At 36.9% G+C, this 144,179-nt stretch overlaps 1 protein-coding gene and 1 long non-coding RNA gene across 6 annotated transcripts; one reads left to right on the forward strand and one right to left on the reverse strand.

The window, feature by feature from the left end:
• Nucleotides 1–27,062: 27,062 nt before the first annotated feature.
• Nucleotides 27,063–36,826, reverse strand: LOC106004470. Its single transcript, XR_001177481.2, has 3 exons — nucleotides 36,743–36,826; nucleotides 35,725–35,857; nucleotides 27,063–27,794 (listed from the first exon to the last, which is right to left on the reverse strand). It is a non-coding gene; the product is annotated as an uncharacterized LOC106004470 (long non-coding RNA).
• On the forward strand, nucleotides 36,810–102,052 carry CHIC1 (cysteine rich hydrophobic domain 1). 5 transcript variants are annotated; one of them, XM_013049842.2, is made up of 6 exons: nucleotides 36,810–37,090; nucleotides 48,642–48,696; nucleotides 66,556–66,711; nucleotides 94,487–94,543; nucleotides 94,790–94,849; nucleotides 95,122–102,052. In XM_013049842.2, the coding sequence occupies exons 1-6, from the start codon at nucleotides 36,810–36,812 to the stop codon at nucleotides 95,161–95,163; spliced, it is 651 nt and encodes a 216-aa protein (XP_012905296.2). In that variant the 3' UTR covers nucleotides 95,164–102,052. The 5 variants fall into 5 exon arrangements, with proteins under 5 accessions (XP_012905296.2, XP_044943266.1, XP_044943265.1 ...); XM_045087331.1 differs by having other exon boundaries at nucleotides 96,296–102,052; XM_045087330.1 differs by having other exon boundaries at nucleotides 94,790–102,052.
• Nucleotides 102,053–144,179: the final 42,127 nt, after the last annotated feature.

Here is a 144,179-nt window from a genome sequence, read left to right on the forward strand (position 1 = left end):
TTCCCGGGTTTCGGCACCACTTGTTACTCTCGCCAGCAAGAACGACCAAGAGAACTCAGCGAAGCAAGCTTTATTTCTGGGTAGCTGTTGGGATCTCCCCTTCACAGCCCGCGCATGTGTATATATACCAAAGTTGTACAACCAATCACTTGCAGCCACATAGATACAAGAGGCATTTTGGACTACTTCCTTAATCCTCAGCTCCGACTACTGGCTCGCATCCAGCCGCCATCTTAATGGCGTGTTTACTTTCGGGCACTGACAGAACCTTCTCAAGAATAGACCACATACTGGGTCACAAATCAGGACTCAACCGATACCAAAAGACTGAGATGATTCCCTGCATATTCTTAGATCACAATGCCTTGAAACTGGAGCTCAATCACAAGGAAAAGTTCCGAAGGAACTCAAACACCTGGAAGCTAAAGACCACCTTGCTTAAGAATGCTTGGATCAACCAGGAGATCAAGGAAGAACTGAAACAATTCATGGAAACCAATGAGAATGAAGACACTTTGGTCTAAAACCTATGGGATACAGCAAAGGTGGTCCTAAGAGGGAAATAAATAGCCATTCCTCAAAAAAATGGAAAGATCCAGAACACAGCAGCTATCTCTACACCTTAAAGAACTGGAGAATCAACAACAAATCAAACCAACTCCATGCATAAGAAGGGAAATAATCAATATTAGAGCTGAGATCAATGAGGTAGAAACCAGAGATACAGTAGAATGTATCAATGAAACTAGAAGCTGGTTTTTTGAAAGAATCAATAAGATCAATAAAAAAAAAAAGAATATAGCCATCCAATAAAAGCATGGCAAGTTAGACAACTACTTAGTGCCACCTTTTGTTTAAGACCATGGCTCATATCATATTAAAATATTTTACATAAAGTAAATACCTTATAGCTCTTACTTACTTTGCTAGAAATCAGTCTGAGAAAGATTTGGGGGAAATAAGCCTTTGTTTAACCTCAAGATCAATTCTTTATTGAGATGTTTCCCTCCCAGAACCCTGATAATTTTTTGTACTCTCTCTCACCAAGCTGGCTTAGAAACCCTCTCAACATCTCATATGTTTTCACAGTACTTGTGTTTCTTATTCTTCATATTCCTTGATGAAATAGTAGATGCCTGGCAAATACTTATTGAATTAATGAATATCTGTAGCTTCAAAGCACAACTTAAGATTGATTTTAAACAATCTCCTATTCACAGACCTGTACCACAGGGGATAAAAATATATTATATGTTTATAAAAAATAAAAAATTTTAAATAAAAAAATGGCAGACTTAAAAAAAATAAGATCGATAAACCACTGGCCACACTAATCCAAAAGAAAAGAGAGAAAGCCCAAATTCATAAAATTATGAATGAAAAGGGAGAGATCACAACAAACACCAAGGAAGTAGAAACAATCATCAGATGTTATTATCAACAGTTATACGCCAATAAGCTTAGCAACGTAGATGAAATGGATGCATTCCTGGAAAACTATAAACTCCCAAAATTGAACCAGGAAGAAATTGACAATTTGAATAGACCAATATCTAGTAAGGAGATTGAAGCGGTGATCAAAAACCTCCCAAAAAACAAGAGCCCAGGACCAGACAGATTCCCTGGGGAATTCTACCAAACCTTCAAAGAAGAAATAACACCTATTCTCCTGAAACTGTTTCAAAAAAATTGAAGCAGAAGGCAAACTTCCACACTCTTTCTATGAAGCCAGCATTACTCTGATCCCCAAACCAGGCAAAGACCCTACCAAAAAGGAGAATTTCAGACCAATATCACTGATGAATATGGATGCTAAGATTCTCAAGAAGATCCTAGCAAATAGGATGCAACAGCACATTAAAAAGATTATCCACCATGACCAGGTGGGATTCATCCCTGGGCTACAAGGATGGTTCAACATTCGCAAATCAATCAATGTGATAGAACAAATTAATATGAGAAGAGAGAACAACCACATGGTCCTCTCAATCAATGCAGAAAAAGCATTTGACAAAATCCAGCATCCATTCCTGATTAAAATGCTTCAAAGTATAGGGATAGAGGGAACATTCCTGAACCTCATCAAATCTATCTATGAAAGACCCACAGCAAATATCATCCTCAATGGGAAAAAGCTTGCAGCCTTCCCGCTGAGATCAGGAACATGACAAGGATGCCCACTCTCACCACTCCTGTTCAACATAGTATTAGAAGTCCTAGCAACAGTCATCAGAAAACAAAGAGAAATAAAAGGTATCCAAATTGGCAATGAAGAAGTCAAATTCTCTCTCTTCGCAGATGACATGATTCTTTATATGGAAAACCCAAAAGACTCCACCCCCAAACTACTAGAACTCATACAGCAACTCAGCAACGTGGCAGGATACAAAGTCAATGTACAGAAATCAACGCCTTTCTTATACACTAACAATGAAAATACAGAAAGGGAAATTAGAGAATCGATGCCATTTACTATAGCACCAAGAACCATAAGATACCTGGGAATAAAGCTAACAAAAGAGGTAAAGGATCTGTATTCGAGGAACTACAGAACACTCATGAAAGAAATTGAAGAAGACACAAAAAGATGGAAGACCATTCCATGCTCTTGGATCGGAAGAATAAACATTGTTAAAATGTCTATACTGCCTATAGCAATCTATACTTTTAATGCCATTCTGATCAAAATTCCACCAGTATTTTTCAAAGAGCTGGAGCAAATAATCCAAAAATATGTATGGAACCAGAAGAGACCCCAAATCGCTAAGGAAAGGTTGAAAAACAAAAATAAAACTGGCGGCATCACGCTACCTGATTTCAAGCTTTACTACAAAGCTGTGATCACCAAGACAGCATGGTACTGGCATAAAAACAGACACATAGACCAGTGGAACAGAGTAGAGAGCCCAGATATGGACCCTCAACTCTATGGGAAAATAATCTTGGACAAAACAGGAAAAAATATACAGTGGAAAAAAGACAGTCTCTTCAATAAATGGTGCTAGGAAAACTGGGCAGCTATATGTAGAAGAATGAAACTCGACCATTCTCTTACACCATACACAAAGATAATCTCAAAATGGATAAAAGACCTCAACGTGAGACAGGAATCCATCAGAATCCTAGAGGACAACATAGGCTGGACCCTCTTTGATATCAGCCACAGCAACTTCTTTTAAGATATGTCTCCAAAGGCAAAGGAAACAAAAGCGAAAATGAATTTTTGGGACTTCATCAAAATCAAAAGCTTCTGCACAGCAAAGGAAACAGTCAACAAAACAAAGAGGCAACCCATGGAATGGGAGATGATATTCACAAATGACAGTACCAACAAAGGGTTGATATCCAGGATCTATAATGAACTCCTCAAACTCAACACACACAAAATAGGCAATCATATCAAAAAATGGGCAGAAGACATGAACATACAGTTCTCCAATGAAGACATACAAATGGCTATCAGACACATGAAAAAATGTTCATCATCACTAGCCCTCAGGGAGAGGGCTCAAAACCCTCAGAAACTAAAATCAAATCAAAACCACATGGAGATATCACCTTACACCAGTTAGAATGGTCAAAATTAGCAAGACAGGAAACAACATGTGTTGGAGAGGATGTGGAGAAAGGGAAACCCTCTTACACTGTTGGTGGGAATGCAAGTTGGTGCAGCCACTTTGGAAAACAGTGTGGAGATTCCTTAAGAAATTAAAAATAGAGCTTCCCTATGACCCAGAACACCTCTACTGGGTGTTTACCCCAAAGATACAGAGGTAGTGAAAAGAAGGGCCATCTGTACCCCAATATTTATAGCAGCAATGGCCATGGTCGCGATACTGTGGAAAGAACCAAGATGCCCTTCAACGGACGAATGGATAAGGATGATGTGGTCCATATACACCATGGAGTATTATGCCTCCATCAGAAAGGATGAATACCCAACTTTTGTAGCAACATGGATGGGACTGGAAGAGATTATGCTGAGTGAAATGAGTCAAGCAGAGAGAGTCAATTATCACATGGTTTCACTTATTTGTAGAGCATAACAAATAGCATGGAGGACAAGGGGAGTTGGAGAGGAGAAGGGAGTTGAGGGAAATTGGAAGGGGAGGTGAATCATAAGAGACTATGGACTCTGAAAAACAATCTGAGGGTTTTGAAGGGGGCGGTGGGAGGTTGGGGGAACCAGGTGGTGGGTATTATAGAGGGCACGGATTGCATAAAGCACTGGGTGTTGTGTAAAAACAATGAATACTGTTATGCTGAAAAGAAATTTAAAAATATATATATTATGAGCAACTATATGCCAACAAATTGGGCAATCTGGAAGAAATGGATGCACTCCTAGAGATGTATAAGCTACCAAAACTGAACCAGGAAGAAATAGAAAACTGAACAGAATCAGCAAGGAGATTGAAGCAGTAATCAAAAATCTCCCAACAAATAAGAGCCCAGCATCAGATGGCTTCCCAGGGGATTCTACCAAACATTTAGAGGAGAATTAATAACTATTTTTCTGAAACTGTCCCAAAAGATAGAAATGGAAAGAAAAACTTCCAAACTAATTTTATGAGGCCAGCATTACCTTGATCCCAAAACCAGGACCCCATCAAAAGGAGAATTCCAGACCAATATCCCTGATAAACATGGGTGCAAAAATTCTCACCAAAATAATAGACAATAGGATCCAACAGTACATTAAAAGGATTATTCACCAACAACCAAGTGGGATTTATTCCTGGGCTGCAAGGTTGATTCAACATCTTCAAATTAATCAATGTGTTACAATACATTAATAAAAGAAAGGACAAGAACCATACAATACTCTCAATAGATGCAGAAAAAGCATTTGACAAAGTACAACATATTTTCTTGATTAAAACTTTTCAAAGTGTAGGGATAGAAGGAACAGACCTCAATATCTTCAAATCCATCTATGAAAAACCCACAGCAAATAGCATTCTCAATGGGGAGAAACTAAGAGCTTCCCCCTAAGGCCCCCTAATATCACCACTGCTATTCAACCTATTACTAGAAGTCCTAGCCTCAGCAATCAGACAACAAAAAGAGATAAAAGGCATCCTAGTCGGCAAAGAAGAAGTCAAACTCTCACTCTTTGCAGATGACATGATACTTTCTGTGGAAAATCCAAGACTCCACCCCCAACTGCTAGAACTCATACTGGATTTAGTAAAGTGTCGGGATATAAAAATCAATGAACAGAAATCAGTTGCATTTCTATATACCAACAGCAAGGCAGAAGAAAGAAATTAAGGAGTCAATCCCATTTACACTTGCACCAAAAAACACAAGACACCTAGGAATAAATCTTACCAAAGAGGTGAAGAATCTGTGCTGAGAAAACTATAGAATACTCATGAAAGAAATTGAGGAAGACACAAAGAAAAGGGAAAATGTCCCATGCTCACGGATTGAAAGAATATTGCAAAAATGTCTATGCTATCTAGAACAATCTACACATTTAAAGCAATTCCTATCAAAATATCATCAACTTTTTTCAAAGAAATGGAACAAATAATCCTAAAGTTTGTATGAAACCAGAAAAGTCCCTAAACAAACAGAGGAATGTCGAAAAAGAAAACCAAAGCTGGTGGTATCACAATTCCAGACTTCAAGCTCTATTAGAAACCTGGAATTATCAAGACAGTATGCTACTGGACAAAAACAGACTCATAGATCAATGGAACAAAACAGAGAGCCCAGAAATTTACCCTCCACTCTATGGTCAACTCATTTTTGACAAACCAAGAAAGAACATTCAGTGGAAAAAAGACAATGTCTTCAACAGTTGGTCTTGGGAAAATTGGACAACCAAATGCAGAAGAATGAAACAGGGCCAGTTCCTTACACCACACACAAAATAGACTCAACATGGATGAAAGACCTCAATGTGAGATAGGAATCCACAAAATCCTTGAGGATAACACAGGCAGCAACCTCTTTCATCTCAGCCACAGCAACTTCTTCCTAAACGTATCACCAAAGGCAAAAGTGAACTATTGAGACTTCACCAAGGTAAAAACAAAAAACAAAAAACAAAAAACTTTTGCACAACAAAGGAAACAGTCAACAAAACCAAAAGACAACCAACAGAATGAGAGAAGAAGTTTGCAAATGATATATCAGATAAAGAGCTAGTATCCAAAATCTATAAAGAACTTATCAAACTCAACACCCAAAAAAACAAATAATCCAATCAAGAAATGGACAGAAGACATGAACAGACATTTCTGCAAAGAAGACATCCAGATGGCCAACAGACACATGAAAAAGTGCCCAGCACCACTCAGCATCAGGGAAATATAAATCAAAACAACATTGAGATACCACATCACACCAGTCAGAATGGATTAGATTAACAAGTCAGGAAATGACCGATGTTGGTGGGGATGTGGAGAAAGGGGAACCCGCCTACACTGTTGGTGGGAATGCAAGCTGGTGTAGCCACTCGGGAAAACAGTATGAAGATTCCTCAAAAAGTTGAAAATAGAGCTACCCTATGACCCAGCAATTGCATTCCTGGGTATCTACCCCAAAGATACAAACATAGTGACTTGAAGGGGCACCTGCTCACCAATATTTATAGCAGCAATGTCCACAATGGCCAAACTATGGAAAGAGCTTGGATGTCCATTGACAGATGAATGGATAAAGAAGATGTGGTAAGGGAATATTTTGCAGCCATCAAAAAATGTAATCTTGTCATTTGCAACGATGTGAATGGAAGTAGAGGGTATTATACTAAGTGAAATAAGTCAATCAGAGAAAAGCAATTATCATATGATCTCACTGATACGTGGAATTTGAGAAACAAGGCAGAGGATCCTAGGAGAATGAGGAAAAAATAAAACAATATGAAACCAGAGAGGGAGAATAAACATAAGGGACTCTTAGTCTAAGGAAACAAACTGAGGGCTGCTGGAATGAGCAGGGTAGGAGGGATGGGGTGGCTGTGTGATGGACATTGGGGAGGATACGTGCTATGGTGAGTGCTATGAATTGTGTATGACTGATAAATCACAGACCTGTACCCCTGAAACAAATAATACACTATATGTTAATTTTAAAAATATATAAATAAAAATAATTTCCAGTTAGTTAACATACAGTATAATATTAGTTTCAGGTGTTCAATTTAGTGATTCATCACTTACATATAGCATCAAAATATTCCAATGAGCGATTAGGAACATGCTTGAGATAATTGAAAAAACAAAAGTACCTGCAAATAAATAGAAAGTCAAGGAAAGGGAGGGGCACCTGGGTGGCTCAGTGGGTTAAGCTTCTGCCTTCGGCTCAGGTCGTGATCTCGGGGTCCTGGGATCAAGCCCCGAATCAGGCTCTCGGCTCAGCGGGGAGCCTACTTCCCCCTCTCTCTCTGCCTGCCTCTCTGCCTACTTGTGATCTCCCTCTCTCTCAAATAAATAAATAAAAATCTTTAAAAAAAAAAAGTCAAGTAAAGGGAACAGAGAGAAGCAAACCAAGAAACACACTCTTTTTAAAAAATTTTTGTTTTTCTTAATTTCTTTTCAGTGTACCAGAATTCATTGTTTATGTACCACACCCAGTGTTCCATGCAATACGTGCCCTCCATAATACCCACCACCAGGCTTACCCAACCTCCCACCCCCCGTGCCTTCAAAACCCTCAGATTGTTTTTCAGAATCCACAGTCTCTCATGGTTCGTCTCCCCCTCTGATTTCCTCCAACTTCCTTCTCCTCTCCATTTCCCCATGTCCTCTGTGCTATTTCTTATGCTCCACAAATAAGTGAAACCATATGATAATTGACTCTCTCTGCTTGACTTATTTCATTCAACATAATCTCTTTCAGTCCCATCCATGTTGATACAAAAGTTGGGTATTCGTCCTTTCTGATGGAGGCATAATACTCCATAGTGTATATGGACCACATCTTCCTTATCCATTCGTCTGTTGAAGGGCATCTTGGTTCTTTCCACAGTTTGGCAACCATGGCCATTGCTTCTATGAACATTGGGGTACAGATGGCCCTCCTTTTCACTACCTCTGTATCTTTGGGGTAAATACCCAGAAGTGCAATTGCAGGATCATAGGGAAGCTCTATTTTTAATTTCTTAAGGAATCTCCACACTGTTTTCCAAAGTGGCTGCACCAACTTGCATTCCCACCAACAGTATAAGAGGGTTCCCCTTTCTCCACATCCTCTCCAACACATGTTGTTTACTGTCTTGTTAATTTTGCCCATTCTAAGTGGTGTAAGGTGGTATCTCAGTGTGGTTTTGATTTGAATCTCTCTGATGGCTAGTGATGATGAACATTTATTCAGGTGTCTGATATAGAGGCAGGCAGAGAGAGAGGGGGAAGTAGGCTCCCCGCTGAGCCAAGAGCCTGATTCGGGGCTTGATCCCAGGACCCCGAGATCATGACCTGAGCCGAAGGCAGAAGCTTAACCCATTTGTATGTCTTCTTTGGACAAATGTCTGTTCATGTCTTCTGTCCATTTTTTGACATGATCATCTGTTTTTTTGTGTGTTGAGTTTGAGAAGTTCTTTATAGATCCTGGATATTGGCCTTTTGTCTACTGTCATTTGCAAATATCTTCTCCCATTCCGTGGGTCACCTCTTTGTTTTGTCGACTGTTTCCTTTACTGTGCAGAAGTTTTTGATCTTGATGAAGTTCCCAAAATTCATTTTTACTATTAAGAAACACACTCTTAACTACTGAGAACAAACTGGTGGTTATCAGAGGGGAGGTCGGGGGAAATGGTTAAATAGATGTTGGGGATTAAGGCATGCACTTGTTGTGATGTGCATTGGGGATTGTATGGAGGTGTTGAATCTTTATGTTTTACACCTAAAACTAACATAACGTTGTATGTTAACTATCTGTAGTTTAAATAAAAACTTTTAGAAAAGAAAAGGAAAAAAAGAAAGAAATGCAAGACATAAAAAACAACCAAACTGAAATTTTAGAATTGAAAAATATAGTCACAATTTAAAACACAATGTATAAACTTGAGAGCCTAGAATGAGACAGAGGAAAGCATATGTGAACTGGAAGATAGAAAAATAGAAAATACTGATTTGAACAGAAAGAGGAAATATATTTAAAAAGGAATAGATTCTCAGGGGCCAGTGAGACACAATATTTGTGTCACCAAAGTTCTGGAAGGAAAGAAGAGAGGGAATGGGGCTGAAAAAGCAACCATATTATGAAGTGTTCATAAATTATGGAAAAGATCTAAACCTACAAATGCAAGAAGCCAATTAACACTCATGTAGGATTTTGCTGAAGTCCACAACAAGACATTATAGTTAAACTTACAATGACTAAAAGTAAATACAATCATATAAAAATCTTAAAACCAATGACTGAAATTTCATCTCATCTATATAGGGAAAACAGTTCACATGAACACCATTTCTCATCAGAAACTATGGAAGTCAAACTTAAGAAGTGGTACATTTTTCAAGTTCAAAAAAGTCAATGCAGAAAACATATCCAACTACTGCAGATTAAGGTCTGAGAGCTTCTGATAAAGCCTGATCGTGATACTAACAGGTGGAATCTCTGGGAAAGGGAAGAGAGTAAAAGGGAGGGTGTTGTGATTGAAATGAAACACACAAAATTCCCCTGCTGTTCAAGTCCTAATACAAAGGAAAGCAAATGCACAGCAACAACCCCAACAAACAATGCAGCCTCCAATTCAGGAAATGTTCATGATGAGAGAATATACTTCTACTGAATTCACTTATACAGCTGCCACATTGTGGCAAAAGGCCAGGTAAAGTATCAAGGCATGTTTAGTGCAGCTATGGGATCCAGGGGCCAGGCAGTCAGAAATGCAATGGCATTTCTCTGACAGGTCAAGAAGCAGAGAAAATGAACATCACCACATATCCTGCCCTCTGGCAGCACATGCATGGTGCTTAGGGGGTTTAAAGTACTTACTCCATTATAGATTGGATTATTCTAGCCTGCAGAGAGGTTTGGTCCAAAAGGGGAATCTCCCAAGCACAATCTATAGAGGAGTTAGAGCAAATTCTCTGGGAGTTGAGAATGAAAAAATCAATCTGTGCCCCTGTCTTTGAAGGCCCTGATTGGGCCACATTTACTGCAGAAATGAAACGCAAGATACTCCAGTCCACTCTAGGACCTGGTATAGGATACTGATATCGATATTAGCCCGGTCATGAGATAAGACATTTATGATGTTGGGTAATCAAAAGCTGACCTAGGGGAAACACAAATTCTAGCAATGGCTATGGGCTATGGGAAAGATAGAAAGGGAGCTTGGAAAGCTAAAAGGTTATCCCAATCAGCTGTAAAGCTGTCCAGTAAAAGTAACCCAGAAGCAAATGTGATTTGACCTCCTTGCTACTAGAACCCCACCTGAAAAGATAGATCAGCAACCCAACACTGTGTTGGTTAGCCTCTGGAAAACTTTTAAACCTGAACAACAATTCAGACCTGCCCCACTTGCCCCTACCATCCCTGAGGCCCCACCTGCTCCAGCAGGGACCTCAGGGATACAGTCCTGTTCTAGGTGGGTGCTTCACATGGCCCAGGAAACAGACCAAGACTGCATCCAGGTTAGGGCCATTGGAGATGATAAGAGACCTCACATTAAGCTCACTATTCACTGGTCTCCAGAAATAAACAAAAAGTGACAGCTCTGTTTGGCACTGGAGCCGACTATACTCTAATACATATCCATCATGCTTTCAACAGCCTGGTATGGCCCGTTAAAAAAAACTAAATAGCTCATGGCAGAGAACCATAGACTACCAAGAACTGAACAAGGGAGTGCCCCCACATCCACGTTGGCTATGTCCCATACTGCCACCATCTTAGATACTTTGGCCATGGTCCTTGGAATGTACCATACTGTCCTGGACTTAGCAGATATATATATATTTTTTTTCAGTATACCCCGGCCATAAGACCAAATTGCCTTCATATAAGAAGGGCGATAATTGATCTTTCAACTGTTTCCCCAAGGCTACCGTACATACCCACAATATGTTATGTGATGACAGCTTAAGATTTGTCTCCATTCTCCTTTCCCACATCAGTAAAACAAACCCATTACACTGAGGGTATAATGTTAAAATGTGAAGACCTGCCTGTGCTGCAGGACACCCTGCAAACTTCACTGGAACATCTGCAAGGGACAGAATGGACAGTAAACCCAAAGAAAATGCAAGGCTCAGGAACATCCATAAAGTTTTTGGGAGTTGTATGGTTGGCTAAGATATGCATTGTCCTAAAGCTATAATCGACAAGATGCAAGCCTATATGATCCCTAAGAATGTGAAAGAAGTGCAAGCTTTTGTAGGGATTTTGAGGCTATGAAGGACTTTTAGTCCCAGCATGGCACAGTGCCTCCATCCCCTACACCACTTGATGAAGAAAGAATCTGGTGTTCACAGTAAAGCCGATTAACGCTCTGGTCATCTCCCAAGCAGGGCTATCATTTGAGTCAGATGTATCTGTGAATCCAGAAGGTATCCATTGGGCACTGTGGCAGAGACAATAGAAGGAGAGTACCTCTAGGATTTTGGTCACAGCTCTGAAAAGTGGAAGAAACCCAGTATACACCCATAGAGAAATAGCTTTTTAAAAAAAGATTTATTTATTTATTTATTTATTTAGGGGAGAGGGGTAAGGGGAGAGGGAGGGAGAATCCCAAGCAGACTCTACACTAATGGTGGAGCCCAACACAGGATTGAGTTCACAGCCTGAGAAGAAAGAAGAGTCAGATGCTTAACCAACTGCACCCCCAGGCACCCCCATTGAGTAACAACTTTTAGCAGTGTATATAGAACTCCTTCAGGTAGAGCCTCTCATGAAAGAACATTATATCATAGTAAGAACTTAACTTCTTATTATGGGGTGGGATGCTATCAACCCACCTCTGCCATGGCTCAAACTCCCACTTGACTAAGTGGTATGCTTATTTGCAGCAAAGGAACACCATATTCACCAGCTCACTGTCTCTAGCAATGCAGAAGCTACTAGACCCTGTAGAGTATGTAGATTTTCCAAATACCCTCACACATTCCTGTGGTGGCCCTTGCATCCTGTAGAGAGGAGTGGGGGAAATTCCAGCTAATGCCTGCCATACGGCTAGGTCTAGTTAGGGCATTCTCCACATGGGCTGCAGTCACTATTCATCCCAACACTGATACCATCTGGATAGAAACAGGAACAAACCACAGCAGCCAGTGGGCTGAACTCCCAGCAGTTTAGCTGGTGATTGCTCATGAGACTTGGCCATTAACCCTGACTGACAGTTGGGTTCATCTAAAAGGATTAAACCGATTTCTTGGATAATGGGAAGCTTAGGGGTGGATAACCACAAATAATCCCTTTTAGGGTTGTATATGTGGAAAAGGCCTTTGGGTTTGCCTGAAAGAGCCTGAGGCAGTCCTCATTGTCTTCCATATCACAGCTTATAAGGCACTGATAACCCCTAGCCCAGGTATAACCACTAGCAACTGACTTTTCAGTACATATAGCAGACTGGGTGCATAGGAAGAGTGGTGGGTCATCATAGTACTCAGTTGGAATGGCATATTGCCAAGAATAGTGGATTTCTCTTGAAATGCCGTGATTTGGTTAACCAATGCCAAAGGCAACTGCCAAAGGAGTTGGGAGCTATCGATCAGAACTCAACCAGTGAGAGACTGGCAAACTGGTTATATTGGCCCTGTCCCTCCAAGTGAGGGTTTAAAATATGCCTTTGTTTGTGTGGACAGCACATCTGGCCTAACCCAAGCCTTCCCATCACTGCATAAGCCAGGCTACTACCATTAGGGCATTAGAGAAACTGAGTAGTATCTAGAAATATGCTCACATTTTAAGGGTCATTATGTTCAAGACTAGGCAAGAGAACATAACATTAATAAAGGTTCCATCTCCCTTACAACCTGCAAGTAGCAAGGTTAGTAGAAAGGAAGAATGGAAGAGTAAAGCAGCAGATTAAATTACTAACAGGTAAAACCACCTTGGCCAGGTGAACTAAAGTACTACCCCAAACTTTAATACATTTGAATGATTAACCAGTAAAGCCTGCTGCCCCATATGTCAAACTGGGGACCCCTTCCAAGACACCCACTATCATAAAGGTGTGGAAGTCACAGGAAAGAGTCACTGTCCCAACTCTCACCGCAGATCAATGTTCTTTGTTGCTGAGAACACCAAACCCCATCAGACTTAGGAAAGGCATTATCTACTGGGATTTGCACTGGAATGTCCTACTGGAATGGGTGATTACTTTATATCCCTGGGTGGGTAAGGGAAACACTCAGTTTTCACTGGGATCCCATTGTCCTGCTGCTATTCAGACCTATTGAAATGCACTATACTTGGAATGAAGCACATGCCATTGAAAGAGGGAAGAATTTAGGGGTCTTGACCTAGCATGTCTTACCCCAAGTCCATCTTCCCATCCTGATAGTGTTGCTTCCCCCAGCCAGTGAATATGGTATGAACAACAAGGTCAAGTTCCTAAAGCTGCCAACTTCCCTCTCTTCAAGGCCAGGTGGGTATATTCGGTTTTCCACTGGTGCAATCATTTGGCTATCATCTCCCTTCCTTCCATTGGCTTACAATAGAAGTCATTACTGAATTCACCCAATGATCCTTAAATGATAACCAGAAAGCCTGTCTTGAATGAACACTGAAATGTCCCTAATCATAAAAGCTGTCCTCCAAAATAGGATGAACTTGGGCATTGTAAACTACTTTGAAAGGAGGAATCTGTGCCATTATCCAAACAGAATGTTATATGTTCATACCTTATGAGTCTGCTAATGTATTATCATTATTAAATCATATGAGTACACAAGTGAATGTCATAAGTAATATTGCCCCCCAGACAAGGGGACTTAATAAATTGAATCAATGGATCAGATGATGGGGCTCTTGCTGGAAAAAAAAATATTACTTATTTTGGGAATAATTATCTTAATCTATGTTTTCTCTTGAACATTTCCATACTGGTGTTATGGCATCTGCCCCTCATGTAGGCAGATAGCCACAAAACATGCCAGTTCCATGCTAGTGAACCTTGCTGACCAGTTAGGGCACATTGTGGAAGAAGAATGGCATGTAAGATTGTAAGAGCCTATCACAAGGAGTACAGAGTTGGAGGTCATCAAGAGGGCACGGCCACCAGTTGAACAACAAGCTAGATCCAGGCAATCAGAGACTCCTCAACCATCCCCTATCTTTGAAATATACATTTAGTTTACTGTTCTCATGGTGGGAGTCATCATCAAGGACACAGTCTTGAGAAAGGAATGTGATACTGAGACCATCTGGACAGTATATGTGCCAAACCCTGTTAAGGCCTTTATATAAACTTCTAAAATTCTAGAAGGTGGATGCAGCAATCTATTCATTTTGTGGCCACCCAGGACAAGACTTATATGTAAGTTCCCTTGTTATTGAAAATGCCACCTACCAATATGGGATGGTCTACCTCTTTATTTGATCTCTCCTTGCCCTCCAGGTATAGGGGCCAGTCTACAAACAAACAGCTGGGGATTTCAATAGCCTTCTCTCAAAAACTAATAGAACAAATAGAAAGAAAATCAACAAAGATATATAATTCAACAACAGTATCTAATCAACATTTCCAGAACACTTCAAACAATAGCAAAAAGAATATTCTTTTCAACTGCCTATGTAATATATACCAAAATGGACTATATCCAAGGTTATAAATCAAACCTCAACAAATTGAAAGAAATCCTACAGAGTGTGTTCTCCAACTACAGTGGAAGAAAACTGGAAATTAATAACAAAAACTTAAAAGGAAAAATTGCAAATACTTGGAACTTGAAAAAAATGTGCTTCTAAATAATCAATGGGTCAAAAAGAAAGTCTCTAGAAGAATAAAAATGTAGTAAACTCCATAGAAAAGAAAATATTCCATATTAAAATTCATGACAACATTAAAGCAGTGGTAAGGGGGAAATCAAATAGCACTAAATGTATACATTATATGAGAAAAATAACAAATCAATAATCAAAGCTTCTACCTCAAGAAACAAGAAAAAGAGGAGCAACATAAACTCAAGGCCTACAGAAAAAATGAAATAATAATAAAGACAGAAATCAATGAAACTGAAACCACAAAGCAAATAAAAAGCTCACTCTGAAAAATGTCAATAAAATTGACAGACCTCTAAAATCCCTGACAAAAGAGAGAATACACAATTTACCAATACTGGAATGAAACAAGGGACTATCATTATAGGCTCTGCAAATATCAAAATAATAAAGATATAATATAAACAATACTACACATAGGAATCTAAAAATTTAGATGAAATAGATCAATTACTCAAAAAATACAAACCACAATTCACCCCAAATTAAACATTATTTGAATAGCTCTTTAACTTTTAATGTAATTGAATTCATACTTTGAAATCCCCCCAAAAGTCTCCAAGCTCAGATAGTTTCACTGGAGAATACTAGCAATGATTTAAAAAATTAAAACTAATTCCACATGATGCCTTCCAGAAAACAGAAAAGGAAATAACACTTTTTAATTTATTTTAAAAGCTAGAAACCTGATACTAAGACCAAACAGATGACAGAAAAAGAAAACTATAAAATATAAATGTAAAAACTCCTTAGCAAAATATTAGCAAATAGAATTCAGTAATATATAAAAAAGAATCATACACCATGACCAAGTTGGGTTAATTCAAAGGATGCAAGGTTGGTATAATATTTAAAAATCAAAAAAAAAAATCAATCAGGATGTCACCAAGATGAACCAGCCTCCAATCCCCCAACAAAGATCAATAATTAGATAACTATCCACAAACAAAAATAACTCTGAAATAGTTTGAGTCCACTTAAGAAGCTTTAGCAACCCAGTGAAACAAAAACCTGAAAATAACCACATGAGAAGTAGAGAACAAGACCTTTGCATTGCCTACATCATCCCTTCCACCATGCCCTCAGTGCTCAGTCCCAAGAGGGAAATCTCCCATTTGAAAGAGTACCTTCACTGGGAAAGGGAGAGTGGAGTGGGCAATCAGTTTCCCCAGACTTTTGGAGCACTGCACAAAGAATCCATTTCATTTTCACTCCATCCAGAGAGTGGCAAAGCTGAGATGTGTAAAGATGACCAGGAACAAAGAAGGGCTACCAATATCAGTCACACAGCAGGAGTGACCGGTTATCAATGACCTACTCTGCAAACATCCACAATAGTTTTTGCCACTAAAAGCAAGAGCTAGCTATCAATGTGACCCCCCTGTAGATTTCACTAGTTTTTGCCTCACTGTTATTCAAGTTGACAGCTTTTTCTAGGACTGAATTTGGTCCTATATACTGTCACAGCCTACATCATTAGGCTAACCTGAAATCTGCATGCCTCTGGTTCAACCCTCATCATTGGCCTCCACTGCCAATAGCCATTCACATACTTAAGGAGAGAGAGTTTAGCCAAAGTACTGCATGCTAATAGACAAAACTCGTGCTCTTGGTTTGGGGCCCAGATATCCAGCCCTGTCTTCTGTCACTGGTTTGCACCAGTAGGCTCAAAGCTAGCCCTTCCAGCTGTGTACCTGGATGCCACTAGCCTGATCCCCATCAACAGTATCCACTGCCATGTGCATGCCTGCAGAATGATCATGTATCCACAGGAGTGCATGTTGATGGCCAGGGCCCAGGTAGCTGCTCATAGGCTGATTTGGACCTATCTCCAGTCACTGGCTAGCACAATTGTGCTCATTTGCAACTAAGCCCTCCAGCTGTGCACCTGCATGCCCATGAACTGACTCCCAATACATGCCTCCATTGTCATTGTCAAAAATGTAGATCCCAATGGCCTGAACGAATGAGTCACATCCAGATCGGGAGCTGCAACACTTCCTGCTCTTGGTACTCTACATCACTAAACCCAGGGCCACAGCACACTCCAGCATGACACCATCCACAGGAGAAGGTCTTTTCTTATGGAGATCAGTCCATAAAGGTTGGAAGAAGTGAGTGCTTCTTCAAATTTTCAGACAACTGTACAAGACTACAGGGATCAAGAAAAATCACAGAAATATGACAACATGAAAGGGACACAGTAAGCTTTCAGTAACTAACCCCAAAGTAGTAGAGATATGTGATGTGCCAGAGAGATAATTCAAAACAATTGTTCTGAAGACTAGGAGAGAGTTACAAGACAACACAGATAAAAGATTTTAATGAAATCAGGAAAACAACACAAGAACAAAATGAGAACTTCAACAAGGACATAGAAAACATTTAAAAAACAAAAATTTGTATAGCTGAATAATACAAAGACTAAAGAATTCAATAGAGAGCTTTAACTGCAGACTAGAACAAGAAGACAAAAGAATCAATGAGCTCAAAGACGATAATTTGAAACTATTCAGACAGAGGAGAAAAAAGAAATAAGAATAAAAGAGGAATAGGAGGAGAGGAAGATAGGAGGACTCTAGGCTCATCTCCTCCCATAAACACAACTAGGTAACTATCAAATCATCCCAAATATCCCAGAAATCAACCTGAAGACTAACAGAACAAACTCCATGACTAAAGGCAGAGAAGAGGTCACATCAAAGAAGGTAAGAAATGCAGACATGTAGTTTAGGGGAGAAATTAATCACAGGTGTGGTGGGGGAGGGAGCCATGGTTGGTGAGAAGAGCAAGAGAGAGAGAGAGGAGCACACAGGCAAATGAACAAGGAGAACGTTTCCCCAAACCCTTTGGCTTGGAATATGACAGTGGAAATATTAGTTTGTACAACCAATGAAACTTAAAGCCTGGAGTCAACAGGCTTGGCACTCGTAGAACTGGGAGAGCACTGTGCTACTCTTGGAAAGAAGGCAGGCAAACAATCCAGGGGCAGATAGCATAGAAATGGTGATCTGAAAAATACCTGGGGGCATACAGCAAAGAGATTATTCTCTGCTCTTGGACTGCATCCCTGAGAGACAACATTCATGGAGATCATCTTCAGGAACAAAGGAGCTGACTGGCACTATTTCCCTCCCCTACCATTCAATATAACCACAGAGCCACCTGTGGGAAGCACAACAGTACTCACACTGACTGCCTAACTTGCTTACACTAAGCCACACCCCTCCCCATGCTCTCCTGGGACTTCCTTTTGCCTTCAAACTTGCCTCAGCTCCAGTGCAGTTAGTCCCTTCCCCAGAATACCAGGACAAACTCCTACCCAAATCACATCTCTATATTAGAGTTCCACAGGGCCTCAGTTCTGAGGGAAGTAGTATCAGATCTCAAGCAGACCAGAGCACACCTACTTAAAACAAGCTACATTCAGGACAGGGACCAAACATTACCCACAGCAAACAAGGAGAGTCTCCAAAAATCTGAAGGATAGAAAGGGAGAAACACAACAACAGAATGCCTACAACACACACTAAAGACAATAACTCCAGTGTCAAGTTGAGGGCACTTTCTGACCTCTTCTTTATAAGGCCATTACTTTCAGGATTAAAAGACATAACTCACTTTTCTAACACAGAGAAGAATGCAAAGACTTAGACAAAATGCCAACATGGAGGAATTTCCCCCAAATAAAACAATAAGATAAGGCCACAGGTAGAGATCTAAGCAAAACAAATATAAGTAACATGGCTGATAGGGAATTTAAAGCAAAATCATAAAGATATTCACTGGGCTTGAGAAAAGAATAGGAGACATCAGTGAGACACTTACCAAAGAGATAAAAGAGTTAAGAAAGTATTAAGCAGAGAAAAATGCAACAAACAAGATTGGAAAAGGCTTGGTGTAATGCACAGCATGCTGGAAAAAGCAGAGGAATAAATAAATAATGGAATATAATGAAGCTCAACAAAAGAGAGGACAAATTATGCAACACAAGAATAGACTGAGGAAACTCAGTGACTCAATTAAATGTAATAACATTCATATTATTGGAGTCAGAGAAGAAGAAGAGAGAGAAGGAGTCAGAAAATTTAAGTGAAGAAATAATTGCTGAAAAATTCCCTTATCTAAGGAGAGAAAAAGACTTCCAGATCCATGAGGGACAGACAAACCCATCCAAATCGACAAAATAAGGCTAACACCATCATATTATAATTAAATTTGCAAAATATAATGATAAAGAAAAGGTCATCCTAGCAACAAAGATATATTCCTTAACATATAAGGGAAGATCAATGAAGTTAGCTGGGATTTCTCAACAGAAATTTGGCAAGCCAGAAGTAAGTGACATGAAGGAAGAATTAGCAGTCAAGAATACTCTCTCCAGCAAAGTGATCATTCAGAGTAGAAGGAGATAAAAAGTTTCCCAGAAAACCAAAAATTAAAAGGGTTAGCAATGTTTGAACCAGCCCTGAATGAAAAATTAAAAGTGACTCTGAGTACAAAGGAGAGACTAAAAATGACAAAGATAAGAAAGAATTAGAGAACTATCCAGAAACAATGATAAAATAAGTAATAAAACAGCACTACATTTATATCTATCAATAATTACATCAAATGTAAATGGACTAAATGCTCAAATCAAAAGACATAGGATGCCAGAATGGATTTAAGAAAAAAAAATCTATATGCAGCCTACAAGAGAATCATTTTAGAATTACACACCGACAGGTTGAAAATGAGTGGATAGAGAAATATTTATCATGCAAATGAATATTAAAAGAAAGCCAGAGTAGCAATACTTATTTTGGACAAGCTAGACTTTAAAACAAAGACTGTAATAAGAGACAAAGAAGGGCACTATACCATAAGTAAAGGGACAATCAAAAGAAAAGATCTAACAATTGTAAATATTTATGCATCCAACATGGACAACCAAATATATAAAACAGTGAAGGAATTCATTGATAATAACTCAATAATAGAAGGGGCCATTAACATCCATTTATATCAATGAAAAGATCATCTAATCAGAAAATCAACCAGGAAATCATACCTTTGAATGACACAAAGGGCCAGATAGGTTTAACAGATATATTCAGATCATTCCATCCTAAAATAGCAGAATACACATTCTTTTCAAGTGCATATGAGACATTCTAGTGGTTCTAAGAGGGAAGAGCATAGCAATACAGGCCTAACTCAAGAACAAGAAAAATCTCAAATAAATAATCTAACCTTACACCAAAGGGAGCTAAAAACAGAAGAACAAATAATACACAAAACCAGTAGAAGGAAGGAAATAATAAATATTAGAGCAGAAATAAATGATCCAGAAACTAAAAAAGCAATACATTAGATCAATGAAACCAAGAGCTGATTCTTTAAAAATATCAACAAAATTGATAAACCTCTAGATAATTAATTGTAAAAAATGAGAAAGGACACAAATAAACAATATCACAAATGAAAGGCAAGAAGTAACAACCACAGCCATGTAAATACAAACAATTGTAAAAGAATATTATCAAAAATTATATGCCAACAAATTAGACAAGCTAGAATAAATGGAAAAAAAATCCTATAAATATATAACCTACCAAAGCTGAAACAGGAATATATAGAAAATATGAGCAGACCATTTACCAGCAGTGAAATTGAATCCATAGTCAAAAATCTCCCAACAAACAAAAGTCCAGGACCAGATGGCTTCACAGGCAAATTTTACCAAACATTTAAAGAAGAGTCAATACCTATTACTCTCAAATTATTCCAAAAAATTAAAGAGAAGGAAAATTTCCAAATTCATTCTGTGAGGCCAGTATCATCCTGGGACCATAACCAAATAAAGATACCACAAAAGGAAGAGAGAGAGACAGAGAGAGAGAAAGAGAGAACTACAGATGAACATAGTTGCAAAAATTCTAAAAAATTATTAGCAAACGGATATCAGCCACAGCAACTTCTTTCAAGATATGTATCCAAAGGCAAAGGAAACAAAAGTGAAGATGAACTTTTGGGACTTCACCAAAATCAAAAGCTTCTGCACAGCAAAGGAAACAGTCAAAAAAACAAAGAGGCAACCCACGGAATGGGAGACAATATTTGCAAATGACAGTACAGACAAAAGGTTGATATCCAGGATCTATAATGAACTCCTCAAACTCAACACACACAAAACAGACAAGCATATCAAAAAATGGGCAACAGATATGGACAGACACTTCTCCAATGAAGACATACAAATGGCTATCAGACACATGAAAAAATGTTCATTATCACTAGCCATCAGGGAGATTCAAATTAAAACTACATTGAGATATCACCTTACACCAGTTAGAATGGCCAAAATTAGCAAGACAGGAAACAACATGTGTTGGAGAGGATGTGGAGAAAGGGGAACCCTCTTCCACTGTTGGTGGGAATGCAAGTTGGTGCAGCCTCTTTGGAGAACAGTGTGGAGATTCCTCAAGAAATTAAAAATAGAACTTCCCTATGACCCTGCCATTGCACTCCTGGGTATTTACCCCAAAGATACAGATGTAGTGAAAAGAAGGGCCATCTGTACCCCAATATTTATAGCAGCAATGGCCACGGTCGCCAAACTGTGGAAAGAACCAAGACGCCCTTCAACGGACGAATGGATAAGGAAGATGTGGTCCATATACACTATGGAGTATTATGCCTCCATCATAAAGGATGAATACCCAACTTTCATAGCAACATGGATGGGACTGGAAGAGATTATGCTGAGTGAAATAAGTCAAGCAGAGAGAGTCAATTATCATATGGTTTCACTTATTTGTGAAGCATAACAAATAGCATGGAGGACATGGGGAGTTAGAGAGGAGAAGGGAGTTGAGGGAAATTGGAAGGGGAGGTGAACCATGAGAGACTATGGACTCTGAAAAACAATCTGAGGGTTTTGAAGGGGCAAGGGTTGGGAGGTCGGGGTACCAGGTGGTGGGTATTAGAGAGGGCACAGATTGCATGGAGCACTCGGTGTGGTGCAAAAGTAATGAATACTGTTATGCTGAAAATAAAAAATAAATTTTAAAAAATTATTAGCAAACTGAATACAAAAATATATTTTAAAAAATACAGCATGATCAAATGGACTTTCTTCCAGAGATGCAAAGGTGGTTCAATATTTGCAAAACAGTCAACATGATATAGCACCTCATTAATGGAAAATAAAAACCATATGATCTTTTCAATGGCTGCAGAAAAGCATTTAACAAAGTACAAAAGCCATTCATGATAAAATCCTTCAACAAAGAACTAGAGGGAAATATTGCAATATAATAGGGCTTTTTATGGAAAACTCACAGCCAACATCATACTCAAAGGAGAAAAACTAAGAGCTTTCCCACTAAGGTCAGGAACCAGAAAAGGATGTCCACTCTCACCACTGTTTTTCAACATAGTACTGAAAGTTCTCGACACAGCTATTAGACAACAAAAAGAAATACAAGGCGTCCAAATTGGTAAGGAAGAAATAAAACTCCTACTATTTGCAGATAATATGATATTCTATATAGAAAACTCTAAAGACTCCAACAAAAAACTGATAAATTAAGTAAAATTGTAGCATGCAAAATCAGTGTGCAGAAATCTGTTGCATTCCTATACAATATTAATGAAGTAGCAGAAAGTGAAATTAATAAAAATTTAAAAATACACCAAAACAATAAAATACCAAGGAATAAACTTAATCAAAGAGGTAAACAACCTGTTTTCTGAAAATCATAAAACACTGATGAAAGAAACTCAAGATGATGTAGAGAAATAGAAAGATATTCCATCCTCATGGCTTGGAAGAACAAATATTGTTAAGACGTTTACACTACCCAATGCAATCTACAGATTTACTGTTAATTCCTACCAAAATACCACCAGCATTTTTCACAGAGCTAGAACAATCCTAAAATATGTATGGAGCCACAAAAGAAACCAAATACCCAAAACAATCTTGAAAAAGAAAACAAAATTTGAAGGTATCACAATTCCAGACTTCAGGTTATATTACAAAGCTGTAGTGATCAAGAGAGTATGGTACTGGCATAAAAATAGACACAGAGATCAATAGAATAGAATAGAAAATCCAGAAATGAGCCCAAAACTATATGGTCAACCAATCTTCAACAAAGCAGGAAAGAATATCCAATGGGAAAAAGACATTCTCTTCAACAAATGGTGTTGGGAAAACTGGACATCAACATGCAAAACAATAAAACTGGAACACTTTCTTTCACCATACTCAAAAATAAACTCAAAATGGATTAAGGGCCTAAATGTGAGGCCTCAAACCATAAAAATCCTAGAATAGAGCACAGGCAGTAGTTTCTCAGACACTGGTCATAGCAACACCTTTCTAGATATGTCTCCGGATCCAAGGGAAATAAAAGCAAAAATAAACTACTGGGGCTACATCAAAATAAAAGGCTTCAACACAACAAAGGAGACAATTAGCATAACTAAATGGCAACCTACTGAATGGGAGAATATATTTGCAAATGACACATCCAAGAAATAGTTAGTATACAAAATATATAAAGAACTGATATAACTAAACACCCAAAAAACAAATAATCCAACTAAGAAATGGACAGAAAACATGAACAGACATTTCTCCAAAGGAGACATACAGATGGCCAATAGACACATGAAAAGATGTTCAGTATCACTCATTATCAGGGAAATGCAAATCAAAATCACAAGAGATAGTACCTTACATCTGTCAGAAAGGCAAAAATCAAAATCACAAGAAACAACAAGTGTTGGCAAGGACGTAGGGAAAAAAGGAACTCTCTTGCACTGGTGGTGGGAATGCAAATTGGTACAGCCACTTTGGAAAACTACATGGAGGTTTCACAAAAAGTTAAAAACAGAACGACTCTAGCATCCAGTAATTACACTACCAGGTATTTACCCCCCCGCAAAAATACAAAAAGCTAAGTCAAAGGGATACACACACCCCTATGTGTATAGCAGCATTATTTACAATAGCAAAATTATGGAAGCAGCCCAAGTGTCCCATCAATTGATGAATATGGTATATGTATACAATGGAATATTATTCAGCCACCAAAAAGAATGAAGTCTTGCCATTTGCAATAACATGTATGGAGCTAGAGAGTATAATGCTAAGCAAAATAAGTCAGTCAGAGAATGACAAATAGCATATGACCTCATTCATATGTGGAATTTTTTTTAAAAAAAGAGAAAGAAAGAAAAGATAAACCATGAAGCAGACTTGTAACTGTAGATAACAAATTTATGGTTACCAGAGGAAAGATATGTGGGTCAATGAGTTATATAGGTGTTGGGGATTAAGGACTACAGTTGTTGTTATGAGCACACAGTGATGTATGGAATTGTAGAATCACTACATTGTACAACTGAAACTAATATAACACCATATGTTAACTATACTAGAATTAAAATTAAAAATAAAAAAGAGAGAAACAATAATTTAATAATAATAGATAATTTCAGTGAAGTTGTAGGATATAAAATCAATGCACAAAATCAGCTATTTTTCTATATGCACTGACAACAAACTATCTGAGAAAGAAGTGAAGGAAATAATCCTATTTACTATAGCATCTGAAACAACAAAATATTTAGGAATAAATGTAGCCAAGGAGGTGAAAAATATGCACACTGAAAATTATAAAACCCAGATGAGAAAAATTGAAGACACAAGTAAATGGAAATATATCCTGTGTTTATGGATTGGAAAAATTAATATTATTAATATATGCATAATACACAAAGTGATATACAGATTCAATGCAATCCCTATCAAAATCTCAATGACATTTTTCACAAAAATGAGGAAAAAATCCTGAAATTTATATGGAACCACAATAGACTAGATAGCTGTAGTAATCAAAGCAGTATGGTACTGGCAAAAAACAAAAACAAAAACAGACATATAGAGAAATAAAACAGAAGAGAGCCCAAAAATTAATTCACGGATTTATGGTCATTTGATCTTCAACACAGTTGCCAAAAGCATGGAAACAGCATATTCTCTTCAATAAATGGTATTGTGAAGCTGGATAACCCTATGAAAAAGAATAAAATTAGACTCTTTCTCATGTCATACACAAAAACCTACTGAAAATGGATAAAGACTTAAATGTAAGATCTAAAACTATAAAGCTCCTGGAAGAAAACAGGGGAAAAATTTGACATTAATTTGGGCAATGATTTTTTGGATTTGGCCCTACAAGCATAGTCAAAAAAAAAAAAAAACCATAAGTAGGGTTGTATCAAACTAAAAACCTGGAACTAATTAATAAAATAGAGATAACATTTGGAATGAAAGAAATATTTGCAAACCATACATCTCATAAGGGGTTAATATTTAAAATATATAAATAAAATAACCCAAATAAAAATGGGCAAAGTGTTTGTATTACCAAAGCAATCTACAGTTTCAGTGGAACCCCTACAAAAATACTGATAGCATTTTTTTTTTCACAGAACTCGAACAACTATTTCTAAAATTTGCCTGTAACTGCAAAAGACCTTGAATAGCCAAAGAAATCTTGAGGAAGAACAAAACTGGATATATATCACAATCCCAGATTTAGATATACTACAGTTATAGTAAGCAAAATAGAATGGTACTAGTGCAAAAATGAACATATAGATAAAAGAAACAGAATAGAGAGCCCAGAAGTAAACATCTACATAGTCAATTAATATTTGAAAAAGGAGGCAAGAATATACAATGGAGAAAAGACAGTCTCTTTAATAAACAGTGTTGTGAAAACTGCATAGCTACATGCCAAAGAATGAAACTGGACCACTTTCTTACACCATATACAAAAATAACTAAAAATGGATTAAAGACCTAAGTGTGAGACCTGAAATCATGAAACTCCCAAAAGAAAACATAGGCTGTAATCTATTGGACATCAGCCTTAGCAACATATTTATGAATATGTCTCCAAGACAAGAGAAATGAAAGTAAAATTAAACTATTGGGACTACACCAAAAAAAAAAAGCCTTCACACAACAAGCAAAACCATCCACCAAAAAAGGGGGGGCAACCTACTGAAGGGGAGAAGATACGTGCAAATAATATATCCTATGAGGGGTTAATATCTAAAACATATACAGAGCTTATACAGCTCAACACACACACACACACACACACACACACACACAGAGAGAGAGAGAGAGAGAGAGAGAGATAGAAACAACAAATTCGATTTAAAAATGTGTAGAGGACCTGACTAGACATTTAAAAAAAAAAAGATATACAGATGGCCAACAGACACATTAAAAGATGTTCAACACATTGGGGAGGGTATGTGCTTTGGTGAGTGCTGTGAAGTGTGTAAACCTGGCGATTCACAGACCTGTACCCCTGGGGATAAAAATAAATGTTTATAAAAAATAAAAAATAAAGATGTTCAACATCACTTATCATCAGGGAAATGAAAATCAAAACCACAATGACATATCACCTCACACCTTTTAGGGTGAGTATTATTAAAATGACAAGTTGGTGAGGATATGGAGAAAAGGGAACCTTCATGCACTGTTGGTGGGAATGTGAATTCATGTAACCACCATGGAAAGCCATTAAGAGGTTCCTCGAAAAATTAAAAAATAGAAGTATCATATGATCCAGCAATTCCACTTCTAGGTATTTTTCCAAAGAAAACAAAAACACCAATCTGAAGAGATATATTCAACCCTATGTTCTTTGCAGCATTATTTACAATAATCAAGATATGGAAGCAACACAAGAGTCCATTGATAGAATGGATGAAAAAGAGTTGGCGCGCGCGCACACACACACACACAGACACACACACACACACACACACCAAATAATGGAATAATACAAAACTATAAAAAAGAGTGAAATCTTGTCATTTGCAATAACATGGATGGATCTAGAGGGTATTATGCTAAGTTAAATAAGACAGAGAAAAACAAATACCATATGATTTTACTTACATGTGGAAGGAATCTAAAAACTGAAATAAACCAACAAACGGTGTCTTAAATACAGAGAACAAATTTGTGGTTGCCAAAGGGGTAGTGGGTGGGGTGACGGACAAAATAGATGAAGGGGACTAACCGGTACAAACTCTCAGTTATAAAATAAGTAAGTCCTGGAATTGGAAAGAAGAGCATAGGGAATATAGTCAGTAATATTGTAATAATGTTGTATGATGACAGATTATGACTACACTTATATTGGTAAGTTATGTATAGAATTCTCAGATCAATACATTATACACTGGAAATTCATTATACACTGAATATTAATTACACTTCAATAATAGATTAAAAAATTGGGAAGCACGGGTAAAATAAGGGGTACTCAGAGTACACTTATCTAACTAAACACCAGAAATATATAGAATTGTGGAATCACACTGTATGTTTAAAATTAATATAACATTTATTGTGTTAATTATACTTAAATTAAAATTTTAAAAACAAATATACCATATAAATTATAACCAAAAGAGATTGAAGGTGGGTATAATAACAAAAATAAGTCAAACACTGCTGCAAGAGACAAAAAAGGACATTATATATTGCCAGTAGTCAATTTGCCAAGGATATATAACAATTAAAAATATATACACCAAACATCAGGTCTCAAAATATATGAGGTAAACATAGACACAATTGAAAGAGGAAATACAGAGCCCTCAATAAGAGTCGGAGAATTTAATACCCCACATTCAGGATCCATAAAATAATCATTGTATAAGTAAGAGGACAGAAGTCTTGAACTGCACAATATATCTACTAGACCTGGCATACACATAATGGTCCATGAAACAACAGCAGAACACACATTCTTCTCATGTGCCCAGGGAACATCTTCCAGAATAGATGACTTCTAAGTCTACAAAACAATATGAACACATTTAAAAGTGCTGAAATCATGCAAAGCATTACTCTGTTCACAAAGGAATAATACTAGAAATCAATAGTAAAAAAAAAAAAAAAACCAGAAAATTCTCTAATATATGGAAATTAAACAACACTCAAAAACGAAAGCACAAGGAAAATTTCAAAAATACTTTGAGAGAATCAAAACAAAACATATAACACAAAATTTTATTATATAGGATGCAGTGAAAGCAGTGCTAAGAAGGAAATTAATAGATACAAGTGTTTATATCTAAAAAAGAAGAAAGATCTTAAATCAACAACTCAAATTTACATGTTAAGTAACTAGGAAAAAAAGAAAAACTAAGCCCAAATGTAGCAGAATAAAGAAAATGATAAAAAAAAATGAAGCAGAAACAAATGAAACAGATGATAGAGAAAAAAAGTAAATCAACAAAACCAAAAATTGGTTCTTTGAAGAGATCAACAAATTTGACAAAACTTTACCTATATTGACTAAGTAAAAAGAGGAAAAACTTAAAATTATTAAATCAGTAATGAAGTGAAACCTTACTACTGACATTTCAGAAATAAAAAGATTGTAAAAGAGTATATTTTTAAAAGAGTATATGAGGGGCACCTGGGTGGCTCAGTGGGTTAAAACCTCTGCCTTCAGCTCAGGTCATGATCCTAGGGTCCTGGGATCCAGCCCCACATCCAACTCTCTGCTCAGTGGGGAGCCTGCTTCCCCTTCTCTCTCTCTGCCTGCCTCTCTGCCTACTTGTTATCTCTGTCAAATAAATAAATAAAATCTTTAAATAAAAAAGAGTATATGCAAATTTGTCCACCAAGAAACTGGATAACCTAAATGAAAAGGACAAACTTTCATAAACACATGATCTACCAAGAAAATTCATGAAGAAATAGAAAATCTGAATAGACCTATTAGTAGTATGGAGATGGAATTAATAATCAAAAACCTCTCAAGAAAGAAAAGCCCTGCATCGGATGGTTTCCTTGAGTTAACTACATCAAACATTTAAAGAAGAATTAACATTAAACCTTCTCAAACTCTTATGAAACATTGAGGAAGAGCAAAGATTTCCTAATCCATTCTATAAGGCTAGCATTATCATGAGATCAGAGGTAGACAAAAACATTGAAAGAAAGGAACTAGAGATCAATAATCCCTATGACTAGCAAACCTCATTTAACAGCATGTTAACATGATCATACATTATGATCAAATACAAGCATGGTTCAGCATACAGAAGTCAATCAATATTTTATCCTACATTAACAGAATGAAAATATACCACAGGATCATCTCAATTGATGCAGAAACATCATGTAACAAATTCTATCATCACGTCATAATATAAAATTATCCAACAACTATGAAAGGAAATTATCTCAAGATAATAAGGCCATATATGAAAACCCCACAGATAACATCATACTTGGTGAAACTGAAAGCTTTGCCTTTCTCAAAAAATTAGTTGACTATATATGCATATATTCTTGGATTTATTTCTTGGCTTTCCAATCTATTTCATTAGTTTGTGTGTCAGTTTTTATACCAGTACTATATTATACTATATTATATTACCAGTACTATATTATACTATATTATATAATATATTAACATACCATCATGGAAAATACTATGGAGATTCTCCAAAAAAAATATAAAAATAAAACTACCATATGACCCAGCAATCTCTCTTCTGGATATGCAACCCCCAAAAATGAAAGCAGTACTTTCACAATAGCACCAAAAACAATGAAGTACTTAGGAATAAATTTTACCAAGAAAATAAAAAATCTGTACAATGAAAACTATAAGACTTTGCTGAAAGAAATCAAAGAAAATACACAGGAATGGAAGGATATCCTGTGTTCATGGATTGAAAGAGTAAATATTATTAAAACATCCATGTTGGGGCACCTGGGTGGCTCAGTGGATTAAGCCTCTGCCTTCGGCTCTGGTCATGATCCCAGAGTCCTGGGATTGAGCCCTGCATCAGGCTCTCTGCTCGGCAGGGAGTCTGTTTCCCTTCCTCTCTCCCTTCCTCTCTCTCTCTCTTCCTCTCTCTCTGCCTGCCTCTTGGCCTACTTATGACCTCTCTCTGTCAAATAAATAAATAAATAACTCTTAAAAAAAAAAAAGTCCATGTTACCAACAGCCATTTATAAATTCAAAATAATCTCTATTGAAATCCCAATGACATTTTTCACAGAGATAGAACAATAATCCTAAAATTTGTGGAAACATAGAAGATGCAAAATATACAAAGCAATAATGAGAAAGAACAAAACTGGAGGCATCACACTTCCTGATTTCAAGCTATATTACAAAGCTACAATAATTAAAACATATGGCACTGATAAAAATAGACACATATAGAATAGAATACAGAACCTAGAATTAAACCCCCCCATACATGGTAAACTGATATTTAATAAGGGAGCCAAGAATATCCAATGTAGAAAATACAGTGTCTTCAACAACAAATGGTGCTGGGAAAATTGGATAACCACATACAGAAACATAAAATTGGACCCTATCTGACACCAGTCAGAAAAATCGGCCTGAAATAGATTAAAGACTTAAACATAAACTTAAAACCATAAAACTTCTAGTAAGAAAACAGAGGGAAGAATCTCCTTGATTCTTTGGTCTTGGCAATTTTTTTTTTTTGATATTACACCAAAAGCACAGGCAATGAAAGAAAAAATAAACAAGTAAGATTAGATCAAACTTGAAAGTTTCTGCATTGCAAACAAAAAAAAAATCAACAAGATGAAAAGGCAACCTACAGATGGAAAAAAATATTTGCCAACTATGTATCAAAAAGTAAATAATGTATCAAATGTATCAAATTATGTAAACACCAAAATTTTTCAAGTATTCATACAACTCAGTAACAAATAAAATTCTAATTGAAGAATGGGAAGAGAAATTACACAGATTTCTTTTTCCAAATAAGACATCCTAAAGGTCAACAGGTACATGAAAAAGTACTCAACATCAATAATCATCAGGAAAATACAAGTCAAAACCACAGTGAGATATTATTACCTTACACTTATCAGAATAGTGGTCATCAAGAAGGCTAGAATTAAGAAGTATTGGCGAGGAAGCAGAGAAAAGGGAACCCTTGTTCAGTTGGTGGGATTATAAAATTTGTTCAGCCACTATAGAGACTAATATGGTAAGTCCTCAAAAAATTAAAAATAGAAATAACATATAATCCAGTAAGCCCACTTCTGGGTATATATCAAAAAAGAAATGAAAACAGGTTACTGAAGAAATATATGTATCCCATATTTATTGTAGTATTATTCAAAATAACCAAAATATGAAAATATGTGTCCATCAATGGATAAGAGGATTAATAAGATGTGGTGTATACACAATGGAATACTATTCCACCATGAGAAAAAAAGGAAATTCTGCCATTTGTTACAACAGAGATGGACTTTGAAGACATTATGTTATGTGAGATAACTCAGACAGAGGAAAACAAATACTGTATAGTATTTCTTATACATGAAATCTTTTTTTTTAAGTAAACTTGAAAACACAGAGAGTGGATTGATGGCTGTAAGAGGCTGGGGAGTGGGGAAATGGGAGAAGTATTGCTTAAGGGTACATACTTGCAACTGGTAGGTAAGTAAGACCTGGAGACACAGCACAGTGAAAAAAACTGTATTATAAACATTGAAATTTCTAAGGACTAGGTTTTAATTGTTCCCACCACTAGAAGAAATGACAGTTATGTGCATGACAGAGGTATTACCTAATGCTACAATGGCAATCCTATTGAGATATAAATTTATCAAGTCAATATGTTGTACACCTCAAACTTATACAACATTATATGTCAATTATATCTCAATAAAAGATTTTTTAATAAAATAAAGGAACAGAAAATATGATGCAAACAGTAACAATAAGAGAGATGGAGTGTCCATAGTAATATAAAAATATAAACCAACATTATTATTTGAGATAAAGAGGGGTATTTCATAATGATTAAGGATTAATTCATCAGGAAAATAAAATAATTATAAACATTTGTATCTAAAAAGGATACTATACAAAGCAAAAATTAATAAAAGTGAATAAAAATGGAAAATTCAGCAATAATAGCTGGAGACTTCAATGACCCATTTAGGTAATGGACAGCAAAATAAGACAGAATATCAAAAAGGATATAGAAAACATAAACAGAACTATAAGGTAGATATAACTGACAGTTTTAGAACAATCCAACCAATAACAACAGAATATAAATTCTTCTCAAATGTACATAAAACTTTCCCAAAATAAATGATATGGTAAAACAACAAAACAAGTCTCTGGAAATTTAAAAGGATTTATATCATACAATTTATCCTCAAACTACACTGGAATTAAATTAGAAATCAACAACAGAAGAAAATTTAATTCTTAAATTGAAAATTAATTTAAGTTTTGGAAATCCTTAAAAAAGGAACAGGCAGAGACAGAAAAAGAGACAGGGGGAGGGAGAAAGAGAAGTAAAAAGAGAAGTGGAAGAAGAAGAAGAAAAAAGAGAGGGAGGGAGAAGATCCAGATTAGAAAGGAATAGATAAAACTGTGTTCATTCACACATTACATAAATTTATATGTAGAAAACCCTAAGAATTTTACGGACACAGGCACAGACACACACAGACCCAGCATCCTGGGATGGAACCCCATATTGCATCTCTGCTCAGTGGGGAGTCTGCTTCTTCCTCCCCCTGCTCTTGTGCTCTCTCTTGCTTGCTCTCTCTCTCTCTCCCTCTCAAATAAATAAATAAAATCTTTTTAAAAAGATAAGAGGAGGAATCCTTGTGGTGATGTGGTGATGTAACTGGTCTTTATCTTGTCTGTGGTGGTAGTCATATGAACCTATGCCCGTGGTAAAATTGCATTGAACTAAATTCACACACACATACACCCACACAAAATGAATACATGTACAACTGTGGGACTCTGTAAGATGGGCAGATTGTATCATGTCAATTTTGTGGTTGTGATAGTGTACTATAGTTATGCAAGACTTTATCATTGGGAAATACTGAGTAAAGTGTAAACAGGACCTCTGTATTACTTCCTACAATTATATGTCAATCTTTAATTATCTTGAAAAAAAAGCTTAATTTATAAATGGGCAAAAGATTTGAATAGACATTTCATCAGAGAGGTATATTATGAAAAACAAGCACACAAAAAGATGTTCAACATCATTAGTCACTAGAGAAATATAAAATAAACCTACAATGTGATACACCTCATTCCCACAAGAATAGCTCTAATAAAAAAGAACATAAAAGTTGTTGGAGAGAATGTGGGGAAAATGAAACTCTCATACATTTCCAGTTTAGAATGCAAACTGATCTACATTGAAAAACGGTTTGGCAGTTATCTTAAAATCAACACTTACCATATGACCCAGCAATTCCTCTCATAGATATCTACCCTTGAGAAATTAAAACCTATGTTCACACAAGGACATGTATGTGAATTTTCAAAGCAACATTTTCATAATATCCAAAATGTGGAAGCACACCAAATATCATCAATTGATGAATGGATAAACAAAATGTGATATACCTTTACAATGACACACTATTTAGCAATTAAAAGGAATGAAGTACTTGTGCAAGACACAACATGATAAACTTCAAAAAAATTATGCTAAGCAAAAGAAACTAGATACAAAAGACTACATATTGCATGATCCAATTTATTTGAAAATGACCAGAAAAGAAATCTTTAGAGACAGAAAGTAGATTAATTATTGCCTGGGGCTAAGGGTCAGAATGGGGAATGATTGAAAATGGAATAGTGACTTCTTTTGGGTGTGACAGAAATGTTCTAAGATTAGTTTGTAGTGATAGTTGCACAATTCTGTAAATTAACTAAAATCACTGAATTGTACACTTAGAGAAATAGAGTGAGTGAGAGAAAAGGAAGGAGGAATGAAAGGACTTTTAAAAGTTACATTTCTTCTCAGATGTTCTAAGATTGAAACCTCCTCTGATGGTTACACCTATGACCTCTTGCCTCAAGTCCCCATCCATCAGAGAGGGCAGTTACTCCTATACCCTGCTTAGCTCATCAGACAGAAAGTTATATGGCCTGCTTTCTTCTCCACCCACTCCAACTTTAGTATTCTTTTTTTTTTAATATTTTATTTATTTATTTGACACTCAGAGATCACAAGTAGGCAGAGAGGCAGGCAGAGAGAGAGGAGGAAGCAGGCTCCCCACTGAGCAGAGAGCCCTATGCGGGGCTCACCCCGATCCCAGGACCCTGGGATCATGACCTGAGCCAAAGGCAGAGGCTTTAACCCACTGAGCCACTCAGGCACCCCAGCTTTAGTATTCTTGATGGTTGCTAAACTATCATTTAAAAATCATGTCACTCCTTGTGTTTACTGACAAAATGTGTTTTTCTCAGCTTGTCCAATTCCAAATTCTCCTATGGTTCATCAAAATAAATTATAAATGCATTTTCAGCACAGTGTATATGCAAGAAAGCAGACCATATTTGTGAGTTTCTTCAAGCAATAGCACTGCTTTGTCCTTTTGACATCTGAGTAAATGTCAGAGACCACTCTCCATTTTGGCAGTATAATTTCCCCCTCCTTCTCCTCCTCTCCCATTCCCTACAGCCATCATTTCTTCACTCTTACCATAGTTCTAGTCTCACTTGCACTTATCACAAAGTCCACCCGTTATACTCCTTTCCCTTTCTCTCCTTCAAATATCCCTTCCTATCCTAATCCTAACTGGTGAAAAGGAGAAATTACCATATAAGTAATAATCAGCAAAATACTTCCCTCTAGTCAGTGACTTAGTGGACTTTTATGGATAATATAACATGTTTGGAAAATTTTTGGTATTGCCTATGACTTTTTTGCTTTTTGAAAGGGAAGAACTTCTCTGAAATGTGGATTTGATCTTAAGTCTAAAGTATTTCACTACCATAAATGACATATGACAAGTTTTTATTAATATCCAAGTAAAGCAGATATATTGTATCTGTCCTATCAGAAGGCTCTTGTAAAATATTTTAGATTAGTAGGTAAAGTTCTCTATAGTATAAAAACTAACTTTTGTTGCTTATTGATAGTGTTGCAACATAATTTTTAAGTTTCTAAATAAATTAGGTATTGAGTACAAAACATTTTTTTCACCTTAATAACACAAACCTATTGATAATAATAGTTTGAACAGTGCTGCCTATAAAACTAATTTCTTCCCCCCTCATGCATCCTAAATGCTCTGTTTATATTGCTATACCACTAGAGTAATAGTCAAATTAAGTAATACTTAAATTAAAGTACAATTATGAGGTGCCTGAGTGGCTCACTTGGTTAAGGGATTGAGTCTTGGTTCCAGCTCAGGTCATGATCTCATGGGTCATGGGATGGAGTCCTATGTTGGGCTCCACACTCAGCTTGGAGTCTGCTTGAAGATTCTTTCCCTCTGCCCCTTCCTCTGCGCATTCTCTCTCTCTCAAATAAATGAATAAATCTTTAAAAAAATAAAGTACAGTTACGTCTGTTTCCTCAGTCTCACCATCAAATTGGAATGGAGCTGTAGTGTAGCATAAAGAGCAGTGAAGCTGATATTAAAATACCTGGATTATAGGATTTGTTTTATTAATAAGCAGCTACATGACTTTACTGTCTTAATGATCCCCAAACTATGACAAGGATTTCTGTGCTGCTGCTAAGTATTAAATAGTTTGACACATGGATTGGAAACTCAAAATATGTGATCCCTACAACATTTTTGTGGGCATAGAGAAGATAGGAAAAAATATTTAAAATAAAAATTTTTAGACAAAATGTTACCACAAATTACTTAAACTTCCTGAGACTCAGTTTTGCCAGCTATAAAATAGATACGATAATGCTTACCTTATAGGATTTTTTAAGGGTTAAAAGATACTGTACATGAAAGAGATTAGCTCAGTGTCTGGAAGATGGACAATATTAATTAATATTTCCTTAGGTTGGAATGCTCCCTCCACCCCGTCCATGGCCTTCTTCCCTGTTAAAAAAAAAAAAAAAATACACACAACTCCAAACTTCAAACACCTTTCAAGAAACAGCCTAGAAGGTACCACTCTACAAAGCCTTTCCAAACAACGTCAGGCAGGGTGGCCCTTTGATTAAGAGTACTGGGCTTTTTGAAAAAAGAAAAGATTCCCAAGTTTAAAACCAGGTACGCCATTAATAACTCCATGACCTTGGGCACATTACCTATCCTCCGTGCATCAAGGTCTCCCATCTTTAAAGTGAGATCATTCTGGTACATATCCCATGCAGTTTTGAAGTATTAAATGAGATATACACAAAGAGTGCTTAGCACGGTCCCAGATACTAAGTCTTTTATTAAGTATTACAGTAGGAGTAGAAGTAGTAATACAAAGTTTCCTCTTCAGTAAAATGTTAATGAAAAATGCCTCCCAGGGTGGCAAAATTCTGATGCAGAAGTCTTATTTAAACTGTCATGCTGAACAAACATGCGTAAGAGGTTGGTATATACCTCGAGATATCTGGGGCAAAGTTCTAACCTCACGTTATAGAATATGCATTCCCTGCACTGGGGGTGGGTGTGTGTGTGTGGAAAATAATACCCACGACTAATTAATGGGAAATAAAGCCAGAAGATACGTCCTCCGACTCCAAGCAGCGCAAGTCCAAAGAGTAGTAAAGCACAGAACCTGCAGACCGGGCCTCGATAATTCCCCGGAGTTCACCTCTAACGCCCCCTTTCCTTTAGAGCCGCGCAAGCGTAGATTGATTTTGTTCCTCTCTCCTTCGTGCCCCCGCCTCCAACCCCCCCGCCACCTCGTCTGCCTCAACACGCAGGCGCATCTCCTCAAATCCTGTCCCTACCCCCTCCCTCTTTCTCTTCCTTTCGTTCCCCCACCTCTTACAGCACCTCTGCAGATTCAAACTCTGCTCCGTGAGGGTGGCGGCGATCGAGAGGTCACGTGATGAGCATCCTGCTGCCCAACATGGCGGAGTTCGACACCATCTCGGAACTGGAGGAGGAGGAAGAAGAAGCGGCAACGTCGTCGTCCTCGCCGTCGTCGTCGTCGTCGGTATCGGGACCCGACGACGACGAGGAAGATGAGGAGGATGAGGAAGAAGATGAGGACGAGGAAGAAGAGGAGGAGGAGGAGACACCACCCCCGCCTCGGGTAGTGAGTGAGGAGCATCTGCGGAGATATGCCCCCGATCCTGTATTGGTGCGGGGCGCCGGCCACATCACTGTGTAAGCTAGAGGGGCCATGGGGTTTGAAAACGCTGAGATTTGTCGACAGAGAAATGAGAAGGTGGTCGAGGGGCTTGTGGGGTGGGGGAGGGATGACTGAGGCATACAGTTAGAAAAGGACACCAGGTCTAAATGGAGAAACCGAGGGAGATAACGTGCAAAGGAAGTGAGGAGAATGCAAATGTGTTGCACCAACATCGGGTAAAGAGTGAGTATAGGATAGAGAGGTTAGAGGTTTGAGAACCAGAGGGATTGGAGTAGAGCTTCTGTATATGTTGGCAAGTAAATAGTCTTTAAACTGCAGGATGTACCAGAGGATTCTTTGCTGCTAAGACTGGTGTGTAGTGGAACACGGTGACTGCTGTGACATGTTATAAGACCTAGGCTTGGATTCTTCCAAACAGAAACATGACCCGTTTCGTGAATAATATTAAAAAATATCCACACACCCACATATTCCTTCATCCATTCTTCCTAATACTTATATGAATGAATATAATAATCCTTTCCATGTCTTGATAACTCATTCTGACATTCATTAAATATCACACAATTAGAAGTTCAGATTAAGAGGTAGTTGTAATGTAAAGGAGCAATAGATTGAGAGTGACGGCTCTTGGAACTTAGTCCCAGTTTTGCTTCTTACTGGCTCTGTGACCTTGCTCAGGTTATTTCCTATTTCTGGGCCTTAATTTCTCCATCTGTAAAAATGAGGGGTGTGGGGTAAATGGTTTCCAAAGCCTTTCACCTCTGAGATAAGATACTTACAGGAGATTTTGTATGCCCAAACATTAAATATGCAGATATGAAATACTTACATAAATTATTCCCCCAGGAGCTGAGGTTGATTTTTTTTTTGAAAACTTATGCAGAGTGACTTTTTTAAAAATTGAAGTCTTGGATCATATTTGAGAAAATAAAAGAAGGAGAGACCTCATAGCATAGAGGTTGCAAAGCAAAAGAAAATTTTCATGGCTCTCCGAGCTTTGAAGAGTGCTTTTTCTTTTTTATGTGCTTGGGCTGTATATGCTCGAAAGTTTGAGTGTGTATCTTGTTCATCCTCTTAACTATGCTGTCTTTTCCTGCATTTTCCTATCACTACCTCTAATTTTGATAATGACTCACCTAGTCCCTTCGACTTTCAATTGAGTTCCTATTATCAGAAATCATGTATTATAGTATGCAACACCTCCCCCATCATGTTAGCTTTTAATTTTAACATGTGAAATATTTTAATTGTAATATATTTTTGTGAACTTTGCATGAAATATATTAAGGACGATTTTGAAATTGTGGAAGAGTTTAGGAAGATTTTTTAGACCAGCTTTTGGTTAGGCAATTATTTTAATACAATTTTTCTTGGCCCAAGAGTTTTGCAGATAGTCTACAATGATCAGATGCCAGCTTACTGTGCTATTTTACTTTTATTCCTTTCATCACTAGGGAGACAATTTATTACTCAAACTAATTATGATTCTGGCACCAAAGGTTACTTTCATGCAGATTATTTCACATGACTGAACAGAAAAAGGGTTTTTTTCCAGTCTGTAATTTTATATTCCCAACATTCGTCCCCCTCCTTATTTTCTAACACTCAGAAAACAGAGGAGGAGCAAGGAAACAGAATTTAAGTTAATAGAAACTTATTTGTGGTACTTTTCACACAATCGTGGTGAAGTACTTATCAACCTATTTTCAATTAAAAGCAAAGCGCTGACACTTGCCATATCTAGGGCCTTGTGATAGTTATAATGTCCCACCCAGCTTAAAAATTCTGAATTAGCAGTGTGAAGTAGTGACGCTGGAAGTAACTATTGGTATTAACTGAAGCCAAAACCTGAAAAGCCGCAAACCAGTACTTGAACCACTAACCAATGTATATAGTTTGGAAAATTATTTAGTTGTGTTGTACACATTTTCTCAACTGAAAAGCACATTTGATCTTAAATGTCTGAGATCTGAAAAATGTTAAATGTTTAGGAGAAAGTTTTATTGAATCTGAAAAACTGGCCTTTCTATGGTAGTGAAACTTTCGCGGTATCAGGTAAAGTATGATCCTTATGAAATGGTTAATCTAATTCTGAAACATCTAAAATAATCAGCTTCTGTTAAATTCTTTTCTGGCATGTGAGTGTTAGAGTTGTCCTATCTGAATGAAATATTTCTTATTCTCTCCTACCTCTTATTTTTTCCATTCTCTGTGCAGTCATCTATTCTATAGAGGACTTTGTTTCTTTTCTAAATTTAAAATTTGAGCACCATTGGTTCGAACTCAGTATATCTTAAGCCATCATTTTCCGTCCCCACATTGGTTGTGCATTCCAGTTACCGCGTTTCTGATCCTGATACCACCACTCTAATCTTCTGGGGTAGTATTTCAAATCCTTGAGTCATTTTTTAAAAGATTTTATTTTTATTTATTAGCAAGAAAGATAGCGAGAGCAGAAACACAAGCAGGGGTGGTGGGATAGGGAGAAGCAGGCCCCTTGCAGAGCAGGAAGCCCAATCTGGGGCCATCCCAAGACCCTGGGATCATGACCTGAGCAGACACTTAACGACTGAGCCATCCAGGCACCCCTCCTTAAGTCATTTTAACTCTTACTTGTCAAGTGCCACTCTATCCCAGAATTATATCATCATATATTTGAAATGTCTATTAAACTTTTCATTTTCTCTATTTCTGCTGGCACCACCCTAGTTTAGGTTGCCATCAACTCCTGCTTGAATTATTGCCACAGTCTGCCACTTCTTTCTACTCCAGTACATTCCGCATACTGGTGCCAAACTAATTTTCTTAAAACAGTTTAATCATGTCACTTTGCTGCTGAAAAACCTGCACTAGATCTTAATTAGATCTGAATTCTTATGCTCTCTTCTTCCAGCCTCAGAGGTCAAAGAGTTCTTTCACTTGTCCAAAGTTCACTGCTTCACTTGTACTTTCTGTACCCTTCTTTTCCAGCCTCCCAAATCTTGCTCCATCAGGTAGCCCCATCTCTCTAATATTACCTCTCTGCATCAGCCTATAAACATATTCATAGTTTCTCTTTTTGTTTAAAAACAAAATAAGACAAAGCTTTCCTAGACCTATGTTCCCCTTTAGCTACTGTCTTGTCCTTCTTCCTTTCCTCTCCAGATTTCTTAAGAGTAGCTACAGTCACCATACCTATTTCCTTTTCACTCCTCTGTAACCTGGATTCTGCCACCATGACCACAGCCCAAGGGGCGGGGAAGAACTAGCCTTGTTAAGAGCACCATGACCCTCTTGTTGCTACATTTATGGGCATTTTTCATTCTCTTTCTGGTCTTCAATGCTGTATATGACACTTATAACAACTCCCTCTTATTTGGAGGCTTATATTCTCGGGGTCGCAAACGCACACACCTTCAGAGGTAATAGAGGTCACAGAAAATGGTGCACCATGAGTAATGGGGTCTCAGTTGAACTAGAAGGTAGTATATGTTTTGCCTAAAGGAATTTAAATTCTGAAGTTAAAACATTTTGCCAGTCAAACAAACCTAGGAATTCCTTGGCCACTTCACTCTCCTGGGTCTCCTGTATTTTTCTGGCAATTATTTAACTCTCATTCATGGACTCCTCTTACTCTTTTGACCCTTGAATACCAGTGGTCTCTGAGGTTTTGTTCTCAACCTATTACTCTTCTCATTCCCTATTCTGCCTAGATGATCTCATCGTGATTCTCATGGTTTCAATTATCTGACATCTCCCAAATATTTATCTCTGTGCCACACTTTGCTGAGACTTTCACCTGGGCTTCCTCACCTGACAGCCCACTGTCATCTTAAATTCTGCATATTCAAAACAGAATTTAACCCCCCCAACCAATCCCTTATGCCTCCATCCCAACCCCTCAAAAAAAAAAAAAAGGCCTCCTGTTTCTGTTTTCCATCTCAGTTCAGTGTACTTCCACGTATCTCATTATTAATCCTTGGTTCCTCTTTCTCACTTACATTTATCAGCAAGTATTAATAATATATGTCCTAAAAATTTCTTCTTTTCCTCCCTACCAGCACTTGCTTGATTCGAGCCCCTTTCACCACCCTAACCAATCAACTTGTCTTCATCCTTGTCAACTTCACATCCATTCCCCAGCCTGCTGCTAGATTGAGATGCCATTTTACTGCCCAAGACTATTCTGTGATTTTCCCTTTATCCACAGGATAGAATCTAAGCTCCCTAACATTGCATAAAGAACTGTACCCTGCCTATCTATCAGCCTAATCTGCTGACATTTCCCCTTATGGCTTATATTTTCCTGTTCCTAGCATGCTATTTCTTATTTCTTTTCCTTTGCTCAAGCTGGGACCTCCACCTAGAATTCCAGTACCCACTGCCCTTACCCCAGCTCTCCATATGTCACCACCTCCTGCAAGTCTTCTCTGCCCCCACTAAATTGTAACCTGCAATAGTAGTAACAATTTTTACTGCCCTCTGAATCTTCATGTCCTAGCACAGTGCTTGCCTGAAGTAGACAATCAGTAAAAGTGAGTTGAAGGAATATTGGTTCACTTTAGTAACACTCAGTATTCCTACCATAATGTATGCTGTATTTTAGGCCCTCGACAAATACGGGTTACTTGAATCATGCTGTGGAGAGTACTTCTGATTCTGAGCAAAGATCAATATGGGTACAGTAATATCACGAGTCCCAGTGATGAGGATTATGACATGGACTTACCTCTGATATCTTTGTTAAGGCATCAGAATACCCCTATTTCTATCATCTTAACATATTGGCTTTCTAGTTACTTTTAAAAGATGCTAATCTTTTAACATGGAACAAATTATAATTTTTTAAGAAATAGAATGGGCTAACCATACTAATTGTAATTCCAATTCTAAGATGATGAGGATGAATGGATATTTGGGGATTTTTTTCCAAATTGAAAAAATATATGGCAAAATTAACTCTACAGTTTTGAGTTTATAGAAACAGACACAATAAAATGCCTCTTGGAAATACTAAGTGTTTTAGAAATACTATACATCGGAGTGATATAACTTAGTATCTACCACTTTTCTTCTTAGTGTTTCTAGGATAAGTATTTGGATCCAATGTATTGAAATACATACAAGGATAATTATATCTCATGAGATCTTTATTTATAGGTATTATCACACTCTGTTTTTAAAGATTTTATTTGTTTATTTGAGAGAGAGAAAAAGCACGAGAAGGGGGAGGGTCAAAGAGAGAAGCCGACTCCCCACTAAGCAGGAAGCCTGAGGTAGGACTCCAGGATCATGACCTGAGATGAAGGCAGTCGCTTAACCAACTGAGCCACCCAGGCACCCTGTCACACTCTTTATAGTACTTGAAACATACAGGGGTGCCTGGGTGGCTCAGTCAGTTAAGCATCTGCCTTCGAATAAGGTCATGATCTTGGGGTCCTGGGATCAAGCCCCGCATTGGGCTCCCTGCTCAGAGGGGAGTCTGCTTCTCTCTCTCCTTCTGCCCCTTCTTCCCCTGTCACCCATTTGTGTACCCATTCTCTCTCTGTCTCAAATAAATAAAATCTTTTAAAAAAATGAACATACAGATATTTACCCTTCATAGTAGATCTGTATAGAAGTTAGTAGAGATGATAGGTTACCAGTTCTTATAAAATTGTCTCACTAAAATTAATCTATAAGAGCTAAAGTTATTCCATATAGAATTGAAAAAGATGGGAAAAAGATGGCCAAGTTTGCCAAACAGTGTATTTCTCCAAAAAGTTGGACAGCAATTATTATACTTAGACTATAATTATTGATACTTCTCAGGTCAGTTAATGGAGTGCCTTTTCTATAAACAATTGTCTTTGAGGAATTACAGTGATGCATTGTTAATATGTGTTTGTATAAGGTAAATATTTTATAAGATTTTAGAATGGGGAAGCTATGGTAACTTGCTATTTTACAGTGTGGCAAGACATGATTATTTTCATATAAAATATTAAAGAGATTTAACTATAATATTTTTGAAAATATCTTTGAATTTCATAGCATAAACTTTTCTTTTTCATGGTATAGTAAATAAAGTTCAATGTATACACTAAAGAATTATTACTGTAAGTACATAGTTTTCTAGTAAAATCATGTTTCTTAATGGCAGAATTTTACTTGTTTTATCTGTTTTTTTAAGCAACCTGAACATATAAGCTTTCATTTGTATAAGGTTTTCAAAGTCGGGTGTGTAGCCATTTCCAAAAAGATTAAAAGCAATGAGGATGTGGGGAGGGAGAGAGAAGGGAAGAGCAACTAAGAGGACCCACCCTTCTTTCTCAGTTTCCTTTACTCCAAAGAATCATCCAAGAAATTAAAAATTTGAAGACACTTGACAGATAAAATGCAGTCATTAGGAACCATGAGCTAGGACAGCTTCAAACACAGAATAGGCTCTATATTTAATGAAGTTGATAAAATGGACAGTGCGAGAAGTTCCCAAGTGTTCATTTATCTAATGCTGGAAAATCCCCACATCCTGGCTAATGCTTATCACTAATCAATAATGGGTAGGTGATTTTGTCTAACCTCTGTGGATTCACAGTTCTTAATAGTTTGTTTATGAAACAGAGCTGAGGTGTTTATTCAGCAGCAGCCATTTCAACATTTTCCTAGTAGCTATAAAGTGAAATGTATGCCCAAGGTTATTTGAGTTAAGTATTTTTTTTAAATGCTGAGTTTCTAATGAAAAAAGATAAAAGAAATCTCTGGTAGGCAAGAATCGGATTGTTACTGCCTTTTGGCCAAAATTCTGAGAGTATATCAAGACTAGTTTGCCTATATTTATAACTTTTGAAAATATGTGTGTGTGTGTGTGTGTGTGTATGCATTCACATACATACATACACATGTTAAAGGAGTATTTTAAAAAGTAAAATGACACCTTCCTTACCATATTTAATATACTTTTTATATTTTAGAAAAGATAATCCCTTTTTATATTGAAGAATATTGGTAATGTGAATATAGCAAGTATATATTGAGAACTTGAGCACTGGTGTATGCACTATGAAAAATACAGGAGAAAAGTGAAGTATAAACCTTGCTTTATAAAACTAACAGGAAAATTGCTTTCAAGATATCTCTATAGCAATAGAGCAGCAAAGAATAATGGGAAATATTTTATTAGCTATCGAATTATATAGTACAGATTAGAAACAGCTGTGAGCATTTAGAGAAAAAAGGAAATCCATAAAAGCTTGAACATTGGTGGTATTACAGCAGTGGTTGGGACTTGACTTGAGCCTTGAAGATTGCATAGGATTTAAACTAGGGAAGGGAAGCAAGAGGAACCACCTGAGCAAAGACAATAGCCAATATGGCTGTTGCAGTGGAAGGGAAGGAATCATTATGAGAATGATTTCAAAGGAACAAATATCAGGATTTGGTGCCACCTCAGAGCAAGCACGGTGCAAAAAATAAGGGAGGGAAGGTGCAAAACCAAAACCAAGGTCTAGGTTAAAGAGAATCAATGTGTCATTGATAGATATGAAAAATTTGAAGGGGGGAGGCTTGTTTCCAATAAAGAGATAACATTTAATTTTAGACATGTTTTACTTGAGATGGTATTGTTTTTGGTAAGATACTGAAATCGAAATTTTTAGTATGCAATTAGAGATCAAAGAATACTGGAAAATGTAGAACTAGAGATACAGATTTGGTGGTAATCAGCATAGAAGGGTCAAAGCTACTAAACAAAGAGGGACTGTTAAAGTTTACGTAGAAAGACAAGCAGATGACTAAAAGCCAAATTTTTGGAAAATGCAAGAATGTTAGAGGAGAGTAGAAGGATGAGAGAGTGTTAGGGAGTGATCAAACAGTGTGACAAAGCTGCAAAGTAAAGGGAAAATGTTCTAGGAAGAGAATATATAATTGGCAATAAATAAGACATGATGAACTTGTCTTTCTGAATAAATTTACTCAGTGAGAGATTGTTTTCAGAAAAGTGACAGCATTATAAGGGAAATTATAAACAGTTAAGAAAGGAGGGAATAATAAGGAAATGGAAACAAGAAAGTTCACTTGCTCAGTGGTAAATGCAAAGAGAATAGCAAAGCTGGGGCTACAGTTGAACTAGTATGTGGTTTATCTTCCCCTCTCCTCAGGCAGGAGTCATTTTGAAGTGGTGCTGGTCCTTGCCAGGGCTGCTTTCAGGATAAAATGTGCCAGGAGCTGCTTTGGACAGATGGGTGCCTAGTGGGGTAGGTTGGATGGGGTAGATTCACAGGAGAACACAGAAGCAGTGTGTGTGGTGTTAGCAAGGTAGGTGGAGAGTGTTCTCCCTGGTTCCTGCAGGTGTCCTGATATCTAGGCTGGGGATAGGATGGAGGTAGGGTTGGCACCCACAAGCTCTTTTGTTTTTGAAGAAGTCTCCTAAAGATCCCTGCCCCTCCAGCACACATTCTGAGATTAGTAAATAAATCTCCTTTCTGTATACCCAGACCCTTTTTAAATTTTTGTTTCAATGCTTTTATCTAGCAGTGTTGTTTGTTAGGCTGTCTCTTTAAGGGCTTAGTTTCCTGTTGCTCTCTGGCTCTCCAAGAACTAATCCTGCTGATTTTTTTTTAATTTATTTTTTTAAGAGAGAGAGAGAGAGCACGCGCACATGTGCAAGGGGAGGGGCAGAGGGAGAGAGAGAATCTTAAGCAGGTTCCATGCTGAGCATGGAGCCCAATGTGGGACTCAGTCTTACAACCCTGAGATCATGACCTAAGCTGAAATCAAGAGTTGGATACTGAACAGACTGAGCCACCCAGGTGCCCCATAAGCCTGCTGATTTTTACCCAGAGTTAAGCCCTACTGCATTTCAAAGCCAAATATTATGGGGACTTGTCTTCCAAGTCCAGGTTCCTGGGGTGGGGGGTGGTTGGGGTTGGTGGGGGTCTGCTCCTCTCCCTTCTCAGTGCTTGTGATGTCCCTTCCATTTGTGGTTAGTGTCACCAGGAGCTTGAGTCCTGACCATGTTTCTATACTTCCTCCCCTTTGTGTGACTTGTTCTCTTCAGTTAACTGGAAAGTCTGCTGTGCAGTCTTTGGGTGGTTTTCTGTGTTCATTGCACTGGTATGGCTGTTATCTAGGGTGTATCTGTGGAATGAGGTGGACTTGGGATCCTCCTACTTTGCCATCTTCCCAGACTCTAAATCAAGAACATGTTATTGACATTGCATCCAAAAGGCATTTAGACAAGATATGGAAATAGAGCTCTACTTTAAAGTGTATAATGTCTCCTTTTAAAAATGAAACCTATTATCTGTTACTGTGTTACACAATAAGAATTTACTCCTTGTAGAATAATGAATTAAATTATATCTTCTTGAGATCATCTTTTACACATCAAAAGAATCAAATGTTTGGTTAGACGTTTTTCTACCTTTTAGATAGTGATGAGATCACTATTTAGCTACATATAACTGAAATGAAGGACGTTTCTTGCTCTCTTATATATTGGTCATGTTATTGAATGCTGAGTTGCAAATATATATTTAATACTGAAGTGTCAGTTTCTCAAAGAGCACATGAAATTTTCCATAAAAATTCATGTATGGGATATACTGTCTTATTTTTTTTAAGATTTTATTTATTTATTTTATAGAGATCACAAGTAGGTAGAGAGGCAGGCAGAGAGGGGGACGCAGGCTCCCCACTGAGCAGAAAGCCTGATGTGGGGTTCGATTCCAGCACCCTGAGATCATGACCTGAGCCGAAGACAGAGGCTTAACCCACTGAGCCACCCAGGCGCCCCTATACTATCTTATTTTCCAGTTTGGCTGTATCCTGTGTCCAGGTATAGACTTATAAGGAAACATTATTATGAGAATATTATGTTCTCATTACATATACTGATACCTAGAGAAGTAATTAAGTATTTTTAAATGAAGTTAAGATCTTTTTGTGGTTGCTAATTAATTGTCCCAACTATCTTAAAACAGAATTTGTTGTTTAAAAATACATTTTAAATACACAGAGTGTACACACACACACACACACACACACACAGATGTGTACCTTGCTACTAGCTGCTAAGTGTAGAGAATTTTTGTGTTTAAGATGTGCTTATGTTCCAGAAAAGGAGCCATTAGCATAAATGATACAAGGAGAATGTTATTTCCACATAGTTTTAATAGGACATTTGGATTCTTACATGTCTTTAATGTGACCATAAGACTAAAGGGCCATAAATCAGTCGAATCAAACAGTATTGTAGCTTATTATTAAACAAACTTCTATTAAATACCTACTAGATTACTTTATGCTACTAAGCAAAAAGATAAATAAGTCATAGTTTCTGCTTGCAAAAAGCTGAGTACAGGACAGAAAGAACTTAGGGATCAGCATTTGAATTTTGGTCCTCCCCACCTTACTAGATATATGACTTTGTGCAAGTCTTTTAGTTACTTTTTGGAAAAAAAAATTTCTGAGTGTCAGCTTCCTTGTCTTTAAGAGGGCGATGACAGTACTACTCTTTCCGGGTTGTAAACTTCAGAAGTAACATATTTATCTAGCACAGTGTCTAACCCATGGTAAATTGTTACTTTATTGCCTACCTCACCAAGAATTCTCAGTAAATATTCCTGTTTTGTTTTGTTTTTTAATTTTTTCTTACAACCCATCATCTACTTACTATACTACACTACACTGTAAAATTATAGTTACTATGGTATGTCATCTGAAGATGGTATACAGGATGATATGCAGGACGTGACCTTTGTGATATCCCTTCTAGTAGGTGATTGAAGGCTCATAAAATTCATCTTGACTTCTGAAAACAGATTTCAGTGAGCTTACTTGAGTCAGAGCTTTCAAGGCTGAGACCTGTTTTCTGAAAACAAGTTTAGCATATACATGAAAGCCATTCATAAAGATCAACCTTTGAGTATCTGAATACTAACTGATCATAAGTTTTTGAGCTACAGCTCCAAAGGTTATATTAGTCTTTATTAGGAAAATTTTCATATATGCATAAAAGTAGAAAGAATAGTATTATCCACTCCTATGTACTACCAGCCAGTTTTAAAAGTTATCAACTAGGGGCACCTGGGTGGCTCAGTGGGTTAAAACCTCTGCCTTCAGCTCAGGTCATGATCCCAGGGTCCTGGGATCAAGCCCCATGTCGGGCTCTCTGCTCTGCGGGGGGCCTGCTTCTCTTCCTCTCTCTCTGCCTGCCTCTCTGCCTACTTGTGATCTCTGTCAAATAAATAAAATAAAATATTAAAAAAAAAATTTAAAAATAAAAGTTATCAACTAAAATGGGTTTTAACAGAAACATTAAAGTCAAAAATCTTGTTTCCAGCTCTAATTTGTTATTTAATCCCATATCATGCATGGATGTAATTAAAATACCACTTTAACATTTGCACCATAAGTTTCTTTTACTATTAATTCATATTAATAGTCAAAGATTTGTTTTCTATAAATACCATAACATTATTTTTAGGACACATTTTTAAATCACAACATCAAACAAAAAATGCAAGCCTTTGTTAGTTAAAAAGGGAGAGGGTAAAGAGTTAAATATGCTGGGTAGAATATATTTTGTTCTTTGTTTTTAAGGTTTGGCTTGAGCAACAAGTTTGATACTGAATTTCCCTCAGTTCTAACAGGGAAGGTAAGTGAGAGTTTGCTTTGAACTTTTCAATTCTAAAAGCATTGTTTTATAGTTTATTCAGTATTATGACAAATACTTTGGCTCCCTGGTATTGATAATAACAAGAGGCCAGGGTACTTGGAAGCTGTGTCATTACTGACAAAGCTGTCACCATGACTGCTAGCCTATGACCATTTATCTTGTTCACTGTCCATTAATGCCAGCTATTAATTGCTTATCTGTTCAGTTTTTCCAATTTTGACCTTTATTCTCAGCACTAGTAGCTATAATTGTTTTCATTTAGGTCCCTAATCCCAGTGTTCTTTAGAGTTAACAAAGTTATCATTGTTTAACTTTGTATCACTCTATTATTTTTAAAAGTGTCCTACAGTATGATTTGTTACACATCAAAAGAATCAAGTGTTTGGTCAGACATTTTTCTACCTTTTAAATCGTTTGAGTTTCTAAAATTGGACTTGCTGCAATAAATTACTACTTTTCTGTTCCCTGGTTCCTCTACATTCCACGGTATCTTCACACTTCAGGTTCAGTATTCAAAGACTTTTTAGGATTTGAGACTATGTTTAGAAAATTCTCTTACAACAGTAATGCTAACTTATAGGCCCAAAGAAAAAGGCTTTGACTAAGGCAAAAAGTTGCTTACACATGTTTGTTACTTGAGGAAATACAAAAGAAAGAGAAAAGCCATTATATTACAAAATACTCAGTAATTTCCAAATGGTTAATAGGTGAATGCTAGATAGGTGAAATGATGACTTGGGGATAAAAGAAATTAACTTTTTGTATTTTGAAACCTGTAATTTAATACTATTCTGTACAATTTTATTACTAGAACACTGCTACTTGTCAGTATAGATTTGGTCAGATTTTAAAATCATTCCATTCCCTAAAGGGCCTTTATGCAATTTATTGTTAAATTTTGTGATAATGTTAATGAGAAAAGCAAGGTACAAATCCTTGTCTACAGTATGTGTAATAAAGGGGAGAAATAAGCACATTATTAATTGTATGAAGAAATTCTAGAAGACTGCACATGGAACTAAATAAAAGTGGTGACCTTGATAGGAGAAGGGGAATGAGATAGATGGAGGCAAGGGTAAGGATAAGACCATTTTTGGTATTTTGGTATTTAGTATTATTTTGATTTTTGAACCATGTCACTGTGTTACCTATTCAAACCTGAATTTTCTTTAATTTGTCTGCTCATTCTACACTCTGAGAATGGGATAAAATGCATCTAATATTGGCTCCTTTTTGTCATGATACATTTTCTAGCTGCTTGCTTTTCACTTTTGGCCTAATCTCAGAGCATTATTCAGAGGTCGGTAGGGAGCAAAAGACAGCAGAGTTATTTCTTTTCACAGGAGTTGTCACTAGAATTGTATGAAATTCTATTTGATTTATCCCTGAAAGATATTTTATACTTTATTTGCTTCCTTTACCCCATGAAAAATGGGAGCTAGCTAGAGACAGTATAGAGTAGTTAAACTTTGAAATCAGATCTGGGTTGGAATACAAGGTCTATCACTTACTGTCTTTGTGGCCTTGAGAGAGCCACTTCTTTGAGCCTCAGTTTTTACGTGACTAGTACTTCATTTGTTATTGTAAGGATTAAATGAAAGAACATATGTAAAACTTCGAGTATATTGTCAGGTACTTACTAGCTTCCCAATGTAAGGTTTTTTTCCCCACCAGTGTATCCCAGTTTCATCCTGATAATTTCTCCAATTTTTTCTTACCAGCTTTCAATTTTTAATTGCTTTTTCTACTTTTATATTCTTTATCTGAGTAACAGTTTATTGACTGGTCCCACCAGTAATCTGTCATTTTTAAACTGTTGACCTTTTCTCTCTCCTTATGTATACTGTCAAATCATTCTATATAATAAGCAAGTGGAAATAGTCCCTGGCTAAGTTAACAGAAGATATATGTCCATTTACACTTTTAGGGTACAAAGAGCCCTCTGGTTTGATGTTTTGGCCTCACTCTCTAGAATGTTCTACCTTCCTATCCTGATCATTTAGAATAATTTGCCAACTGAAGCAGCAGTTCAAACTTAGATTTGTTTTATATGAATTTTCATATATGTTTTCTCCAAAAGAAAAAAAATAGCTGTAGAAAAACCTTTTGAATAATAATGTGTTTGTGGAAAGATGACAAATTCAGTATTAAAGAGAATGTGAACTAAAACATCTCCAAGGGAAAACTTGTGCTTTGTGTTTCCCTGGTGCTGCTGCATGTGTTGTCTGGGCAGTTATATTAAGTTTTATTGCTAGTTTGTTTTTTAAAAGTTTGAATTACAAGTCCAAGGATTTCTAGAAAATGAATAATCAAAAAAAAAAAAATGCCAGTGCCTAGAATTTACAGGCATAAAATGTATCCATCTTTGAAATGGGCTGGTTTTATACGCTCAAGGAATACTTAGAATATTTCTTTCCAAGCCTTTTAAAACTAAAAGCTCCATCATTGAAAAAGGTAGTACAGTCTTTTTAAACTAGAGTAAGAATATTAAGCTGCAATCTGGATATGAGCTATTTTTAAAGATATCCTTTCTTTTCAGGTGACCATTTCTATAGCACATATCAATGATTGGGTATTCTAATGTGCATTACTTTAAGTGGACAGGATTTCTCATTATTAAATGAGGCATAAATGATACCGTGATTTTTTTCTTAGTTTAGTTTTTAGTGATGAAAACATCACCAACAGGAATTCTGAAAGTCTGATTTTTAAAAGCCACATGGTGGTAACATTAATTTTATTCACTTTTCTCTTTAATGAGACAATTTTTGTCCAGTAGGCACTGTTGTAATTGTATAGGTTATTATGAATTATCCAAATGCTTCTCTAATAACTGGGGGAAGAGGCAAGAAGAATTACATTAACCAGAAAAAAAAGGAAAAAGGAAGGTCTGAATTCCAAACTTAACAGCCTTTGTGTAAAATATTTTAAAATGAACAAATGCAGTCTTTAAAATAGAAAAATAAATCTACCTTTTAAAAAATCAGTCTTCTGGCATGAATGGGATTCTAAATAGCTTTTATGCCTAAACTAAGCAAAACTGCACAGAATTAATTCTGAAAACGTAAAAAGCCATTTTGACAAGATTCATGGCTCAGTATTAATTTTGTGCTTATATGTTAATGCTTCTAATACAAATAAAAAGATAACCTTCTATATTAAGTGCAGAAAAGATTGTTTTAGCCATTTTACTAATGATAAGTCTTCCTGTCATGATAAGATATATCAAGCAGGTGTGTACCGCAGATTCTGGTGACCAGAAAATGAAAGAACTACAGTACTTTGGAAAAGAAATGAAAGCTTCTGGCCCTCAGCTTAGAACAATTAAATGGTATTATGGGGAGATTAGTGTGTGATATTGGGGGAAATCTAAGCCATAAAATCGACCACTACTATTGTGATCAAATATGACAAGTGATTGATAGGGTTGTGTTCCCCATGATTGAAGGAGGCAAAACAGTCTTGCTGGGTTTTGCTTATATTTTCTTGTTTGCAGTCTCTTGCATCCTGTTATAAAATATTATCACTCTTTCCCCCACCTTTATGATGTGGCTTTCTTTTTCTTTTCAAGAAAGTCAAAAGGAATTCAGTGTTTCTTTATAACCTGCCATTTAGCTAGAAAGTAAAAGGCTTCCATCTAACTTTCATTACTAAAGATACTCAATTATATGGAAGTAAATGAGTAACATACAGTTAACTAAACATTATTTTCACAATGTTTAAATCAGGAGTTAACCAATTCTCATTTACTATGTCCTTATCTGTTTTAAGACTTTACTGTTATTCAAACACAGATTTTCTTTCCAAAGACAATCCTGGCCTCCTTTTAAAGGCAAAATGAAGGTTTTATTTTGTTTTTTGAAATTCTAGTAGTTTTCCTTTCAATGTATTTATCTTATGATTTCAAAAAATTTGAATTCTCATTTTTAGTAACTTCAGTATAGTAGTTTAATCATGGTGACAAAGTAATAATTGACACGATTATGTGTTAAAGGTGGAAAGTATTGGCAAGAAAGAAGGAAAATTGCTACATTCTTTTGAAAGTTTTGTTTATTTATTTCCAGAAGCATGTAATAAAATAAATTTTATAATAAATTTTATATATCTTGGCATATATTTTATTCACAATATTTTAAAACAAAAAGCACGTTTTACCTTTTCAGCTGATTGGTTTCTGGCCTTAGCCTTGCTCTTTATTTTTATTTTTTTGTCTGTGTTATACACTTCTAAATAAATACTCTAAGTAAAAATTTTACTTTTTAAATAAAAATTTAAATTCTAGTTATAAGCACTTAAATTTGTAAGTGCACAGATTTAATAATTTTATGAATTACATTAGTTTATATAAAACTTACCATATTTTAAAAATATATTAGTGTTTCTAGATACACAATTTAAAGAGAATTTATAGTAATGTTATATTACAGATTAGAGCTAAATATATAAATATATTTTCCTTATTTTGATTTCTATTTCATTGCTCAGTGATTGACTAGGAAAAAGAAGTTGAGTATCACTGAGAGGTAAATCTTGAGATAGCAACTTGGCATTGTTTTTTTTTCTGATGTAAAATGCTCTTTCTTTTTTTATTAATTATTTTTATTAACATATAATGTATTATTTTCCTCAGGGGTACAGGTCTGTGAAATGTCAGGCTTACACACTTCACAGTACTCACTATATCACATACCCTCCCCAATGTACATAACCCAACCACCCTCTCCAGCACCACCTCCCCCCAGCAACCCTCAGTCTGTTTTGTAAGATTAAGAGTCTCTTATAGTTTGTCTCCCTCCCGATCCCATCTTGTTTTCATTTTTTTCCTTCCCTACGCCCCAAACTCTCCACTCTGCCTCTCAGATTCCTCATACCAGAGAGATAATATGATAATTGTCTCTCTTATTGACTTATTTCACTCAGCATAATACCCTCTAGTTCCATCCACATCATAGCAAATGGCAAGATTTTCATTTCTTTTGATGGCTGCATTGTGTGTGTATGTGTGTGTGTATATAAATATATACACACACACATACACACACCACATCTTCTTTATCCATTCATCTCTTGATGGACAGCTCGGCTCTTTCCATAGTTTGGCTATTGTAGAAATTGCTGCTGTAAACATTTGGGTGCACGTGCCCCTTTGGATCAGTACATTTGCATCCTTAGGGTAAATACCCAGTAGTACAATTGCTGGCTCATAGGGTAGCTCTACTTCCAACTTTTTGAGAAGCCTCCATGCTGTTTTCCAGAGTGGCTGCACCAGCTTGCATTCCCCTTTCGCTGCACCTTCTCCAACATCTGTTGTTTCCTGACTTGTTAATTTTAGCCATTCTGACTTGTGTGAGGTGGTATCTCATTGTGGTTTTGATTTGTAAATTTCCCTGATGCTGAGTAATGTTGAGCACATTTTCATGTGTCTGTTGGCTATCTGGATGTCTTTGCCAAAATGTCTGTTCATATCTGCTGCCCGTTTCTTGGTTGGATTATTTGTTCTTTGGGTGTTGAGTTTGATAAGTTCTTTATAGATTTTGGATACTAGCCCTTTATCTGATATGTCACTTGTGAATATCTTCTCCCATTCTGTCAGTTGTCTTTTGGTTTTGTTGACCGTTTCTTTTGCTATGCAAAAACTTTTGATCTTGATGAAGTCCCAATAGTTCATTTTTGCCCTTGCTTCCCTTGCCTTTGGCAGTGTTTCTGGAAGAAGCTGCTGCAGCTGAGGTCAACAAGGTTGCTGCCTGTGTTCTCCTCAAGAATTTTGATGGATTCCTGTCTCACATTGAGGTCTTTCATCCATTTTGAGTCTATTTTTGTGTGTCATTTAAGGAAGTGGTCCAGTTGTACTCTTCTGCATGTGACTGTCCAATATTCCCAACACCATTGTTGAAGAGACTGGTTTTTTCCATTGGGAATTCTTTTCTGCTTTGCCAAAGATTAGTTGACCGTAGACTTGAGGGTCTATTTCTGGGCTCTATTCTGTTCCACTGATGTATGTGTCTGTTTCTGTGCCAGTGCCATACTGTTTTAATGACTACAGCTTTGTAGTAGAGCTTGATATGTGAATTGTGATGCCACCAACATTGGTTTTCTTTTTCAACATTCCTCTGGCCATTTGGGGTCTTTTCTGGTTCCATATAAATTTTAGGGTTACTTGTTCCATTTCTTTGAAAAAAATTGGTGGTATTTTGATAGGGATTGCATTAAATGTGTAGATTGCTTTAGGTAGCATAGTCATTTTCACAATATTTGTTCTTCCAATCCATGAGCATGGAACGTTTTTCCATTTATTTGTGTCTTCATCAATGTCTTTCATGAGTACTTGATAGTTTTCTGAGTGCAGATTCTTTGCCTCTTTGGTTAGGTTTATTCCTAGGTATCTTATGGTTTGGGATGCAATTGTAAATGGGATTGACTCCTTAATGTCTCTTTCTTCTATCTTGCTGATGGTATATAGAAATGCAGCTGACTTCTGTGCATTGCTTTTATATCCTGACACTTTGTTGAATTCCTGTATGAATTCTAGAAGTTTTGGAGTGGAGTCTTTTGGGTTTTCCACATAAAGTATCATATCATCTGCAAAGAGTGAGAGTTTGACCTCTTCTTTGCCTTTTATTTCTTTTTGACTGATTGCCGAGGCTAGGACTTCTAGTATTACATTGAATAGTAGTGGTGATAGTGGACATCCCTGCTGTGTTCCTGACCATAGGGGGAAAGCTCTCAGTTTTTCCCCATTGCGAGTGGTATTCACTGTGGGTTTTTCATAGATGGCTTCGATGATATTGAGGTATGTACCCTCTATCCCTACACTTTGAGGAGTTTTGATCAAGAAAGAATGCTGTACTTTGTCAAATGCTTATTCAGCATCTATTGAGAATATCCTGTGATTCTTGTTCTTTATTAATATATTGTATCACATTGATTGATTTGTGGATGTTGAATCAAACTTGCAGCCCAGGAATAAATCCCACTTGGTCATAGTGAATAATCCTTTCAATGAACTATTGGACCCTATTGGCTAGTATTTTGGTGAGAATTTTTGCATCTGTGTTCATCAAGGATATTGGTCTGTTATTCTCCTTTTTGGTGGGGTCTTTGTCTGATTTGGAGATCAAGGTAATGCTGTCCTCATAAAATGACTTTGGAAGTTTTCCTTCTATTTCTATTTTTTAGAAAAGTTTCAGGAGAATAGTTATTAATTCTTCTTTAAATGTTTGGTAGAATTCTCCCGGGAAGCTGTCTGGCCTTGGGCTCTTGTTTGTTGGGAGATTTTTGATGACTGCTTCAATCTCCTTACTGGTTATGGGTCTGTTCAGGTTTTCTGTTTCAGTTGTGGTAGTTTATATGTCTGTAGGAATGCATCCATTCCTTCCAAATTGTCAAATTTGCTGGCATATAGTTGCTCATAATATGTTCTTATAATTGTATTTCTTTGGTGTTGGTTGTAATCTCTCCTCTTTCATTCATGATTTTATTTATTTATTCTCTTTTCTTTTTGATAAGTCTGGCCAGGGGCTTATCAATTTTATTAATTCGTTCAAAGAATCAGATCCTAGTTTCATTGATCTGTTCTACTGTCCTTTTGGTTTCTATTTCATTGATTTCTGCTCTGATCGTTATTATTTCTCTTCTCCTGCTGGGTTTGGGCTTTCTTTGCTGTTCTTTCTCTTTCTCTTTCTTTTAGGTGTAGGGTTATGTTGTGTACTTGAGACCATTCTTGTTTCTTGATAAAGGCTTATATCGCTATATATGTTCCTTTTAAGACCGCCTTTACTGTGTCCCACAGATTTTGAACAGTTATGTTTTCATTATCATTTGTTTCCGTGAATTTTTTTAAATTCTTCTTTAATTTCTTGGTTGACCCATTCATTCTTTAGTAGGATGCTTCTTAGCCTCCTTGCATTTGAGTTCTTTCCAACTTTACTCTTGTGATTAAGTTCTAGCTTCAGAGCATTATGGTCTGAAAATATGCATGGAATGATCCCAATCTTCTGGTATCAGTTGAGACCTGATTTGTGACCTAGGATGTCATCTGTTCTGGAGAATGTTCCATGTGTACTAGAGAAGAATGTGTAATCTGTTGATTTGGGATGAAATGTTCTGAATGTATCTGTGATGTCCATCTGGTCCAGTGTGTCATTTAAGGCCTTTATTTCCTTGTTGATCTTTTGCTTGGATGATCTGTCCATTTCAGTGAGGGGGGTGTTAAAGTCCCCTACTATTATTGTATTATTGTTGATGTATTTCTTTGATTTTGTTATTAATTGGTTTATATAGTTGGCTGCTCCCACGTTAGGGGCATAGATATTTAAAATTGTTAGATCTTCTTGTTGGACAGATCCTTTGAGTATGATATAGTGTCCTTCCTCATCTCTTATTATAGTCTTTGGCTTAAAATCGAATTGATCTGATATAAGGATTGCCACTCCAGCTTTCTTCTGATGTCCATTAGCATGGTAAATTGTTTTCCACCCCCTCACTTTAAATCTGGAGCTGTCTTTGGGTCTAAAATGAGTTTCTTGTAGGCAACATATAGATGGGTTTTTTTTATCCATTTTGATACCCAGTGTCTTTGGATTGGGGCATTTAGCCCATTAACATTCAGGATAACTATTGAGAGATATGAATTTAGTGCCATTGTATTGCCTGTAAGGTGACTGTTACTGTACATTGTCTCTTTCTTTCTGATCTACTACTTTTAGGCTCTCTCTTTGCTTAGAGGACCCCTTTCAATATTTCCTGTAGAGCTGGTTTGGTGTTTGCAAATTCTTTCAGTTTTTGTTTGTCCTGGAAGCTTTTTATCTCTCCTATTTTCAATGATAGCCTAGCTGGATATAGTATTCTTCGCTGCATCTTTTTTTCCTTTAGTGCTCTGAATATATCATGCCAGATCTTTCTGGCCTGCCAGGTCTCTGTGGATAAGTCTGCTGCCAATCTGATATTTCTACCATTGTGTGTTACAGACTTCTTGTCCCAAGCTGCTTTCAGGATTTTCTCTTTGTCACTAAGACTTGTAAGTTTTACTATTAGATGATGGGGCATTGACCTTTATTTATTGATTTTGAAGAGGGTTCTCTGTGCGTCCTGGATTTTTATGCTTGTTTCCTTCTCTAAATTAGGGATGTTCTCTACTATAATTCACTCCAGTATACCTTCTGCCCCCCCTTCTTCTTCTCTGGTATCCCAATTATTCTAATATTGTTTTGTCTTATGGTATCACTTATCTCTCAAATTCTCCCTTCATGGTCCAGTAGTTGTTTGTCTCTCTTTTGCTCATCTTCTTTATTCTCCATCACTAGGTCTTCTAAATCAATAATTCTCTCTTCTGCCTCATTTATCCTAGCAATAAGAGCCTCCATTTTTTATTGTACCTCATTAATACCTTTTTTGATTTCACATTGGTTAGATTTTTGTTCTTTTATTTCTCCAGACAGGGTTTCTCTAATATCTTCCATGCCTTTTTCAAGTCCAGCTAGCACCTTGAGAATGATCGTTCTGAACTCTAGTTCTGACATATTACCCATGTCCGATTGATTGGGTCCATAGCCATTGGTACTGCCTCTTCTTCTTTTTTTTTGTGGTGAGTTTTTCTGCCTTGTCATTGTATCCAGATAAGAATATATGAACAAGATAATAAAATAGTGAAAGAGTTGCAAAGACCTCAGAAAAATGTACACTGCCCAAATCAGAAAAGATCAAAACCGAGGGGAGAAGAAAGGGGGAAGAAATAAAAAATAAATACATATTTTTATTAGACTCGTAAATAGAACAGAGCCACCCACTTGATTTGGGGTATATTTTGGTCTCTTGGAAGAATTTACCTCCCAAAATTTTAAAGAAAGAAAGACTTGGGGCACCTGGGTGGCTCAGTGGGTTAAGCCGCTGCCTTCAGCTCAGGTCATGATCTCAGGGTCCTGGGATCGAGTCCCGCATCGGGCTCTCTGCTCAGCAGGGAGCCTGCTTCCATCTCTCTCTCTCTCTCTCTCTCTCTGCCTGCCTCTCTGCCTACTTGTGATCTCTCTCTGTCAAATAAATAAATAAAATCTTTAAAAAAAAAAAAAGAAAGAAAGAAAGAAAGACTTTATGTACAAAAATAAGGGTAAACATGATGAAGGGATGGAATTATGAGTGTAAAGATGAAAATTTTTTTTAAAATTCTAAAAAAGGAATTGATAAGATAAATTGGTTGGAAAAAGAAAAAAAAAAGAGGAGGCTCAGGCTGGAGACTAGAACTCTGCTATGTGCTGGATTAGGGTATATTTTGATGTATTGGAAGAAATTGTGTCCCAAAATTATTTATTAAAAGAAAACCTGTATGTATACAAAAAATAAGGTTAAATACAAGGAAGGAATAAAATACCACTATAACAATGAAGGTTTAAAAAGAGTTTTTAGAAAGGTATTGTTAAGACAAACTAGTTATAGAATGCTAAAAGAGGAAAGAGGAAAAGTTCATAAAATAAAATAAGAAAAAAATAAAATTAAAAAATAATTAACTTTGCAAGACTAAAGGGTTATGCAGAAAAGCCATGAATTCTATGCATTGCTTTCCCCTAGCTTTGGAGTTCCGCTGTTCTCCTTGATCAGTGAGTTTGGTCTTGGCTGGATGTTCTTGCTGTTCTTCTGGGGGAGGGGCCTGTTGCAGTGATTTTCAAATGTCTTTGCCCTAGCTGGAATTGCAACGCCCTTGCCAGGGCCCGGGCTAAGTAGTCTGCTCAAGTTTGCTCTCAGAGCTTTTGTTCCCTGAATGCTTTCTGTAGAGCTCTGGAGGATGGGATTGAAAATGACCGATTTCCAATCTCTGGCACAGAGGAGCCAAGTGCTCGGGGCCCCACTCCTCACTGTGCCCTCAGAGATAAGCAGTCAACAACTCCTGTCTCCCTGGTCTCCAGCCTCACTCCGAGCTCATGGGGCATGTGACCAAATGTTTCTATCTCTGGTGCACAGCCCCAAACCCAGCAGATTCCTGCTGCACTGTTCCTTCAGGAGCAGGAAATGAATCTCCCCAGATCTGCCACTTGTGGCATGAGAAGCAGTGGCCCATCTGTGCCTTGGATCATGGTTTAAGAAAACCCCAATCAGAAAGCTCATTCTTTGGCTCTGTCTGTAGTCAGCTTTCCTGCTCCAATACCTGGAAGCTTTGCCAAACTCAGATACCCCTGATCTTTCTATGACCCAGCGGGACCTGAGACCACCCTGTCCCTGTGAGGGCTTCACCTCCACTAGCCTGTGGAACGATGTCCCTCAGTGGAGCAGACTTCTAAAAGTTCTGATTTTGTGCTCCACTGCTCTTCCACTTACCAGGAGCTGGCCCCTCCCCCCCCCACGGTCTATCTTCCTGTCTCTTCGGATTCACTTCTCCACGTGTCCTACCTTTCAGAAATGGTCGATTTTCTGTTCCTAGAATTGCTGTGCTTCTCTTCTATCTCCTGTTGAGTTTGTAGGTGTTCAGAATGGTTTGATACCCATCTAGCTGAACTCCTGTGATCTGATGTCGCTTCAGTCTGCTACTGCTCTGCCATCTTGCCTATCTCCCCTCCGGTTTTTCTTTTTTTTTTTTAAGATTTTATTTATTTATTTGTCAGAGAGAGAGAGGGAGAGAGCACACAAGCAGGCAGAATGGAAGGCAGAAGGTGGAGAGAGAAGCAGGCTCCCTGCCGAGCACAGAGGCCAATGTGGGACTTGATCCCAGGGACCTGGGATCATGACGTGAGCTGAAGGCCGAGGCTTAACCAGCTGAGCCACCCAGGCATCCCACTGCCCTCTGTTTTTTAAAAGGACATCTCTTTTTTTACTCTAAAGAATTGAAGAACTGAAGAACATTGAATTTGTGTTCAAAATGTGGCTGATTGCCCATCACAAGCCATGCCGACCTGTGCACCTCTCTGGAAGCCTTCCATTGTTCCTAGGCTCCATCACTTGCCTACTCAGCCAGATGCCTACAGGTGCCTTTGCACACTGCACTCAATTGCATGCTCCCAGCAGCCCTCATGGGCCATGCCCAACCAGACATCATCAGCTACCGTCACATACCATGCCCAGCCCTGTGCCCTTAGACACCCTGGCCTGAAGCCCCCAGCTGCCACAGTGCTTCAGGGGATCCAGCATAGGACTAATGACCCAGCAGAAATTTTGCTAACACTACCTTCCTCAGTGGGAACTCCTCCCACCCAGAGCTGGCCTACTGGGTCCCACAGAGAGCAAGCATGGCCACAACAGGCAGAAAGTCACTGCAGATGACTGCACTAAAAGGAAAATTGAATCAGATGAAACAGCAGGGCATAAAAACACACATAGGATACTCTACTGAAGATCTAGGTTCTGGTGAACAGGGGACACTGCACTCCAGGGCTCTCCAGGACCTCTTCTTCATAAAATCACTATTCAATAACAAAAGAAACACTGACTTAACCTTAACACAGAGAAAAAGACACAGAGAGGCAAACAAAATGACGAGAGAGAGAAATTGATCCTAAATGAAAGAACAGGACAAGGCCATAGCCAGAGACCTAAGTCAAACAGATGTAAGTAAGATTCCTGATAGAGAATATAAGCAGTGGTCATAAGGATACTCACTGGACTTGAGAAAAAAGTGGAAGACCTGAGTGAGACCCTTAACACAAAGGAAGGAATAACATAGCAAAGATAAAGGTCACAACATAAATGAAATGAGAAACATGTGGGGTGCATCGGTGGCTCAGTTGGTTGAACATTTGCCTTTGGCTAAGGTCATGATCCTGGGGTCCTGGGATCAAGCCCTACATAGGGCTCTGCTGAGTAGGGAGCCTACTTCTCCCTCTCCCTCTACCTCCTGCTATACCTACTTGTGACACCTCTCTCTCTGTCAAATAAATAAAAACTTTTAAAAATAATAATAAAGAAATGAGAAACATGTTTGATGGACTAAACAGAGGATGGAAGAAGCAGAGAAATGAATTAATGACCTAGAAGACAAAGTAATGGAAAGTAATCAAGCTGAACAAGAGGGAGCAAAGAAAGAGAAGATGCAAAATGAGAATAAACAGAGAGAGCTGAGTGACTCCATCAAATGTAATAGCATTCATATTATAGGAATCCCAGAAAAAGAAGAGAGAGAAAGGGGGGGGCAAAAAATTTATTTGAAGAAATAAGAGCTGAAAGTTCCCCTAATCTTGGGACAGAAAGAGATATCTAGATCCAGGAGGCACAGAGAACCCCCCCCCAACAGAATCAACAGAAGCAGACCAACACACAGATATATTGTCATTAAATTAAAATATAGTGATAAAAAATTTTAAAAGCAGCAAGACAAAAGAAGTCATTAAATTACAAGGGAAAACCCATAAGGCTAGCAGGAGATTTTTCAAAAGAAACTTTGCAAACCAGAAATGGGTAACATGATATATTCAAGGTGCTGAATGGGAAGAATCTGCAGCCAAGAATACTCTACCTGGCTAGGCTATCATTCACAATACAAAGAGAGATAAAGTTTTCTAGACAAGCAAACGCTAAAGGAGTTCATGACCATTAAACCAGCTCTGCAAGAAATATTAAAAGGGCCTCTTTGAATAGAGAGACCAAAAGTGACAGTTAAATGCAGGAAACACAAAAGCAGTAAAAATGAATTTTTCTGCAAAAAAGTCAAACTCACAAAGGAAGGATATAAAATACAATAACATACCTAAAAGGTGTAGAGGACAGGAGAAAAGAATATGTTCAAACTTAAATGACCATCAAAAATATGGACTGCTATATGCAGAAGAGGTTATATACAAACCTTATGGTAAGCACATATCAAAAACCACTAATAGATATGTAAAGAATGGAGAGAAAAATCCAAACATGTCATTAAAGAAATAAGCAAAACATGAAAAAAGACAAGAAAGGATCAGAGAAATTCTTCAGAAACAATCACAAAACAAGTAATAAAATGGCAATAAATATGTATCTATTAGTAATTACTTTGAATGTAAATGGACTAAATGCTTCAATCAAAAGACATAGGGTGGCATAATGAATTAAGGAAAAAAACACCCATCTATTTGCTGCCTGCAAGAGGCCCATTTTAGACCTAAGGACCCCTACAGATTGAGAGTGAGAGGATTGAGAAACATTTAACATTCAAATGGATATCAAAAGAAAGCCAGAATAGCAACATTTATATCAGACAAAACAGACTTTAAACCAAAGACTGTAACAAGAAACAAAGGACAATATATAATAATAAAGGGGATAATCCAACATGAAGATATATGAATTATATGCTATATGAATTATATGCTATAAGATATATGAAGATACATGAAGATATGATATTTGTTTAAATGTAAATTATATATGTAAACAGTTAATAACAAACATAAAGGAACTAATTCATAATAACACAGTAATAGTAGGGAACTTTAACACCACACATTGAGTGGACAGATCTCTAAACAGGACATCAATAAGGAAACAATGGCTTTGATGACACACTGGAATAGATGAACTTAACAGATATTCAGAACATTCCCTCCTAGGACAGCAGAATACACATTCTTTTCAAATGCACATTCATGATAAAAACTCTTAACAAAATAAGTTTAGAGGGAATATACCTCGACATAATAAAGGCCACCTATGAAAAACCCGCAGCTAACATCATCCTTAATGGTGAAAAACAGAACAAAACAGGGATGTCATGTCTGCTCTCACCACCTGTATTCGACATAGTACTGTAAGTCCTTGCCACAGCAGTCAGACAGCAAAAAGAAATAAAAGGCATCCAAATCAGCAAGGAAGAAGTAAAAGTTACACTATTTGCAGATGACATGATACTATATATAGAAAATCCTAAAGACCCCACCAAAAAATTGCTAGAACTGATAAACAAATTTAGTAAAGTCACAGGATACAAAATCAATGTACAGAAATCTGCTGCATTTCTATACACTAACAATGAAGTGACAGAGAAATTAAGAAAAACATCCCATTTACAATTTCATCTAAAATAATAAGACACCTAAGAATAAACCTAACCCAAAAGGTGAAAGACCTGTATTCTGAAAACCATAAATCACTGATGAAAGAAATTCAAGACAACACAAAGGAATGGAAAGACATTCCATGCTCATGGATTGGAAAAACAAATATTGTTAAAATGTCTATATTACCCAAAGCAGTCTATAGATTTAATGCAATCTACAACAGCATTTTTCACACAACTACAATCAACAGTCCTAAAATTTGTCTGGAACCACAAAAGACCCAAAATGACCAAAGCAATCTTAAAAAAGGAAAGCAAATCTGGAGGCATCACAATTCCAGACTTCAAGTTATATTTCAAAGTCATAATAACCCAAACAGTATGGTACTACCATAAGAATGATGTGGAGACAAAAGAACACTCATGTACTGTGGGGAATGCAAACTGGTGCAGCCACTATGGAAAACAGTATGGAAGTTCCTCAAAAAAGTTAAAAATAGAACTGCTTTATCATCCAGCAATCACACTACTAGGTATTTACCCAAAGAGTACGAAAACACTAAATCAAAGGGATATATGCACCTCAGTGTTTATAGCAGCATTATTTACAAGAGCCAAGGTATGGAAGCAGTGTAAGTGTCCATGGACTAATGAATGGATAAAGAAAATGTGATATATAGTTACAGATACAGATATAGATATATCCACAAAATGCAATATTATTCAGCCATATAAAGGAATGGAATATTGCCATTTGCAACAACATGGATGGAACTAGAGAGTATATATAATGCTGAGTGAAATAAGTCAGCCAGAGAAAGACAAATACCATAGGATTTCACTTGTATGTGTAATTTTAGATACAAAACAAGTAAAGGGAAAAAATAAGACAAAACAAGAAATAGACTGTTAATTATAGAAAACAATCTGATGGTTATTGGGGGACAAGTGAAGTAGTGATGGGGATTAAGGAGTGCACTTGTCTTGAAGAGCACAGGGTAATGTATGGAACTGTTGAATTACTCTATTATACACTTGAAACTAATATAACACTGTATGTTAACTTACTGGAATGAAAATGAAAAATTGGAAAACAAAATGTAGCTAATTAGCCTTTTGTTTATAATAGAACATGTAGCAAGGCTATGGATTATTAATGGTTACCTGATCAAATGCCTTGCCTTCAGGTGAGACCATGCAAAAGAGAGCTTTGCTTTTCTTTCTCCAAATCTAGTCAAGAGGAAGTGGCTTCCTTTTTCAAAGCATTCTGGTTAGTGAGGTTCTTTTTAAGATATGAGGCCCATTTCCTATAAGATATATGAGACAAAGGTTATTATTTTCATTTTATATAGGAGAAATTAAAACTCAGAATTTGCCTATGATTTTTCATAGCTAATAAGTAAGTAGAATCAAAATCTTCATTTATTGTCTGATATGCTTAGCCTGTTAGCATTTTCTTTTTTTCATTTACAAGGCTTGGTTTTCTGAATTTATTTTCATATTTACCCTAGGAAGTTAGTCATTTAATTGAAATTCTTTTTACTCAGTGATTATCTTAAGTCATATTGCCAGCAGTTTAGTTGGAGTGTATAGATTAGTTTACATACCCATGTAAAAACAGTTTTTTGAGCCTTGCAATTTTACAACTATTGTTGGTTAACATATTAGGAAGAAAATCAAATGTATGGGTTAAGCAATTAACTTTATTGGGTGGCGTGAACAATTCTAATAAAGCTAGTATAATGTTTTAATCATGATGGTGCTGAATTCTTTGGTCATGTATATTTATAACATCTGCATGTTTTTATAGCATTGATTCTAAGATATATCTATTAAAAGACAAAAATGTAATAAATTGAATTCTCTACTACAATTTTTTTTGGAAGAGTTGTAAAACTCCGTATTTTATACACCTAACGTGTTAAAGGGCTTTTATTTTATAGCAGCTTATTTTTTTCTAATATTTTCATAATTTTTGCCTGCCCAGCCAGATGCTAGAATTTTTTCCCATAGATTTTACAGTCTGACAGCTTTCTAAATGAAAGAGAATAATATTTGTGATCCACAAATGTGATTTCACTGAAAGCAAACTATTTTTAGTATGCCTTTGAATTGTATAACCTTCAAGCAGAATTTTCAGTATAAATGTAATTATGCCTGTCATGCTCTTGCCTTTGAACTAACTTTGTCATTGTTTACAGAGAGGCACAAGCAGCCACTTCCAGGAATGGTGGTAGTAATTAAGATATTAAATTTGTATATTTAAAAACCTTTCAAATTTCAAAATTTACAGCAGTTTTTTTAGTACATTTTATGCTGAATATTAAGACACTTTTTTAATGCTGTTACTCCTCGCTGTCTTGTTAGTGTAATTTTTCCCTACAAATGATGGCAAGTATTAAAATTGTGCTGCAAATTTGCCAGGGAGAAAGTTTCAAGAGTTGCCTATTTAAAAATAATCCAGGAATATAACCAGAGTCTAATTTTAATTCCATTTTCTCTGGCAGTATTTAGGTTTTTATTGTTACATTATGCTTCTGGTCTTACTAGCGTGAATAATTGGAGACTATAATATTGCCTGAATAATGAGAATGTTTGGTAGAAAAACTGCTTGACAGGTATTCTTTACCACCAATTTTGCTGTCATTTTAATGCTGGTAATTTCAGAAGATTATTTTTGAACATCAGAATTAAGTTCTGTAAACGTGAAATTATATTGTTTTGCTTTCTAATGTCATCCAAGAGTATGGTAATACAGTAAAGGCATAAATCTATTTAGACATGTAATTCCTTAAAGTGTTTATAAAAGACAAACATTTTCTTCACATTTAAAGATAAATAGTGGAAAGCTTCCCATAAAATGTTAAGTAAAGATTGCACCCTTGTTATAGGTGGCCCCGGAAGAATTTAAGACGAGCATTGGCCGTGTAAATGCATGTTTGAAAAAGGCTCTCCCGGTCAATGTGAAATGGCTACTATGTGGTTGTCTCTGCTGCTGTTGCACACTGGGTTGCAGCCTGTGGCCTGTTATTTGTCTCAACAAAAGAGTGAGTAACCATTTTATTGTATAACCATAGAGCTAACATTTATTGATCCCTTATATGTACCAAGTATGTTACATGATTTTGTAAAATTCTCTTAACAGTGTTACATGATTTTTAAAAATTCTCTTAACAGTGTTAGCCTCATTCTAGAGACAAGTTTAGGGACAGAGAGATGAAGTAATTTGTCCAGCCTTTATCAATACTTTGTTACTTAATATGATTTCCCATCATTTTATTTTTTTTCTCTTTTTTTGACTATTATTTTTTATTAGTTTCAGGGATAGAATTTAGTGATCCACCAGTTGCATATAACACCCAGTGTTCCTTTCATCAAATGCTCTTCTTTCACCCATCACCCAATTATCCCTTCCCTCTCCCCACCTCCCTCCAGCAACCCACAGTTTGTTTCCTAGAGTTCAGAGACTCTCATGGTATGCCTCCCTCTCAGTTTTCATCTTATTTTATTTTTCCTTCCCTTCTATGTTCGTTTTTTTCTTAAGTTCCACATATGAGTAAAATCATATGGTATTTGTCTTTCTCTGACTGACTTATTTCACTTAGCATAATATCCTCTACTTCCATCCATATCATTGCAAATAGCAAGGTTTCATTCTTCTTGATGGCTGAGTGATATTCCATTTTATATATATTCCATTTTATACACACACACACACACACACACACACCCCACCTCTTCTTTATCCACTCATCTGTTGATAGACATCTGGGTTCTTTCCATATTTGAGCTGTTGTGGACATTGCTGCTATAAACATTGAGGTGCAGGTGCCCCTTTGAATTACTTTGTTTGTATCTTTTGGGTAGATATCTAGTAGTGCACATGCTGGTTTATAGGGTAGCTCTATTTTTAACTTTTTGAGGAACCTCCATACTGTTTTCCAGAGTAGCTATAGCAGCTTGCATTCCCAACAACAGTGTAAGAGAGTTCTCCTGTCTCCACATCCTTGCCAATATCTGTTATTTCCTGAGTTGTTAATTTTGGCCATTCTGACTGGTGTATGGTGATATCTCGCTGTCATTTTGATCTATATTTCCCTGATACCAAATGATGTTGAACATCTTCATGTGCTTGTTGGCCATTTGTATGTCTTCCTTGGAGAAATGTCTGTTCATGTCTTATGACCATTTTTTGACTGGATTATTTGTATTTTAGGTGTTGGGTTCGGTAAGTTCTTTATAGATTTTGGATACTAGCCCTTCATCTGATAAGACTTCTGCATGTATATTCTCCCCATTCTTTCCGTTGTCTTTTAGTTTTGTTGACTGTTTCCTTTGCTGTGCAAAGCTTTTTATTTTGATGAGGTCCTAAAAGTTCATTTTTGCTTTTGTTTCCCTTGCCTTTGAAGATGTGTCTAGCAAGAAATTGCTGCAGCCAAGGTCAAAGAGATTTCTGCATCTTTTCTTCTCTAGGATTTTGATGGATTCCACTCTCATATTTAGGTCTTTCATACATTTTGAGTTTATTTATATGTAAGGTGTAAGAAAGTCATCCAGTTTTATTCTACATGTGGCTGTCCAGTTTTTCCAGCACCATTTGTTGAAGAGACTGTCTTTTTTCCATTGGATATTCTTTCTCTCTTTGTCAAAGATTAGTTGATCGTGAAGTTGGAAGGTCCTTTTTGGGAATCTCTATTCTGTTCATTGATCTATGTGTCTGCTTTAGTGCCAGGACCATACTGTCTTGATGATTACTGCTTTGTAATACAGCTTGAAGTCCGGAATTGTGATGGCTCCAGCTTTGGGTTTATTTTTTTTTTAACATTTCTTTGGCTACTCATGGGCTTTTCTGGTTCCATACGAAGTTTAAGATTGTTTTTTCCAGCTCTGTGAAGAAAGCCATGGTATTTTGATAGGGATTTCATTGAATGTGCATTGCTCTGGTGAGCTTAGACATTTTAACACTATCTGTCCTTCCAATCCATAAGCATGGAAAGTTTTCCATTTCTTGTGTCTCCCTCAATTTCTTTCATAAGTGTTCTATAGTTTTCAGAGTACAGATCCTTTACCATTTTGGTTAGGAATACCTATTCCTGGGTATCACGTGGATTTTCGTGCAATTGTAAATGGGATCAATTCCTTGATTTCTCTTTCTTCTGCCTCATTGTTAGTGTATAGAAATGCAATTGACATCTGTGCTTTAATTTTATATCCTGTGACTTTGCCAAATTCCAGTATGAGTGCCAGCAATTTTTGAGTGGAGTCTTTGGGTTTTCCATACACAGGATCATGTCATCTGCTAAGAATGAGAGTTTGACTTCTTTGCTGATTTGGATGCCTTTTATTCCTTTTTCTTTTTGTTGTCTGATTGCTGAGGCCAGGACTTCCAGTACTATCTTGAGCAACAGTGGTGAGAGTGGACATCCCTGTCATGTTCCTGGCCTTATGGGAAAAGCTCTCAGTTTTTCCCCATTGAGGATGATATTAGCCGTGGTTCTTTTTATATAGCTTTGATGATCTTGAGGTATGTTCCTTCTGTCCCTACCCTGCTGAGAGTTTGTATCAAAAAAGGATGCTGTATTTTATCAAATGCTTTTTCTGCATCTGTTGAGAGGATCATATGGTTCTTGCCCTTTCTTTTATTAATGTATCACATTGATTGATTTGTGAATGTTGAAACGACCCTTGCAGCCAGGAATAAATCCCACTTGGTCATGGTGAATAATCCTTTTCAATGTACCGTTGGATCCTATTAGCTAGTGTCCTGGTGAGAATTTTTGCATCCGTGTTCATCAGGGATAATGGTCTGTAATTCTCCTTTTTGGTGGGGTCTTTGTCTGGTTTTGAGTTCTATTAAAGTGAAATATAAATGGAGTACTGGAGTAAATATAAATGTAACTAGGCTACTCAACTCTTTTCACAAAACCCAAACATGTGATTTAAAGTATTTCTAAGCAGGGTACCTGGATGGTTCAGTTGGTTAGGAATATGCCTTTGGCTCAGGTGATGGTCCCAGGGTCCTGGGATTGAGCCCCATGTTGGGCTCCCTGTTTAGTGGGGAGTCTGCTTTTGCCTTTGCCCCTCCCTTCCACTCATGCCCTCTCTCTGGCTCTTTCTCTCTCTCTCTCAAATAAATGAATAGAATCTTCAAAAAAATAAAGTATTTCCAAGCTACAACTATATGGGAGAGTTTCTTCTGCTCTGAAGAAAAGGAAAAGAGAGTAACCTACGTAGCTGGGGGGAAATCCTCCTTAGTTTTGAACATGTTGAAATAACACTATTATAACAAGACATTACTAGTTACATGATGGATTTAAGACTACTATCTTAATCTCATTTTTAAAACTTTTAGTCTTTGTAATGTTTTCATTTCCCAGTGGAAAAGACTGAAGTCACCCTGTACCACACTAATAATTTTTGTTTAAACTTATAAATAATAATTAGCTTACTAAACTGTATTCAAAAATCACAGTACCTTGTATAGCTATAATTAGAAGTACAGTTGTTTGATAAAGGCTAAAAATATTCCCAAGAAGTACTTAACTAATTTTCTGTCCACATCTTTCTTCTGCCCTTCTTTTTTTTTTACATTTTTTATAAACATATATTTTTATCCCAGGGGTACAGTACAGGTCTGTGAATCGCCAGGTTTACACACTTCACAGCACTCACCAAAGCACATACCCTCCCCAATGTCCATAACCCCCCTTCTTCCAACCCCCCTCCCCCCAGGAACCCTCAGTTTGTTTTGTGAGATTAAGAGTCACTTATGGTTTGTCTCCCTCCCAATCCCATCTTGTTTCATTGATTCTTCTCCTACCCACTTAAGCCCCCATGTTGCATCACCACTTCCTCATATCAGGGAGATCATATGATAGTTGTCTTTCTCTGCTTGACTTATTTCCAAAATCTATAAAGAACTTTGCAAACTCAACACCCAAAGAACAAATAATCCAATCAAGAAATGGGCAGAGGACATGAACAGACATTTCTGCAAAGAAGACATCCAGATGGCCAACAGACACATGAAAAGGTGCTCCATATCACTCGGCATCAGGGAAATACAATCTTCTTCCCTTCTTAATGTGTACTTCAAAAAGAAAAATAATGAAACACTGTGATCTGTATGACTTTTCTAATGAAAAAGTTGAACATTTTTTTATTCCCTTGGTAATTAGTTTATATTATATATAAATAAAAGTTTATTATTTGTCAAAGCATGTACAGTATTTTCAGATGACTTTCTATAAGTTAAAAAAATTGGAAGCATAAATTTCTTTCTCTAGTTGTCATATTTTTTAACAATTAGAAATCAGTAATTCCAAATAGGAATCAGTAATTCCTATCCATTCCCATTATTTTTAAAGCCTCAGTGTGCATGAATTATGATTTAGATTTTCAATCATACAAATACAGCCAATTTTAGCTACTTAAGAACAGAATTGTAGGTTTTAGTATTATCCAGGATCTATCATTTTTACTGATGACCTGTTTACTCTTTGTCTACTTGTCGAAACTTTCCCCACATAGCCTAAAATATAGAGAAGCAATTTTTTCAATTATGTGACATTACTATGCAAACTTCTAATAGAATATTCGGTGGAAAATGATATTAATACTGATGCTGTCATTTCACCCTCACCCCCATTACTTTGGTTAATTAATTATTCACATTGAAGTTAAGATATCAAGGTGCCTGGGTGGCTCAATCAGCTAAGCATCTGCCTTTGGCACAGGTCATTATCTCAGGGTCCTGGGATCAAGCCCCGCATCAGGCTTTCTGCTCAGTGGCAAGTCTGCTTCTCCCTTTCCCTCTGTGATCTCTCTTGCTTTCACTCTCTTTCAAATAAATAAATAAAATATTTAAATAAATAAGTAAATTTTTAAAAAATGAAGTTGAGGTATCAGTGTACAGATCTTCCTGGACTTATGATGGGATTACATACGGATAAATCCATCATAAATGAAAATATGAGTTGAGGGGCTCCTGCATGGCTCAGTTCATTAAGCTCTGCCTTTGGCTCAGGTCATGATCTTAGGGTCCTGGGACCAAGCCCCCTGTCTGTCTCAGCAGGGAATCTGCTGCTGCCTCTCTCTCTCTGCCCCTCTCCCTCTTGTGCATATATACATGCGTGCACTGTCTCTTTCAAATAAAACCTTTTTTTATTATGTTATATTAATCACCATACAGTACATAATTAATTTTTGAGGTAGTGTTCTATGATTCATTGTTTGCATATGACACCCAGTGCTCTAAGCTGTATGTTCCCTCCTTAATACCCATCACCAGGCTAACCCATCAGCCCACTCCCCTCCTCTCCAAAACCCTTGCTTTATTCCCCAGAGTCCATAGTCTTTTATGGTTCGTCTCCCCCTCTCATATCTACCCCTTCATTTTTCCCTTCCTTCTCCTAATGTGCTCCACGCTATTCCTTATGTTCTACAAATAAGTGAAACCATATGATAATTGACTTTCTCTGCTTGACTTATTTTACTTAGCATAATCTCCTCCAATTCCATCCATGTTGATGCAAGAGTTGGGTATTCATCCTTTCTAATAGTTGAGTAATTATTCCATTGTATATATGGACCACATCTTCTTTACCCATTTGTCTGTTCAAGAACATCTCAGCTCTTTCCAGTTTGGATATTGTGGATGTTGCTGCTATGAACATTGGGTACATGTGGTCCTTCTTTTCACTACATCTGTATCTTTGGGGTAAATACCCAGTAGTGCAATTGCTAAGTTATAGAGTTAGCTTTATTTTTAACTTTATGAGGAACCTTCATACTGTTCTCCAAAGTGGTTGTACCACCTTGCATTTGTTGTTTCTTACCTTGTCAATTTTTCCCATTCTAACTGGTATAAGGTGGTATCTCAGTGTGGTTTTGATTTGGATTTCCCTGATGGCTAATGATGATGAACATTTTTGTATGTGTCTGTTAGCCATTTATATGTCTTCTTTGGAGAAGTGTCTGTTCATATCTTCTGCCCATTTTTTGACTTGATTATTTGGTCTTTTTTGGTGTTGAGTTTGAGAAGTTCTTTATAGATCTTGGATATCAGCTCTTTATCTACACTGTCACTTGCAAATATCTTCTCCCATTCCATGGGTTGCCTCTTTGTTTTGTTGACTGTTTCCTTTGCTATATAGAATATTTTTATCTTAATGAAGTCCAAAAAGATCATTTTCGCTTTTGTTTCCCTTTCCTTTAGAGATATATCTTGAAAGAACTTGCTGTGGTAAATGTTGAAGAGGTTACTGCCTATGTTCTCCTCAGGGACTTTGATGGATTCCTGTCTCACGTTGAGGTTTTTCATCCATTTAGAGTTTATCTTTGTGTATGGTGTAAGAGAATGGTTGAGTTTCATTCTTCTGTATATAGTATTCCAATTTTCCCAGCACCATTTATTGAAGAGACTGTCTTTTTTTTCCACTGGATATTTTTTCCTGCTTTGTCAAAGATTATTTGACCATAGAGTTGAGGGTCCATATCTGGGCTCTCTATTCTGTTCCATTGGTCTATGTGTCTGTTTTTGTGCCAGTACCAGGCTGTGCTGTCTTGGTGGTTGTATCTTTGTAGTATAGCTTGAAGTCAGGCACCGTGATTCCCCCAGCTTTTTCTTTTTCAACATTTCCTTGGCCATTCGGGGTCTTTTCTGGTTCCATCCCTTTTAGGATTTTTTATTTCAGTACTTTGAAAAACACTAATGATGTTTTGATTGGGGTGGTGTTGAAAGTATAGATTGCTCTGGGCAGTGTAGACTTTTTAATAATGTTTATTCTTCCAATCCATGAGCATGGAATGTTTTTCCATCTTTTTGTGTCTTCCTCACTTTCTTTTGTAGGTGTTCTGTAGTTTCTAGAGTATAGATCCTTCACCTCTTTGGTTAGGTTTATTCCAAGGTATCTTACAGTTTTTGTTGCTCATAAATGGAATTGATTCCCTAATTTTTCTTTCTGCAGTTACATTGTTAGTGTATAGGAAAGCAACTGATTTCTGTGCATTGATTTTGTATCCTGCCACATTACTGAATTGCTCTATGAGTTTTAAAAAAATAAAAGAAAATATCAATAGTTGAAAATGCATTTAATACATGTAACCTACCAAACATGATAGATTAACCTAGACTACCTTTTAATGTGTTCGCAGCACTTACATTAGCCTGTAGCTGGGCAAAATCTAACACAAAGCATATTTTATAATAAATTATTAAATAGCTCATGTAATTTATTGGATACCGTACTGAAAGTGAAAAACAGAATGATTGCACAGGTACAGAATGGCTTTAAGTGTATCAGTTGTTTACCCCCATGACGGCGTAGGTGACTGGGAGCTGTGGTTTGTTGCCACCGTTCAGCATCACAAGAGAGTATTATACTGCGTATTACTAGTCCAGGAAAAGATCATAAGCATTGTAAGTACAGTTTCTACTGAATGCATATAACTTTCACACCATCAGGAAGTTGAAAAAATCATAAATAGAATGATTATTAATCAGGGACCATCTGTATTCTTAGATCACTAAAATGCCAATTTAAACATATTTATTTAGGGGCACCTGGTGGCTCAGGCAGTTAAGCATCTCTCTTTGGCTTGGGTCATGATCTCAGAGTCCTGGGATCAAGCCCTACATCAGGCTCCCTCCTTAGTGGGGAGCCTGCTTTTCCTTCTCCCTCTGCCTGCCACTCCCCCTGCTTGTGCTCTCTGTGTTTCTCTCTGTCAAATATATAAACTCTTCAAAAAATAATAAAATAGAAAGATTTTTAAATACATATTTTCAAATTGTCATCTTCTGGGCCACATCTAGACCATTCTGTTTTTTTAAACATTTGAATGAATTGCCAACACTTAAAATTGGAGTATTTAAAATAAAATTTGAGATAGCCAGCCTCTCTTAAAATCTTTCAGCAATTGGCCCTAGCTGAGTGGTGGCTTCTTCCTTTAAATAGGATATGAGGTCTCTGGTTCACCACAGTACCACCCAGCATTTACGTTATCTGCCTTGCTCTGTACACTTTATAGTTATGGCCCTTGGTTTTGTACATGCTATGTTGTTAACACACTAGACAAAACACTAAGCACATGTTGGTAACCTTGTGTAAGATACTGCCCTTTCTGGAGCTTCAATTTTCCTCACTGATAGAATCAGGCTACTACTACTTACTTTTTAAAAAGATTTTATTTATTTGACAGAGAAAGAGAGCCAGAGAGCACAAGAAAGGGGAATGGCAGAAGAAGAGGGAGAAGCAGGCTCCCAGCTAAGCAGGGAGCCTGATGAGGGGCTCAATCTCAGCCCTCTGGGATCAGGACCTGAGCCAAAGGCAGACACTTAACCAACTGAGCCACCCATGTGTCTCAGAACTACTTATTTTTTTTAGTACTACTTACTTTTAAGGTAGTGTGATGATAAAGAAATTTAAGGTGCCTCACTGCCTTTTAGTCCACATGTAGAAATTTTTAAAAATAAAAATAATTTAAGAACTTTTATGCCATCACTGCTGCTTCATAATCTGTAAACTAAGTTGTATAAACTCTAATAGTTTAATTGGAAAGATGATTAGCATTCATATAGCCCAAATCCCTTATTTTACAGGTGTGGAAACAGATTCAGAGAGATAAAGTGAGTTTCCCAGTGTCACATAGTAAATGACACATGCAGAAAAATATTTTTTTCTGTTTTGTTTGGTTTCTGTCTCTTGTAACACTGTATTCTCTTGACTACATCATGTTGCCTAGGTCGTATTTCCTATTGCTGGGACAAGAAACATTAGGATAAGTGGTATGATATACAGCTCAATGAGTTTTAATTCTCTAGCAGACAAATATTTCTTAAAGGACAAAATAGTAAATACTTAAGGCTTTGTGAGCCAGAGGTCTCTGTTGCAACTATGTAGCTCTGTGGTTTTAGTATGAAAGCAGCCATAAGCAATATGCAAATGAGTGAGCATTGCTGTGTTACAGTAAAACTTCAGGCAGCATGACAGATTTTGCCTGAGAGCTACCATTTGCCACCCTACTCTAGCCAACTCTAGGTATCTAGCTTTATGAAAGTCATATTTGTGTTACCCACAAAATAAAATAGAAATAATGTGGCTACACTGCCCTATATCACAAGGTTGCTGTGTAAACTGATTGTAAAATGTTTCCAAGAAAAGAACTTCTTTGTAAACTGCCTTATGAACAGTTTTTAGCCAGTATACTTCATGAATATGTTTTGTAACAAATTAGGTGAAAGAAAAGAAATAAAAATTAGGGTACTCTGAGCAATTTCTAGTTGCTCTTGGTTCTACTAGAATTCCATGGCTACATGATACATGAAATGAAAGTTTTCATTTACCCATTCTTACATTTACCACTGAAACAACTGTGATATTATAAGTCAACTTTCAGGCCTATTCATGCCACCATTTTAAAATAACTTTTACCCTTTTTTGCTATATTTGCTAAATTGATAGGGGTGTTCAGAGGAAAGGGACTGTTCTCTCAGTCTTGCAGCATGAATATGATGTTTTTCTTCTCTTATGATTTCTAGTTTTATACTTTGTAAGACTTAACTCTTTTTAAATTTATTGAGACTTGGTTAGTGGCATAACATACGGCCTATCCTGGAGAATACTCCATGTACACTTGAGAAGAATTTGTATTATATTGTTGTGGGACAGAGTGTTCCATATATGTTTTAGGTATAGTTGGTTGACAGTGTTGTCCAAGCCCTATATTTATTTATTGATCTTCTTCGTAGTTGTTCTACTCATTATTGAAAGTGGGGTAATGAAGACTCTATTATTGTAGAACTATTTCTCTCTTCAGTTTGGTCAGTTTTTGCTTCACACATTTTGTAGGTGTGTGTTTAGTTATGTTTGTTTTTATAATTGTAATTTCTTATTGATTGGTTTATGTTTTTATGAAGTATGCTGGTATGGAATTAATGTTTGTTTCCTCCCAAAATTTATATGTTGAAGCTCTCCCCACTAATTGGATAATATTTCAGGTGGATAGTATTTTGGTCTTTGAGAGGTAAGTAGGTGTAGATGGAGTCATGAGGGTGGGGTCCTCATGATGGAATTAGTGCCTTTGTAAGAAAAGACCAGAGCTTGCTTTTTCTCTACCATGTGAGGTCACAGCAATAAGGAAGCTAATAAGGAAGCTATCTGCCAGCCAGGGGCCAAGGAAGCCAAGGAAGAGAGCTCTCACCTGAACTCAACAAACCATCTCATCTAAGATTTCCCATCTGTTGGAACTATGAGAAATAGATTTCTGGGGGCGCCTGGGTGTCTCAGTGGTTTGGGCTGCTGCCTTCGGCTCGGGTCATGATCTCAGGGTCCTGGGATCGAGCCCCGCATCGGGCTCCCTGCTCCGCAGGAAGCCTGCTTCTCTCTCTCTCTCTCTCTCTCTCTCTCTCTCTCTGCCTGCCTCTCTGCCTACTTGTGATCTCTGTCTGTCAAATAAATAAATAAAATCTTTAAAAAAAAAAAAAGAAAAGAAATAAGATTTCTGCTATTTAAGTCACTGAGTCTATTCTATTTGTTATAACAACCTGAGCATATTAAGACTTATACAGTGTCCATCTTTTTCAATTGTAACATTTTCTTTACTTAAAATAATTTTGTCTCATATTATTATAGCCATCTCAGCTCTTGTTGTTGTTGTTGTTGTTATTTACATAGAGTAGCTTTTTCCATCCTCTCACTTTGGAACTATTTCTGGATTCTTATGTAGACAGGATATAGATGGATTAGGTTTATGTTTTATTGTTTTTTAAGTAGGCTCCACACCCAGCATGGAGCCCAGTGTAGGGCTTAAACTCAGGACCCTGAGACCAAGACCTGAGCTAAAAATCCAGAGTTGGATGCTTAACCACTTTAGCCACCCAGGCACCCCAGATGGATTATGTTTTTTAAATTAATTCTGCAAATCTCTGCCTTTGAATTGAGAGTTTGCTACATACATTTAAAGTGATTAATGGTAATGTATTAGTTTGCCAGCACTACCTTAATAAAGTACCCCAGACGTGGTGGTTTAGACAATAAATTTATTTTCTCACAGTTCTGGAGACTTTAAGTCTGAGATCAAGTTTATTTTTTCTCTGAAGTTTCTCTCCTTGACTTGTAGGTGGCCGTTTTCTCTCTGAGTCTTTACCTGGTCTTCCTTCTAAACATGTCTGTATCCTTATCAGAAGTGATTAGTCATATTGGCTTACAGCTCACCCTGATTATCTCATTTTCACTTAATTACCTCTTTAAAAACCTTATATTCAAATATGGTCACATTCGGAGGTATGGGCAGTTATGACTTCAATATATGAACTGGGGGAAAGTAATTCAATCTATAACAGATAAGGAAGGACTTCTGCCATTTTGCTATTTGTTTTCCATATGTCATATATTTTTTAACTCAAATACTCCATTACTTCCTTATTTTACATTTAGCTGATTTTGTAATGTACCGTATACCTTCTCATGTCCTTTTTTTGAATATATTTCTTAGTTATTTATTTTCTTAGTTGTTTCTTGGGGATTATAATTAACATCTTTTTTTGGTTTTTGTTGTTTTTTAATTTAATTTTATTTTTTTCAATGTTCAAGATTCATTGTCTATGCACCACACCCTGTGCTCCATGCAATAGGTGCCCTCCTTAACACGCACCTTTAAACACACTAGTTTAAATTAATATCACCTTAGTTTTGATAATACACAAACTCTGCTCCTGTACATATGCATACCTCCTCCCATTATATGTTATCACAATTATATCTTTATATATTTATATCTATTAACATAGATTTATCATTTTACTTTATGCATTTTTAAATCACATAGGTAGAAAAGAGGAGTTCTAAAACAAAAACAGAATAATACTGCCTTTTATTTATTGAGTTACTTTTACTGGCATTATGTCCTCCTATGACTTATTTTCTAATGTTCTTTTATTTCAGGCTGAAGGACTCTCTTTAACATTTCTTACAGATAATTCTCATAGGAATGAACTCCCTCAGTGCTTATTCATTTGGGAATGTCTTAATTTCTCCCTTTTTTTGAAGGATAGTTTTGCCATATCTAGAATTCTCGGATAACAGTCTTTCTTTTAACGCTCAAAATACGCCATTCCACTGCTTCTGAACCTCATGGTTTCTGATGTGAAAACAACAGTTAATCTTAGTGAGGACCCCTTGAATATAACAGTCACTCTTCCTTTGCTGCTTTCAAGATTTCTCTCCTTGTTTTTGGCTTTCAAGTTTGATTATAGTTTCTCTCAGGATGTATCTCTTTGAGTTTATCATAGTCGGAATTCTTTGAGCTTAGAATTTTCCTTTTTCTTTCTTTAAAAAAAGATATTTATTTATTTATTTACTTACTTACTTACTTATGAGAGAGGTGGAGAGAGCATGAGCAGGAGGAGGGGCAGAGGAAGAAGGACAAGCAGATTCTGAGCTGAGCCTAGAGCCTGACAACGGGGCTCAGTCCCAGGACCTTGCAATCATGACCTGAGCCAGAAATCAGATGCTTAACCTACTGAGCCACCCAGGTGCCCCAGAATTTTCTTTTTTCTATATGTGGACTCAATATCTTGTGTCCCTTGATTTCAGCCTGAAGAGTTTCCCATAGTATTTTTTGTACAGTAGGTCTGCAGGCAACAGATGCTGTCAGTTTTTATCTATGAATGTCCTCATTTTGTCTCTACTCTTTGATATATAAAATTAATTAACATCCTATTTTTTATCAATTTTAGGTTTATGGGGAAAAATGAGAAAAAGGTATCATTTCCATATATCCTCCTCACCCAACTCCCAATTTCCTCTATTATTAACATCTTGTACTGTTGAAGTACAACTGTTAAAACTGATGAGGCCAATATTGACACATCATTATTAACTAAAGTCCTTGATTTACATCAGAATTCACTCTTTATGTTGTACATTCTATGGATTTTGATGTGTATAATGACATGTATTCATTATTACAGTATTATGGAATAATAATTTCACCCCTTGAAAAATCCAGCATGCTACACCTCTTCATTTCTCCCTCCCACCCCAAAATTCCAAGCAGTCACTGAACTTTTAACTGTCTCCATAATTTTGCCTTTTCCAGAATATCATAGTTTAAATCATACAAGATATAGTCTCTTCAGATTGGCTTCTTTCAATTACCATATGCATTTAAGGTTTCTTCATGTCTTTTTGTGGCTTGATAGGTCCTTTATTTTTGCTGAATAATATTCTTTTTGAAAGGTTTATTTATTTGTTTGGGAGAGAGAAGGCGGCATGAGTGTGGGGAGGGGCAGAGAGAGAGAGAATCCTCAAGCAAACTCCTTGCTGAGTGCAGAGCCCAACACAGGGTTTGATCCCAGGACCCTGAGATCATGACCTGAGTCAAGTTGGCCACTTAACTAACTGAGCCACCCAGGTGCCCCTACTGAATAATAGTCTCCTACTGAATAATAGTCTGTTGTTTGGATGTACTACAGTTGTTTACCCACCCACCTAATGAAGGATGTCGTCTTTGCATTCAAGATTTGGCAGTTATGTATTAGGCTGCTACAAATATTCAGCAAATTTCAAGTAATTTGGGTAAGAAAACAAGGAGTATAATTTCTGTATCATATGGTAAGATTATATTTAGTTTTGTAAGAAACTGCCAAGTCCTCTTCCAAAGTGGCTATATTATTTTATATTCCCACTAACAATACATAAGACTTTATCTTGCGAGATGCCTGGGTGGTTCAGTCAGTTAAGTGCCTGCCTTTGGCTCAGGTCATGATCCTGGAGTCTCCAGATGGAGCCTCATGTCCAGCTTCCCTGCTCAGCAGGGAGTTTGATTCTCTCTCTGCCCTTCACCCTGCTTGTGCAGGCGCGCTCTCTCTCTCTCTCTCTCATTCTCTCCCTCCCTCTCACCCTCACTCTCTGTCTCTCAAATAAATAAGTACAATATTTTTTTTAAGATTTTATTTATTTATTTGACAGAGAGAAATCACAAGTAGATGGAGAGGCAGGCAGAGAGAGAGAGAGGGAAGCAGGCTCCCTGCCGAGCAGAGAGCCCGATGCGGGACTCGATCCCAGGACCCTGAGATCATGACCTGAGCCGAAGGCAGTGGCTTAACCCACTGAGCCACCCAGGCGCCCCAATAAGTACAATCTTTAAAAAAAAAAAAAAAGACTTTCTGTTGCTCCATGTACTTGTCAACATTTGGTGTTGACAGCATTTTGGATTTTGAACCTTCTAAGATGTGCATAGTGGTATCTCACTGTTTTTTTAATTTGCAATTCCCTAAAGTTATATGATATTGAGCATCTTTCTATGTACTGATTTGTCATCTATATATCTTTGAGATTTTTCTGCTCAGACATATCTTAATTGGGTTTCTGGTTTATTATTGTGAAATTTTAAACACTTTTTATATATTTTGGATGCAAGTCTTCTATCAGGTATTTGTGTTCAAAATATTTTCTTCCAGCCTTTGTCTTGTCTTTTCATTATTTTAACAGCATCTCTTACAGAATAGAGTTTTTAATTTTGATAAAGTCCAGCTTATCAATTTTTTTCTTTTATTCCTCATGCTTTGGGTTCTATCTGTGAATTCATTGCCAAACCAAAAGTCACTTATTGTGGTATATACATTCTTGTATTTGTTTGCTAATGTCTTATTCAGGATTTTTACATCTATATTCATGAGAAATATTGATCTGTACTTTTCCTTTCATATAATATCTTTGTCTAGTTTTGGCACTCAGGTAGTACTGGCCTTCTAAAATGAGTTAAGAAGTATTCCCTCTGCTTCTGTTTGTGGAAGAGATTGTAAAGAATTGGTAAAATTTCTCCCTTATATATTTAGTAGAATTCACTCATGAATCCACCTGGCCATGGGAGTTTCTATTTGGGAAGGTTATTAATTGTTGATTCAGTTTCTTTAATAAATATAGGCCTATTCAAATTGTTTCTCCTTGTGTGAGTTTTAGTAGATTGTATCTTTCCAGTAATTGGTCCATTTCATTTTGCTTAACAAATTCATGGGCATGGGGTTGTTAATAATATTCCTTTATTACCCTTTTAATATTCATGGCATCATTAATGATAACCCATTTTATTTCTGATATTAGTAACTTTTGTCTTTTTTCCCTTACTCAACATGGCTAAAAATTGACTCTTTTTACTAGTCTTTCAAAGACTCAGTTTTTAATTTTGTTGATTTTCCCTATTGAAATCCTATTATAATTTCACTGATTCCTGCTCTAATTTGTGTTACCTCTTTCTTTTTAGTTTGGATTTAATTTGTTCTTTTTCTAAAGTGCAAACTTACATGATTGATTTTAGGTCTTCTTTTCTACTCTATACATTTGATGCTGCAAATTTCTAAGCACAGCTTTCACTGAATCCCACAAATTTCAATTAGTTGTGTTTTCATTTTTATTTAGTTTTATATATTTTTAAGTTTCTCCTGAGATCCTTCTTGACTGTATTATTTAGAAATATGCTGTTTAGCCACTCTGGAAAACTGTATGGTGATTCCTCAAGAAGTTAAAAATAGAGCTACCCTATGACCTAGCAATTGCACCACTAGGTATTTACCCCAAAGATACAAATGCAATGCTCCAAAGGGACACATGGACCCCAATGTTTATAACAGCAGTGTCCACGATAGCCAAGCTGTGGAGGGAGCCAGATGTCCATTGGCATCTAGATGAATGGAAAAAGATATGGTATAGATATACAATGGAATATTACTCCGCCATCAAAAAGGTTGAAATCTTAACATTTATATCAATGTGGATGGAACTGGAGGCTATCATCTGAGTGAAATAAGTTAATCAGAGAAAGACAATTATCATGTGCTTCCACTCATATGTGGAATTTAAGGAATAGTGCAAAAGATCATAGGGGAAAGTCAGGAAAACTGAATGGGAAGAAATCAGAGAGGGAAACAAACCATGAGAGACTCTTAACTATAGGAAACAAACCAAAGGTTGCTGTGGGGGGAGATGGGGGAAGGATAGGGTAACTGGGTGATAGGCATTAAGGATGGCATGTGATGTGATGAGCACTAGGTGTTAAATGCAACTGATATATTACTGAACTCTATATCTGAAACTAATGATGTACTTTATGTTGGCTAATTGAATTTAAATTTTTTTAAATGTTTCTAGCCAAAGAGATTGTTATTGAAATGGCCATTTGGTGCTCATAGGTGGTTTTTTTTTTTTTTAAGATTTTATTTACTTATTTGAGAGAGAGAGAGGGCATGAGAGGGGAGGTCAGAGGGAGAAGCAGACCCCGCATGGAGCTGGGAGCCTGATATGGGACTCAATCCCAGGACTCTGAGATCATGACCTGAGCCAAAGGCAGTCTCTTAACCAAATGAGCCACTCAGGTGCCTCAAATTTAAATTTTTTTTTTAAGATTTTATTTACTTATCTGACAGACAGAGATCACAAGCAGGCAGAGAGGCAGGCAGAGAGAGAGGAGAAAGCAGGCTCCCTGCCAAGCAGAGAGCCCGATGTGGGGCTCGATCCCAGGACTCTGGGATCATGACCGGAGCTGAAGGCAGAGGCCCTAACCCACTGAGCCACCCAGGTGCCCCCGAATTTAAATTTTTAAAAAAGAAATGTGCTATTTAGGAACACCTGGGTGTCTCAGTTGGTTAAGCATCTGACTCTTGATTTCGGCTCAGGCTATGATCTTGGGGTTGTGAGATCAAGCCCTGCATCCAGCTTTGTGCTGAGTATGGAGCCTGCTTGGGATTTTCTCTCCCTCTGCTCCTCCCCCACACTAAAAGAAAGGAAATGTGCTGTTTAATCTCTTAAATGTTTGGGAATTTTCCAGCTACCTTTCTTTTTTTTTAAGATTTTATTTATTTATTTGACAGGGAGATCACAAGTAGGCAAAGAGGCAGGCAGAGAGAGAGGAGGAAGCAGGCTCCCTGCTCAGCAGAGAGCCTGATGTGGGGCTCAATCCCAAGACCCTGAGATGATGACCTGAGCCAAAGGCAGAGACTTAACCCACTGAGCCACCCAGGCGCCACCCCCTCCCCAGCTACCTTTCTGTTGTTGATTTCTAGTTTAATTCCACTGTTGTCTGAGGGTATGCATTGCATGATTTCTGCTTTTTGAAATATGTTAAGTTGTGTTTTAGGACCCAGAATGTGATCTATCTTGATGAATATTCCATGTCAGCCTGAGAATAATATGTAGTTTGCTATTGTTTGATAAAGTAGTCTGTAGATGTTAATTATATCCAGCTGATCAGTGGTGCTATTGAGTTGTTTTATGTCTTTACTGACTTTCTGCCTGATTGATCTATTCATTACTGGTAAAGGGCTGTTGTAGTCTCCAGCTATAAGAGTGGTTTCCTCAGGGCACCTGGATGGCTCAGTCATTAAGCATGTGCCTTCGGCTCAGGTCATGATCCAAGGGTCCTGGGATCGAGCCCCGTCAGGCTCCCAGCTCAGCAGGAAGCCTGCTTCTCCCTCTCCCACTCCCCCTGCTTGTGTTCCCTCTCTCGCTGTCTCTCTCTCTGTCAAATAAATAAATAAAATCTTTTTTAAAAGAGTGGATTCCTCTATTTGTCCTTGCAGTTCCATCAGTTTTTGCCTCACATAGTTTGATGCTTTTTTGATATGCCCATGACATATCAAGAACTGACCTTTTTATCATTGTATTTGATAATTTTCCCCACTCTGAAATCTGCTTTGTCTAAAATTACTAAAGTAACTCCAGCTTTCCTTTGATTAGTGTTACCGTGATATATCTTTGTCCATCACTTCACTTTTAGTCGTATATGATTTTACATTTAAATTAAAAGTGGGTTTCTCATAGACAATACGTAGTTGAATCTTTTTTTTTTGATCTGCAAACAATCTTTAATCCGTGTATTTAGACCATTGATGTTTACAGTGATTATTGATATAGTTGGATTAAGATTTACCATGTTCATACCATTTACCATATATACATACATATATACGTATGTATATATGTATATACACATGTATGTGTGTATATATGTATACTACAAACTTATATACACACATATATATGTATACACACATATATATGTACATATACACATATATATGTGTGTGTGTGTATGTATATATATGTATAACCAATTCAAGACCACTTTCAAATAACACAATACCACTTCCCAGGTAGTGGAAGTACCTTATTTACAGAGTATTTCTAATTTTCCTTCCCATCCCTTATAACATTGCTGCCATTTGTTTTACTTATCCATAAGCTAACATCATTGAATATGTTGTTATTATTTTGAGCAAATTATTACCTGCTAGATCAATTAAGAATAAGAGAAATGCCCCAATTTAACCCTCAAGTTGAGAAGCATGAAAACTTTTACTAAAAAAAAAAAAGAATAAAAGAAATAAGCTATTTTACCTTCATTTTTTTCCTTCTCTAAACCTTCTTAAAGATCTAAGTATCTTAAATATAGCATTTTCCTTCTCTCTGAAGAACTTTTAACATTTCTTGCAAGACAATTCTATTGTTGACATGTCCCCTCAACTTTTTGTCTGAAAGCCTATATTTATTTACTGGGTGTAGAATTCTCAGTTGGGGGTACTTTTAACACTTTATTTCATTCCACTCTCTTCTTGTCGCACCGGAGATCTAAAGAGATGTCTGATATAACTCTTATTTTGTTCCTTTATATGTAAGGCATTTTTCCCTCTGGCTTTGTTCAGGATTTTTCCTTGATTTTTCTGCAGTTTATTTATTTTTTTAAAGACTTTATTTATTTATTTATTTGACAGAGAGTAAGAGAGGGAACACAAGCAGGGGGAGTGGGAGAGGCAGAAGCAAGCTTTCCACAGAGCCTGAAGCCCAATGCAAGGCTCTATGCCAGGACCCTGGGATCTTGACCTGAGCCAAAGGCAGATGCCAGTAGCTGAGCCACCTAGGTGCACCTACTTTCTGCAGTTTAAATATGAGATTACTAGGTATAGATTTTTGAGTATCTAGCTTTGTACTTTCTGAGCTTCCTCAACCTATGGTTTGATGCCTTTCATTAATTTGGGGGAAATTATCTTTTCACTATTACTTTAAATACTTCCTCTTCCTTTCTTCCTTCCTGTTCTTTTCCCTCTTTTACCTTCTGGCATTTCTATTCTATGTCTATTCTGCCTTTTATAATTGACCACTGGTTCTGGAATGTTCTACTTCTTTTTTTTTTTCCTTTTATTTTAGTTTTGAAAGTTACTATTGTTATATCTTCAATCTTCACTGATACTTACCTCAACCATGCCCAGTCTATTGATGAGCCCATCAAAGGTGTTCTTTATTTCTGTTTTGGTATTTTGGCTTTCTGCCATTTCCTTTTGAATTTTTCTTACAGTTGCCATTTCTTTGCTGACATTATATCTGTCCAATTCTCTGCTAACATCATCCATATCTGTTCTTTCATGTTGTCCACTTTTTGCATTACATGTGACATATTAGTCTTGGTGATTGATATTCCCAGTCTGATAATTTCAACATCTCTGCCATTTCTGTGTCTGGTTCTAATGCTTGTGGTGTCTTTTAGTATGACTTCTACTTTTTTTGCCGTTTTTTTTTTATTGTGTTTACTTTTTGTGTGAAAGCCACACATATGTAGTAGGTAAAAGAAACTGAGGTAAACAGGTTTTTAAATAAGATTTTATGTTATCAGGCATTTGGCTGTATTTACTGTTGTCAATGTTGGATACTAAACTTTCCCCAGTGTCCTTGGTTTTGTCTGGCCTGTTTTCTTTAGATTTCCCTAGATACTTCTTTTTTTGTTCTTTAATTTAACAATTTATTTAACAAATTCTCTAGTGTAAAGGACTCTAAGTAAATTATCTTCACTTTCTGCCTTTTTTTTTTGTTTTTGAAGTACAGTTGACATATAACATTATATTAGTTTCAAGTGTGCAGCATAGTGATTCAACAATTCTCTACATTACACAATGCTTATTACCACAATAAGTATAGTTACCATATGTCATACAAAGTTATTAAGTGTTATTGACTGTATTCCTTGTACTGTACTTTTCATCCATCTGACTTATTTATTTTAAATATTGTCTGAGATGCACAGTTCTTTCAGTTGTATTCCCATATTATAAGAAACTTTACTGACATAGTGGTAAGGTGTTGGAAGACTTGGAAGTACTCTGTAGTACTATGATTTGGCCTGTTTTTTAGTGACCCTGTGCCCCTGAGCTGTGCCCTTCACAAGTGCTTCCCAGTTTTTTGTTTTCCCCTTTAGGTGAGACAGGAAGGCTGGAGGGTGCTGGAGTTCTGTCTTTGCCTTCCCCAAGGTTGGTCAGGCTCTGGTACAATAGCTTCTCTTAAGAACAGTCTTTAAGAACAGAATGTTTTGGGCATTTTTTTTTAAGGTTTACTTATTTATTTGTCAGAGAGAGAGCGAGAGAGCACAAGCAGGAGGAGCGGCAGGCGGAGGGAGAAACAAGGCTCCCCACTGAGCATGGAGCCTGATGCAGGACTCGATCCCAGGACCCTGGGATCATGACCTGAGCTGAAGGGCAGACACTTAACTCTGAACCACCCAGGCGTCCCTTCTGGGAGTATTTAAAAGTGGCTGTTCTTTCCCTTTTCCTACTAGAAGGATGAAGGAATTTTTCTCCAATCACTGTGAGAACCTGGTAAGGCTTTTGGTAATAAAACTTAAAGTGTGGGAATCTTCCCCAAGACTGGGCCTCTTTGGAATTTTTAACTCTCAAACTTGTCCCCACTGAGCTTCCAGCTTCCAGCAATTTGTCAAGTTCAGGTCCTGCTATCCTACCCCTGGTTCCCACAGAGCTTTCCTCTCCTGTGTTTCTACCCTGGTAATTGTGCTTATTTGTATCCATCTGTGTATCTCTCCAGTCTTTACAACCTCTCTTCTCTGATGAATCTAAGGGGAGTTGGTTTTCAGGTGGTTCAGGGTTTTGTTTTGTTTTGTTCCTTCTTGATATGTGGGCAGGAGAGATAACTTCCAAGCCTTTACATGCCTAAATGGATTACCTTCATTTTCTAAAGTTGACAGTCTTTTTTTCTTTCATCACTTTCAGTCTGTTACAGACTATCTTGTGCCCTACATTGTTTCTAATCAGAAGTCGGCTGTTTATCTTACTATAGTTTCTGTGTAAGTAATTAGTAATTTCATTTTACTGCTTTCATGATTTTCAGTTGTTTTTCTGTTTTTCAACATTATAATATAATGTTATGCTATGGATCTCCTTATGGTTTATTCCTGCTTGGACCTCTTGAGCTTCCCAGATGTGTAGATAGATATTTTTCATTAAATTTAGGAAGTTTTCACCATTATTGCATTAAATATTTCTTCTGTTTTGCTCTTGTCTTTTTATGGTACTCCCAGTATATGTGTATTGGTGCCCTTAATGATGTCTAACATTTCTCTGAGGCTGTTTTCATTTTCCTTCATTCTGTTTTTCTGTGCTTTGAGATTACATATTATCTTTTGACTCTGATTATTCTTCTAATTCAAATCTACTTTGTGTTCTTTTATTTCAGTTTTGTACTCCTCAACTCCAGAATTCCATTTGGCTCTTCTTAATAATTTCTGTCTCCTTATAGATAGTTTCTACTTAATGAGCCATTGACATCATAATTTCATTTATTTCTGATCATGGCATGGCATATTATATTCCTTTGTTATAAGAAGCTTAATTCCTTTTTTTTTTTTTTTTGGTGCACATGTCCTCCTTGCTGTGCATATTTAAAGTTACTTCAGGTTCATCTTTGCTTCTTTTTCAGGCTCCTATACTTTCATATCAAGATGTCTGCAGTCAGGCATTTTTTAAATTTCAGCTTTTTCATTTGAGGGTGGGGTCATCTATATCATACAGAAATTCCTTATATTTTGGTCAACTAATGATATCGTTTCTTGGTTTCTACTGTGTTTACTGGATTTTTCTGAAAATGTGTTAGAGTGGTAAAATACACATAACATAAAGTTTACCATTTTAAGTGTTCATTGGCATTAATTACATTCACAATGTTGTATAACAATTACCATTACCTATTTTCACATCTTTCATTACCTTAACAGAAACTCTGTAGCCATTAAATAATAACTCCTAGGATACCTCATATAAATAGGGTAATTCCGTATTTGCCCTGACACTGTTTTGCTTAGCTTAATGTCTTCCAGGTTCATCCATGTCATAGCATGTTTTAGAACTTAATTCCTTTATATGGCTGAATAACAGTTCATTCTATTTATATTCCACATTGTTTATCCACTCATCAGTTGATGGATACCTGAATTCTCACCACCTTTTTGTCTTTTGTGAATAATACTGCATTTAACATTGCTGTATAAATATCTGTTCACGTCCATACTTTCAGTTCTTTGGGGAAGTATACCTAGGAATAGAATATGTAAACATATGGTAATTGCTTAGCTTTTTGAGAAAAAGAAAGACTTTCCATTGGAGCTGTACCATTTTTTTTGTACCAGATTCCCATTTCTGCAAATCCTCACCAACATTAGCTATTTTCCTTCTTATTGATAATAGCCACTCTAATAGGTGTGAAGTGGTATCTTGATTTTGCTTTGCATTTCTCTAATGACTTGTGTTAAGCCTTTTTCCATGTACTCTTGGCCATTTCTAATAATAGGTAATTTGTTCATTTTGCAACTAATTTGTTTATTTGTTGTTGAGTTGGGGGAGTGTTTATGTATTCTGATTATTTGCAAATATTTTCTTCCATTCTGTAGATAATTGTTTCACTCTCTTGATAGTGTCATTTGATGCATAAAAGATCTTAATTTTTATGAAGTCCAGTTAATATTTTCCCCTTTTTTTGCCTATGCTTTCAGTGTCAGGGGCCAAGAAATTGCAAAATCCAGTGTTATAAAGATTGTCTCCAATGTTTTCTTCACAGACTTTTATAGTTTTCACTCTTCTGTTTGGTTCTTTGATCCATTTTGAGCTAACTTTTGTATGTGGTGTAAGTTTAGGGTCCAATTTGATACTTTTGCATGTGGATATCCAGTTTTCCTTGCAGCATTTATTGGAGACTATTCTTTTCCCCCATTAAATGGTTGGCACTCTTGTTGAAAAACAGTTGACCATATACATTCAAAGGTTTATTTCTGGGTTCTATTCTATTCCATTGGTCTACATATCTGTCTTTATTCCAATACCATTTTTTTTTTTTTGGTTACCATTGCTTTGTACTAAGTTATGAAATCCAGAGATATGAGGCCTTCATATTCTTCATTTTCAAGCTTGCTGCCTAATAGTGGTCTCTTAATTCCATATGAATTTTAGGATTTTTTCTATTTCTATAAAAATGTCACTGGGATTCTGATAAGGATTGCACTGAATCTATAGATCATTTTGGATAATATTGTCATCTTAGCAATATTAAGTCTTCTAATCCATGAACGCAGGATGTCTTTACATTTATTTAGGTCTTTAAATTCTTTTAGCAATGTTTTATAATTTTCTGTTTGCACATCTTTACCTCTTTGCTTAAGTTTATTATTAAGTATTTTATTCTTTTTGGTTCTACTGCAAATGTAATTATTTTCTTAATTTCTTTTTTGAATTATTTACTATTATTATATAGAAATGGAACTGAATTTTGGGGGCAACTGGATTGCCCAGAGTATTTCTGCCCTAGGAAGCTGAGAGGATGGGAAATGCCACTCAGTTGTCAAGCCAAATATATCAGCTTTCCCACAATACAGATATGTGACAGAAAGGGGGACTGCACTTTTCACCAACTGTTTTGCCTATTTTGTAGAAGTAAGCATTAGAGAAGTAGAAGCTGCCCTTACCCAGGAAAGCAGTTACACTCCAGGGAGCTGAAAGCTATGGGGAACCACCTGCCACACAGCTCCCAAGCTTGTTAAAATAGTTCTTCCACAATGTAGAGCAATGGAGATATGGGTGTATTACCTAGCTTTATTACCGAGGCTTCCCAATATTCTTAGCTATTGTCCATAACTTTATTGAATAAATACTTGTCAGTCTGTTATCCCTTTGATCAATCTCTGGAACATTTGCTTGAGTATCCTTGCTAATACTTGATCAAAGTAATAGTTATCTCTACAAGGAAGAAATTTCCCTTAGGTTCTCACATGGCTATTCTGGAAGGGCTCTCACTTTCTCAATGGTATCTTTGACACACAAAATTTTTAATTTTGACTAGGTCATATTTATCGTTTTTAAATTTTTCTTGCTTGTACTTTTTGCTTCATATCTAAAGGTGCTTTGCCTAACTCAAGATCACAAAGATTTACTCCTGTGTTTTCTTATAGTTGTTTTAAAATTTCACCTCTTATGGTTAGGTCTTTGATCCATTTTGAGTTAATTTTCATACATGCTGTGAGATAGGTATCTGAGTTCATAATTTTTCTTTTGGATATACAATTGTCCCAGCACCATTGTTGTGAATGTTATTCCATGAGTCTTCTGATTCATGAACATAGGATATCTCTCCATTTATCTACCTCTTTAATGTATTTTAGCGATTTTTTTAGTTTTCAGTTTACAAGTCTTATACTTCATTCGTTAAATGTATTTCTAAATATTTTCTCAATTCTATTGTAAATGGTCCGTTACTCTCATTTTCAGATTGGTCATTACTAGTGTATACAAATACAATTGATTTTTTTACAGGTTGAGCCTCGTGTTATTTTTCTATCTAGTGTAACAAATTTAATGGTTTAAAACAGTTTTCATATTAAGGCATCACAAGGCCAAAGTTAAGGTGATGGCAGGGCTGTCTGTATTCCTTTCTAGAGATTCTGGGAAAGAATTTGCTTCTAAACTCCCTCAGATTTTTGCATAAATCATGTTCTTATACTTTCCGTGTGGCCTCTCTTGTTATGCACCAATAATGGGTCCGCGATTAAAGGAGCGAGACTGATATAAAGCGAAGGTCAAGCAAAGCTTTATTTTGCTCCAAGCATCAAGAATCTAACTGAATGTTTGGGGACGTACCTCTTATAAGAGAGGGCGACCCCTCCCTGCTTTCCAGACTAACTTTTATAGAGCAAAGGCCTTGTGGTTGGGCCTGGCCACTCTCAAGTGGCTAATTGAATTACAATTCACCCCACAGTAGCCATAGGAACTAGCCCATCACCTTGGTAGCTAGGAGACAGTATGCGCCCCCACTGATTGGGTATCTCCACCTGCCCTGATCCACCCTTGTATTCGAGCTTTGTTACCTGAGGCTGGTTTCCCCGGACTTGTTTTTAAGTAGGTCCCCCTGGGGGAAGAGGAGCAGGGACAATTTAAGGGTTAAACAACAAAGTTATTGTTTAACTTCAATGGAAGCCTCTGGCTAAAATAAAAATATAAAATGGGTCCTTACATTTCTGTCTTAAAGCTAGCAGTGGTGGTTTGAGTTCTTCTCTTGCTTCAGATCCCTCTGACTGTCCTTTCATCTGCCAGAAAAAGTTCTCTACCTTTAAGGGCCCTTGAGATCACATTGGGTCCACCAAAGTAATCTAAAATAATCTCCCTCTATTTTAAAGCCAAATAATTAGTACCTTGAGTTACATCTGCAACACCCCTTTTGCAACATAATGTAACGTATTCACAGGTGTAACTCCAGGAGGTGAAGATCTTGGGAGCCAGAATTCTACCTACCAAAATCTTGTTTCCTGCAAACTTGGTGACTTATTCTAGTAATGTTTTAATGGATTTGTAACCTAATAACTAAAGTGAGTTCACTCCTTGGGAAATTACAGATAGAGACTACATCAAGTGGAGTTGTCACACAAAACTTTACTTCAACAAATAAGAAAATCATGGGGAATAACTTCCAAAGCCATGACTTCTGAGTAGGGGTAAATGGATTTCTTTTATTTAGGGACAGGATGGATATTCAGAAAAGGGGGGAGGGATTTGTCATTGCATGTAGAGGTATAATGTCATATACACATATATAGGAAATATGCCTGTAACACATTGTATGTTATGTTGATGAGGTTTGTATTCCTCCTTGAGCAGATATTATGAGATTGAAGCTACTGTGGACACTCCATGGTCCATCTCCACGGGTGTGAGTCCGTAGTCAAGCTCAAACTGGTCTAAGCCTGCCTGAGCTCTTCCTGTTTGCCTCTAAAAGGTTAAGGTTTAGCATTCTTGTGAAGAAGGGATAGTCAGTGAGGGTCTTGCTAGTGACAGTTTTAACTTCATTAACCCTATGGAGCATGGTTTCAGATTCCTTAGTGTTTTCTCTGTGCAAGGCCATGTCTGCAAATGAAGACAGTTTCACTTTTTCATTTCCAATCTGGATGCCTTTTAATTCTTATTTTTGTCTAATTGCCCTCCCTATTCTTTCTAGTACACTTGAATAAATTTTCTCATACAGTTGAATAAAAGTAGGGGGAGGAGACATTCTTGTCTTTTTCCTGATCTTAAGAGGAAAACAGCCTCTCTTCATTAAGTATAGTAGCTGTAGTTTTTTTTCATAGATGCCCTTTATCAGGTTAAAGAAGTTCATATTTATTCCTAATTTTTAAGGATTTTTATAATGAATGGATATTGGATTTTGTTCAAAGCCTTTTTTAAATCTGTTAAGATGACCATGTCGTTTTTTTTCCTTTATTCTATTAATATAATGTATTGCAGCAGTTTATTTTTGTGTTCCTCAGATAAATTCCACTTGGTTGATAAAATCTTTTTCATATGTTGTTAGATTCAGTTTGCTAGTATTTTGTTGAGTTTGTGTTTATTGTCATGTTATTATTTCTTCTTTAACTCTTTGGTAGAACTCATTGTTGAAACCATCTGGGCCTGACTTTTTCTTTGGGAAAAGATTTATAATTACTAATTCAGTCTCTTTGTACCCATCTGATTTTGTTTAGAGATTCTATCAAGTACAGTAACCCCATGGTGCACTCCAGCTGGCATTGTTGTCATTCTGACCTAGTGAATGAACTGAATATAATTGCCATTGATTGTTAACTGACATAGTTCCACAAATGGAATAGTATCTAAGTTGGTGCTTTAGAAACCATTTCAGATACGGATTTGTAAATCATTCAATTTTGAGGAGTAGTATTAAATTTTAACCATGACTTCTTTATCAGAAACCTAATAAAACTCTTCCAAATAAGAGTTGAAAATGCCTAATAGACTTTAACTTAATTTTTTTGAAGGTTTTGCAAACTTCTTCCTCCCTACAACATATGTGCACTCCAATAGAGAAATTCAGTCTCTGTCCCCTTGTTTAGGACAGTGCTGCTTCTCATTTAGTTTTTCCTCTAAATAAAATTTTCTGACTAGCTGTTTTTAACATGTTCTTGTCAGTGGAAATTCTGATATATGTTGGCTTGCTTTTTTCAACTTGTAGATCTGGAGTGACTACCATATGCCAGGCATTTGTGCTAGGAGCTCTTATAGGAAGACTTTCTGTGAGGACTCAGGGTTAACTTGGTATATTGCATGTATATTGAAAAAATAACTCTATGAAAAGATATGTGAAAGTCAAGATTAGGTCCATCTAAGTGGACTACTAGCTGTATCAGTATTGATTTCATAGTAGTCCAGTAAATGGACTCACAACACAGAACAGTTTGTACATATTTTATTTTTAAAAGTAGATATTAAAACCCCATATATACGCATGGGTGTGTGAAGAGGGAGAGAAAACGATCTTACAATAACAGTATAATAATTGCTCAAAATATTACTCCTCTTTTGGCAGTTTCTGTCAGTTACATTGCCTTTTTTCTGATTTCTAATGCAAAAACAAGAAGAGAAGATAATTGGATTTTACAAACAAGCAGAAAAATATACACATAGTTTACAAAGTTCTTCAGTTCATCTTGTAACAGAGTCTTGATTCTTCCTCTTAGACCAGAAGATCAATTCAGAAGTTATTAGAATGGGAAAATAACAGATTATATCACAAGGTAAGAAAGTTTAAGCAAATAAACTTACATATTTGCATTATCAAATTGATAAGATGAGAATTTTTCAGGCCACAAAAGAATGGATTAGAGAATATTCAATTTTAATATATATTCTTTACAAGTTATTTTAAATGCTGTTTTATGTGTTTTATGCTTTTTCCTGGATGGTTCTCGGTGATTTATTCAAATGTTATAGGTAATAATTAATATAAATTGATATCGAAATTCTTAACTGTACTTTCTTAGCTTGCTTTGCACTGGAAGTTGACTAAAAGGAAATGCGAAACTAGCAATATGATGGAGTATGTAAGTATGCAGTTGTTTTTAGTAACTTTTTTTGGATTCCATTCTAAATGTTACATTTTACTGAGCTTATCACTTGTCAGTTCTTTCTACATTTTTTTTCTCCTCAGCCTAAACTTCTGTCCATTGGAGCATAGAGGTTTCCTTCCATCTTCCTTATATTTGTAGCCAACATAAAATATCTTGAAAGCTAGTAATTACTTAGATCTGAGAAAAATGTCAGCTAGTATGCTGCAATGAAAACATTGCCCAACCATAATCTTCTCTTCACATAGGTGCAGAATATCACGTTTGATAATGAGCACAACTGCTGTTGAACAAAATATTTCTAAATGTGATCTTGACAAAACTTGCATAAAATAGGAATTGACTTCTGGATTCATGTTCCTGGCTTTTCCCAGCTAGCTGGAAATAAACCTCGCTGTGTGACTTGCATTATCGAGAGTGTTCTCTGTCTAATTGAGGGGTGGTCAACTCCGTACCCTAACAGTCTTAGCTAGCACTTAATTTTTGATAAAGAAATGATAGGCTCTTATTTTTTTTATAAGCTATGCAATCTTAATCACAAAACACAAATTTACCTATAACCAATGTGATAACTTCATCATAAAACATTCAAAAGAATATGAAACTCACCTAAACTTCACATTGCTGACATATATATATACATATATATATATTATGTAAACATTCCATTTCCATATCATAAATAAGGATTATTGTGCCATTTTTCTCCATTTTGAATAGCTAGGGGGAAAAATGTGCAAATGACCACAAATCTAAAATGCACTATAGATAAAACCTTATATAAAGTATTATAAATTTACACATTAGATTTGTAAATAACATATATAGAGAGCATATATCTAAATATAAGTTAGCATATAAATTTATATAGTGTATAAATATTTTTGGTTTTTATTATTATATTTCCAGTCTTTAATTAAAATGTTTTAATCCATTTGGATGTTTCATTATATTTTCCAAACAACTTGTAAAAGATGGTAATAACCAATATCAGCTACTTTAACTGAAAAATATATAGATGTAATATAGATAAAGGTATTTTTTATAATCTGTAAAACACAATTTTAATCCCTTCTACTTTGTCAAAAAAAAAAAAAAGGTGGGCCAAAGGAAGTATAGATAGATGGAGATAATAATGTAAGACGGTTTGCTTTTCTGCACCTAAACAAATAATTACATGAATTAGGTCATAGAAACTGTTAGCTACAATAAGTAGTTATGTTTACCAATTTGATTTAATTGCCAATCTAATGATAAGTTATAGTAAATTCTTTTTATAACTGTTTTATATATTTTGCTTACTTTATATTAGAGGATCAAAAGTACATCCTGTGGAAAGTGATTATAGACTTTCTGGGTTATATATGTTCTAGCAAATGAAAATTATTTTGTCAATATATTCTGTTTGTTTTTATTTTACAGGTAATACTAATAGAATTCTTACCAAAATATCCCATATTCCGACCTGACTGAGGAATTTTATTCAGTCACTTCTGTGTTACTTGTCATTTCCTACCCTTAGTGCCTTGTAGATGATTTTGGAATGAAGATGGTCTCCTTTGCTGTGTTCATCTTATTCCTTATTTTTTCTTCTTCTTATTCTTTAGAATATTCTCCTTACTCTTTTATTTGTGTTGGTTTAAGAAGAAAATTTGCACATCTTTTTTTTTGTTAATGAAGCTTGTGTTTTGCACTCTATATTTTTAAATAAATACACATACAGAGACGTATATGTATATATATAGTTGCCACTAAAGATAAATCATCAGTGCCGGTGTTTAAAAAACAAAAACAAAAATTTGTTCCGAGCATGCTGCCTTATAATTTTCATACTCACTGTTTCTAAATATGCATCATTTTTCTAGGCTACTTAATGCTCTGTAATCCCTTACTGGACATAAGTAAATAAGCTTTTGGTAGCTTTTAGAAATGGTTTTACTCTTACTTGCTTTTAAAGGACATGCAATTAATAGCACTGGTTTTGTCCTGCACTTTGCTAAATTATCACTTATGTTAGTGGATAAAATATTTAAACTCTTAAAAGACTTGTAAATATTGTCTCTTTGCATAACATAAAATGTGATATGCCATGGTTTACAGAACGTAATATTACTTACTGTATTGCCAACAAATCTACATAGATTTAAATATGAATGAAGTTCGCAAGCATCCTCTTGAATGTGTAGACTGTTAACATGCTGTTTTATGGCAGAGCCATAATGAGTTTGTTAAAAATTTCAGGTGTAGGGCAGGATTGCCCAAGTAATGAGTGGATTAAAATTGAAATCATTGTCTGAGATATTCTGCATTGTACCTGAAACCAAGAACCTTAGTTTTTCCATTTAATTCAGTAATTCCCATTTTGTCCTCCACTCCCACTCCCTAAAAAATTCATTTGACATCCAACACATTTCACAGCTTCACTGTCCTTATATATTGCCTTTTATGTATCCTTTCCCTCACTTGAAAATACACACAATTACGATCTTTAAGGAGCGTTTTAAGATTTCACATTCTTGGGAAGTGTCTAGATCCTCATGTAAGCCACACTAATCCCTTTTTGAACTTCTGATACTCTGCTTTGGGAAAGAGAGAGAGCTAATTGAAAAGCTGTACCTAAAGAATATATAGTGGCTGATTCATAATTGATAAAAATATGACAATAATTGTTTGCACACTTTTCCAACTCCCTCTGTAGAGTCTCATTACCCCTATACCACCAAGCTACCCGGAATCTCTAACTTTTAATATGTGTGCCTGAAAATAACATTTGTCTGTCTGCTGCAAAATTAAATATGTATTTTTATAGACAAGGTGGAAACCTCTGAAAATGCATACCAAATGTCTTGTTTTATAGCTAAGGTCAGGGAAAAATTCTATCTGTGGTTTATGCTCCAGCTAATATCATCAGGTTTATGCTTCAAACTGTGACTGTTTAATACCAAGATTGATTTCCAGAATAATACAAAATTTCTAATTAGCAATGATAGAATAATTTTAAGTGTCAATCCTTAAAATCTCATTTTTCTGTATATTTAGAATTTGGTTATCATAACTTTTTCTGCCATGTATAAATTACACTTGGTTTTGCTCAAAGAACAGCAAGAAGTGGTGAATTGTTTCCATGAAACAAATATTGAGACAGAAATAAAGTGCATCTGACGGTGACAGAATATAACTTAAGTTACAGTAGTATTTGTCATTAAAATCATTTGCCAGCATTTGTAAACTTAATTTAAAAACCTACTCTTAATTGCTTTTAAATTTATTGTTTTATTGTTCATTATGCTGGTTGATTCATCTTATTTTCTTGAACTACTCAGATAATATAAACTTTCTTTTTTCTTTCTTATATGAATGCTTTTTCAAACTATTTTCCTGCGTAAGGGGCTAATTACCAGTTGGGTATTTTGGAGTGCTTTGGAGGAGGGTGTTTTCTTTTCAGTGAAATTGGCAGCAGTGAATGATGAAATGACAAAGCACACTGTGTGGTCATAATCCCTCCCCCACTGACCTCTTTTTCTTTTATCCTTAGGGTGAAACATACTTGGTTATTTCTATCAAGTTCTTAGAATATGTTTATGAAAGCTGTTTTTGGTTGAAGAAAGTAATCGTGAATTTCTTTTTTACATGATATTCTTTTATGAATACTGCTGTGGTAGGTTCCAGAGAAAATAACATGTATTTGCCAAAGTATCTAAATCTCACAAAGCTTTAAAGTCACAAGTTAAAACTGTTCCTTCTCTAACTTTTCATTACATATCTCCATCCCCAGTTCCCCCTTTAAAAACATAAATTATGTATAAAATGAAATTAAGGCCTAACCTTTTTCGACTCTTTTTTTGTTCCCTCCTACCCATGATATTAATTTAAGAACTAGATCATTGTAGTCAAACATTAGAAGAAGATGGAGAAGTGCCTTGTCTTTTTTGAACAAAGATAACATTTTATGTTGATGGAAACAAAATGGATGAATTGACAGATCATTAGATTTAAAACTATCCTTTTCAAGTATAAGAATATTTCATTAGCATATTTCTTATTTTTCTTATTTCTCATATTTCTTATTTCATATTTATTATTCAAAGCCTGTTTCCTAGTTTTCCCCCAATCATATATGTTAATGATAAAGCATTACAGAACAGGGCTATCAATCACTTAAAAAACTGGTATAATTCTAATGCTAGTGAATATATAATTTACATGGTTCTGGAAGAACAGTGGTCTTTGATTGAAGCCCTACCAAAATCCACTTAAGTATTTAATGTACATACTATTTATATTATGATCTATAAGCACTAATGTGTGATCAGTTTATCTGTGTTAACATTTAGCACTCTACAATTTTTAATGAAATTTATTCTTATTTTTTCATAATTTGAATGAAGTTCCATGCTCATAACATTTGTAAGGCTTAGAACAAATAGAATTTTTCCAAATGTATTAAGAGTTTCAAAAATTATTAGCATTTTAATTTTGTTTACACATAAGCCACCACTTAAAATCAAACCTCACTACTCGAACATAAAGCCCCAGATAACATTTCATCAGAATTAACTGTGTTGGCTTAGGAGAATATAGAAATTATATACACTTGTTTAACTGGAGCAGTTTCACATGTGGGAATATATTTGCTAATTTGATTATAACATGCCCAAATTCACTGAAGTTAAATCCCCTTATGCCTATAAAATTCTGCTTTAAAAAATTCATTTTGCAGCAATTGTCTGCAATTGTCTGATTGTTTGGATTCCTTTAAATGGTGAACTATTAGGAAATTTTCCACAGAAAAGGAATAGATTTTATTAATACTACTTGTTCATGTAACATAGGATACTAAAAAAGGATATGTATATCCTTATCTTGCCCCAAATTTCTCTCTTGATTCTGAGCCAGCCTTTTCATTTTCACGATGGCAACCTGAAAATATATTCCATTTTCTGTGGACTTTGTCAGCTTCTTACTATAATGAGGAAATGACCTAATATTATGGGCTTTGGCCAAGTCACATAAATTACATTTCAGTCTCTTCATCTGTAAAATCATTGGGTTGAACCTAGAGCTGACAGAAAATTAGAGAAAAACTAATACTCTGTGATTCTAGGAATCCTTAGGAAATTCTTACTCTACAGAGTCCCAGAATGATTTTTCTCAGATCTACTACCCTTGGTGGAAATTCTCACAGTGCCTTGCACACAGTAAATGTTTGATTTGCCAACTGACTAACTGCTGTGTGTTTATGTCACACAGACTAAAGAACCTGATACCTGCTAGACCTCAGCCCCTCTATGGTAATAAAAAGAAATGCAGTTTCCCTAGGAATGAAAAGCTAAGATCTATGGGTTTTGCATATGTGGAATCTGACTATGCATTTGGTATCGAGGCAAGAATTATAACTGTGACAACAATGGAGATATGGGAGGACCACTTTGACATTGATGTGAAAATTGTTCATATCCTATCAAATATCTGCTTCAGTGTCTTACTAGGTTCCATATCCTCAAAAAGATCTATTGGAACAAATTGATACTAGATGGAAAGAAAAGTGGTATGGAACTCAAACCCAAATCACTTCTGGTTTAATTCTTCGTTCTGCTGCTTAATTCCTCTGTACCTCATGTCCTCATTGTGGAAGTGGGGACAATAATCTGGGCCTACCTCACAGGGGAATTGAGGATTTTTTTTCATATATTAGTGTGCTTTTGAAGTTCACTGAAAGATATACTGGATATCATAATTTTGTAATTTCTAAATAGATTCCTTTAAATCTATGTTGTTATGTTTTCTTTCTCAGTTAAACTCTACAGAATGAGTGTTGCAGTTAATCTATTTTGTCAGTAGTAAATTTTGTTATTAATCTCCTATATGTTAACATGAGTAATTGTGTTATGTTAATACTTGACTTAGGGAGGAAAAGCAGGTGGATGCAAACTTCAGTGGTTCCCAACTTGGGACAGAATAAAGATAGCAGAGGGCATCCTTGAAGCTTTTTCTTAATATTTCAAAAAATATACTGGAAAGCATACATTTACCCATATTTCTGCCACATAAGCCAATTAAGACATTGATTTTCCATGCATTTTACTTATATTTTTTCAATCCTGCCTAACAACACTGGTTATCACACATTGATCAGAAGCTGCAAATGACAGTTCTGCTTTTGATTAATAAAAGAATGAAAAAGCCTATTATTACATGCAGTTTAGTAAATAAAATTCTTCAAAACATGGGGAGGGAATAATAAAGGGATGCTTATGGTGAAAATGCTGAAAACCACTTTTACAAAGGGGCTAAGATTATTGATTATTTGACCCTCTCCCCAAGTTACTTACCCAGGTCCCTAAATAACAAAATGCTAGATGTGTGTGTGTGTATTAGATTGGCCTATATAACTTCAAGTTAGAATTTGCTTTCTGTTCTCTTCTGTTTCAGGATAACTGAGTTAATTTATTTGAGTGTGTATTTGTAAATTATATATACACACATAGGATTGCAAATGTGGAAAGTTTTATATGTTCTAGCATTGGAGTAAATATCAGCTTCTGAGTCTCAAAGTAGTTCTGTGTATAAACTCATTATGAGCTTAGGCAATAATTTCTCAAATGTCCCTTTTATTCCTGTTTATTTTGTTGCTTTTATCTTGGCTTAGTTTTCTTAATTTTCCATTTTTCTAGTAAGCAAATAGTGTAAAATTATTTTAATGCTTGAACTTTGAACAGATTACAAGTGTTTGAAATTGTATAATCAGCAAGCTAGTTTGCCTTCCATGACTAACCACATACAAATAATGAATCTCAGCTGCAAAAACAGGAAATGCTGGTAGCTGGAAAATGGGCATTGATCAAAACATCTATTTGAAAAGCCTAGGATTTCTACTTTTTGGCAGAGGATTCCTACTGGGACAAGTTTACCAGAAAAGAATAAAAGTGGATATGTCCATTCAAACCAAGAACATTCGTGATCTTGTATTGTTACATAGCCTGTGGAATGAATTTATTTTTCTCCCGTGTTTGAGAGTGACTCCCCTGAAAGAACTCATCCTATATACAGCTGTGCCAAAATGAAGGAACCTGCCTCTCTGAAACTTTCACTGCTGCTTCTGTTGTTCACTTGTCGGATATAAAATTTTATTATCTCAGGATGCAAAATTACAATAAAGTGCAAAACTATGTTAATGAATTCTGTATTCTTTGGTGCATCTTCCTTTCTTCCTTCACTTCTGTTTTCATCATTCTAAGGTAGTCACCTAAGGCTTCTTTTTAAAAATTGTATTTTGCATATTGCCTCTTATTCGTGCATTTGCTAGTATTATGTCTGATCCTGTAATTCATTCTGTGTTTTAGCTTTAGGGGCCTTTGTTGTGCCCATTGTTTAGTATTTGCCTAAGTAGGAATTTGTTTCTAAACTACTTTGCATGCCTACCTGTGAACTACAAAATTAAAAGTGATGTTACACCTTAATAACCATAATTTTCTTTAATTTTATTTCTTTTCAGTGCTCCAAAATTCATTGTTTATGCACCACACCCAGTGCTCCATGCAATACATGCCCTCCATAATACCCACCTCCAGGCTCACCCAACCCCTTACCCCTCTCCCCTCCAAAACCCTCAATAAGCATATTTTTTAAGTGAAAGAAATGTTATGATGTGAAGCTACTTGGCAAAAGTTTTGACTCTCTTGTCAACAGTTTGTTATAAAAAAAATTCAGGTGTTAACATCTTGATTTACTACTCAAGCTAATGAGCATATAATATTAGATTTTTTAAAACTTGTGCCAAACTTTTGCAAATTCAGCAAAGCAGGAAGGAAAATATAAAATAACAAGAAAAACTTAGGGGCACCTGGGTGGCTCAGTGGGTTAAGCCTCTGCCTTTGGCTTGGGTCATGGTCTCAGGGTCCTGGGATCAAGCCCCTTATCAGGCTCTCTACTCAGCGCCCCCGCCTGCCCCTCTGCCTACTTGTGACCTCTTTATATCAAATAAATAAATAAAATCTTTAAAAAGAAAAAAAGAAAAACTTAATGTTTCCCATCTTCTATTATACTGAGTATTTTTTAAAGACTTTAAATTTTGAACTGTTAAAGCAGAGATCACAGACTTAAACCTACAGGAAGTTTCATGTTTTGTTTTAAAATTATTTTTTGAGGAAACTTTATGGATGAGCAAAATTCTGTACTTTTTATTGATAACTATATGGATGAGCAAAAATCTATACTTTTTTATTGATAACTATTTGGGTGTGCTATGTGGGAAATACTTTTACATTATATTTTCTAATATTGAGGGCTGAAGCCCCATGCCTTTATATCTGTCATTAAATAATATTTAACACAGTATAGGATATTTATCTACCTAAATGTGGGAAACTCTCTGGGGGATGCTAGAATTTTCCAGTTGTAGTTACCATAAATCTGAATTGTAATCCCTCTTCTGTATGAGTGACTTCTGTAAGGTTTTATAGGTGAGATAAACAGGACACCTGGCGAAGTTTCAGGGCTCAGGAGAAGGGGAGCCAGGAAAGTTGCGCTGGGAGGAGGTGGGCACCCTCCGGCAAGGTTCCGGGACTCTGGAAAGCAGAGTGCGGGAAGTTGCACTGGGAGGGAGTTGGAGGTCTTTTATCTGTTTCCTGCATAGGTATCGGGTTACCTGTAGAGACCTGGGCATACATCCTTTTGGCAGGAGAGTCAAGGGTTAAGGAAAGGGGGGCGGGACGCAGTGGTGATTTCTAATGTTCCTCCTCTACTCCCAGAGCCCGCCAACCCAACTTCTAGCAAAAATCAGTACACTCAGCTTGGTTTTATATGTCGTCCCCAGGTAGGAGGTTGAGTTAAATCAGGGTTACAAACTAAGATATATCCATTCCTCCAACAGACATGTCTTGACTTAGAGAATTATTTTTCACACGTTTTGAATTAGTTTGTCAGCACATAAAATTGAGAGACTTCATAGAAATCTAGATTTCTGGCTGCTTTTGAGAAATTTCGTATGTGAACAATTAGCTAGAGCTGAGTAACAGCTAATACCAACCATGGTAGCTACATATACTCTTTTTTAAAAATATATTGGTGTGGGGAGGTGGGGGATGGAGTGAGTGTTTTGGGCTTTTGGTGGTGTTTTTTGGGTGGAGGGGAACTGTTTTCTTAACAAATCACCTACTGATCTCATAATTCCTGAGCTAGATTATCTCTAAAACCTCATTTAATTCTGACATTTTGAGTTTCCATGAGGTGATTCTATAACATTGTACTTCAAATTGTTATGCCTTTGAAGGTCTGTGTGTGATAAATGGGTAGTGTTGATGAAACTGGTCAGGCTTCCAAATAGAATAGTGACATCAAAGACCACCTAGTGGAATACAGCCAGAAGCAGGGAGGACAAAAACATTATTTTAGAACTAATCTTTGCTTTATAGCTTTTCAAAAAAGATTTGATCAAACACCCAAAGCAGCACCTACCTCAGTATCTCCCAAAGGTAGTACTGCCCAAGGTAACACTACCATAAGAATTCTAGGTAGGAATCTGTAAAACCTATTCTATGTTTTGTTATTTACATAGGACTGCTGATGTTTCTCTTTTTCCACAATACGTTGAACCAAGATGATACTGATCAAAAAGAAAATTTAGGGGATGCCTGGGTGGCCCAGCCATTTAAGCATCTACCTTTGACTCAAGTCCTCATCCCAGGGTCCTGGGATGGAGTCCCTCATCAGGCTCCTTGCTCAGGAGGGAGCCTGCTTCTCCCTCTGCCTGCCTCTCCCCCTGCTTGTGCTCTGTCTCTCTCCGACAAGTAAAATATTTTCAAAAATTAATAAAATTTAGACTTATTTCAAAATTAGGCTGTTATTTTTCCCTCGTGTAAAAAATACAAAAATTAGGTTAATATTTCACTCACACATAGAATTTTTTTAAATGAGTAAATAAAAACAATCAGACCTATAAGTACAGAGAACAAACTGATGGTTGACAGAAGGAAGGGGTTTGGGGAGTGGGCAAAATGGATGAAGGAGAGTGGGAGATACAGGCTTCCAGTTATGGAATGAACAAGTCACTAGAATAAAAGTCACAATATAGGGAATATAGTCAATAATATTGTAATAGCATTGTATGGTGACAGATGGTAAATACATTTGTGGTAAACATAGCATAACATATAATAAAGTTGAACCAGTATGTTGTACACCTGAAACTAATGTAACATTGTGTGTCAACTATACTCAAATACTTTCAAAAAGTAGGTTAGACTCAATATGTTTAAATTCTACAACTGGAAGTAAGCTTTTACTTTAATAGGATCTGTATTATGGTCTGATGGATAAAAAGTATGGCCATTAAGATAATTTTTTCCTTATTATAAAAATATTGGCTTCCACTAGAAAATATAAGAAGTATGAAGAAGAAAATAAAAGTTTACCCACCATCTACAACCATTTTAGTGTTTTAACTATTGCAACATAAAATTTTTATGTGTATTTATAGTGTATTTTTTAAAAAGTTTTTTAATTAGATTGCATATTGTATGCTGCTTTTACAGTTTTGTATTTTCCCATTTAATCTTTGAAACTAAATTATGGTGATATAGATGTATAATGTTTGAATATGCCATAACTTCCTGTTGTTTGGTATTTAGTCTGTTTTCAGTGTTTTGCTATTATAAATAATGACTTCATGAGCATTTTTATACATAAATCTTCACCTGAATCTGGTAATTTCTTTCAGAAAGATTCCTATAAATTATTAAGTGAAAGAATATGAAGTCTTTATAGCTCTTGATGTATATTACATAATTGCTTTAAGAGAGGCATGGGAGATGTGACACTCAGACCAAGTATTTGTCTTCCTCTGGATAGATGGGGAGAATTAAGAGTAAGAATTAATACAGACACACTATTTAGAGGCACTAATTGGGGTGGGATACTGTCAAAAATTGGAAGGCTTAAACTGACATTTCCCAGCAGCTAAGAATAGAACTGAGGGTCCTTGCTTCTCCACTTAAGGGCATGAGGACACCATCCTTAGCCCTGCAGATCTGTCCTTAAAAGTCAGTGCTATACCACCTCACACAAGTCAGAATGACTAAAATTAAGAAGTCAGGAAACAACAGAAGTTGGCGAAGATGCAGAGAAAGGGGAGCCCTTCTACACTGTTATAGCCACTCTGGAAACAGCATAGAGATTCCTTAAGACATTAAAAATAGAGCTACCCTATTACCCTATTAACCTATTGCAAACTGTTATAGCCTCTCTGGAAACAGCATAGAGATTCCTTAAGACATTAAAAATAGAGCTACCCAGGGGCGCCTGGGTGGCTCAGTGGGTTAAAGCCTCTGCCTTCGGCTCAGGTCATGATCCCAGGGTCCTGGGATCGAGCCCCGCATCGGGCTCTCTGCTCAGTGAGGAGCCTGCTTCCTCCTTTCTCCTCTCTCTCCGCCTGCCTCTCTGCCTACTTGTCATCTCTGTCTGTCAAATAAATAAATAAATCTTAAAAAAGAAACATATAAAGTTAGTACTATGTTTATAAAGTACTATGATTATAAAGGTACTCACTGGACTTGAGAACAGTGGAAGACATCAGTGAGACCCTTATGAAATATATTTAAAAAAAAAGACATAAAAGAACCAATCAGAGATGAAGAACATGAAATTAAAAATACATTAGGTGAACTATATAGCAGACTAGATGAGGCAAGAAGAATGAATCAGTGTTCAGGTCATGATCTCAGGGTCCTGGGATCAAGTCCCGCATCGGGCTCTCTGCTCAGCAGGGAGCCTGCTTCCTCCTTCTCTCTCTCTGCCTGCCTCTCTGCCTACTTGTAATCTCTGTCTGTCAAATAAATAAATAAAATCTTTAAAAAAAACAATAGAGCTATCCTATTATCCAGCAATTGCACTACTGGGTACTTACCCCAAAGACACAAATGTGATTTGAAGGGGCCCCTGCACCTCAATGTTAATAGCAGCAATATCCACAATAGCCAAACTGTAGAAAGAGCCCAAATGTCCATCAACAGATGAATGAATAAAAATGTAGTATATACAATGTAATGCTACACAGCCATCAAAAAAAAAAAAAAAAGATGTTGCCATTTGCAATGACGTAGATGAAACTAGAGGGTATTATGAATTAATTAATTAAATGAAATAAATCAATCAGAGAAAGAATTATCATGTGATCTCACTGATATGTGGAATTGAAAAAACAAGGCAGAGGATCATAGGGGAAGAAAGGGAAAAAAATGAAACAAGATGAAACCAGAGAGGGAAAAAAAACCATAAACTCTTAATCATAGGAAACAAACTGGGGGTTGTGGGAGGAGAAGAGGGCTGATGGACATTGGGGAGGGTATGTGTTGTGATGAGCACTGGGTATTCTATAAAACCGATGAGTCATAGACCTGTACCCCTGAAACCAATAATACATTATATGTTATTAATTGAATTTAAATTAAAAAAATTTAAATTAAAAAAGTCAGTGCCAGACACCTCATCCCTTAAAAACCACTGGCCTTCAAATTCTGATTTACAAAGCTCTGATAGCTCAGTAAAAAAACAGCAAATATAATTTGTGTAGTCTGTAATTTCTATCCCATCTTTCAGCAGTCAGATATACTGCTTCCCTTGATATCTTAAAATTTCACCTTCTGAAAGAGATCCTTCCTTACATACTATTTGCCATATTCTGTATCCCCACAGGGTTATTTCTCACTCTCCTAGCTGCTTCTTTCCTGCTTTACCAATTCTGGAAAGGCAGCCATGGTTCAGGGAAAGAAGCACTGTATCTATATTACATTTATTGTAAACCTGCTTTATGCTTCCTGTCTTCTATTCCCCACTAGACAATTTTGAGAAAGCAGTTTAACTCTTAGCTTCTGTTTCTTTTGTAAAACAGAAATAATTACACCCGACAAAATTGTTAGGATTAAGGTAACATGTGAAAGAGCTGGGAAGATATCAAATCACAGTACTTTTGTTTCCGTGGAAGAGTAATTTCACAACCTGTGCCTTCTGATAGGTGAATAAATTAATACAATTTTTCATCAGGATTGTCTACTGCTGGTTATGTTTTAAAAAATGTTGATTATTCAAAACTCTGCCAAGGTAGAAGTAGTGGGTCTTTTCTCAGTTATTTTTACTTGGGGTGACTCCTCACATTCTTTTGGCATTCTTTGTACACCCATTATGTGCATGGCCCCTGCCATGTCTCATTTCTCTTTTCTAAGAAAACATCCTGAAATACAGTTGACCCTCGAACAACACAGGGGTTAGGGGTACCAGCCCCCTCCCCATGCAGTCAAAACTTTTTGACTCCCCAAAAACTTTACTAATAGCCTATTGTTGACTAAAAGCCTTACTGATAAAATAAACAGTCAATTAACACATATTTTGTAAGTTACATGTATTATGTACCGTATTCTTACAATGAAGTAATCTAGAGAAAAGCTTATTAAGAAAAGCATAAGGAAAACACATTTATAGTCCTATACACACACACACACACACACATACACACACACACACAGACCTGTGCAGTTCAAACCCATGTTGTTCAAGGGCCAACTGTACTTACAGTTTGATCAGGGTTTTTATGAATGAAAAGTAGGCAGCAATGCAGATAATCAGAGTGGCATAGATTATCAGAATGAAAGGCAGAGGAAGATTAAAGGATTACTTCAAATGCTTTCAAAAGAGAAATCTCCAAAGATTAGTGAATTTTCAACAAGCTAAGATAGGATGTACATAAAGGGGGCCAAAGAGCAAGAGTGATGAATTATCAACAAGGACTTGATACTTTGGGATGTTGAAGAAATTTTCTGAGAACATTTTTCATCCAGCTAACTATTTGAAGTGATTAGAGAAGGGGAAAATTCTAATAAACCAACCTTTCAACTGGATCCTTGTAACATCCATATTTGACAGGGAACACCTCTACATAAAGAGCCCCATTTTCCATGATATCTCTCAGTCTGCTACTCTATAAAAAGCTTAATGGGTAATCAATTATAATATTGTGTTTTACAATCCTTAATTTTATTTATCTTTCAGTTTGGCCTTTATCTCAACCTTGGCTTTTATTAAATTCTGACTCAAATTTTCATTTGCTCAAAGTGATAGGAACAGTCAACAAATAAATCTGTGCTCACAAATGGGAATGGGAACTCTACTGGCTACCCTACTGAGTTCACCTGAGTCATGTTAGTGTTGGCTTGGCCTCCAAGAATAATGTCCTTTGGTGTATTTCAGGCACAAAGTAAGAATTAAGTCTCAATTGAAAGGAATGAGTACCTGATTAAAAGATACCAGGGGGTGCCTAGGTGGCTTAGTGTGTTAAAGCCTCTGCCTTTGGCTCCGGTCATGATCCCAGGGTCCTGGGATCGAGTCCCGCATCTGGCTCTCTGCTCAGCAGGGAGCCTGCTTCCTCCTCTCTCTGCCTGCCTCTCCCTACTTGTGATCTCTCTCTGTCAAATAAATAAACAAAATCTTTAAAAAAAAAAAAAAGATACCAGAATGCTTTACCACAGAAAGAGAAATGATTTGATCACTCAGAACAGGCCTATGCTGACTCTAGAAGTTGTAATGAAGAGAGAAAGGAGGTCAAGTCCTACCATAAAGAACAGAGCAACTAGAGGGATATGTGCTGTTGGATCCAAATAAGTCAGTAAGAATGTCACCTATGTTCTACTTTCTCCTCAGATCAATAATAGCTGACAGAGACAATTTGTGTTCATATTGTCTAGCTGTTTCATAGAAAATATTGGTAATGGGACATGGCATGTAAAGAGGTTTTAAGATGTTCTCTCTTGTAAAAAAAAAAAAAAAAAACAACTATTTGTATCTTGGGGAAATGACTAGTTCCTCAAGACATGCCAGCAACTAAGACTACAACAGTCTACTTTAGAATCTCCGTTTTCTATGTATACAATGGGTCTTTTCCGCTTTCTAGTCTATTGAGCTACAACAGAATGGAAAACAAAACTAAAGATAAAGATTAAAAGAGATCATGAACTAGTGAGTAGGAAAAGAAATGGGCAGCCTTTGGAGACTGCTATGAGACCTTGCACCTGAAGTAGAGGAAAAGTGGTCTTGTGGAAAGAATACCAAACTTGCAAACAGATTATTTGGATTCAAATCCTGGCTCTACGTTTTTCTAGCTTTGAGATTACTTAAAGTCTTTGATATACTTATGAAGTGGAAAGAATATAATAATTCTTGTCCAATACTGGATTCCCTCCAATATGAAATAATTGCCATTCTGACAATCACTGTGCTCAGTTTAGAATGGCCTCTCCCTCCTTTTCATAATCTTACACAACTTGCTTCTTTAGTGAAAACTTTCTTGACCACCCTCTATCAAAGAAATCTCCCTCAAAGCACTTTCACACTTTACTATTATTAGCATATGCTATTTCTGCATGTATGTGTATTGCCTATTATAACCAAACATCCTGATTCCTTTATTATAATACAGATTTTAATAAGTTGTTCAAATGTTTCCACAGGAACATGTGTACTTACACACCACAAATCCAAATTTTTGCTATGTAAAATAGGAATAGCACATCTTGTCCCCATAGCTAAAATACAATGTCATCAAGGGAAGGAGGTATATTTGAGAATTTGAAATTCTTCTATCTCCCTGAAGGGCCCCTAGTACAGAATTGGGAACACAGTAGGCATTAGATAAGGGACATTGAGCCATAGTTGGGTCAGTATGGGTGAATCAAATGTACACATTTCCTGGAAATAATCAGACTCCCAGATGTAGGGTATGCTAGATGCCCTTGAACAAAAGAACGCTACTCTATAGATAACTTGTATATAGTTTGTAAACAGTGGATACATAATACACTGCAAAAATGCTCTGTAATCCCATTTGGTTCACTCCCTTCCCCTTAGGAAACTGAATTAATTAGGACTTTATATATCTAACCACCACTTTCATATCTAAAGGACCTTTTTAAAAGATTTTATTTATTTATTTGAAGAGAGAGAGCATGAGAGGGGAGAAGGTCAGAGGGAGAAGGGGACTCCCCATGGAACTGGAAGCCCAGTGTGGGACTGGATCCTGGAACTCCCAGATCATGACCTAAGCCGAAGGCTTAGCCACCCAAGCACCCTCTAAAGGAATTTTAACACTTTTGCAGATTTTTCTCATTTTTCAAATTAGTTTCCTTAACTAATTTTGCTTCTTTCAATTCTCTCAAAAAGATCTCTAGATAAGTAAATCAGACATTATTATCTCCACCTTAAAGACAAAGGAAATCAGGAGATGGAAGATGGCAGTTGAGCAGGAGGACCCTGGGCTCATCTCACACCATAAACACAACTAGGTAACTATCAAATCATCCTTAATAACACATAAATTTACCTGAAGACTGACAGAACAAACTCCACAAGTAAAGAGAAAGAAGAGGCAACAGGTAGGAAGAAAGAGTAGATATGTGGTATAGGGAGAAACAGATCACAGGTGCTGTGGAGAAGGGGAATCCCTGGTTGCAGAGAAGGGTGAAAGAGAGAGGAAGACACAGGAGAATGCACAGGGAGGTTTTCCTGAAGACATTGGTTTGGAAAATAAGACGGGCTGAATTTCATGAGTTCTTTCAACCAACAGGCCTTAAAGCCTGGAGTTTTAAAGGTCAGCAGGTTTGGCTGAGATAAAGCCTGAAGGACACTGCACTGATCCTGGAGAGAAGGCAGGCAAACAACCTAGGGACAGACAACATGGACACAGCCATCTGGCAAATGCCTGGGGCAAACAGAGGAGAGATGGTTTGCTTTTCTCAGAGCACACCTTGACAGGCATAATTCATGGAGACACCTTTTGGGGAACAAAGAAGCTGATGTATGCCATTTTCTTTCTCTGTCTCTCAATATAAGCACAAAGGAACCTGCAGGAAGCAGCAGATTGCTGATCCTGGCTGTCTACCTTGCTTACACCAAGCCCCACCCCCCATGCCATTCAACAGGACTGCACTTCTCAGTCAGGTTTGCCTCTGTCCCAGTGTGTCAGACCCCTCCCTCAGAAGACCAACCCAAACTCCTGCCAACAGTGTCTTCCAACCAGAGAATTATTCAGGGAAATTGTCTTGGGTGTCTTTTCAAAAGCAGACCAGAGCATACCCCCTTAAAACCTACCATACATAGACGAGGGACCAAACACTGGCCACTGCAGGCAAGGAGACTCTCTACAGAAAACTGCCCTGAAAGCTAGGGCAACCAAAACACAACAACACCAGAGTGCATGCAGCACCCAATGGAGACACTCCCTGAAGTGCCAGGCATTGGACATCACATGACTTCTTCTTTCCTATCAGGAGTAGGAAACATAACTGGCCTTTCTGACACCCAGAAAAAAGCAGAGACTTGAACATAATGCCAAGATAGAGACGTTTATGTCAATTGAAAGAACAAGATAAGGACGCAGCCAGAGATCTAAGGGAAAAAGATATAACTAACATCCCTAATGGGGTATTTAATACAACAATCACAAGGAAACTTATTGGGCTTGAGAAGAGCATGGAAGACATCATTGAGACACTTACTACACAGATAAAAGAGCTAAAAAAGAATGAATCAGAGATGAAGAATGCAAAAAAAAAAAAAAAACAGGAGAGGAAACAGGCTTGAAGCAATGAACAGTAGACTAGAAGAAGCAAAAGAATGAATTAGTGACATACAAGACAAAATAATAGAGAACAATGAAGCTAAACAAAAGAAAGAAGAATTATATAACACAAGAATAGACTTAGGGAAATCAGTGACTCCATCAAATGTGATAACATTCTTATTATAGGAGTCCCAGAAGAAGAAGAGAGAAAAAAGGGGGCAGAGAATTTATTTGAGGAAATCATAGCTGAGAATATCCCTAATCTGGGAAAGGAAATGGACATCCATATCCAGGAGATACTGAGAACTCACATCAAAATCAACAAAATCAGGAGTGGGAGGTGCTGGGTGGCTCTGTTAGTTGAGCATTTGCCTCTTAATTTTGACTCAGGCCATGATCTCAGGATTGTGAGATGGAAACCCATATCAGGCTCACACACTGGGTATGAGGCCTGCTTGGAATTTTCTCGGCCTCTCTCTCTCTTTTAAAATAATAGTAATAGGGGCGCCTGGGTGGCTCAGTGGGTTAAGCCTCTGCCTTCAGTTTAGGTCATGATCCCAGGGTCCTGGGATTGAGCCCCACATTGGGCTCTCCGCTCAGCAGGGAGCTTGCTTCCCCTCTCTCTCTCTCTCTCTGCCTGCCTCTCTACCTACTTGTGATCTCTGTCTGTCAAATAAATAAATAAAAATCTTTAAAAAAATATAATAATAGTAATAACAATAATCAACAAAATCAGCCCAATACAAAGGCACATTGTAATTGAATTTGCAAAATGTAGTCATAAGAAAAAAATATTGAAGTCACCTAGACCAAAGAAGTCCTTAACTTAAGACAGGACCCATCTCAACAAAAATTTGACAAGCCAAAAGGGATTGACATGATATATTCAATGTCCTGAATGGGAAATATCTACAGTGGAGAATACTCTCTCCAGCAAGGTATCATACAGAATAGGAGATAAAGACTATCCCAGGCAAATAAAAACTAAAGGAGTTCATGACCACTGAAACACCCTTGCAAGAAATATTAAAGGGGATTCCATGAGTGCAAAGGAGAGACTTAAGTGAAAAAGACAAGAAATAAAAGAGTAAAAATCTCCAGAAACAACAACAACAACAAAGTGATAAAATGGTACTATATACTTATCAACAATTACACTGAATGTAAATGGACTAAATGCTCCAGTCAAAAAACATAAGATATCAGAATGGGTAAAAATCAAGACCCATCTGTATGCTGCCTACAAGAGACTGATATTAAACCTAAAAACAACTATAGGTTTAAAGTGAGGGGATGGAGTAATATTTATAAATATTGTAAATATTTGTAAATATTTAAAAACATATTTACAAATATTTACAATATTTACATCCATTACAAATGGATGTCAGAAGAAAGAGTATAAATACTTATATTGGACAAACTAGACTTTAAAACAAAGACTAAAACAAGACAAAGAAATGCACTGTATAACCATAAAGGAAACACTCCAAAAAGAAGATATAACAATTCTAAACATGTATGCACCAAATATGGGAACACACAAATATATAAAACAATAACAAACATGAAGGAACGAATTGATAATAATCCAATAATAGCAGGGACTTTTAACACCTCATTAATGGATTAACAATTCAATAACATACATCAATTGATAAATTATTAAGGAAAATTGTGGAAATATGATAAATTCATGAAAGTTGAAGAACATCCTACTAAAGAATGAAAGGGTTAACCAGGAAGTTAAAGAATAAATGAAATACACGGAAGCAAATGAAAATGAAAACATGACAGTCCAAAACCTTTAGGATGCAGCAGAGATGATTCTGCGAGGGAACTAGATTGCAATCCAGGCCTACCTCAAGAAGCAAGAAAAGTCTCAAATAAACAACATAAACTTACCCCCCAAGTACATAGAAAAGGAACATCAAATGAAGACTAAAGACGGCCAGGGAATTAATAAAGGTTAGAGCAGGAGGAGTCAAATGGCAGAGAAGTAGCAGGCTGAGACTACATCAGGTAGCAGGAGTTCAGCTAGATAGCTTATCTAAAGATTGCAAACACGTACAAATCCAACGGGAGATCGAAGAGAAGAAGAACAGCAATTCTAGAAACAGAAAATCAACCACTTTCTCAAAGGTAGGACTGGCGGAGAAGTGAATCCAAAGCAACGGGAAGATAGACCGTGGGGGAAGGGGCTGGCTCCCGGAAAGCAGCAGAGCAACGGAACACAAAATCAGGACTCTTAAAAGTCTGTTCTGCTGAGGGACATCACTCCAGAGGCTAAACCGGGTGAAGACCATGCAGGGTTAGCGTGGCCTCAGGTCCTGCAGGGTCACAGAAGGATCGGGGGTGTCTGAGTATTGCAGAGCTTGCAGGTATTAGAACGGGGAAGCTGGTTACAGAGACAGAGCCAAGGAGTGAGCTCTCAGCTCAGGGTTACCTTGAACCGGCCGCAGGCTCGATGAGCTCAGAGCGCAACCAGAGGCCAGGAAGACGGGAGTAATTGGGTGCTATTCTCTGAGGACGCACTGAGGAGTGGGGCCCCGAGCTCTCAGCTCCTCTGGCGGGAGACTGGGAGGCTGCCATTTTCATTCCCGTTCTCCAGAACTTTATGGAAAGCATTCAGGGAAGAAAAGCTCCTGAAAGCAAACCTGAGCGGATTACTTAGCCCAGCCCCTGGGAAGGGCAGTGCAATTCCGCCTGGGGCAAAGACACTTAAGAATCACTACAACAGGCCCCTGCCCCAGAAGATCAACAAGAAATCCAGCCAGGACCAAGTACACCTAATAAGGAGTTCAGATTCAGTATCAAGGAGAGCAGCAGAATTCCAGAGGAGGAGAAAGCAAAGCATGGAACTCATGGATTTCTCCCCATGATTCTTTAATCTTGCCGTTAATTTATTTTTTTTCTTTTTCAATTTTTTTCTCCTTCTGCTAAATTTTGTTAACCTTTACCCTTTTCTTTTTTAACGTTTTTGACTAGTTTATCTAATATATATATATTTTTTTCTTTTTTATATTTTTTCTTTATTCGTTTTCTTTTTTAATTGTTTCTTTTTTTTTTCTGAACCTCATTTTGTCCCCTTTCTCCCCCCTCACGATTTGGAATCTCTTCTGATTTAGTTAAAGCGTATTTTCCTGGGGTCTTTGCCACCCTTTTAGTATTTTAATTGCTCCTTCATATACTCTTATCTGGGCAAAATGACAAGGCAGAAAAATTAACCACAAAAAAAAAAAAACAACAAGAGGCAGTACCAAAGGCTAGGGACCTAATCAATACAGACATTAATAATATGTCAGATCTAGAGTTCAGAGTGATGATTCTCAAGGTTCTAGCCGCTCAAAAAAGGCATGGAAGATATTAGAGAAACCCTCACGGGAGATATAAAAGCCCTTTCTGGAGAAATAAAAGAACTAAAATCTAACCAAGTTGAAAAAAAAACAAGCTATTAATCAGGTGCAATAAAAAATGGAGGCTCTTGCTGCTAGGATAAATGAGGCAGAAGAACGAATTAGCAGTAGAGAAGACCAAATCATAGAGAATAAAGAAGCTGAGCAAAAGAGGGACAAACAGCTACTGGACCACGAGAGGAGAATTTGAGAGATAAGTGACACCATAAGATGACACAACATTAGAATAATTGGGATTCCAGAAGAAGAAGAAAGAGAGAGTGGAGCAAGGTATATTGGAGAGAATTATTGGAGAGAATTTCCCTAATATGGCAAAGGGAACAAGCATCAAAATCCAGGAGGTGCAGAGAACCCCCCTCAAAATCAATAAGAGGAGGTCCACACCCTGTCACCTAATAGTAAAATTTACAAGTCTTAGTGACAAAGAGAAAATCCTGAAAGCAGCTTGGGACAAGAAGTCTGTAACACACAATGGTAAAAATATTAGATTGGCAGGAGACTTATCCACAGAGACCTGGCAGGCCAGAAAGATCTGGCATGATATATTCAGAGCACTAAAGGAGAAAAAGATGCAGTGAAGAATACTATATTCAGTTAGGCTATCATTGAAAATAGAAGGAGAGATAAAAAGCTTCCAGGACAAACAAAAACTGAAAGAATTTGCAAACACCAAACCAGCTCTACAGGAAATATTGAAAGGGGTCCTCTAAGCAAAGAGAGAGCCTAAAAGTAGTAGATCAGAAAGAAAGAGACAATATACAGTAACAGTCATCTTACAGGCACTATAATGGCACTAAATTCATATCTCTCAATAGTTACCCTGAATGTTAATGGGCTAAATGCCCCAATCAAAAGACACTGGGTATCAAAATGGATAAAAAAACAAACCCCATCTATATGTTGCCTACAAGAAACTCATTTTAAGCCCAAAGACACCTCCAGATTTAAAGTGAGGGGGTGGAAAACAATTTACCATGCTAATGGACATCAGAAGAAAGCTGGAGTGGCAATCCTTATATCAGATCAATTCGATTTTAAGCCAAAGACTATAATAAGAGATGAGGAAGGACACTATATCATACTCAAAGGATCTGTCCAACAAGAAGATCTAACAATTTTAAATATCTATGCCCCTAATGTGGGAGCAGCCAACTATATAAACCAATTAATAACAAAATCAAAGAAACACATCAACAATAATACAATAATAGTAGGGGACTTTAACACTCCCCTCACTGAAATGGACAGATCATCCAAGCAAAAGATAAACAAGGAAATAAAGGCCTTAAATGACACACTGGACCAGATGGACATCACAGATTCATTCAGAACATTTCATCCCAAAGCAACAGAATACACATTCTTTAGTGTACATGGAACATTCTCCAGAATAGATCACATCCTCAGTCCTAAATCAGGTCTCAATCGGTATCAAAAGATTGGGATCATTCCCTGCATATTTTCAGACCACAATGCTCTGAAGCTAGAACTCAATCACAAGAGGAAATTTGAAAAGAACCCAAATACATGGAGACTAAACAGCATCCTTCTAAAGAATGAATGGGTCAGCCAGGAAATTAAAGAAGAATTGAAAAAATTCATAGAAACAAATGGTAATGAAAACACAACAGTTCACAATCTGTGAGACACAACAAAGGCATTCCTGAGAGGAAAATATATAGCGGTACAAGCCTTTTGCAAGAAACAAGAAAGGTCTCAAGTACACAACCTAACCCTACACCTAAAGGAGCGGGAAAAAGAACAAGAAAGAAAGCCTAAACCCAGCAGGAGAAGAGAAATCATAAAGATCAGAACAGAAATCAATGAAATAGAAACCAAAAAAAACCAATAGAACAAATCAATGAAACTAGGAGCTGGTTTTTTGAAAGAATCAATAAGAGTGATAAACCCCTGGCCAGACTTATCAAAAAAAAAAAAAAAAAGAGAAAGGACTCAAATAAATAAAATCATGAATGAAAGAGGAGAGATCACAACCAACACCAAAGAAATAAAAACAATTATAAGAACATACTATGAGCAACTCTACGCCAACAAATTTGACAATCTGGAAGAAATGGATGCATTCCTAGAGACATATATCCTACCACAACTGAACCAGGAAGAAATAGAGAACCTGAACAGACCCATAACCAGTAAGGAGAATGAAAGAGTCATCAAAAATCTCCAAACAAAAGCCCAGGGCCAGATGGCTTCCTGGGGGAACTCTATCAAACATTTAAAGAAGAACTAATTCCTATCCTCCTGAAACTGTTCCAAAAAATAGAAATGGAAGGAAAACTTCCAAACTCATTTTATGAGGCCAGCATAACCTTGATCCCCAAACCAGACAAGGATCCTATCAAAAAAGCTAACTACACACCAATGTCCATGATGAACACAAATGGAAAATTCTCACCAAAATACTAGCCAATAGGATCCAACAGTACATTAAAAGGATCATTCACCATGACAAAGTAGGATTTATTCCATGGCTGCAAGGTTGGTTCAACATCTGCAAATCAATCAATGTGATACAACACTTTAATAAAAGAAAGAACAAGATTCATATGATACTCTCAATAGATGCTGAAAAAGCATTTGACAAAGTACAGCATCCCTTCCTGATCAAAACTTTTCAAAGTGTAGGGATAGAGGACACATACCTCAATATTATCAAAGCCATCTATGAAAAACCCACCACAAATATCATTCTCAATGATATTTGAGAAAAACTGAAAGCTTTTCCGCTAAGGTCAGGAACACGGCAGGGATGTCCATTATCACCACTGCTATTCAACATAGTACTAGAGGTCCTAGCCTCAGCAATCAGACAACAAAAGGAAATTAAAAGCATCAAAATCAGCAAAGAAGAAGTCAACTATCACTCTTCGCAGATGATATGATACTATATGTGGAAAACCCAAAAGACTCCACTCCAAAACTGCTAGAACTTGTACAGAAATTCAGTAAAGTGTCAGGATATAAGATCAATGCACTGAAATCAGTTGCATTTCTCCACACCAACAGCAAAGCAGAAGAAAGAGAAATTAAGGAGTCAATCCCATTTACAATTGCACCCAAAACTATAAGAAACCTAGTAATAAACCTAACCAAAGAGGTTAAGAATCTATACTCAGAAAACTATAAAGTACCCATGAAAGAAATTGAGGAAGACACAAAGAAATGGAAAAATGGTCCATGCTCTTGGATTGGAAGAACAAATATTGTGAAAATGTCTATGCTACCTAAAGCAATCTACACATTTAATGCAATTCTTATCAAAATACCACCCATTTTTTTCAAAGAAATGGAACAAATAATCCTAAAATTTGTATGGAACCAGAAAAGACCTCGTCTAGCCAAAGGAATATTGAAAAAGAAAGCCAAAGTTGGTGGCATCACAATTCCAGACTTCAAGCTCTATTGCAAAGCTGTCATCATCAAGACAGCATGGTACTGGCACAAAAACAGACACATAGATCAATGGAACAGAATAGAGAGCCCAGAAATAGACCCTCAACTCTACAGTCAACTAATCTTCGACAAAGCAGGAAAGAATGTCCAATGGAAAAAAAGACAGCCTCTTCAATAAATGGTGTTGGGAAAATTGGACAGCCACATGCAGAAAAATGAAACTGGACCATTTCCTTACACCACACATGAAAATAGACTCAAAATGGATGAAAGACCTCAATGTGAGACAGGAATCCAACGATCTCCTCAAATCCTTGAGGAGACCACAGGCAGCAACCTCTTCAACCTCAGCCACAGCAACATCTTCCTAGGAACATCGCCAAAGGCAAGGGAAGCAAGGACAAAAATGAACTATTGGGATTTAATCAAGATCAAAAGCTTTGGCACAGCAAAGGAAACAGTTAACAAAACCAAAAGACAACTGACAGAATGGGAGAAGATATTTGCAAACGACATATCAGATAAAGGGCTTGTGTCCAAAATCTATAAAGAACTTATCAAGCTCAACACCTAAAGAACAAATAATCCAATCAAGAAATGGGCAGAAGACATGAACAGATATTTCTGCAAAGAAGACATCCAGATGGCCAACAGACACAGGAAAATGTGCTCCACATCACTCGGCATCAGGGAAATACAAATCAAAACCGCAATGAGATATCACCTCACACCAGTCAGAATGGCTAAAGTTAACAGGTCAGGAAATGACAAATGCTGGCGAGGATGCAGAGAAAAGGGAACCCTCCTACACTGTTGGTGGGAATGCAAGCCGGTGCAACCACTCTGGAAAACAGCATGGAAGTTTCTCACAATGTTGAAAACAGAACTACCCTATGACCCAGCAATTGCACTACTGGGTATTTACCCTAAAGATACAAACGTAGTGATCCGAAGGGGCACGTGCACCCGAATGTTTATAGCAGCCATGTCCACAATAGCCAAACTATGGAAAGAACCTAGATGTCCATCAACAGATGAATGGTTAAAGAAGAAGTGGTGTATATACACAATGGAATACTATGCAGCCATCAAAAGAAATGAAATCTTGCCATTTGTGATGATGTGGATGGAACTAGAGGGTATTATGCTTAGCGAAATAAGTCAGAGAAAGACAACTATCATATGATCTCCCTGATATGAGGAAGTGGAGATGAAACATGGGGGGGATTAAGGGGGCAGGAGAAGAATATATGAAACAAAATGGGATTGGGAGGGAGACAAGCCATAAGTGACTCTTAATCTCAGAGTACAAACTGAGGGTTGCTGGGAGGAGGGGGGTTGGAAGAGGGGGGTAGGGTTATGGACATTGGGGAGGGTATGTGCTATGGTGAGTGCTGTGAAGTTTGTAAACCTGGCGATTCACAGACCTGTACCCCTGGGGATAAAATTATATTATATGTTTAAAAAAATAAGAAAATTTTTAAAAAATTTTAGAGCAGAAATAAATGATATAGAAACAAACAAACAACAAAAAGAAAAACACAGTAGAACAGATCAGCAAAATTAAGAGCTGATTCTTCAAAGTTTATTAATAATAATGAAAAACTCTAGCCACACTTATCAAAAAGAAAGGAGAAAGGATCGAAATAAACCATGAATGAGAGAGGAGAGATCACAACCAACACCACAGAAAGGCAAAACATTATAATACTATTATGGAAAATTATATGCCAACAAATTGGGCAATGTGGAAGAAATGGAGAAATTACTAGAAAAATATAAACTACTAAAACTGAAACAGGAAGAAATAGAAAAATTTAAACAGATTGATAACCTACAAAGAAATTTAATCGGTAATCAAAAATATCTCAACAAATTAAAGTATAGGGCCAGATGGCTACTCAGAATTATGCCAAACATTTAAAGAAGAGTTAATGCTAGACACAGGAAAAGATGTTCAACATCACTCATCATCAGAGAAATACAAATCAAAACCACAATGACATAAACCTTACATCTGTCAGAATAGTTAAAACACAGGAAACAACAAATGTTGGCAAGGATCCAGAGAATGAGGAATCTCTTACCCTGTTGGTAGGAATGCAAACTGGTGCAACCACTCTGGAAAACACTATGGAGGTTCCTCAAAATATAAAAATATAACTACCTTATAACACAGCAATTGCACTACTAGGTATTTACAATAAGGATACAAATAATTCTGATATAGTGATTCTGAAATAGTGATTCCAGGGATCACATGGCCATGATGTTTATGGAAGCACTATTAACAACAGTCAAATTGTGGGAAGAGCCAAAACAGCTATCAACTGATGAATGAATAAAGAAGATGTGGTATATATTTATAAGGAATATTACTCAGCCACCAAAAGAATGAAATATTGCCATTTGCAATGACGTGAATGGAGCTACAGTGTATTATGCTAAACAAAATAAGTCAGTCAGAGAAAAACAAATACCATATGATTGCACTCATATGTGGAACCTAAGAAACAAAACAGATGAAAATAGGGGAAGGGAGAAATAAGAGAGGGATGCAAAACATAAGAGTCTAACTATAGAGAACAAACAGGGTTGCTAGAAGGGAGGTGTTTGGGAGATGAGCTAAATGGGTGATGGGGATTAAGGAGAGCACTTGTGATGAGCACTGGGTATTATATGTAATTGATAAATCACTAAAGTCTACTCCTTAAACCACTATTAAACACTACATGTTAAGTAACTGAATTTAAATAAAAACTTTGAAAAATAAAAATAATGAAGAGTTAATACCTATTCTTCTCAAACTATCCCAAACAAAAGAAATAGAATGCAAAAACTTCCAAACTTATTCTATGAGGCTTGTATTACCTTGATTCCAAAACCAGACAAAAAATTCAATTAAAAAGGAGAATTATGAGCCAATATCCCTGATGGATATGGATGCAAAAAATCTCAACAAAATACTAGCAATTTGAATCCAACATACAGTAAAAGAATCATTCACCATGATGAAGTTTGATTCATTCCTGGGCTTCAAGGGTAGTTCAATACTCACAAATCAATCATTGAGACACACTACATTAATAAAAGAAAGGATAAGAACCATGTGATCCTCTCAAAAAGAAAAAAGACCCAAATAAAATCATGAATGAAAGAGAAGAGATCACAACTAACACCAAAGAAATACAAACAACTATAAGAACATGTTATGAGCAACCATATGCCAACAAATTAGGCAATCTGGAAGAAATAGATGCATTCCTAGAGATGTATAAACAAAACTGAAACAGGAAGAAATACAAAATCTGAACAGACCTAAGGGGTCCAGCAAGATGGTGGAAAATTCATCTGGTCCCTTGAATTTAGCTGGATATTTATCAAATCATTCTGAACATCCATGAATTCAGCCTGAGACCTAAGAAAATATATCTGAAACTCTGCAAGTAGAAAAGCAATTGCTTTTTGCAAAGTGGGAGGTGCGGAGTTGTGAATTTGTGGGGAGATATTGGAAGATGAATGGAGGGGGAGGAAGCCTCCACAAGCTGACCACTGGAAAGTGATATAACACCAGAGCATAAAACCTGAACCCTTAGAAAATTGCTGCAGGGAGAGACATCCCTTTCTGAAAGGGACTCAAGGGATGAATAATGGCAGAATTCTAGGTGAGTCATTGTGGTCTCGGGATCCCAAGAGACACAGAAAAAATAGGGGTGCCTGAACCAATAAAGCACCCAAGCAGTGGAGCAGCAAAACTGGTTATGATCAGCTTGGGCTGCCATAAACGACAAGCCAGGCCAGTAGGGTGTCTGCTCTTTGCCTAAGCACCCTGAAAAGGACTGGAAAGCACAGGTCATTTACAATTCCCTGGGAGGGGTGAAACAGCTGTGCCCACAACAAACAGCTCTCAGGGTGGCAGCAGCCCCAGAAAGGACAGTACTGGAGACAACCAGCCATGGCCTAGGAGTGGAGAAGTAGAGTTCATGCAGGAGCCTGCAACCACTCATGGTTCCAGGTCACACAAAGGGCAGTGATGCTGGCAGGTCCCTGGGACTCCACCGGGGAGGATGGCAGTGGGCACGCACTGCAAGAGTTAGCAGAATTTGTCACACACAAAAGTAAAAACAGTTTGTCCCAGAGGGTTTAGTGAAGAAGGGGACCACAATCTCTCAGCTCTGGGCTGGACATCTGGCCTCAACCATTTTTGCTCTGATCCTCTGAGGAGGTGCAGAAAGCCTCCAGGGAATAATAGCCACACAGAGCTTCTACTGAACCTACCTTCCTAACAAGGGTTGGGGCAACTCTGCTCAGGCAAAGACACCTGAGAAGCCCCTCTCCCAGAAGACAGAACAGGTGGATTACAATTTTATGGATCCCACAAGACTGTAAAACTCCAGTGCCAGGGGAAAATAGTATGTTGAGCTACAGATGTTTTCTCACAACTTGTTTATCTTTCAGTCTAAAATATTGTTTTTACTTACCTTTTCTCCACTTCAACTAGATTTTTATTTTACCAAATTATGTTTCCAATATATTTAATTTATTTTTTACACATACATTGTATAAATATAGGCTTCATTTTAGTACTTTTTTTACTCTATTCAAATTTATGTAAAGATATAATATATATAGTACTTTTATATGTTTTATGTATATATAACTCATATATAAGCTATATATATTGCTTATATAATATATATGAGTATATATACTTATGTAGCATAAAAGAATACTATTTCAGTATTTATTATAGTATAGAAGAATACTATTTATTTGCAAATTTGCAAAGAAAGCAAAACTTTGGGATGTAGTTTCTTCTAACACAGAGATCAAAACTCAGTCAAGAACAAGTGGATCACCGTGCTTGGTCCACCCTGTGAGATTATAGTCTCTCTTCCTGCTCCCACACCTTTTTTTTTAATTGTTTTGTTTCATTTTGATTTTTCTTGTTTTTCTTTTGGGGCTTTTGACCATGTCAGATTTTTCTAAAGTATATTTTGCTTGGGTAGTGGTAGGTATTTTGGACTCTGCTCATTCACTCACCCATCCTTCTCTGGGAAAAATGACTAGAAGGAGAAATTCACAGCAGAAAAAAAAAAACACAGAGGCACTGTTCTCTGCCACAGCTAATCAATATGGATATAAGTAAGATGTCAGAGATGGAATTCAGGATAGCAATTACAAAGTTAATAGCTAGGCTGGGAAATAGCATAAGTGACAGTACAGAGTTTCTAAGGGTAGAAATGAGATCTAATCAGAATGCTATGAATGAGATGTAGTCTAGATTGGGTGCTCTAACAGCTAGGATCAATGAGGCAGAAGAGAGAATAAGTGATCTAGAGGACAGTACAAGCTGATGGAAAGGAAGGGAGTAGAAGAAAAGGAAAGGCAACCAATAGCCCAAGAAGAAAGGCTTTGAGAATTTAATGATCCCTTCAAGTGAACCAATGTCAGAATTATTGGGATTCATGATGGGGGGGGTGGCTAGAAGGTATATTTGAGCAAATCATAGCTAAGAACTTCCCTAATCTGGGGAAGGAAATAAGCATTCATATCCAACAGGCAGAGAGGACTCCTCTCAAAAATCAATAAAAATAGATCAACACCCCAACTTATAATAGTGAGGCTTGCAAATCTTAGAGAAAAATAAGCTAGTCTGAGAACAGCTAGGAAGAGGAGGTTCCTTACATACAGAGGAAGGACATCTGAATAACTTGAGAATTATCCACAGAAACCTTAGAAAAGGGTGTCGAGACATACTCAAGGTACTAAATGAGAAGAACATGCAATCAAGAATACTTTATCCAGCAAGGCTGTCATTCAGAATGCAAGCAGAGCTAAGGAGTTTCCAGGATAGACAGAAATGAAAGAATATGTGACCACAAAACCAGCCCTGCGAGAAATATTAAGGGGGATCCTGTAAGCGAAGAAGGACCCCAAGAATAACATAGACCAGAAAGAAACAGAGTCACTCTACAAAAACAGGGACTTTATGGTCAATACAATGGCACTAAATTCATATCTTTCAATAGTTACTCTGAATGTAATGTAATGTACTCTGAATGAATGTAAATGAGCTAAGTGTTCCAACCAAAAGACACAGGGTATCAGATTGGATTAAAAAAAAAAAGCAAGAACCACCTATATGCTGTCTACAGAGATTCATTTTAGACCTAAAGATATCTCCAGAATGAAGGTGAGGGGGTGGAGAGCAAATTACTAGTTTCATTGCTAACGAACCTCAAAAGAAAGCTGGGGTGGCAATCCTTTTATCAGACAAATTATATTTTAAACCAAAGACTATAATAAGAGATAAGGAAGGACACTATATCACACTTAAGAGTCTATCCAACAAGAAGATCTAACAATTGTAAATATTTATGCCCCCAACATCAGAGCAGCCAAATATATAAACAAATTAATAACCAAAGTAAAGATACATATTGACAAAAATACATTAATATTAGGGAACTTCAACACCCCACTCACAGCAATGGACAGATCATCTAAGCAGATCATCAAAAAAACAAGGACTTTGAGTGACACACTGGGCCAGATGGACTTCACAAATATATACAGAACATTCCATCCTAAAACAACAGAATACCCATTCTTCTCAAGTGCTAATGGAACTTTCTCCAGAATAGATCACATATTGGGTTACAAATCAGGTTTCAACCAATACTAAAATATTGAGATTATTTTCAGACAACAGTTCTTTGAAACTGAAACTCAATCACAAGAGGAAATTCAGAAGGAACTCAAACACTTGGAGATTAAAAAGCATCCTGCTAAGAATGAATGGTCAACCAGGAAATCAAAGAGGAGCTTAACAAATTCATGGAAACTGTGACACCTGGGTGGCTCAGTCAGTTAGGCATCTGCCTTCAGCACAGGTCATGATCCCAGGGTCCTGGGATAGTGTCCCAAACTGGGGTCCTTGCTCAGAAGGGAGCCTGCCTCTCCCTCTGCCTGCTGCTTCCCCTGTTTGTGTTCAGCCAATCTCCCCCCTGCCCCAGTTCTGAGAAATAAATAAATAAAATCTTTTTAAAAATTCATGGAAACTAATGAGAATGAAAACACATCAATTCAAAACCTCTGGGATAGAGCAAAAGTGGTCCTAATAGGGAAGTACATAGCAATACAAGTCTCTCCCAATAAATTAGAAAAATCCCAAATACACAAGCTAACCTTACACCTGGAAAAACAAAAGCAAATAAAGCCTAAACAAATAAGGAGAAGAGAAAGAATAAAGATTAGAGCAGAGATCAATGAAATAGAAACGGAACAGTAGAACAGATCAACAAAACTAGAAGCTGGTTCTTTGAATGAATTAATAAGATCAATATTATGGTCAGACTTAACCAAAAGAAAAGAGAAAGGACCCAAATTAATAAAATCATGAATAAAAGAAGAGAGATAACAATCAACACCAAGGAAATACAGACAATTTTAAGAACATATTCTAAGCAACTACATGCCAACAAATTAGGTAATCTGGAAGAAATGGATGCATTCTTGGAAACTTACAAACTACCAATACTGAAACAGGAAGAGATAGAAAATCTGAACAGACAAATAACCAGCAAGGAAATTGAAGCAATAATCAAAAATGGCCCAAAAAACAAGAGTGTGGGTCCAGATGGCTTCCCAGGGAATTCTACCAAACATTTAAAGAAGAAATAATACTTATTCTTCTGAAGCTTTTTTGAAATATAGAAATGGAGGGGAAACTTCCAAACTCATTCTATGAGGCCAGCACTACCTTGATCCCAAAACCAGACAAAGCCCCCATCAAAAAGGAAAAATACAGAGCAATATCCCTGATAAACATGGATGCTGAAATACTCACCGAGATACTAGCCAATAGGAACCAACAGCACATAAAATGATTATTCGCCACTACCAGGAGGGATTAATTCCTGGGCTGCAAGTGTGGTTCAACAATCTCAAATCAAGCAACATGATAGATCACATTAATAAAAGAACCGTATGAGCCTCTCAGTTGATGAAGAAAAAGCATTTGACAGAGTACAGCATCCTATCTTGATTAAAACTCTTCAAATTGTGAGGTTCAAGGGAACATACATCAATATCATAAAAGCCATCTATGAAAAGCAGACAGCAAGTTAATTCTCAATGGGGAAAAACTGAGAGTTTTTCCCTTAAGGTCAGGAACATGACAGAGATGACCATTCTCACCACTGTTGTTCAACATAGTACTAGAAGTCCTAGCCTCAGCAATCAAACAACAAAATGAAATAAAATATTCTGAATCAGCAAAGAAGAAGTGAAACTCTCACTCTTTACAGATGACATGATACTGTATGCAGAAAACCCAAAAGACTCCACCCCAAAACTGCTAGAACCCATACAAGAATTCAGCAACTTGGCAGGACATAGAATCAATGCACAGAAATCAGTTGCATTTCTATACACTAACAATGTGGCTGAAGAAAGAGAAATTTAGTCAATTTCATTTACAATTGCACCAAAAACCATAAGATACCTAGGAATAAACCTAACAAAAGAGGCAAAGGATCTATACTCAAAACACTATAGAATACTTATGAAAGTAGTCTACGGCCATACCACCCTGAACGCGCCCGATCTCGTCTGATCTCGGAAGCTAAGCAGGGTCGGGCCTGGTTAGTACTTGGATGGGAGAATACTTATGAAAGTAATTGAGGAAGACACAAAGAAATGGGGAAAAAAAATGTTCCATGCTCATAGATTGAAAGAACAAATATTGATCGTCTCAATAAGGGCAGAAAAAGTATTTGACAAAGTGCACCATCCATTATTGATGAAAAACCCTCAAAAAGTAGGAATGGAGGGAACATACCTCAACATCATAAAGGCCACATATAAAGACCCACAGCTAACATTATCCTCAATGGGGAAAACTTGAGAGCTTTTCCTCTATGATCAGGAACAAGTTAAGTATGTCTATTCTCACCATTATTATTTAACACACTACTGAAAGTCTTACTGTCAGCAATCAGACAACAAAAAGGGAAAAAAAGGCATCAGAATGGGCAAGGAAGAAGTCAAACTTCCACTATTTACACATGACATGATATTCTATATAGAAAACCCAAAAGACTCCACAAAAAAATTGTTTAAACAATACACAAATTCAGTAAATTTGCATGATACAAAATGAATGTACAGAAATCTGTGGCATTTCTACAAGCATAAATAAAGCAGAAGAAAGAGAAATCAAAGAATCAATCCCAATAACAATTACATCAAAAATCACAAGATACATAGGAATAAACCTAGGCAAGGAAGTAAAATATTTGCACTCTGAATATTATAGAACATTTATTAAAGAAATTGAAGATCACATAAAGTAATGGGAAAACATTCCATGCTCATGGATTGGGAGAATAAATATTGTTAAAATGTCTATAATACCCAAAGCAATATACATATTTAATGTAATCTCTATCAAAATACCACCAGCGTTTTTCACAAGAGCTAGAACAAACCATCCTAAAATTTGTATGGAATGACAAAAGAACTCAAATAGACAAAGCAATTTTGAAGAAGAAAAGGAAAGCTGGGAGGATCACAATTCTGGAATTGAAGCTAAATTACAAAGCCATAGTTATCAAAACAGTATGGTGTTGGCACAAAAACAGCACAGACCAATGGATGGAAGGAAAAACCCAGAAATGGACCCACAACTATATGGTCACCTAAGCTTTTTATTTTTAAGGTTTCTTCAGAGGATCTTTATTAACATGTAACATATTATTTGTTTCAGGGGGTGCGGGTATGTGACTCATCAGTCTTACACAATTCACAGCATTCACCATAGCACATACCCTCCCCAATGTCCATCACCCAGACACCCCATCCTTCCCACCCCCTCCAGCAACCCTTAGTTTGTTTCCCAAGATTAAGAGTTTCTTATGGTTTGTCTCCCTCCCTGGTTCCATCTTGTTTCATCTTTTCCCTCCCTACACCCCACGACCCACCACCCTGCCTCTCAAATTCCTCATATCAGAGAGATCATGTGATAATTGTCTTTCTCTGATTGACTTATTTCACTCAGCATAATACCCTCTAGTTTCATCCATGTTGTTGTAAATGGCAGGATTTTGTGGGGATTTTGATGGCTGCATAGTATTCCATTATGTGTATATACCACATCTTCTTTATCCATTCATCTGTTAATGGACATCTAGGTTCTTTCCATAGTTTGGCTCTTGTGGACATTGCTGCTATAAACATTCGGATGCATGTGCCCCTTTGAATCACTACATTTGTATCTTTAGGGTAAATACCCACTTCTGTGATTGCTGGATCATAGGGTAGGTCTATTTTCAACTTTTTGAGGAACCTCCATAGTGTTTTCCAGAGTGGCTGCACCAGCTTGCATTCCCAGCAACAGTGTAGGAGGATTCCCTTTCTTCACATCCTCTCCAACACCTGTCATTTCCTGACTGGTTAATTTTAGCCATTCTGACTGGTGTGAAAGTGGTATCTAACTGTGGTTTTGATTTATGTTTCCCTAATGCTGAGTGGTATTGAGCACTTTTTCATAAGTCTCTTGGCCAATTGGATGTCTTCTTTGCAGAAATATCTATTCATGTCTTTTCCCCGTTTCTTTTCTTTTTAATTTTTATTTATTTGACAGAGAGAGATAGTGAGAGATGGAATACAAGCTGAGTAGTGGGAGAGAGAGAAGCAGGCTTCCCATTGAGGAGGCAGCCCTATCTGAACCAAAGGCAGATGCTCAACGACTGAGCCACCCAGACTCCCCTGCCCATTTCTTGATTGGATTATTTGTCCTTTGGGTGTTGAACTTGATAAGTTCATTTAATCTTTGATAAAACAGAATATCCAATTCTCTCTTCAACAGCCTCTTCAGCAAATGCTTCTGGGAAAACTGGGCAGCAATTTTAGAAGAATGAAACTGGACCACTTTCTTACACCATACACCAAAATAAATTCAAAATGGATGAAAGACCTAAATGTGAGACAGGAAACCATCAAAGTTCTAGAGGAGAATGCAGGTAGTAACCTCTTTGACATGGGCTTTAGCAACTTCAACAACATTATCTCCTGAGAAAAGGGAAACAAAAACAAAAATAAACTATTGGGACTTCATTAAGATAAAACCTGCAGAGCAAAGGAAATAATCAACAAAACAGCCTACAGAAAGGGGGGAAGATATTTGCAAATGACATATATGATAAAGGGCTAACATCCAAAGTCTATAAAGGACTCATTACACTCAAACCCAAAAAATCAAATAATCCAGTTAAGAAATGGAAAGAAGATATGAATATATATTTCTCCACAGAAGACATCCAGATGGCCAACAGACACATGAGGTGATGTTCAACATAACTCATCATTAGGGAAATACAGATCAAAACCATAATGACATACCACCTCACACCTGTCAGAATGGCTAAAATTAACAACACAGGAAACAAATGTTGGCATGGATGCAGAGAAAAGGGGACACTTACACTCTTGATGAGAATGTGAACTGGTCCAGCCACCCAGGGATACAGTATGGAAGTTCCTCAAAAAGTAAAAATATAACAACCCTATGACACAGCGATTTCACTACTAGATATTTACACAAAGGATACAAAAATACTGATTCAAAAGGGCACATGCACCCCAGTGTTTATTGCAGCATTATGACCAATAGCCAAATTATGGGAAGAGCTCAAACATCCATCAACTGATGAATGGATAAAGAAGAGAAATATACAATGGAATACTACTCAGCCACCAAAAAGAATGAAATCTTGCCATTTGCAATGACATGGATGGAGCTAAAGCATATTATGCTAAGCGAAATAAGTCAGTCAGAGAAAGACAAATACCATGACTTCACCCATCTGTGTAATTTAAGAAACAAAAGAGATGAACATAGGAGAAAGAAGGGAAAAAAAGAGAGAGGGAGGCAAACCACAAAAGAGACACTTAGCTACAGAGAGCAAACTGAGGGTTGCTGGAGGGGAGGTAGGCAGGGCTATGAGCTAAATGGGTGATGCATATTAGGGAGGGTACTTGGGATGAACACTGGGTGTTATATGTAAGTGATGAATCACTAAATTCTACTCCTGAATCTACTATTATGCTATATGTTAACTAACTAGAATTTAAGTAAAAACTGAAATATTAAAAAATACTCTGATGTAGGAAATTTTTTTAAAAGGGGGGGTTACTAAAGTACAACATCCATTCTTAATGAAAAATCCTCAGCAAAGTAGGTTTAGAAGGAACATACCTCAACGTAATAAAGCCCATATATGGGAAAACCCACAGCTAATATCCTTTTTCATGGGGGAAATCTTTTCACTATGGCCAAGAACAAGACAAGATGCTCACACTCTTTACTGTTACTTAATATAGTATTGAAAGTCCTAGCCACAGCAATCAGACAACAAAAAGAAATAAAAGGCATACAAATAAGAAAGGAAGAAGTCAAATTTTCACTATTTGCAGAGGATATAACCCTCCATGTAAAACACCTGAATGATTCCACCAAAAAAAAAAAAAAAAAAAAACAAAAAAAAACTCTGCTAGAACTGATAAATTCAGTAAAGTCATAGGATATAAAATCAACATAGAGATATCTGTTTCATTTCTATACACCATTTATGATTGCAACAAAAACAATAATATACCTAGGAGTAAACCTAATCAAAGAGGTGAAACAACTGTACTCAGAAAACTATAAAACATTGAAGAAAGAAATTGAAGATGACAAAGAGATGGAAAGACAATACATGCTTATGGATTGGAGGAAAAAATATTTTTAAAATGTCTCTACTACCCAAAACAATCTACACATTTAATGCAATTCCTATCAAAACACCAGCAACATTTTTCACAGAACAATCCTAAAAAGACCCGGAATATCCAAAGCAACCTTGGAAAAGAAAACAAACATGGAAGGATCACAATTCTGGACATCAAGTTATATTAGAAAGCTGTATGGTACTGGCACAAAAATAGACACATAAGTCAAGAGAACGGAACAAAAAACAAATAAATAAACCACAGGGTGCCTGAGGGGCTCAGTGGATTAAAGCCTCTGCCTTCGGCTCAGGTCATGATCCCAGGGTCCTGGGATCGAGCCCCGCATCGGGCTCTCTGCTCAGTGAGGAGCCTGCTTCCTCCTTTCTCCTCTCTCTCCGCCTGCCTCTCTGCCTACTTGTCATCTCTGTCTGTCAAATAAATAAATAAAAATCTTTAAAAAAAAAAAACCCACAACTAGAGGCACCTGGGTGACTCATTCTGTTGAATGGCTGATTCTTGATTCAACTGAGGTCATAATCTGAGGTCATGGGATCAAGTCTCACATCAGGCTCCATGCTGCGTGTGGAGTTTGTATGTCACTCTCCCTCTTGTACTCCCTCCCCCCTTCTTCTCTCTCTCTCTCTCAAAACATGCTCACACACACACACATGCATGCACACACACACATAACTATACAGTCAAGTAATTTTTGACAAAGGAGGAAAAAATATCTAATGGGAAAGAGTCTTTTCAACAAATGTTGTTGTGATAATTGGACCACAGCATGCAAAATAATGAAACTGGACTTTCTTATACATAAAAACAAATTCAAAGTGGATGAAAGATCTAAATGTGAGATGTGGAACTATAAAAATCCTAGAAGAGAACAAAGCAGTTACCTCTTTGACTTTGTCCATACCAACTTCTTTCTGATAGCTTCCCTGAAGCAAGGGAAACAAAAGCAGAAGTAAACTATTGAGACTTTATCAAAATGAAAGCCTTCTGCTTTCATTTTGAAATAAAGGAAATCATCAACAAAACTAAAAGAATGAAATGAAATGAAGGAAATAATGAAGGAAATAATCAACAAAACTAAAAGATAATCTATGGAATGGGAGAAGATAATTACAAATGCCATATCTGATAGAGAGTATCTACAATATATAAAGAATTTATAAAATTTAATATCCAAAAAAAGGAATAACCCAATTAAAAATGGGCAGAAGACATGAATAAACATTTTCCTAAAGACATTCATATGGCTAACAGAGACATGAGGAGATGCTCAATATCACTCAGCATCGGGCAAACACAAATCAAAACCACAATGAGATACTGGGGTGCCTGCGTGGCTTAGTGGGTTAAGGTCTCTGCTTTCAGCTCAGGTCATGATCCCAGGGTCCTGGGATCGAGCCCCACATCGGGATTTGTGCTCAGCTGGGAGCCTGCTTCCCCCCACTCTCTCTGCCTGCCTCTCTGTCTACTTGTGAGCTCTCTCTGTCAAATAAATAAATAAAATCTTTTTAAAAAAACCACTATGAGATACCATCTCCATCTCACATCTCTCAGAATAGCTAAAATCAACAGCATAGGAAGCAATTGATGTTGGCAAAGATGCAGAGAAAGGGAAACCCTCTTGCACTGTTGGTGGGAATGCAAACTGGTGTGGCCACTGTGGAAAACAGTATGGACGTTCCTCAAAAAGTTAAAATTAGAACTACCCTAATATCTAGCATTTGTGTTATTGGCACTTACCCAAGGAATACAAAAATACTAATTCAAAGGGACACATACACCCCAATGTTTATAGCAGCATTTCTACAATAGTCAAATCATGTAAACAGCCCATGTGTCCATCAACTGATGAATGGATAAAGCAGATGTGAGATATATGCATATATATCTCAATCATTAAAAAGAATGAAATATTGCCATTTGCAACAAGATAGAGCTAGAGAGTATTTTGCTAAATGCAATAAACCCAAGAAAGACAAATACTATATGATTTCAATCATATATGGAATTTAAGAGACTGAGCAAATGAGCAAAGCAAAAAGAGAGAGAGGGAGAGAGAAAGAAACAGACTCTTGCGGTGTCTGGGTGGTGCAGTTGGCTAAGTGTCTGGCTCTTGATTTTGGCTCAGGTCTTGATCTCAGGGTCATGAGTCTAAGACCTGCATTGGGCTCCACACTGAGCATGGAGCCTATGATGAAAGAAGGAAAGAGAAAGAGAAAGAAAGAAAGAAAGAAAGAAAGAAAGAGAGAGAGAGAAGAGACTGTAAAGAATATATTGAGAGTTACCAGAAAGGAGGTGGTGCAGGGATTGGTTAAATAGGTGGTGGGGATTAAGGAGTGCACTTGTGATGAGCACCAGGCCTTATATAAAAATACTGGATCACTATAGTGTACACCTGAAACTAATATTGCAATGTATTTTATCTAACTGGAATTTAAATTAAAACTTTAAAAAAATAAAAATTGAGTTGAGGCAATCAGTTCTGAAAAGAAAAATGATTTACTTAAGGCCACACATCAAAATCATGATCTTCCTACTAATGTTGACCTTACCTTGGTGTTCCTGTTCTGAATTTCCCACTCTCAATCCTTGCTACCTTCCCTATTCTGAAGCTCTGGTTATTACAAGACAAAAATATCCTGGTTATCTTTATGATGGAAATTAAGGTATTATGGCTAGGAGGAACTTTAACATTCTACAAGCAAAAAAGCCTAAAGATTAGAATGGTGAAGCCACTTTCCCAGGGTCAAAAATTTATGCAATTCTGGGGCACCTGGGTGGCTCAGTCAATTGAACATCCAGCTCGGTTTCAGTTCAGGTCATGATCTATGGGTCATGATATCAAGCTCCGTGTCAGGCTTTGCATTCAGCTCATGTGTGCTCTCTCTCTTTCAAATAAATATGTAAATAAAATCTTTAAAAAAGAAAAAGGTGGGGCACCTGGGTGGCTCAGTCATTAAGCATCTGCCTTTGGCTCAGGTCATGATCCCAGGGTTCTGGGTTCAAGCCCTGCATCAGGGTTCCTGCTTGGCAGGAGGCCTTCTTCTCCCTCTCCCACTACCCCTGCTTCTTTTCCCTCTCTTGCAGTCTCTCTCTCTCTGTCAAATAAATAAAATTTTTTTTAAAGAAAAGAAAAAGTTGCACCTGGGTGGCTCAGTTGGTTAAGCATCCACCTCTTGGTTCTGGTTCAGGTCATGATCTCAGGGTCATGAGATCAAGCCCTGTGTCAGGCTCCACATTCAACTCCAAGTCTGCTGGAGATTCTTTCCCCCTCCCTGTCTCTCCCCCTTTGCTCCTTCCCCCACTTGCCTTCTCTTTCTCTATATATAATAAACAAATAGTATCTTTAAAAAATATATATGCAATCTTTAATGGGCCAGTCAGCAGCTTTCCTCTCCCTTACTTATCTCTATTCACCTAACATCTTTGCAAGCAAATTTCAGACTTGTTTCACCCTCTTTGGGCTCTAAAATTGACACAACAGAAATTCAGATCAGATAGAGTTTAGGCTCATGTTTGTGTTGATTTACCTTTTTTTATTTTTAAAATTTTATTTAAATTCTAGTTAGTTAACATATAGTTATATGGTTGATTTCAATATTGGTTTCAGGAGTAGAATTCAGTTATTCATCACTTACATACAACATCCAGTGCTCATCATAACAAGTGCCCTCCTTAATAGCCATCACCCATCTAGCCACCTCCATCAACCTTCAGTTAGTTCTCTATAGTTAAGAGTTTCATGGGGCATCTCAGTGGGTCAGGATGTTGTGTCCAATTCTTGGTTTTGGCTCAAGGCATGATCTCAAGGTCATGAGATGGAGCACTACAATGGGCTTCATGCTGAGCATGAAGTCTGCTTGAGATTCTTTCTCTCCCTTTCCCTCTGCCCCTTCCCCCCTTCCTTTCCCTCAAATAAATAGTCTTTAAAAAGTTTCTTTAATGGTTTGCCTCCCTCTCTTTCTCTTTTTTTCATTCTTTCCCCTATGTTTCCTAAATTACACATATGGGTGAAATCATATGGTATTTGTCTTTCTCTGACTGACTTATTTCTCTTAGTGTAATACACTCTAACTCCATCCTTGCCATTGCAAATGGCAAGATTTCATTCTTTTTGGTGGTTGAGCACTATTCCATTGTATATATAACACCATATCTTCTTTATCCATTCATCAGTTGATGGACCTTTGTCTTCTCTCCATAGTTTGGTAATTGTTGATAATGCTGCAATAAACACTGAGGTGCATGTGCCCCTTTGAATCAGTATTTTTGTATCCTTTGTGTAAATACCTATTGGTGCAGTTGCTGGATCATAGTGTAGTTATATTTTTAATTTTTTGAGGAACTTCCATACTGTATCCCAGAGTGACTACACCAGTTTGCATTCTCACCAACAGTGCAAGAGGGTTCCTTTCTCTGTATCCTTGCCAAAACCTGTTGTTTTGTGTATTGTTAATTTTACCCATTCTGAGAGGTATGTGGTGGTATGTCATCATTGTTTTGATTTGTACTTCTCTGATGATGAATAATGGTCAGCATCTTTTCATATGTCTGTTAGCCATCTGAAAGTCTTCTTTGGAAAAATCTGTATTCGTGTCCATTTCTTAATTGGATTATTTGTTTGTGTGTGTGTTGAGTTTGATAAGTTCTTTATAGATCTTGGATATTAACCCTTTATCAGACATTTCAATTACAAATATCTTCTTCCATTCATCAGGTTGCCTTTTAGTTTTGCTGATTGTTTGCTTCACTGTGAAGATTTTTGTCTTGAAAAATTTCCAACAGTTCATTTTCCCTTTTGTTTCCCTTGCTTCCAGCATTCCATTTTGGTTTTTTTATCCTGGGTCAGTACACAGCAGAAGCAAGAAAACCTGAAGGAGAAAAAGAAGGAAACTGGGAATATTCAGTACACTTTCACAATGTGTAGATACTCATAAAATGATGTGCCTATTCATACCTATTACTTTATATTATACAAAGATCTAAGATCTCTTTCATGGTCTCACATAGAATCTAGAACCTGAAAGAGATTGTAATGGATTTTCAAAAGGGCTGACTGAGACTGGAAATGGCAATGTTCTGCAGACTGTTGAGAGGTGAACTGACCGCTCCCCTACTTTATCTCTAGAGTCTGCTCTATGCCTAACGTTCAAATTTAAGAGATCTACCATTTTGCCAACATGGAAAGTAGAGCTCCAGAGTTTAGAAAAAGAGATATTATATACAAGGTGAGTTGAAGATTTTAATGAAAGTTGTGTGACACATAGTGGATAAAAGGAAGGGAAGATAGAGCACCACTGAAATAATACACACATTGTTTTCACTCTATCCTCTGCCCTACAATCTGTTCCTAGTGTTTCATTTAGAAATATTTTTAAACATATTTTATTTATCTTTATAACTTCTCTTTTGAAAGAGAGAGTCAACTCAGAATCACAAATAGTGCAGTGGTTCTCAACCCCAGCTTTTTAGATTTACTTGGTAAATATAATAAACATCAATGCTTAAGCCCACTCCTCAATAATCAAAATCTCTTAAAAGTAGTGATCAGGTATTTGTATTGTTTCGCCTGTATTTTAAAGTGAAGTGATTCTGATTCACAGAATGTTGATTACCACTAATCTGGTCCAATTTCTTCATTTTGCAGGTAAGGAAACAGGCCCAGAGAGGGTCAGGTTTCAAGCCCAGGGTGATGACATCAGTTAATGAATGAACTAGTAATAGAGTTCAGGTTTCCTAACATCTAGTCTAGTGGTCTTTCCATCACACCATGCTAAAGAAAGCATGGTGTTTGAGATCAAGTGACTTAACTACAAGTTCATGAGGCATCCCAAGATATGATAAAGAGTCTGCATCATTATTCATTCTTCATGTGCCTCCAGACTTAAAGAGGGAGAAAGGCTTGTAAGGTTGGAGAATGATATCACTCTATCAACTGTAAAGATCCTTTTCATTTACCTCATAAGTTCTGGCCCTGAATGTAAAAACTCACATAGTATGAGACCACTCACATAATATTGATTTGAGAACCATTACAAAGTAGAATTATCCCTAAATATCCCTCTTGCTGAACTGTCACAGTGTCTGAAATTTATACTACTACCCATTTTTCTAGTTTAGGATACTGCTGCCAGAAGACCAATTATAAATACAGGGATAGAGGGAAGGTGCTCTGTAAACACACCTTTGCCACCTGGAAAAGCAGCAAATAGAGCCTTTAAAAGTTGATCCCATGGTAAGAAAATATGAATGATGGGAGGAAAGGGAAACCCCAGAATATAGAGCAAACTCCCAGTGGGGACCCCTAGGTAAAGCAGTGCCAAAATCCAGGTTTTCCTTTTTTGAAATGGAAGCCAGATACTTATTATGTGTGTATTTGATAAATATAAGGAATATAATGAAAAGGGCACTGGGTTAGGAGACAGAAGACCCAGGAGTCTACTTTCCCTTCTTTTTCTCATAAGTCAAATATGAAATTTAAATAAGGTGATATCAAAGTTCTTAAGTAGTTCTAAATCTTTTATTCTCATAGTGAATCATTCAGTTATCTTGATGTCTAGTGCAGATATGACATAAGCTAGTGCTTTTTAAAATTAACATATAATGTATTATTCGTTTCAGGGTACACGTCTGTGATTCATCAGTCTTACACAATTCATAACATTCACAATAGCACATACCATCCACAATGTCCATCACCCAGACACCCCATCCTTCCCACCCCCTTCCCCTCCAGCAACACTCAGTTTTGCTTCCTGAGATTATGAGTCTCTTACAGTTTGTCTCCCTCTCTGGTTTCATCTTGTTTCATTTTTTCCTCACTTTCCTTATGATCCTCCATCTTGTTTCTCAAATTTCTCATATCAGTGAGATCATATGATAATCGTCTTTCTCTGATTGACTTATTTCTCTTAGCATAATACCCTCTAGTTCCATCTACGTCTTTGCAAATGGAAAGATTCGGGGATAATATATATATATATATATATATATCTCACATCTTCTTTATCCATTTATCTGTTGATAGACATCAAGGCTCTTTCTATAGTTTGGCTATTGTGAACACTGTTGCAATAAACGTTGGGGTGCACGTGCCTCTTCAGAACACTGCATTTGTATATTTGGGGTAAATACCCAGTAGCGCAATTGTTGGGTTGTAGGGTAGCTCTATTTTCAACTTTCTGAGGAACCTCCATGCTGTTTTCCAGAATGGCTGCACCATAAGCTAATGTTTTTATTCCTCCCTTTTAGCACTATGTCCAGTTGTATTGGTAAAACATTCAAGAGCTCTTTGACCAAGTAAGAAACCAAGCAGCTGGAGCTGTCATTCTTTAAAGAGAGACATAAAGAAGTTACCTAGGATTAAAGAAAGTCCATCAAAGTAATTTAAAGGGAAGGATCTGGAAGTGACATCAGGAAGATGGCTGAAAAATATGTCCCTCTTTTATATACCCCCCTCAAGAATGGAAATTTGGCATCCATTTGTGGACACAAGTACCTTTCTAGGACCTGTGAGTTCAAGCACCATATGCCAGATGACTCAGGAAGAGTTGTACCCACCCATACATCAGGTAATAAGTGTACAGATCTCAGCCCCAGCTTTGGACCCTGAAATGCACAGTGAACTGGCACAGGCCTTCTAGGACATGGCCTGCAAACCTCTGAAGAACAGAGTTGTACAGTCATTCACAGATAAGAGAGACTTTGTGGAAGTCCAGGAATCCAGCACAGTGTTGGAAAGAAAAGAAAAACAGAGATTGGATGCATTGAAGAGGATAAAAGGAACACCTTGACTTTACCTGCATTGATATAGGCAGGACAGGCCTGAGGACCAAGAGGGGTCTCACTGGATCAGCCAAGAGGATGTTTGTTTTTGTGCATGACAGAAATTAAGCACAAGCCAGGAGGAAATGAGAGAAGTTTATTGACTAGCATAAGTGATTGCATATAGCAGATGGAGTGTCTGGGAGAATCAGAAAAGGAAATGTGAGTTACCCCCTCACTTGGGGTTAGGAGTTTATATTGAAAAGGGGTCCAGGATACATGTTCTGCCAGGAATCCAGGGTAAGGTCCAATCAAACATGAATGTCAAGTAAACAATAAGTGTTATTCCATGGATCACCAAAAGTAGTGAGTGTTGATGCCAGTTTTGACTATGATTTGTTTAAAGCTTATGTCCTAGAACATGTTTAGGATCTGGTCTTTCTTAGATATTATCAGGTGGTTGGGGCCCTAAGACAAAAATTGGAGAATGATTAATTTTCTTGTCTCCTCTTAGAAGGGAATGTAGATGCAAAAATATAGAACATAAATAAATGGGACTTAGCAAGAAACAGCAGAAATAGAGGTTTTCTAAAATGGAGTCCCTTCAGTTTCCCTCTCAACCTCACTCCTCACCCAAGGTGGCCCTGTTCGATGACAAGAGTGCTCTCCTTGACCGATGATTTCTCCTGTAGGATAAAGTGAGAGTGGGTGAGTGAGTGTCCAGCTTTCACTCCGCAGAACACTGCCAAAGAGGACCATTTCTCTCTCACTGCACCTAGAGCACTAAATTGTGAGCTGGACAATAGGAGGGTGGTGAGTGGCTAGGAGAACTGAAGCCAGGGCATGGAAGGTATGGAAGGGACAAAGATCCTACTAACCACATTATGGATTCCATCAGGAGACCCATCAATGTGCCCTTTGTGACTTCTAGTGAGCTGATACCTCCATAAGCACCCCAGCATTTTATGTGCCACACTCACACAACCCACACTTTGTGGCTGGCACCATCTGGATACTCCAAAGGGCAGCAAGAGTGAGTTTTGGGAGATGGCTAGTAAGCAGAAAGCTGACCCAAATCTGCAGGCTGAGGAGAGACCACAAATTTGGGCACTTAGCACTGCCCATGGGAAAGCAAAAAGGAAGCAACCAGAATTTAGACTGGTGCATTGCGAAATTGAGAGAAGGCATACAAATTTAAGAATCCTGCCACAACTCTAATCTTGATTATTTCCCTTCTTATGTGTGGAGTTGGTTTGATTTGTTGTTGATTCTCCAGTTATTTAAGGTGTAGAGACAGCTGCTGTGTTCTGGATTTTTCAATATTTTTGAGGGAGGCTTGGATGGCTATGTATTTCCCCCTTAGGACTGCCTTTGCTGTATCCCATAGGTTTGGGAGCAAAGTGTCTTCATTCTCATTGGTTTCCATGAATTGTTTCAGTTCTTCCTTGATCTTCTGGTTGATCCAAGCATTCTTAAGCAAAGTGGTCTTTAGCTTCCAGTTCCTTCGGAACTTATCATCGTGATTGAGCTCCAGTTTCAAAGCATTGTGATCTGAGAATGTGCAGGGAATAATCTCAGTCTTTTGGTATTGGTTGAGTCCTGATTTGTTGTTTTAGGGTGGAATGTTCTGTATATACCTATGAGGTCCATCTGGTCCAGTGTGTCATTCAATGCTCTTGTTTCTTTATTGATTTTCTGCTTCGATGATCTATTTCTGAGAGAGGCGTCTTAAGATCTCCAATGATTAGTGTATTCATATCAGTATGACTCTTTATCTTGATTGACAGTTCTCTTATGTAATTGGCTGCTCCCATATTGGGGGCATAGATATTTATAATTGTTAGATCAGCTGTTTGTTCCAGGCTTCCTCCTGATCCTTTCTCTCTATCCGTTTGTCCTCCAGATCACTAATTCTATCTTCTGTCTCAGTTACCCTAGCTTTGAGAGAATTTAGATTAGATTGGAACTCATTGAGAGCATTGTGAAGCTCATCCCTGGTAGCTTTCAGCTCTTCCCTAATATTGAAAACATGATCTCTGGTTGTTTTCAGTTCGGCCCTAATCAATTCCATTTGGTCACCCATGGCTTTCTCCAACCTAGCTATTGCTTGGGTAATTGTTAGCCTGAATTCTCTTTCCGACATATTATCTATGTTGATAGCCATTAGCTCTGTTGCAGAAGGGCCATCCTCTGTATTTTTCTTCTGTTGGGCATTCCTCCTCCTAGTCATTTTGGTGAGAGATGGCTGAACAGGTGTAGCTGGGTGTATCGACTGTGGTGTAGTCAAGGTACACCCTGGAATGCTTCTGAGCAATCAGGATTTCCCACCCAAATGAGAGGAAAAAGAAAAGGAAAATAAAAAAAGAGAGAGGGAGAGAGACGGGAAAGAAAGATGAGATAAAAGAGAAGGTTTAGCCCAAATGGGCTCGAAGGTAAGATTTTTGAAGTATACAAACAGACACAGACAAACAAAAAGACTGATAAAAGTATATGACAAAAAAAGTATATGACAAGAGAAAAAAAATAATATATATATATATTTGCATATATATATGCAAATAAAGGAAGAACCTCGGCAAAAAGAACCCTGAGTGTGAGATTTATATACTATCAGGACAAACACAAAAACACAGAAATACTGGTGGAAGAAAAAGATGGGAGAGTGGTTGTAAATTCTCAGTGAGGGTGAGGAAGATTGTTTTGATTTTTCCTGGATGTATCTTGATATCTTTGTTAAAGGACTCAGCTTTCCTAAGATAAGGGGGGATTAGGAATATGTTTACCTATAGGGATGGCATTGATTGGGGAAAGGGGATTACCTTGAAGTTTAACTCTATATGAATATTAGAAAATAAAATTAAAAACGGAATAAACTGAACTAAACTAAAATTTAAAAAAAAAATTTTTTTAAATAGAAATGCAAAAGGAAAACACAGGTGTATATATCAAAAAGTTCAGGTTAGAAGGTTATTATGGAATTTGATGTACTGGACATCTCACTGTGACAGTAAATAGGTTAAAAAATTATCTATATAATAATAAAAAATTAACTATATAAAAAAATGAGCCAGAATAGTGGGATCAAATTAATAATAAAAACTGTCCTATGAAGTAGTGGTGGTTGTTCTCTTGTCGTCTTTTTTTACAGCAATTCAGCAATGTGGCAGGATACAAAGTCACTGTACAGAAATCAGTGGCTTTCTTATACACTAACAATGAAAATACAAAAAGGGAAATTAGAGAATCGATTCCATTTACTATAGCACCAAGAACCATAAGATACCTGAGAATAAACCTAACCAAAGAGGTAAAGGATCTGTACTCAAGGAACTACAGAAAACTCATGAAAGAAATTAAAGAAGACACAAAAAAATGGATGACCATTCCAAGCTCATGGATTGGAAAAATAAACTTTGTTAAAATGTCTATATTGCCCAGAGAAATCTATACTTTAATGCTATTCTGATCAAAATTCCACCGGTATTCTTCAAAGAGCTGGAGCAAATAATCCTAAAATTTGTATGGAATCAGAAGAGACCCCAAATCGCTAAGGAAATGTTGAAAAACAAAAATAAAACTGGGGGCATCATGTTACCTGATTTCAAGCTTTACTACAAAGCTGTGATCACCAAGACAGCATGGTACTGGCATAAAAACAGACACATAGACCAGTGGAACAGAGTAGAGAGCCCAGATATGGACCCTCAACTCTATGGGCAAATAATCTTTGACAAAACAGGAAAAAATATACAGTGGAAAAAAGACAGTCTCTTCAATAAATGGTGTTAGGAAAACTGGGCAGCTATATGTAGAAGAATGAAACTCGACCATTCTCTTACACCATACACAAAGATAAACTCAAAATGGTTAAAAGACCTCAATGTGAGACAGGAATCCATCAGAATCCTAGAGGAGAACATAGGCTGTAATCTCTTCGATATCAGCCACAGCAACTTCTTTTAAGATATGTCTCCAAAGGCAAAGGAAACAAAAGCGAAGATGAACTTTTGGGACTTCATCAAAATCAAAAGCTTCTGCACAGCAAAGGAAACAGTCAAAAAAACAAAGAGGCAACCCACAGAATGAAAGAAGATATTTGCAAATGACAGTACAGACAAAAGGTCGATATCCAGGATCTATAATGAACTCCTCAAACTCAACACACACAAAACAGACAAGCATATCAAAAAATGGGCAGAAGATATGAACAGACACTTCTCCAATAAAGACATACAAATGGCTATCAGACACATGAAAAAATGTTCATCATCACTAGCCCTCAGGGAGATTCAAATTAAAACCACATTGAGATATCACC

This window comes from Mustela putorius, unplaced genomic scaffold (assembly GCF_011764305.1).
Source record: "Mustela putorius furo isolate JIRA1106 unplaced genomic scaffold, ASM1176430v1.1 tig00001114_pilon_pilon_pilon, whole genome shotgun sequence".
In the NCBI taxonomy this organism is placed as follows: Eukaryota; Metazoa; Chordata; class Mammalia; order Carnivora; family Mustelidae; genus Mustela; species Mustela putorius.

Bases quoted from the DNA above. Each gene is read 5' to 3' on its own strand.
- CHIC1 (XM_045087330.1), top strand. From the start codon at position 36,810: ATGAGCATCCTGCTGCCCAACATGGCGGAGTTCGACACCATCTCGGAA. The intron at 37,091-48,641 runs GTAAGCTAGAGG...TTTGTTTTTAAG, and splicing joins GGCGCCGGCCACATCACTGT to GTTTGGCTTGAGCAACAAGT. The intron at 48,697-66,555 runs GTAAGTGAGAGT...CCCTTGTTATAG, and splicing joins CCTCAGTTCTAACAGGGAAG to GTGGCCCCGGAAGAATTTAA.